The sequence below is a fragment of the Cornus florida genome, unplaced genomic scaffold (genome assembly GCF_030987335.1).
Source record: "Cornus florida cultivar Cherokee Brave unplaced genomic scaffold, ASM3098733v1 CherokeeBrave_3.0.0_Hap2_Chr11, whole genome shotgun sequence".
NCBI lineage: Eukaryota > Viridiplantae > Streptophyta > Magnoliopsida > Cornales > Cornaceae > Cornus > Cornus florida.
This window is the reverse complement of record NW_026775581.1, coordinates 82,432,918-82,577,096: the sequence shown is the minus strand read 5'-3', so window position 1 is coordinate 82,577,096 and position 144,179 is coordinate 82,432,918. Positions and strand designations below refer to the sequence as shown.

General features: G+C 35.1%; 6 protein-coding genes, 1 long non-coding RNA gene and 1 pseudogene across 9 annotated transcripts; 7 read left to right on the top strand and 1 right to left on the bottom strand.

The window, feature by feature from the left end:
• The first annotated feature begins 4,076 nt into the window (after nt 1-4,076).
• Nucleotides 4,077-8,385, top strand: LOC132281417 (carotenoid dioxygenase carX-like). The gene is made up of 13 exons (XM_059783121.1): nt 4,077-4,181; nt 4,553-4,690; nt 4,806-4,908; nt 5,450-5,709; nt 6,144-6,323; nt 6,418-6,496; nt 6,633-6,714; nt 6,803-6,865; nt 6,970-7,108; nt 7,248-7,572; nt 7,659-7,723; nt 7,825-7,986; nt 8,076-8,385. The coding sequence occupies exons 1-13, from the start codon at nt 4,077-4,079 to the stop codon at nt 8,202-8,204; spliced, it is 1,830 nt and encodes a 609-aa protein (XP_059639104.1). The 3' UTR covers nt 8,205-8,385.
• Nucleotides 8,386-65,898: 57,513 nt separating this feature from the next.
• On the top strand, nt 65,899-73,819 carry LOC132281416 (carotenoid 9,10(9',10')-cleavage dioxygenase 1-like; the record flags this gene model as incomplete). Its single annotated transcript, XM_059783120.1, has 12 exons — nt 65,899-66,048; nt 70,339-70,441; nt 71,148-71,407; nt 71,695-71,874; nt 71,969-72,047; nt 72,162-72,243; nt 72,336-72,398; nt 72,498-72,636; nt 72,770-73,076; nt 73,158-73,207; nt 73,304-73,465; nt 73,545-73,819. Coding segments are annotated over 12 exons (1,692 nt in total), but the record flags the coding sequence as incomplete, so codon positions are not given.
• On the top strand, nt 67,510-68,183 carry LOC132286346 (uncharacterized). The gene is made up of 3 exons (XR_009472756.1): nt 67,510-67,609; nt 67,693-67,857; nt 67,936-68,183. It is a non-coding gene; the product is annotated as an uncharacterized LOC132286346 (long non-coding RNA).
• Nucleotides 73,820-80,076: 6,257 nt separating the features above from the next.
• LOC132281415 (carotenoid 9,10(9',10')-cleavage dioxygenase 1-like) lies at nt 80,077-85,468 on the top strand (annotated as a pseudogene).
• A 5,188-nt stretch (nt 85,469-90,656) lies between these two features.
• LOC132281414 (carotenoid 9,10(9',10')-cleavage dioxygenase 1-like) lies at nt 90,657-95,546 on the top strand. The gene is made up of 12 exons (XM_059783119.1): nt 90,657-90,761; nt 91,171-91,308; nt 91,444-91,546; nt 92,681-92,940; nt 93,269-93,448; nt 93,533-93,611; nt 93,727-93,808; nt 93,893-93,955; nt 94,044-94,182; nt 94,316-94,637; nt 94,736-94,968; nt 95,221-95,546. The coding sequence occupies exons 1-12, from the start codon at nt 90,657-90,659 to the stop codon at nt 95,335-95,337; spliced, it is 1,821 nt and encodes a 606-aa protein (XP_059639102.1). The 3' UTR covers nt 95,338-95,546.
• A 2,110-nt stretch (nt 95,547-97,656) lies between these two features.
• On the top strand, nt 97,657-107,786 carry LOC132282491 (uncharacterized). Of its 3 annotated transcripts, none has more exons than XM_059784196.1 (7): nt 97,657-97,917; nt 98,009-98,049; nt 100,758-100,813; nt 101,875-102,159; nt 102,932-104,589; nt 106,798-106,876; nt 107,230-107,786. In XM_059784196.1, exons 1-5 carry the CDS (start codon nt 97,729-97,731, stop codon nt 102,976-102,978), a joined length of 618 nt encoding a protein of 205 aa, XP_059640179.1. In that variant the 5' UTR covers nt 97,657-97,728; the 3' UTR covers nt 102,979-104,589; nt 106,798-106,876; nt 107,230-107,786. The 3 variants fall into 3 exon arrangements, with proteins under 3 accessions (XP_059640179.1, XP_059640180.1, XP_059640178.1); XM_059784197.1 differs by having other exon boundaries at nt 101,860-102,159; nt 104,356-104,589; XM_059784195.1 differs by having other exon boundaries at nt 101,860-102,159.
• Nucleotides 107,787-107,974: 188 nt separating this feature from the next.
• LOC132282489 (E3 ubiquitin-protein ligase CIP8-like) lies at nt 107,975-108,992 on the bottom strand. The gene has a single exon (XM_059784194.1). The coding sequence runs from the start codon at nt 108,962-108,964 to the stop codon at nt 108,212-108,214; it is 753 nt and encodes a 250-aa protein (XP_059640177.1). The 5' UTR covers nt 108,965-108,992; the 3' UTR covers nt 107,975-108,211.
• Nucleotides 108,993-123,219: 14,227 nt separating this feature from the next.
• Nucleotides 123,220-128,209, top strand: LOC132281413 (carotenoid 9,10(9',10')-cleavage dioxygenase 1-like). Its single transcript, XM_059783118.1, has 13 exons — nt 123,220-123,748; nt 124,253-124,390; nt 124,492-124,594; nt 125,639-125,898; nt 126,243-126,422; nt 126,508-126,586; nt 126,703-126,784; nt 127,020-127,158; nt 127,286-127,462; nt 127,575-127,591; nt 127,687-127,756; nt 127,843-128,004; nt 128,093-128,209. The coding sequence occupies exons 1-13, from the start codon at nt 123,644-123,646 to the stop codon at nt 128,207-128,209; spliced, it is 1,629 nt and encodes a 542-aa protein (XP_059639101.1). The 5' UTR covers nt 123,220-123,643.
• The last annotated feature ends 15,970 nt before the right edge of the window (nt 128,210-144,179 follow it).

The window sequence follows — 144,179 nt, the reverse complement described above, 5'->3', positions numbered from 1 at the left end:
TTAGGTAATTTACTATATAAGGGATTAATAACTAGTCAAGGCGGAACACATAGGTCTTACTTTCTAATGTGAATTTATTGATAAGGAACATATATATAATGCATTCTTATAGTTGTTTGTTTTAATACTTGCATGAAACAAACATCAATGGATTCTTGACTGTAAAAATACGTCAGAGTTTGGAAGTGTAAATGTGTTAGAAGGTTGTAGATTATTGGGTTTAATTGAATAACTGATGCATGATAATTATATATTTAGAGTATGAATGACACACTAAGTAATCATTGGTTTAATTATGTTTAGCCCTCCCTACTTTGCAATCCTGGCTCCGCTGATGGACCGATGTATACATGTGAGTCGTACGCAGCGGAATGTACTTAGAAAGTTTTAATTATATTAAAATAGATCTGTGTCTTTATCAACTTTACTTATTTTAGCTGTTTAAATAATTAATCACATGCAGATAAAATAAAGCAAAGTATAAAGTTAGAGATGACACTAGGATTTTAGCGAGGAAACCCCAGTTGATAAAATATGTCAACTATTATGGGAAAAATCTCGTGGACTGTGCAGTCCAAAGTTGCCGACAATTATCTGACTTTGAGACTCCCCGTTCAACAGCAACTTGATTTCAAGCTTAGGCTTGATATTCGTAGGAAAGTAGCAGGTATATCAGACAACACTCCTCAAATACTCCAACCCTTTCAAAGTGTGATCGTTTTCACTTCTGTTCTTCAATTGTCTAAATTCGATGTAGAAGTAAATCTGCTTTTGTCTGATCGATGTAGATGCAACTGTATGATCATAATCAGGTTTTAAACATCACAACTCTAAACTTACTAGGTGAATATGTGTGTGTTTTAGGAAGACAACAGAAAAATCGACTTTGATTTTATGAGAAAAAGAATCTTCCTAAGGCTTTTTAAGAATAATGAATTTGTATAATAAAAGTTGTACCTAAACCAATGTATATTGCATGGTTTATATAGAGTATAGAATAACCTAGTCCCTCTGAAAATATGAAAAATTCGTGCATAAGACTTGGTTCAATTCTAGACCAACTGGGAAACAATTCAAGAAAAGGAAACTAAAAGTTGTATTATGAATAGGACTTTTTGAATCGGTTCAGAGGAGTTGAACCGGTTCAAGATTGGCAGAGAGATTTTCGAAGCCAACCTTGAGCCGTTGAATCGATTCAGAGAATTCTAAACAGGTTAGGACATCAGACTTACCATATACAGTGTTTTAAGGCTGAACAGAACCAAAATCAAGTTTTTGACTACTTGAACTGGTTCAGAGGGGCTGAACCAGTTCAAGTAGTTAAGAACTTAATTTAGGTTCTATTCAGCGTTAAAACACTGTATATGGTAATCAAGTTCTTGACTACTTGAACCGGTTCAGAGGGGCTAAACCTGTTCAAGTAGTCAAGAACTTCATTTTGGTTCTGTTCAGCCTTAAAACACTGTATATGGTAAGTCTGATATCCTTACTTGTTTAGAATTCTTCCTAAAGTGTTGTTCTTAACTTTTTCTTCTAATGACCTTCACATATAGTAACTTTAAAACACTTTCCAGTTCTGTAGTCGTAGTCAAACTTGATAACTTGCAGAACAAGTAATTTGAATTACAACTCGACTTAGACTTGTTTTGTCTATGAAAATTGCCAAAAATAAAAGGGTCGCGTGCGCTTTACACCCCTGTGATATCGAGATAGTGCGTATAACCCCCCATTGTTTGTTTACCTCCCCTATACTTTAAAAATAGTGCGAATTAGTGCATTTTGGGCGTTGACCGCTACTAACCAGTACCGGAGCTACAAAAAGACTAAAATAACCCTCTATTTATGATTTAAAAAAACTAATAATATAACATTAAATGTGAAAAGACTAAAATAGCCCTCTCCATCTTTATTCTCATTCTCGACATTGATCTTGCCCCCTCCCTCTTTGCAACTGCAAACTACAAAACCATACAAGAATCAGAAGTTCAAAACCCATATGGCAAGAATCAAAAGTTCAAAACCAACTAGGAAAAAAGTTCAAAACCTATTACCTATCAAAACCCATATCGGCATAGCATTTCAGATTGTTCAAAAAATTAAAACCCATATCTTTCAGTTTCCATTTCAGATTGTTCAAAAAATCAAAACCCATATCTTTCAATTTCCATTTCAGATTGTTCAAAAAATCAAAACCCATATCTTTCAATTTCCATTTCAGATTGTTCCAAAAATCAATACCCATATCTTTCAGTTTCCATTTCAAATTGTTCAAAAAATCAAAACCAATATCTTTCAGTTTCCATCGCCCGCTGTTCCAGTTCGGGTTCGCTGTTCGGGATCAGAAAAGTGGGTCTTTGAATTCGATTATTTTCACTCAATTTTACAAACCCAATTTCGAGAAATCTACATATTTTTTAATTTTGAATTGAAATTGTAGAATTACAGAAAGTAAAAATGAAAAGGAGAGAGAGAGATCCAAAGAGATCAGAAAGTTTGAACTTGAGAATTGATAGTGGGATTCAAAAAATTCAAGCTGTTTACAACAATAAATTGGATATCCAGAAACAAAATTGCTGCTTTTACATCTAAATTATTTCAACTTGAAACACGATTAATATCTCCCAATCAAAGACGCATTAGATAATAAAATAAAATAAAAAATGGCTACTTTTGTAGCGTAATTCAATTACCCGTATGAAAAATGGGCGAAAACTCTCAAAAAAATAAATAATTATGGGGAAGATAATGAATTTTCATACCAATAGATACAATCCTATACAACAGAGAGCCATAATCGAGCTCTGAACGCCATTTTTGGCCGCTTCAGATTGGATATCCTGGTGAAAACCCGGCGGGGATGACAAATGACTCAGTGGACCATAAGATTCTGGCGACAAAGCGACTTCCGGCGGCGGAGCACCACCCTCGACACAAGCTTGGGGGCAAATCCTCTGCACACACCCTGCTCTTTGTCCTTCGAAAGCCGTCATTCTCTCTCAACTCTCGAGCTTCCCCCCCCCCCCCCCCCCCCCCCGCCCCCGGCTCTCTCTGCAACTGCTTGTATGTATGGGTTTTGTTTTAATTTTTTTTCTTTCTAAATAAACTAATCAAGGTGGTGGCTTAATTTGTTACCCTCTCTCTTTCTCTCTAACTGCAAACTACAAAATTTACAAGAATCAGAAGTTCAAAACTCATATATACAAATATATATATATATATGGTGAGGGGGTAGTAAAGGAGTATTAAAAGGGCAATTCTGAAATAAAGGGTTTAAAATGGTCATGTGCATGTTCTCACCGGAATAGTCATCGGCGTGGCTTAATTGCACATTTTAATATCTGATACGAATTTATATAAATAAATCTAAATAAAAGGATGTAAATCACACAAATTTAAAACCATAAGGTATTTTTCAGACTTTCCCCAAAATAAAATAATATCTCACAATACATTCACGCTTGTTGCAATTGATCAACTTGCAACGGGATTTTAGGGCTAAAATCACTCACCACATGCAACAAATACATTAAATGCACACATGTACAATTTATGTTGCATGTTTCCATCATATCCTGACACTGCTTAATCCCTCGCTATACACCATCACTGTTGCGCACACAATCTAAACTTTTTTCACTGACAAATACAAACACACACCAGCAAGACTTTGTTGACTTTCATGTCTTTTTTTTTTGTTTTTTTCTTTCTTCATAATGTGGGTGGACCCCAACAGGATTCAGCATCTCAATAGGTGGGGTAACATTTGATGCCATTCTGTTCGAAGTTCTTATCGGTACTCGTGTTGGGTTTAAAAAAAATCCAGTACGATGTAGCTTGTTTTGATCCTACTCTTGAATTGATCGTCCAGATGCTCTTTCAGAGTATCGAATAAGACATGACTAAGGCGTATACTTACTCTATAAAAGAGAGAGAGAGAGCCATTTCAACTTGTACATTTCAAGTGAATTGCTCAGTCCGGAGACCTTCCATCTCCCACAGAGTTGATTACATTTTTTTTTTTTACCACGAATAGTTGATCACTTCAAGACATCACTCTGAGAGAGAGATTGTGAGAGATGGCCATTTCGGTTGGTGAATTTCGAGTGAATTGCTCTGTCCAGAGACCTTCAATCTCACGTAGAGTTGATCACTTAAAGACCTCTCTCTCCTCTGCTTTCAAGGTTATTAAATCTCTCTCCCTCTTTCTCTCTCTATATATATAGACACACACACACACACACACACATATATATGTTTCTTTCTCTCTGGTATGATGCAAGCTCGTTAAAATGCTTTCTGTTCTCCGAATTATATTGTCTGAATCTGCTTAAGCAAATTTATTTCCAATTCAAGTTCAATCTTATCTGCTTAATTTTAGCTTCATTCTGGCACCTCCTTTATTATTATTATTATTATTATTATTATTTTTAAATAATGATAATGAATGAAGCTAACTTTATCCACCTAGCTACCAAAAATAGAGCCATATTAAAATGAAAATTTAAAATTTCTATAAAAGCGTAACTGATATAGTTTTGGTTTCAATGAGCAGCCACTGTTGAGAGAGTTGCAGGAAGTTCCTCTGCAAATCAGAGCTTCTGAAATCATCAAGAACACTTCTGTGAGACTATTGGATGCCTTTGTTGACTCGGTGTTTGAATTCCATGATCAGCCATTGCTCCCATCTCAGGTACCATTGTGATGCATTAATCTTCCATACTAACGCACATGCACGGACGTGAACTAAATACGTTGATGTGATAATTTTGATTGGTTGGTTGTTAATTACATCTACATACTAGCAGAGTAACTTTGCTCCGGTTGAAGAGTTGGGAGAAGCTGTTCTTGTTACCGAAATTGAAGGGAGGATTCCGGATGAATTTCCGGAGGGTGTTTACGTAAGAAATGGTACATATCATATTCTTACTTGTCTCTGTCATAGTTCTAATATGCATACTTGTCTCTGTCATAGTTCCTATTTTCCTTGATAGGATAGTATATTTTATTCTTCAAACTAGTTGGAATTATTATTTTTTTGTCATTGCTTTTTTGAATAATGTTATGAAAACAAAATAAAATTGATATATACAAAATTTAAACTTGCCTGCAATTGTAACCTACCCCTAATGGCATTATATAGCTCACTAAATACGGAGTATTTAAATACAATTGGCTGGAATTTAATTATTTTGTAATTCTTTTGGTTTCTTGTTTCATTTGGTCATGACAGAGTGCTCTTCGATTCACTTAGAAAATATAAAGGAATTTGTTGTTATAGTGACGAAACACAGAACAGTTAATTTAGCTCTCTATCTCATCATTTGTTGATAACCAATTGTTTGCAGTAAAAGTGCCAAACAGTTAACAGGGCCACCCTTTTGATTATGAATCACAAGAAATAACAATAAGTCAAAATATTGTTAGCTTGTGAATTGTATTGTATTTGCAGGTGCAAACCCGCTTTTTGGAGGATTAAAATCAACAACATCTATGTTTGGAAGATCAAGTCACATTTGGGTGGAAGGAGAAGGAATGCTTCATGCTTCGTATTTTAATAAAGATAGTGGTGGAAGCTGGAATGTCTTCTATAACAACAAACATGTTCATACCGAGACATTCAAGTTAGAAAGACACAGAAATAAACCATCATTTCTTCCAACTGTCGAAGGGGATCCACTGGCTATTTTGTCAGCTCATCTGCTAAATTTGGTGAGCAGATTCCCCCAACAATGCAGTCGTCTTATCCTATTTAAACTATCGCGTATATCTATTTTCGATTGAGCCTGTAGTCTCCCAACTAGGATATGATCTGATTAATACTAGACAACAGTATTGTGCGTAGTCTGCACACATTATTTGGCCAAATATCTATAATTGGGAAAGAATAAATTTACTATGTAGTTTTCTTTTCTTTTTTTTTTTTCTTTTTTTTTTTTTTCAATAATTATATTCAATCAAAACATGGAAAGCCATAGTATTTCTGATAATCCCCATACATTTGCTGACTTGTTTGCAAAAGTTTAAGCAAAAAAAATTGGTTAAGGCTACGATAAATTCTACCAAAAATAAGCAGAAGATTTAGTACATAGGTGATGGACATTTAAGGAACACCATTGTCTGTTATTTCGTCTTGAATATTTCAGTTAAGATTGGGCAAAGTAAACAAATACATTAGCAACACCAGTGTTTTCATGCATTCGGGGAAGTTATACTCAAGTGCTGAGAATCATATACCTCAAGAGATAGACATCCTTTCACTAGAAACTTTAGGGAATTGGGATGTCAATGGAGCTTGGAATCGACCATTCACTACCCACCCGAAGGTACTTAATTCATTAGCTATACAATACTATTTTATCTTTGATTTGATATCAAACAACTTAATAATTTTTCTAGCAACAATTTTACATGTGGCAGAAAGCTCCAGGTACCGGGGATCTGGTCATAATTGGTGTTGATGTAATGAAACCTTACTTTGTTCTGGGAGTGATTTCAGGTATACTCTTATAGCGAAATATAAACATTTTTTTTTATATATATAAAAAAAAAAGATAGGAAAAAATGGGGCCTAAGAGAACCAGTTTGTGATCACAGATTTTCCATTTGAATGTCTTGATTTCCTCTCTTTTTAGCTGACGGAAAAAAATTAGTACATAAAGTGGATCTCAAATTCAAGAGGTGCACCCTTTGCCATGAGATAGGTGTTACACAGAGGTAAATTAATAATCCAATCTCTTTGCCTCAGTTTGGAGCTAGGTTTCCATTAATTATAGTTCAGCTTATTTGGTTTTATGGTTTGCAGGTATAATGTGATCATAGATTTTCCAATAACTCTAGACGTTGTCCGACTCATTAGAGGAGGGCCGTGAGTACAAATTCTTGAAATCCTTTCTCGAAGAAGTTTAAAATAAGGTTTCAAATTATTTCCTAAAGATATTTTTCTGATATATTATTAATGTTAATCTGCAGATTGGTGAGGTATGATAAGGAAGAGTATGCAAGGATTGGGGTAATGCCTCGTTTTGGTGATGCAGAATCAGTTCGGTGGTTTGAGGTGGCACCGAGTTGTGCATTTCACATTCTCAACTGTTATGAGGATGGTGATGAGGTAACTAACCAGCAAGAACAGTACACAGTACAAATTGTCAATATACTTTTTTTGAGCAGTGCATGCCTTTGAAAAGAAGAATTCAAACCAATAACTGATTCACAATTTTGAAAATTATGTTTTTTATGAGGAAGAACAGGTTGTGGTGTGTGCGTGTAGAGCTCGTGGATCAGTCATACCAGGCCCCGATTATGGTTTGAACAAATTTGAGTGGTTTTCAAGAGGTTTTAAGCCAGTGATTTCAGCTGGTGATCAATATGATGATAGTTTGACACAAGACGGATTATTATTTGCTCGTTGTTATGAATGGAGATTAAACATGCTAAATGGAGAGGTCAAGGAAAAGTATCTCACTGGAACCGAATTTGCCTTGGATTTTCCTTTCATTAATGGAAATTTTACGGGTGTTAAAAATAAATATGGTTACACTCAGGTTGTTGATTCTAGCGCGAGCACTGCCTCAGGTAATCTACAAACAATAACCTTGGAGAAAAAGTATTTAAATTGTTAATTTTTTGACCTAAAATGGTCCGTCGATTTGATAATTTAGGCATGGCCAAGTATAGCGGACTAGCCAAGCTTTACTTAGGAGAACCAGAACCCGAATTTAATCTGGTAATAGATTTCAAGCACATTTATTTATTTATTTCTATTACGATTCATGCATGTTTGATTAATTGTGCTAATTTTCTAAACACTTTTGACAAGTGAAGCAGGGAAAGAAACAATGCGAAAATTTTGTAAAGGCTGAATATCATAAATTTGAGAAGAACACCTTCTGTTCTGGAGCTGCATTTGTTCCTAAACGTGGAGATTCTAAGGAAGACGATGGTTGGATCATTTGTTTTATTTATAATGAAGATAATTGTATATCTCAGGTAATTCATTTATGTCTTCAATAATTGTTGTTATTGAAATATTGTCATGTTGATGTAAATTTATATTGACTTAAACACATTTCTTGCAGGTTTACTTAATTGATGCAAAGAATTTCACTAGTGAGCCAGTGGCCAAAATTATGCTGCCATGTAGAGTGCCATATGGTTTTCATTCAGCTTTCATTTCAATGCCCTCTCAACAATTACAGGATCAATAGTGCCCGGAGACTGGAGACGTGGAGAAAAGCTATGTTATTGGCAATAAACACCAAAAATTATTAGATGGTTCTACACCATTTGATATTTGGTGGACTACTCTAATAAAAATTAATGTAGAATTTTGTAATATATTATTAATGCACTCTTGTGGGGATATTTTTATAATCTTTATAATCTGATGTTGCGATGTTTTTGTCTTTCCAATTGGATAAGATAGTGATTAAGACACATACTTACTTTTCTAAGTTTGTGATTATTATAAAAGAAAATTACTTGGACCCTTTATTATTTTAGTTTAATATGGAGAAGCTATTTCCCATTTCAAATTCATAACATCTAAATCAAACAACCAAACCACTTCCGCTCTCTATAGATTTGGTTTAATTATTCTTTTGAAAAATAACTTTGGAGTCTTCTTTCACATTAATGATTCCTTGGTAAGATTGAGGGTGCATTTGGATACATATAAGAGAAAGAAATGAAATGATAGTATTAGTAAGGAGAGAAAAAAAAGAAAAGAAAAAAAAGGATAATAATAATTTCTATTCATGTTTGGATAGATAAGGGAGAATAGAAAAGAAATGATAGTCATTCTTCTTTGGATAAGATAAAGGAGAGAAAAGAAAAGAAAAAGAAAGAATAATAATCAAATTACTGTCATACTCTTTTATAATTATAAGTGGTTAACTTAGACTTGAATAGAATAACAAATCTGTTTATTTATTTGTGGAAGCTAATTTTGGTATTATCAAAATATCACTAAATCACACTTGTTTTCTCTCTATCTTCTCAATTTTTGAGGAAATAGCAAATGAGGGATAGAGAGGGTCACCCAAACACAGTTGAACCCTATCCTTTCTTTTCTTTTCTTTTCTCTCACAATTCCTCCAAATCATCGCATCCATCCAAACACACCCTGAGGTGAAATATACAATTATAAATATACCCTCAAGTTCAAATACATTTGTACAAAAATGGCCCTAACTTCTACTATCTCTATTCCAGAAAAGATGTCATATTTTGAGAACCGTGACTCATGACTCATGTGAATTATGGTTCCCAAAACACGAGTCGCGATTCCCAAAACAGGACATCTTATCTGAAAGAAATATTTTGGTTGAGGCACGCAACATGTTTATACGTTTATACTGTCTATTTTCTCCACCACCATCACACCAGTACTTCTGGCACTGCCAAGTCACTGGCCACACCACAACCACCTATTTCCTCTCTCACTCTTCAGTCTTCTATTTCAATCTTTCCACCCCACCACCATTGTCTCCCTCACTCCCCCACTACCACCACCATCGGCGGCCAAACCCATTCCCCAATCACATACACCCAGTTAATCCAATTTACATGCAATAATCCAATCCCACAAACAACTAACTTATCAAATCCCCATAATAAGTTTAATGATATTATCATCAAACAACACCACAAATTTATCTAAACAACATTACAACCCAAATGCTACACGTACCCTGCTAATGGAGCTCTGTATCTATCCACATACAATCCTATACCTTCATTAGAAACCCTAATAAAATCATTCTCACTGTCAGTGTCGTCACAGCAGATCCAAATGGAAGAGTCTGATTGGAAGTTGGTTTATGTCCACTGGAGATTAGAGTATAAGAAAGATTTCTTGCTTAAACCCTAGATAAATTTCCAATTCAACAAGATTGAAATGCTAGAAATGGAAGTTTCATTCTTTGCCAATTTGGGAGATACAAATATAAAGAGCAGACACAGTAGAATTTTGTAAGATGAGAGGAGAGAGAAATACAAAGGTGAAAGTTCTGGTGCATTTGGTTAGAGAGAGAAAGAGGGGTTAACCCAGTCCAGAAAGGGAGTGATGAGAAAGAAGAATATGAAACCTAGGAGGGTGGTTTATGGCTTATTTATTTATTTTAATTGATTTTAACAGGACTGTTGAGAGAATTGCAGGAAGTTCCTCTGCAAATCAGTGTTTCTGAAATCATCAAGAACACTCCTGTGAGACTATTGGATGCCTTTGTTGACTCAGTGTTCGAATTCAATGACCAGCCATTGCTTCCATCCGGGGCCGGCTCGAGCCTTAGGCGAGTTAGACGGTTGTCTAAGGCCCCAATCAATAAGAAGGCTTCATAATTTATTTATTTATTTATATATTATAATTTTGCTAAACACAATTATAGTATTTCGTGTAATTATTAAACTTCAATGTATAGAAAAATTTGACAATTGATCTAAAATTTTTTTATTCTTTATCTTTTTTTGAGGACCCCCAAAATTTTTTTCTTTATATATTATAACTTACCTAAATATTTTATTTTCTTATATCATTAAATTATATATCCTTACATTATCTTTTTTTCTTTTTTCTCATTACATCAGCATACATATACACACACATTAAAATTAAATATTAAATATATATTGAAACTTTCTATATTTTTCAAAGACTCCTATTAATTTTTATTTTCTCTTTTTTTTCTTAATCCTCTCATATTTTTTCTCCTCTCATTATAAATTTTGTTTTTTCATCTTCTCCACTGTTACAATTTACAATCTCACAATCTCACTCCGTAAGAAGATTTTGAATACACTTATATTCTATTAAAGAATTTATTGGAGCATTAGACCAAATTATTCGAAATCAGTTTTTATTATTCTACAACTTAAATTAGTTTATAGTTTTATTAATTTTTGTTATCATAAAAATATAAATTTTATTTATCTTGTTAAATATGACTATTAAATAGTACATAGCCAATTAATTAAGGATGGAATTGTAGTTTGGAAAATTTTTAGTGACAGGTTTAAAAATTACTAAACAAATAATTAGCTAGCATAAATATATGGATAGATTTAATAAAAAGGCTACTTATTTTTTTCACCTAACGCCTCAAATTGTATTAAGCCGCCCCTGCTGTCCCATCTCAGTTACCATTCTCATGCTTTAGTCTTTCATAAATAATGCAGACTCTGGGACACAAATTAAATATCCAAAGATTTGGTAATTTTCATTGGTTGAAGAGTTGGGAGCTAAGTCACATAATTCGAGTGCAGCTTTAACAGTGTGAGTGTGCACTTGCCTCATTCCCACTTTGTGTGATCCAGATTTTGCCACTTTTGCACCCATTCCCACTCTGTGTGATTCAGATTTTGCCGCTTACGCTCTAGAAATTTGCTTTCTCTCCAGTTCGTGTGACTTAAACTTGAGAAAAGCTGTTCTTGTTACCAATATTGAAGGGTGGATTCCGGATTATTTTCCGCAAGGTGTTTACACAAGAAATGGTACGTAAGGATACATATTGTAACATGCATACTTGTTTTTTATGTCATAGTTCCTATGTTCCTTAACTAGTGGGATTGTATATTTTAATCTTCAAACAATTTGGATTATTATTTTTTGATGAAGACAAAACAGAGGACAAATTTTTGTTTGTGAGACTAGAAGAAAGCATCAATAATGATAGGAAAATGACAACATAATTATATGGATTGAGTATGAGGTAACTAAACATCTGATGATAAAAAATTAACATAAGGCTATTACAAAATCTAAACCGACCTGGACCTGCAATTGTAACCTACCCCTAATAGTATTATGGAACGGGCTAAATATTTAAATACAATTGGCTGGAATGTACTTACTACTTATTGTAAGTTTACATAGGTTGTTTTTGCTTTTTGTTCCATCTGATCATGACAAAGTGTTTTTGTAAGACTCAAACTCGCGGGTCCGAACCGTTTAACCGGGTCATTACCCGAACCCGGGTCAACTAAGGGAAATCCCATCCTTTCCTATACCCACTAGGGATATACAGATCATTTGAGGGTCTCAAGGTCTTTCTAAAACATAGCTTAGAAGGAGAAGTCAAAGTACAAGTCAATAGATAAGGTCAGCCAGCTGATGGAGAAGTCAGCCGGCTGATGGCCTTTCGTCAGCCGGCTGAAAATGCATGGTCGGGCGGTAGACTGAGATGGTCAGTCGGCCGAAACGTTACTCAGAGTTTCATACTCTCGGGACTTTGCTAAAATGGCACATCGGTCGGTTGAAAGTGAGGTTAGGCCAGCTGATTGATATGTTCAGCCAGCTGATCTGCAGGTCGGCTGGCTGAAACGATTTCCAAAATTTTATGCACTCAGGACTTTCTAAACTGACTTGGACCTGCAATTGTAACCTACCCCTAATAGCATTATAGAACGGGCTAAATATTTAAATACAATTGGCTGGAATGTACTTATTGTAAGTTACCATAAGTTCAACCTACCTAGGTTCTTTTTGCTTTTTGTTCCATCTGATCATGACAGAGTGTTTTTCAATTCACTTGAAAAATATATCATGACACAGACTGTTAGTGTAACTAGGAAATTACCTGATTAATGCTCGACAAAAATAATGTTTGGAGTATTCAAACATATTATTTGGCCAAATATCTAAATTTGGACAGAGTTACTTGACATTTGCAGACTTTTTTTTGTTTTTTTTTTTTTTTGCCTAAAACATCTATTTCAAACAATTTAGATCAGGCTACACTAAATTCTACCTTAAAAAACGCAAAGCAAGTACATAGATAATGGACATTTACGGTACAAAATAATCTGTTATTTGTTCTTGAATATTTCAGTTAAGATTTGGCAAAGAAAACAAATACTTCAGCAACACCAATGTCTTCGTGCATTCGAGGAAATTATACTCAATTGCTGAGAATCATATACCTCGACAGATGGACATCCTTACAGTAGAAACTTTAGGCAATTGGGATGTCAAATGGAGCTTGGAATCGACCGTTCACTAGCCATCCGAAGGTACTAATTTATTAAGTTATAAAATAATATTTTCTCTTTGATTTGATATATATCTAATAACTTATTATTTTGGTCAAGTAACAACTTCACATTCTAATGTCTTGATTTGTTCTCTTTTTTAGCTGGCGCAAGGATATTAGTACATAAAGTGGATCTCAATTCAAAAGGTTCACCCTTTGCCATGAGATCCAGAACTTAGATTTTATCTGGTAATAGGTTTCTTGCAAATTTAATTTTATTTATTTTCTATTTTGTTTCATGCATGATTGATTGTGCTAAACAATTTGACATGTGAAGCAGGGAAAGAGACAATGCGAAAATTTCATAAAGGTTGAATAACATATATCTGGAGCTGCATTTGTCCTTAAAGGTAAAGGTTTTGAGAAAGATGATGGTTTGGATCATCTTTTTTGTTTATAATGAAGATAACAGTACATCTCAGGTATCAATAATTATTGTTATTGGTAACTTTTTATGTTGATGTAAATTTACATTGATTTAGACACAATATTTCTTGCAGGTTTATATAATTGATTCAAAGAAATTTACTTGTGAGCCAGTGGCCAAAATTATCAACGCCCCATCAACAATAACAGGATCAGAAACTTTGTGGAACCAGGATATTGTATAAAATATAGTCAATATTTAAATAATATTGGGTTCAACTGGTTATACTAAGTGATTGGCATGAAATTATATTAATTAACTTTGTGTCCTTTATGTAATTGTACGTATATTTTATATGGAGAGATTTGTGTGTTTGTTGGTGTAGTTGCAATATGTTGTTGTCTGGCAGATTGTACTTTCAAATTAATATTTTATTATTATTTTTTATGTTGTGCATATGCATATGAAGAATTGTATTTGCCCCCACTATTTTTTTTTTTTTTAACATCAACGTGGATTTAAAGCCTTTTCCTAGGGAATATATTCTTGTTGTGCTTACTATATTTAATTGTCACATGTTCAACATGTGGTTCTTTTGCATGTGCATATACTAAAATTTAAATAAATGTACATGTCACAAATGATCATGAGAAATATAACATAATATAACATCTTAACACTCATGGTATCATTTGACGCTGTTTTGTTAGTATTTCTTGTCAATAGATACTGTACATTAAAGACTTTACAGTACGGATGTTAAACAATTTCATTACAAATATTAGATGGGTGTTTTAATCCTATTTATGAGTTCTAAAAATATTCATGGTCCTGGTACAACCATAATGTATTAGATCTTGTCGTCATCAAGATATATTTAGTGTGGTCATCAAGGTCCACTAGCATGGTAGCATCTAAGCAAGCAAAAGATGCTTATTGATACTATCAGATAAGACATGACAAATACACATACTAACACCTACAAGTATGTGCAGTTGAGTTTCTAACATGAGAGACAGAACCATTTCGAAGACATCACCCTGACTGGAAGTAAAAAGGATGATTAATTGAGTTAGACGTGGCACCGAGTTGTGCATTTCACATTCTCAACTATTATGAGGATGGTGATGAGGTAACCAGCAAGAACAGTACACAGTACAAATTGTCAATATACTGTTTTGAGCTGCGCATGCCTTTGAAAAGAAGAATTCAAACCAATAAATGATTCAAAATTTTGAAAATTGTGCTTTTTATGAGGAAGAACAGGTTGAAGTGTGTGCGTGTAGAGCTCGTGGATCAGTCATACCAGGACCTGATTATGGTTTGAACAAATTTGAGTGGTTTTCAAGAGGTTTTAAGCCAGTAAATTCAGTTGGTGATCAATATGATGACAGTTTGATACAAGACGGATTATTATTTGCTCGTTGTTATGAATGGAGATTAAACATGCTAAATGGAGAGGTCAAGGAAAAGTATCTCACTGAACCGAATTTGCCTTGGATTTTCCTTTCATTAATGGAAATTTTGTGAGATATTATTTATTTTGGCAATTATCGTAGATATAATAAATTTAAGTTGAGTTGTAATTTAAATTACTTGTTCTACAAGACATCAAGTTCAACAGGGATTACAAAACTAGGAAGGAGTTGAAACTTACCATACTTGAAAAGTTTGTGAAGAAAAGGGTAAGAACACTAATTTAGGAAGCAATATGAACAAGGTTAGACATTCTACACTTACCATGTTAGTCTAAAACTCCAGTAGAATGAAACAAGGCTGAAAGAATTCGAGTATTCAGGTCTGCCAACCTTGAACCGGTTCAGCTTCCTTGAACGGGTTTAAGATGCTCAAGTTTGAGTCACTGCCAAACTTGAACCGGTTCAGCTTCCTTGAACTGGTTCAAGATGTCTTGTTTGCAATACAACTTCAATTTCCTGTTTCTGAATTATTTCCCAGTTGGTTTAGAATTGTACCAAATCCTATGCACGAAATTTATCTTATTTTCAGAGCGATTAAGTTATTCTATTATGTATATAAACCATGTCATATACATTGGTTTATTCACGGATTTTCCATTATAATTCAGATATTATTCAAATCCTTAGGAAGTTTATTTCTCTTAGAAAATTAAAGTTGATTTTTCTATTGTCTTCCTAGAACATACACATATTCACCTACTTAGGTTAGAGTTGTGTAGTTCGAATCCTGATCGTGATCATGCAGTTGTATTAACATCGATCAGACAAAGCATATTTTCTTCTATATCATTCAGACGATTGAAGAACAGAAGTAAACGCAGTCACACTTTAGAAGGGTTGGAGTATTTGCGGAGTGCTGTCTGATCTACCTGCTACTCTTCTACAAATATCAAGTGTAAGCCTGAGGTCAAGTTGCTATTGGACGGAGAGTCGCAAAGCCAGATGATCGTCAGCGGTTGGTGTAGTGTAAAATGATAGGGTGTGAGCCAGAGTCAAAGTTCGATATACTTTGTTCCAAGCATAGTGAATTGGTTTACTTTGGATTGCACAAGTCCACGAGGTTTTTCCCATTACAGTTGACGTATTTTATCAATTGGGGTTTTCTCGCTAAAATCCTAGTGTCATCTCTAACTTTATACTTTGCTTTATTTTATCTGCATATGATTAACTGTTTAATTGCTAAAATAAGTTAAGTTGGTAACGACACAGATCTATTTTACAAAACCTAAAACTTTCCTAAATACATTCCGCTGCGTACGACTCACAATTTGGTATCAGAGGCAATCTCTATACATTGAGGTGATCCTTGTTGCAAGTTTTGTTTTGTTTTCAAAAATTGTTTTAATCATGTCTTATGCGTTGAAAGAAGGCGGTTCTAATCAACGTTGTCCTTTATTTGAAAGAGATAATTACAATTTTTGGAAATAAAAAATGAAAGCTTATTTGCAAAATTCTAGTGGTAAAACTTGGGCAATAGTTGAAACTGGCTATACACCACCTACAGTAGATACAACTGTGGATGGTAAAATAGTCAAAGAGTTAAAAGATAATTTTCCTTTTACTGCTATTGAAACTGAGTGTAATGATGCTAATGGCGAAGCTTTATATTCAATTATTAATTCTGTTGTTCCATTTGAATATGCTAGAATTTCTGATTGTAAAACTGTTAAAGAAGCTTGGGATATTTTGCAGGTTACTTATGAAGAAACTTCAAAAGTGAAGTTGTCCAAAATTCACTTGCTCTCTCATAAATTTGGCAACATTGTGATGAAAGAAAATGAATCCTTTTCTGATTTTTAGTCTAGTCTTCTTGAAATAATTTTTGAACTGCGTCACTTAGGGAAAAAAGTTAGTGATAAAAAAATCTGAGAGAAAACTTAAGGTCTTTACCTAAAAGATTCTAGATTAGGGTTGAAACCATATCTGAACATTGGGATTTGACTACCTGTCAAGTTGATGAGATGGTAGGTTCATTAAAAACTTTTGAGATGCAAAATTTTAATTTAAGTCAGAAGAAGAAAAATCTTGCTTTGAAATCTACACAGGTTGAGACTTCCGTGAATGATGACTCTGATGATGATATTGCATTCCTGTCAAGGCAATTTAATCAGATTTTGCAAAGGCAACAGAGGAGAAGGAATAGCAACATGGCTAATCCTCAAAATTTTGACAAAACGTCAAAGTTTAGGTTTAATGAGAAAAAAATAGAAGAACAAAAGAAACTGAATTTACTTACTGGAATTGTGGTGGCAAAGGTCATGTATCCAATGTTTATCCTAGTCCTAGGAAAGAACAAAAGGATAAGAATAAAGGAAAAGCAAAGAAAGTTTCAATGATTAAAAAGTTTACTTTAAGTGATAGTGATTCTCCTCAGGATGATACTAATGATTTTTCTTATATCGCTTTTCGTGATAGGGGTCCTCATGTCGTTAGTTTATCTGACTCTGTCAGTTTAGATAACGAAGACAGTGAAGTTCGTGATGAACAGGTTGAAGAGGCTTAAAAGGACGATAAAAAACTAAAGAAGATGGTCAAAGAAACCATTGAGAACAAACAGGCAATCAGTAAGCTAGCAAATGAGCTTATCCAAGCAAAAGGAGAGAATGAAGATCTAAAGAAATAGATTGCTGAAGACAAAATGAAGGCTGTTGAAAGCAAGTCTCTCATCACTGAGCTTGAGAAACAGACCATCATTCTTGAGGATAAGGTAAGTGTTGCTAACTCATTAAAGGAATGTCTTGCTTTGAAAAATGATTATCTTGAAATTGAATTGAAATTTGAAAAAGATAAACTGAAAGGTTTCAATATGAGTCAAAACAGTTTGAATAAGATAATCAACATAGGTAAGGATGTAAATGATAAAATATGGTTAAGATTTGTTAAAGGTTCTTCTAATAACCAAGGTAAAACAACTTTTGTTAAACCTAATTTTATGCATAAAACATGTTTGCCTGATGCATCACATTTTACTATGTCTTATGTGCCTAAATTGTTGCATTGCACTTTTTGTGGAAAAAATGGACATAAGTATAACTCATGCCTTCACAGGAAAAAGAAAGTTTTTTCTAAAATTGATTCTCAAAATTCTCATACTAAGAACAAGGTGCATTCTAAAGGGAAAAAGAAATTGACACCTAAGGTTTCTAGAACTGAAATTTTGCCTAAGAAAGAGGTAAAGAGAGAAAAAGAATTTCTGGAAGTAAGAGTAAGAACTGTGTGGATCAAAAAGTCTGATTTGATCAATTATGTGCCTGTTGAGTCCGTGGAACAAGTTTCCAAGAGGACTTCACCCTCAAACTGAGTCCTAAAAAATTCAGTGATCATGGCTTGTGCTTTTAAAAAGAAAATTTTGTTGCCATTGGATCACTTGTTAGGGTTTGGTTAGGGTTTGAGTTTATGATTATAATCATTATGATATACATGTGAAAATTCTTTTAAAGAATTTATGATTTATCTTTGAATGCAAATTGAGATAGATAATAATTTGAATAAAAATAGATTCTTGGTCTGTAATCTATACATTGAAATATGATTTGCATTGTTTAGGGGATTTTTAGATTTGAATTTCTTAAGTTCATAAACTTTTGTGCACTAGTCCATCTTTGATAAATTTGGTTGAAAATCTTTTGATCTGTTGACTAGGGTTTATTGATCACAAAAGTTATAAAGGTTATTGTTTAAAAAATAGGAGCTAAAAACAAAATAAAAAAAAAAATATCTGCTTGAAAAGAAAAGAAAAAAATGCTGAATAAATTGCTAAGGAAAAGGCTACCTATTGAGATTTGATCGAAATCTCCCATTAAACTGTGAATTGAAGCTAAAAGTGGAGATAAGTTGAGTTGGGGAGTTGTTGACTACTCTTTAGAGTGAAAGCCACCTTGCTTACAAAAAAATTGCTCAAAACAATTTTATCTTGACGTTTTTTTATCAATAAGGTTTAGACAATGATTTGTTCAAATTCAACTGAAGATGGATTAGATTGGATTTCACACACACATGAACTTGCTAGATTAATTTCTAAATCTTTTAATAAAATTTGCAAGTCTGATTTTATGTTGTGATTATTTTTTGAGATTGAAAATTATTTGAAAAATCTGTAGAGTCAAATATTTGTTCTCTGACATAATTTTAAAATTCTCTGAAAGGGTTTTGAATCATGTGTTAACTGGATGGTTTTAATGATCGGGGATTTTGTTTTTTGTCTTATTATTAAAAAAAAAATTTCAAAATTTTGAAAAATTCAAAAAGATTTTGATTTTTAGTTTGTTTGGTTGCTAGTTTTTATCACCGATGTGTTAAAATTTTCTAGAAATTTATTGGAAAAGTTTTTTTTCAAAAATACACTATAGTTTTAAGACTGGAGGTCTTGATCGAACTGGTTCATTGAGGCATGAACCGGTTCAAGAATGTCATTTGGCCGCGTATCAAGTGACTGTCCATCTTAAACTGGTTCAAGATTGTGGAACCAGTTTAAGTTTTGTGCACTAAAGCACACTGCCCTTCTTGAATCGGTTCAAGAGAACCGGTTCAAGAACGCGGGATTTGAGTTTTAAAACATGCTTCAGGCCTCATTTTTTTTTGCATAGTCTCTTCATCTCTCTTGCTCTCTCTCTCACTCCATATCTATACACAACTCAAACATAAATATTCATATGCATTATATCATATATTTGTATCATTCATTCATAATATATATGATCATTGCATGATATTCATGAGATTGAAGACAAGAATTGAGTGTGAACATTAAAAATTTGGAAAATGGGTTTGAATGGTAGTTATGGAGTTTGGGCTTAAAATCTTAGAGGATTGGTTAAGTTTTTGAGTTAGTTGAAGAAATTGATGCGTAATTGTGCTTGGGGGTTACAAATTTGTTGGTGTTGATTTTTATGGAGGATTAAAGATTGAATTAAGCTTTTCTCTTTAACACCTTTGGGGTTGCACACCAGGTGTTCGATAAAATTATTGAAAGAGTTTCAAAACTTCAAAGCAAACATTTTTGTAAAGAATATGGCTCCTAAACTGTCTAGAGACCCTAAAGGAAAATGTATTGAGACTCCTAGACCACCAAAGAGGTCCAGAACTGGCATCACCATTCAAGAATCTCAAAGTGGTTCTCAAACTCCAAGCATGGCTCCAATACGATATACTTCAGTTTCTAGCACTGGAAGGATTGAATTTAAAGCGTCAAATTTTTACAATGAAGAAGCTTGGAAGGTGTATAACTCTGTTTACAAGGTTGGGCTAATTAAAACAGAGAGAAATATTAATCTTCAGAAGCTTCAAGACATTGCGGGACAAGTTCTAGTGAACTACATCAAAGCTCATCATTGGCTTTACTTCACTAGACTTGACAAAGGCGTTTATTGTCCAAATATGATTAGCTATTTCTATGCTAATATCCGTGAAGTTCATGACTCCCACTTCATTGTATCTTTGTTTGGAGTGGATTATACAGTTGATGAGCAGGATATTGCATCTATTCTTGGCCTTTCAGAAATTCGTTAATTGTTAGGACATACTTTGCCTTTTACAGTTACAGGCCCTGATTTTTCCCGGATTGTACCAAAGATCTGTGTGCCTAACTCCTCTGTAAACCAAGATACTATCCCAGCCCAATTTTTGATAGATGAAGCTGCCTTCTTCAACTTGTTTGCTATGGCAAATCTGGGCTACTTCAGTAAGAATGATGAATTATCTCTGGAGTGAGCACTAGTATTGTATTTTCTTGCCAACAATAAGAATATTTTGCTGGACCACTCTATTGTGCAGCTTATCATTGCTCATTACAAGAAAAATTCTCGTAAGTACTCTTCTCCCTTTTCGATGATCATCATGGAAATTATGAAAAAGAAAAATGTGCCGATTCCTCCAAGAGCGAATCATAAGCCTATCATGACTGAGTTAGACCCTCGTGCTTTGAACAAGTCAAAAACTGCTCGGGAGAATGCTAGAAAGGCGAGGAGATCTGTTGATGAGGGGCCATCACAAATTTCAGACATCTGATGATAAAAAATTAACATAGGGCTATTACAAAATCTAAACCGACCTGGACCTGCAATTGTAACCTACCCCTAACAGCATTATAGAACGGGCTAAATATTTAAATACAATTGGCTGGAATGTACTTATTGTAAGTTTACGATAAGTTCAACCTACATAGGTTCTTTTTTTTTTTTGCTTTTTGTTCCATCTGATCATGACAGAGTGTTTTTCAATTCACTTAGAAAATATATCATGACACAGACTGTTTTTGTGGCTCTCTATCTTATCAGGTAACTAGGAAATTACCTGATTAATGCTCGACAAAAATAATGTTTGGAGTATTCAAACATATTATTTGGCCAAATATCTATAATTTGGACAGAGTGACTTGACATTTGCAGACTTTATATTTAATTTTTTTGCCAAAAACTTCTATTTCAAACAATTTAGGTTCAGGCTATACTAAATTCTACCTTAAAAAAGCAAAGCAAGTACATAGATAATGGACATTAAGGTACACAATAATCTGTTATTTGTTCTTGAATATTTCAGTTAAGATTTGGCAAAGAAAACAAATACTTCAGCAACACCAATGTCTTCGTGCATTTGAGGAAATTATACTCAATTGCTGAGAATCATATACCTCGAGATGGACATCCTTACAGTAGGAACTTTAGGCAATTGGTATGTCAAATGGAGCTTGGAATCGACCATTCAATAGCCATCCGAAGGTACTAATTTATTAAGTTATACAATAATATTTTATCTTTGATTTGATATATATCTAATAACTTATTATTTTGGTCAAGTAGCAACTTTACATTCTAATGTCTTGATTTGTTCTCTTTTTTAGCTGACGTAAAGATATTAGTACATAAAGTGGATCTCAATTCAAAAGGTTCACCCTTTGCCATGAGATCCAGAACTTGGATTGTACCTGGTAATAGGTTTCTTGCAAATTTTTATTTATTTTCTATTTTGTTTCATGCATCATTGATTGCGCTAAACACTTGACATGTGAAGCAGGGAAAGAGACAATGCGAAAATTTCATAAAGGTTGAATAACATAAATCTGAAACTGCATTTGTCCCTAAAGGTGAAGGTTCTGAGAAAGACGATGGTTGGATCATCTCTTTTGTTTATAGCAAAGATAACGGTACATTTCAGGTATCAATAATTACTGTTATTGATAACTTTTCATGTTGATATAAATTTACATTGATTTAGACGCTATATATCTTGCAGGTTTATATAATTGATTCAAAGAAATTTACTAGTGAGCCAGTGGCCAAAATTATGAATGCCCCATCAACAAAAACAGGATCAGAAACTTTGTCGAACCACGATATTGTATAAAATATAGTCAATATTTAAATAATATTGGGTTCAACTGGTTATACTAAGTGATTGGCATGAAATTATATTACTAATTAACTTTGTGTCCTTTATGTAATTGTACGTATATTTTATAAGGAGAGATTTGTGTGTTTGTTGGTGTAGTTGCAATATGTTGTTGTCTGGCAGATTGTACTTTCAAACTAATATTTTATTATTATTTTTTATGTGTGGTCATCAAGGTCCACTAGCATGGTAGCATCTAAGCAAGCAAAAGATGCTTATTGATACTATCAGACAAGACATGACAAATACACATACTAACACCTACAAGTATGTGCAGTTAAGTTTCTAACATGAGAGAGAGAACCATTTCTAAGACATCACCCTGACTGGAAGTAAAAAGGATGATTAATTGAGTTAGAGGTGGCACCGAGTTGTGCATTAATTCACATTCTCAACTGTTATGAGGACGGTGATGAGGTAACCATCAAGAACAGTACACAGTACAAATTGTCAATATACTGTTTTGAGCTGTGCATGCCTTTGAAAAGAAGAATTCAAACCAATAAATGATTCAAAATTTTCAAAATTGTGCTTTTTATGAGGAAGAACAGGTTGTAGTGTGTGCGTGTAGAGCTCGTGGATCAGTCATACAGGACCTGATTATGGTTTGAACAAATTTGAGTGGTTTTCAAGAGGTTTTAAGCCAGTGACTTCAGTTGGTGATCAATATGATGACAGTTTGACACAAGACGGATTATTATTTGCTCGTTGTTATGAATGGAGATTAAACATGCTAAATGGAGAGGTCAAGGAAAAGTATCTCACTGAACCGAATTTGCCTTGGATTTTTGTAATGACCCAGCTCCTTATGGATCCGGATCATTAAACGAGTCCTAACCCGGCCCAAAAACATTCAAGGGTAAAACGGTAATTTCACGTTAAATTTAAATGTCGAGGTCCAAAAAGGGCAAGATGGTAATTTACCATAATTCAATAAATTGAGACTCAAGGATACAACGGTCATTAACTTGTATCACATAGCAAAGAAAATAAGGTTCGGGGCAATATAGTCCTTTCGGGGGTTAAAATATAATTATCCTATTTTATTGGGTCATAATGTAATTACTTGCAACATCAAGTGGGTGTCAAGTGTAATTTAAGAACTTAAATTGACAATTACATAAAAAGACAGAACCGATCGATGTATACACCTTATACGTCGACTGGTTTGGGTTATGAACAGTGGGAAACCCACTACCATGATACCGGTCGACGTATGGGGAGCCATACGTCGACTGGTTTAGGATCAAGATACCGGTCGACGTATGGGTTGCCATACGTCGACTGGTTTGGGATGTCAACAACTCAAACATACACTGTGAAGATACCGGTCGACTGGCTTGAGAAACTGTACGTCGACCGGTTCTAGAGGATCTTCACTCCCACTTTCCACTATCCTGTGTAACCCTTATACACCAACTTTTGGTCGTTCAATCACCCACGTCACTACACTTACATGCAAAATTAATGCATCTCAACAATAAATTCAAGTACAACAATAAATTCAAGTACAACAACTACGTTATTAACGTAATTTACCACACGTCACTAAAATACACTAGAGGATTTAGTGTAATTAAAAGTTAATTACATTTTAACATCAAATAAAACTACAACAACCATCAACAACATGAATCACCACACGTTACTTAAATACACAAAAGGCTTATGTTTGAATAAAACTTAATTACATTATCCAATGGCCAACATTTGCAAACTTATTTACATTCTCCAAAAACTATAATTATACATGAAATAGCCGAATACAAAATAGCAAAAAAAAAAAAATCATCTTCTAATAACTTTTAATTTTGAGATGGATTGGCATCCGCTGGTTCTTTTCCAAGACCTGAAAAAAAATATATAAAGTAGGGTGAGCTATATGCTCAGTAGGTGACACTTAAGACATGCGTCTTGGGTCCCCGTGAATCCAATCAAAGCATAGGCCAATGGGAATTAGGGAGCATGCAACATAAGGGATTAATACAACATTCCAACCAAATTCGAATACAAAGAATATAATGCCATGGAATGCGAATGCATGCCAATGTCACTCCCCATTTTCATTCTCAAAATCATCACTTTCAACTGTTAATACAGCCCGCCCTTTGGTGACCCCGCCGTGACACGAGAGGAGGATTGGCTAGTGTCACAGACCCTTGGTAACCCAGCGGCGTCATTATGGGGCCCAGCAAGCTCAACTACGCTCGGGCGACTCCCTAGTCCCCTCTAGGCTATATTAACCTCCGGCCCGTTGGTAACCCCACACTGACCGGGTTTGCATAAAACCATTTTATCCAAAACACTTTTCCGAAATTCCCAATTTCATTTCGAAACAAATTTCTCCCATTTCATCCAAACCAATGGTACATGTATGCACATATATTCCATACTTTCAATATTATGGCATTTAAAGAATTACAACACCCAATCAAACATATATCATGTTCAACAATTCTAGAAAGGTCATCAACATAATAAACACAACAAAGCATCATCTAGACATACTTTTCACATAGAACATGTCATATTCAAAATTGTGAAATTCTCTAGACATCACTTACACAACATTAAAAAAATTAATTCTCAATTTAAGCATGTTCATTACATAAAGAAGATAAAATTCACAAAAGAGCAAGAACATCATGAATTAAGGGTCGCTACCTCAAGTTTGCACCAAAACCCTAAAGATGGGTCTCAATTTCGAATTCCCTAGGGAGGCTCAAAGCTAGAATTGATGGTATTCACGCGTAGAGCTTGTCGTGCTCTCCATTTTGCCTCAAACGGCTCTTAAAAACTCCAAGAATTGAAGAAGTTACCAAGATCCAAAGTTTGCTTCTCAAGTGGAAGGAAGAAAGAAATGGAAATGAGAGAGAGAAGAAAGCTACGGGAGAGAGGAATGAGAATGAAGAAATGTGGTCTCTAGACCACTTTGTGGTTAATGGTAGGTCCCATCAATTTCCAATTTTATTTTCTATTTTCTTTTTGCTCCAATTTTACACCACATACACACACAAGTGAACCACATGCAAATACTACTTAATCCACATAATTTAAAATGTACACAATACAAATGGACCTAACCACAATCCTGTACACATAACGTGAGGAGACGAAAATGCCCTTGCGGCGACAAAATTCTGGAAAAAAGAAAAATGCAGAAAATTGGAAACGTTACAATCTCCCCAACTTAAAAGGATTTCGTCCCCGAAATCAAGCCATACCTGGGGAAGAGAACAACTCTGGGTACTTGGAGCGAACCTGCTGTTCAAGCTCCCAAGTAGCCTCCTCGACTCCATGGTGTCGCCAAAGAACTTTCACTAGCGATATCGTTTTACCCCTTAACACCTTCTGCCGTGTGTCAAGGATCTGAACGGGTCCCTCTTCAAAGGAGACATCCTCATCAATGTCCACATTAACCCAATCCAAAATGTGAGATGGATCTGGTTCGTACTTCCGTAACATCGATATATGAAAGACATTATGGACTCTGTCCATCTGTGGTGGCAAAGCAAGTCTGTAGGCAACTTCCCCTACACTGTCCAAAATCTCAAACGGTCCAATGAATCGTGGCGACAACTTGCCACTTTTCCCGAACCTCATCAAACTTTTCCGTGGAGAAACCCGTAAGAAAACATGGTCTCCCACCTCAAAAGATAGTGGTCGTCTTCACCTATCTGCATAGCTCTTCTGTCGACTCTGAGCTGTGAGTAACCTCTGTCTAATCAATTTAATTTTCTCGGTAGTCTCGAGTACAAGGTCGGGTCTTAAGGCGACTGTCTCGCCCACCTCTGTCCAACAAACTGGAGACCTACAAGGTCTGTCGTACAACGCCTCAAATGGAGCCATCTCGATGCTCTCCTGATAACTGTTATTATAGGCAACTCAATAAGTGGTAGATGATCTTCCTAACTGCCACCCAAGTCAAGCACACATGCCCGGAGCATATTCTCCAAGATCTAGATAGTACGCTCCGACTGGCCGTCCGTTTGCGGATGGAATGCCGTACTCAGGTGCAACGCTGAGCCAAACGCTGCTTGAAGTCCTTCCTAGAACTTCGAAGTGAATTTAGCATCCCTGTCCGAAACAATGGTTACTAGAACTCCATGTAACCTTACAATCTCCTTCACATAAAGAACGCCAAGCGCCTCTGCATCATCTGTTGCCTTAATAGGCAAAAAGTGAGCTGTCTTGGTCAATCTGTCAATGATGACCCATACGGCTTCATTGCCTCTTCGTGACCTTGGAAGACCTGTCGCAAAATCCATCATAATCTGTTCCCATTTCCACTGCGCTACAGGCAATGGTTGCAACAACCCTGCCGGTTTCTGGTGCTCGGCCTTTTCCTGCTGACAGGTAAGGCATTTAGCCACAAACTGTGCAACATCTTTCTTCATCCTGTTCCACCAATACTGACACCTTAAATTGTGATACATTTTGGTACCACTTGGATGGACTGCAAAACCGGAAGTGTGAAACTCCCGAAGAACGTCCTCAATATAAACCGTGGGGACCACCAACAAACCCCTGAATCGTAGACCCCCATCTGCATACAGGGTCCAATCATTCACTGTCTCACCACTGGAGATCAAGGTGTGAATGGCGTCCAAATCCGAATCCTGTCTCTGTGACTCAATCATTCATCTGACAAAAGTAGGTTGAGCCACAAGACTAAACAAGAAAGCTTGTTTACTGTCACCATCATCGTCAAAACATTGCAATCCCAATTCTGCTAAACTTTCAAGCATCTTCCACTTCCGGATAGCCAAACCGGCCAAAATGCCACGAGATTTCTAGCTTAAGGCATCAGCTACAACATTTGCTTTACCCGGATGATACTGCAAATCAAAGTTGTAATCTTCCAAGTACTCAACCCACCGTCTCTGTCTATTGTTCAAGTCCTTTTGGGAGAAAAGGTACTTGAGGCTCTTGTGATCCGAGAACACTTCGAATCGCTTACCATACAAATAATGCCTCCAATACTTCAAAGCAAACAAGACTGCCGCCAACTCCAGATCATAAGTAGGGTAGTTGTACTCATGAGTCTTCAATTGTCGAGACCTAGAAGCCACTACTCTACCATCCTGCATTAACTGTAACGACCCGGTCATTTACCTTCCTTTCCTTTTTCCTGAAATTTTACGAATGAATTTTTTTCATTTAGTTTTATTTTCTGAGCTCTGTTTCGTGTCGCTTAGTGTCATCTAGAGTGCTCAGAATTGGTTTCAGAGACTCTTTCATGTGAATTGACAACTTCCTTTGAGGACCGAGTCATTTTCGCATTTTTCGTTTTTCGACACTATGCGTTATTTCGTCTTTTCCCTATTCTGTCATTTTCCCTATTTCGCCTTATCTCCGTTTGTCAGTTTTTGGTACAACCTCACTTTTCATGCTCGGAGTTGGTTTTTGACTTCACGTGCCTACATCTTGAGCGGTTTTCTTGAAATACGTATCTTTACTTTTGCAAGAACGTACTCTGGTTGCTCCCGATGCCCACAGGGGCATGGATGCACAATTCTTTAGAATCTTTTTCATTTCTTGGGGTGTTTTTCGTAAATATCTTTTGAAGATATTTTATTTCAGGGGCATCTAAGAAAATATCTTTTGGAAGATATTTTCATTCTGGGGCAGTTTCGCAGTTAACCCTTTTTGTAGGGGCCATTGTGCAAGTAACGAAAGTTATTGTAAAATGTCTCGTCTGGGGCCTGGATCCTCGTACGGAATTCATTTTCACATTTCGTCGAGTCGTGGACTCTTAGAATTTCCTTCTGGTCATTTTTTTTTTTCCAGTTTTAGGGTTTCTGGCCCCGGTTTGCGCCAAACTTGTTTTGGGCATTACTTTCTGGTCGGGACTCAGTTTTCACGTCTTTTCTTCCGTTGTTCATATTTTATCATTTTGAATCTTTTTCATTCACAAAGTTTTGCCATTTGAGCACGTCTGCTCAAATTTTACTTTTTCGGACCCGACGGGGCCCGTTCGGGGCACTTTTTGAGATTTCTATAAAAGGGGGGTGAGATATTTCATTTTTCATCTTCTCCCCTCTTCATGCACGACCTGGAGCTCCCATGGCAGCCCAAGGGGTGCTGCCATCTTCTCTCTCCTCTTTTGGTTCACTTTTCCTTGATGGAAAGTCTTCGGCCTTAACGTTTGTTGTTCCCCTCGCCGTGCTCTACCTTTCCCCCTTATTAGAATCCATTTCTGACGATTTTTCGAGTTTGGGTTTGGAGTCAAGTTGGGATTTTCATGGGGCTTCTTGTGGATTCTTATTCACGGTGTTGTCCCCAACAAAACCTCTCTGTATCGTCGAATTCGGAGCACTTTTATTTTGGTGGGCCTTTGGGATTTTCATCTCAAATTGAGGTAGGAGATGTTCTAGGTTTAAATTCTTGTTATATAGCATGCTTGTGATGCTTATACTACTTGTTTGCATGATTAAATATAAAATCTAGAGATTTTATTATTTATTTTTCTTGTACGGGATCTAATTTTCCCGGTTACTCATGACTGGTTTAAACATGTAGCATGATTTTATATTACCCCTTTATATGCTCATCGTCGTGTATTAAAATTGGAACATTTGAATAAGTATTAAAGATTTTATTTAATATTTATCTTAGGTGAAAGATTAATTCACATGGCCTTAACTAGCTTGAAATTAATATGTGTCAGCATATTATATTAGGCCTTAGCATACTCTTCAACATAGTTGAATTTGAAAGTAATTGGAGGTGTTTAGAAAATTAGTAATTATTAATTAATTTGATTAATTATTTGTCCCGAGTGCACTATTCACTCCATTTGAATTCCGACTTGATATTCTTGATCTACATGCCATATAGCTTCACATATATTTGATTTAGAATATTCGGTGAGGTTTTGAAACCTTTCATTTAATTAATTTCCTTGTTTAAGATTTAATTCTCATGGTGATATACAACTTGGAATTGAATTGTGGCATACTAGAAAATTAAGTTTTGGTGTGGTTGTTCACATATATTAAATTGGGATTAATTGCATGAGAATTGCAACCTTTATTTTATATTTAACTTTAGTGAAAGTTTAATTTACATAGGTGTAACTTGCATGAAATAAGCTTGTAATGTGATATTACATTAGTCATTGGCATGTTCTCTAAGATATGTTAAATTGAGAGCATTTGGTTAAGTTTGAAAATCTAGAGATTTTAATTAAAAGAATTAATTAAAATCTATTTTGTGGTCCCATTAGCTTAATTAAGGTTTTAACTTGATGTTTGTATTGGCCATGACTTGTTTACTAGTATATATTAATTTGGGACCATTTGAAATTGTTTTAGAACCTTGGGATTTAAATTAGCATGATTTAATTAAAGTTCTACTTTGTTGTTCTAACAACCTAATTGAATTTTAGAATGGATATAGGTGATGACCTTGCCATGTCCTTTAACATCTGTTAAATTGAGGTTAATTGGAATTGAATCGGAATCTATAGAATTTAATTGTGTTTATCTATTTAAATTCTATCAATTTGCTCCATGATCTAGTTGTGTTTTAGAAGTGGTTTCTATATTCAAATCATGGACTTAGACTTGTTGTATATTCATTTGGTTATGTTTTGAACATTGGATAACATAGTTACTATGTTTGTATTCATGAGAATATATTTTCCTTATTGAATATATTGTTGCCTTGTGTAATGATTTGCACATTTCATGTTTAACATCTTTCATGCATAGCGTGTAACGAATCGCACACCGAAGATTCGACATTCATCATATCATATTAGTTGTGGATTTAGAGCATGTATTGTATAGGTTTCCAAATTTGGTTGTGCTTAGTAGATAGTTGATTATCTTGCATATTCCTGTTGATATATGCGTTGTTGCACAACTTGTTGATTTTGGAAACTTGGGGATGTCGTTGTTTGACTATGGCTAGGACGTGGTTCTAGTACGGGGGATAGTTCCTCTATATATGGTCTAATGCGCACATAGGGAGGTTACCCATGGGCTAGTAACCCTAAAGTAACTATGTTGTCGGTCTGATCCGGCGTGACGTCCGAGTATCCACTTTGTTTGATTTCGCATTTCATTTTCAAGTTGATAACTAGATGATGTTGTAACTTGTTGTTTCTTATTTGTCGTCCCATTTTAAGTTACATGATGTTAACTTTGCGAAATTGTGCTTTATGCGTTGTATTGGAAGTTCCAACGTTGATTAAATTGCATCGATATGGAAAATTGTGTTTTGACGCTCTAACAAAGCTTAGGATTGATCCTATTGATTCATTATAACTTAGACGTTAGGTGGCATGATCCACTTCTGTTGTTTTCGTGCTTTAGATTTCAAGTTGATAGCTTTAAGAAATTGTATTTTGTTGCCTTGTATAATATGCTTTTATGTGGTTAGATTGCATTGAAGTTGTAAATTGCATTTTGATTGTTCAGCATGGCCTAGGATGATTCCTTAGACTTATTTAGAACATAGACGTTAGGTGACACGATCACTTTAGTTGTTTCTGTATTCGAGATTGCAAGTTAATACCTTTAAGAACCTATATCTTGTTGCTTTGTATAACGTGCTTCCATATTGTTTAAATGGCATAGATGATGTGATTTATGCTAGAAACACTCTAAGGTAGCTTGGGATGCTCCCTGAGTCTCATTTCGATATAGACGTCAGGTGGCATGAACCCCTTTAACATGTTTCACCATAAGGTGATAAATTTGTAAAATGCTAGGTCGATGCATGCTCATCTCCTACGAGTAGCTTTATGTTACTCACCCCTACGATACTAGGGCATATTTCAGGTACGAAGACTTGGTTCGTGACGCCTAGCATTCCTTGGATGTCGTGTAGCTTTCAAGTTTCCATTTCATGCAAATGTTAGTATGAAATGTCATTTTGTAGACTTATAGGTCAAAATATATATATTTGATTCAATGTATGTAATGTGTACATAAGTGCACTCCTTTCAATGTATTTGATATGTATGAGATGAGGCCGGAGGCCAATGACATATGTATTGTATTCTATATAACTTTTTGACTTCATGAAATATTACGAAAACCTTGAAAAATCGCAAGTCATTTGTGATACCCCCGAATTTCCGACTGCGGGTTGGCCAGGCCCACGCCCGAATACCCGAGGATATCAAAACAAATTGATAATAAACGAACACAGAGTACAAAAAAATAAAGAAGAATAAATAAAATACTGACAAGAAACTAAAATGATAATCTAATAATAAACCTCATAATATATTTCCATTAATTAATAAACTCTTCTGATACAACTGATCCTCCAAACTACAACTCGGGAATTCATACTGTGTGGACCCCTAGAAAATCCAAACTAAACAAATGACAGTAATCTAAAACAGGAAACTGAATCATAAAGGAACTCCTATGTAGCATTGGAAGAATGAAGTAGAATGATCCCCGCTCAGCACGAACAACCTCTACTCGTGACGAACACCTGAAAAATAATAGTGGGTCAGGCCCACAAACAAGTTCTACTCTACTACAGTCCAAGCAGAGATCCGATACACGTATACATCCTAGTCAATCCAATAGTAACTAGTAGTCCGTATATATATATATACACACTAAAGGAACCTCACTAGACTATAGGGTTGTCTCAACCTGAATAGTAGGCAACATGCAAAACGCACATCTAGTGGGTATGAGTACCTAGACCTACCAGGGTACACAACTACACTATATCTAGCTACACATCCCTGGCGATATACGCGCCCTAACCACTGATCCTGACTCAAGCTCATATCATGGCACCATACTTATATATATAAAATCTAGTAACCATCCTATCCAGTATAAATTAATCATCCATAAGTCATTCAACTTGTTCAGCTGACTAGACTTAAATATAAGTATGACTTAACATTTTAGTTAATGCATTCCCATATATAATAAATTAATCCTCCATAAGTCATTCAACTTGTTCAGCTGACCTGACTTAAATATAAGTAGGACTTAACATTTTAGTTAATCCATTCCCTTATATAAAATAGGTAGGACTGTTAATCCATCCGTAGAATGCCACCGTCCCATACCGGTGCATTAAAACACACAATCCAACAATTGATGTAACAATTAAGGAAATACATCAAACATTCAATAAATAACTATGATAAATATGATATCAAGTTATCACATAATAGGAATGACTTATTATTTCTTTAAACTTCCTATATCATATGTCCTACACAAACTGAATCTTATGCATGATGATATTTTATTATACCGTTAAATAAGGATTCTCTATATCCAATTCATCCTACACATTTAATCTCAATTGCTAAAATATTTTAAAAGATTAAATCCATTCGTTTGTTTAAAACATTCAAATAGCAAGCATCATTATGATTGAGTCTATTTAAATTTATTAAAACCCAAACCTAGTCCCTATTTAATGTTCAGGAATCCTAGGCATGTTTCTACGTTCCATCATTCCACAGATATGAAAAATACATAATTTAAACATGTAAAAATTTACATAAAAAATCAAATTAAAATCATGTATTTTATCAATTCATAACACAAGAACAGATATGAACCAGTTTCATAAAACCTATGTTCTAACCCAATTAAACATGCATAATTATTTAATTTTATGTCTTTAATAAATCCTGGAATTTTCTAAGCATGTATAGAAACACGAATCAAAGGGAAAGAGATAGAAGAAGAACTTGCCTTAAACTTTCGAATCGAAAGTTAAACTTCTTCTTCCTCGATCTTCTCTCTATAAGATTTTCTCCTCCTTCCTTCCTATTTCTCCTTCTCTCTCTAACTCTTTCTCTATAGAATATATTACGTGATATATTTTCACTCCTTTTTCAACCTATAGTTGTGTATTTATAGGCTAAATAATAACCCTATTCCTTTTCCTAATCCAAGTCAACTTAATAAAGAAAAAAAAAATGAAAATATTAAAAAGGTAACTTAAAATATGTTACGTATATAATCTATGTATATCCTTATTAATTAAATAAAATATATACATCAAATTATTTATTAATACTAAAGTTACCATAATATTAAAAGGTAACTTAAAACATGTTACGTATATAATCTATCTATATCCTCATTAAATAAATAAAATATATACATCAAATTATTTATTTATACTAAAGTTACCATAATATTAAAAAGTAACTTAAAACATGTTACGTATATAATCTATCTGTATCTTCATTAAATAAATAAAATATATACATCAGATTATTTATTTATACTAAAGTTACCATAATATTAAAAAGGTAACTTAAAACATGTTACGTATAAAGTATATGTATATCCTTATTATATAAATATATAAAATATATACATCAGATTATTTATTAATACTAAAGTTACTATAATATTAATAAATTACTTTCCTTTTTATATATATGTATATACATATATATCTATATATATACATATATAACTATCCATGGGTAATTATCCATACCCATCCAACCTCCTATTCAAGTAGTCCATGGGACCCAATTAGTTAGCCCATTACCACTAACCATAACCATAAAATAAAATAAAATAAAACATTTAATCATTTAATTTATAATTAATTACAATTAATCAAATACATCATTTAAGCGCACAATCTAATTAAACAAATAATACAAATAACGCCTAGACAAAATACAAATAACACATAGATAAGTAGCCAATTAATCAAGTAACACTTAATTCAATTAAACACATAAACAATTAGTCAAATAATCAATTAAACAATTAAAAAAATACAATAAAAATAAATAAATAAATGCCGAGACTATCCTTTTAAAATTAGGGGTATTACATTCTTCCCCCCTAACAAAAGGAATTCCGTCCTCGAAATTCGCCCTTACTTCCTTTCATTATTCTTCCATTATGTTTGGAAACTGTGAGCGAAAAACATCCTCCTATTCCTAAATAGACGCAACCTTACTATAAGGGCTCCACTTAACTCCAATATACCAAGTGGTAGACAGGGTTCCTATATTTTAAGAAACACAATAATCATACGATACGTAGGTTGTATCAAATAACAACGTAATCCTCCCATGTCGACAAGAGAATGAGCTACATACCTCTAAGTGCCATAGAATATACGCACAAACTCCTATGTACCCAGCGCTAATAATTCGGTAACGCTAATTCAGAGGCGACTGCCTCAATTGCGAAACACAATCTTTTAAAAGTCAATGTAATAAGTAAAATTTACCTTTCTCCAAAAATCGCCTTCTTCCTACATAGAAAACAGAACGAGCAAACTACTCTCTGATAGAAAAACTCTAGTATACGAGTTCAACTATTTACAACATCCTACTGTTGCCTCCCAACCGCACGCAGTTCAATACAAAGGGAAATATCTCTTTCTGACATATTTTTAAATGAAGTCAAGGTCTGATTATACAACCCATACTTCCATTTCCAACCAACAAATGAGAGGTATGCATTGTGAAAGATACAAAACCTCCAAAGTTGTCACACTAACCTTTTTGTGCCAACAATATCACAGATAAAATTCCGACAAGTGAAGTAAAGACTTCCAACTGTCCATGAAAATCTAGGATATACACCTCAAACATATCCTTTATGGTCTAATTTAATCTCTCGATTAAATCCTCCGTTTATAGATATGAAGTAGAGTTGTTGCTCCAAAATCTTCATAAAGCTCCTTTCGAAATAGCACTTTGCATCCACTAATATGGACATTCACATGCTATAACACTACCATCACCGAACTATAGAACTACTATGAAGTTCTAAAATAAGTATCACTCAAATTTATGTCCTCAAGCGATCTTTCTCAATCCACCACTCAGATTCCATATGGAAAATTGAAATTCCAAATCAATGTCGATCCTTCCCATCGACCGTTACTCCTATTTAATTCAACTTCCATATTTGTTATAGGAAGTGGCTAAAGATTCCTACAATATCCGATGATCAACTTTCCACCTTTGTAGCAGGTTTTACACTTAGGGCAATTGTATATGCATCCTTATCTGTATCTGTTCACCAAAATCGACATTTGATGTCGTGATATACCTTCTAACCATTTGGGTGTACCAAGAAAATTATAAATTTCCATCTTAGTCGCCCGACCGTCATATCATTATTTACAGAAACTACGAAATCCTCCTCGAGTACCTTAAACTCCATCTGAGTAAGGTAACACCGTCTCCAAGGTCAGCTCCAATATTCAAAGTTGACCTTCTCAACTACCGTAGTAATAACAAGTGTTATTATTACACCTGCTATAAATGCATCTAATAACTCAACAATTAACTGAAAGATTTAAATATTCTATCATTTGTTAAGAGCATCCACTTCCATAATTGCTTCCACCAGACGGAACTTGATATAAAGTGTGAATTACCACTTTTATCTATCTAAACCGTCTCGTGATCCGTTATATTCGTATGAACTGATATCTTACCAGCTCGATCAAAATAGGTAAAATGAAACTGATTTAATTTTATCAGTCAACCAATATCCCATCTAGAATCCTGACCCTTGCATCAAATCAGCAATCCCTCAACTAAATCCGTGAAAATGCTCTGTCATTTCCACTTCAGTATAGAAAATAGCTGCAAGAATCCAGTGATCTCTAATGGTCCATCTCTACTATTTAATAAATATTAGACTTAGAGAAAAAAAACACTATATTCCTCTTCCTGCCTGTCCTCCAAACATCTGCTTCATACTGTGAAGCATCATGTTTCTACTAGGGTGAATAAAAAACTAAGAGTTGTGAAACTCAGTCTTTGCATCCTCCATCCAATTTGTCAGCAGAAAGTACTGTTAATCCGGTACCACCAATTTTCGTCTGTACCCATTGTTTAAATTGGAGCATCTTCAAAAGCGAATTCTACAACTAAATCTATCCACTACTGATCTGTGATAAACTTATCGATATTGAAAGTCAATCGGTAATTCCATTTATCAATAGTCAATTATGACTTTAAGTCAACAAAAATCAACAAACTACGACATTTCCATACATACCATGCACCTCATCTTTATAAAGGTGTTTGGTCTCACCATCTTGTCTTTGACACACCCTGCTACTTTAAAACAAGTTAATGACAATCCGACTTCTTTGTCTAACTTCAAAAGAATATGAAATCTTCCCATCCTCTATATAAGTCATCAATTTCCTAGCAACAGCTAATTATTGCAAATTGTGACCTAAAAAAAAAAAATTCCATATTATTTATGCAAGTGAATAAGACTTAGTTTCCTCCTCTATATGCAACACCGGCAACTCCTCCTAATGACACGCCCTCACGAATAAAATTCTTGATTAAGAATAAACTGATGAATATTTATTCAGTCTACTATCCTCAATCGGTGTCATTCTAATAAGTACCTAAACCCGTACTAAATCCTCCTTTCGACTTAGTAATAACTTCCGAAATTTTTCAAGAAAATGTTCAGCAAATCCGGCACCTCAGATAAATCATCGTGGCATTACAGTGATCTTTATTTACTACCATCTCACGTATCCCAAAATATTAACAACCACCATTATCATGGCATTGTAATATGACACAAATCCATACCTAGAGTAAAATAAATCAAACTAATCATACTAGATTATTTGACTCACAGTGATGGTTTAACTATCCCATCCCAAACAATATACTAGAATGACGCATGTCCAGGTCTAATAGATTGGCTAGAATTATGTGTATCTACCATATCCTACGACCGCATGCTCACAAATCTAGCGTATATAGCGCTATTACTCCATATTATTAAAATAATAGTTGGCTGATCACACACTTGTGTCCCCAACTAAACCACATACAATTAACCAGAAAAAAACAACGAAAATTAAAACACGTATGACAAACATAAAAGCACAAAATATATTCCTACTTAAAACTCCGTTCTTTCTAGAAAAGAAAGTCTCATCTGAAATCAACTTGCAAAAATTGTTTCACAAAATTTCCTTTTATAGTTTCATAGGTATTCATCCAACCTTGAAACATATCATTTAAACATAGCTTAAAAGCACAAATGTTTTCCTAAGCAAATACCAAGGGCTTAACCCTCATCCTCCTTATATGCGGAATGTAAACTGTCTTACTTGACTTTATAAATTGAATTAGAACGTCACAACATAATACCAATGCCTTTTTGTATGTGATTTAAAAATTATGTATTTCGTTCTGATAAGAACACATCCAATCCCCAAACTCCTGAACAATGCTTCTTATATACCTCTTTTAGAGATAATAAGAAAGATTTAATTATTTGTAGATTGATCAACCCCAATTCTACTAATAACATTTGCTATACTACTAGCAATTCAGATCACCTCGTGCAATCATCCCTCTTCAAGATTTAGTACCCTCTCTATTGGATACACATAAATCTCCTCCATTAGGATCCTCTTCGGCTCCTACTCCTTGCTTGTCTCCTTTTTGAGATCAACTGAAGTCATGTTGGCTCCGATATGCGGTGACCTATCACGTACACGTAAATCCTTCCTTGGCTTATACTTTTAAAGTAACGCCAAACGAATCTAAACAATCGATCATTAACTCTGCTTTCTGGCAACGAAATCGATAACGTACTCCTTTACTCATTTGGGTCTTTATTGCTTTCGCCTTGAACCCATCCTTTTCATAGTGCCAACCATTCTTTGACTATAGAATATAATTGACATCAGCTCCTCCTAACAAACCGTAAATAGAGTACAACGAATCCTAATACGGGCTCTAAGTTTTAAGAGAAGCAACGCGGAAGTCATAAAACGATAGACACTCCTAAGGATACTTAAACCTGGAGTGCTCGGATACCAACTATGATACCCCCGAATTTCCGACTGCAGGTTGGCCAGGCCCACGCCCGAATACCCGAGGATATCAAAACAAATTGATAATAAACGAATACAGAGGACAAAAGAATAAAGAAGAATAAATAAAATGCTGACAAGAAACTAAAATGATAATCTAATAATAAACCTCATAATATATTTCCATTAATTAATAAACTCTTCTGATACAACTGATCCTCCAAAATACAACTCGGGAATCCATACTGTGTGGACCCCTAGAAAATCCAAACTAAACAAATGACAGTAATCTAAAACAGGAAACTGAATCATAAAGGAACTACTATGTAGCATCGGAAGAATGAAGTAGACTGATCCCCGCTCAGCACGAACAACCTCTACTCGTGACGAACACCTGAAAAATAATGGTGGGTCAGGCCCACAAACAAGTTCTACTCTACTACAGTCCAAGCAGAGATCCGATACACGTATACATCCTAGTCAATCCAACAGTAACTAGTAGTCCGTATATATATATATACACACTAAAGGAACCTCACTAGACTATAGGGTTGTCTCAACCTGAATAGTAGGCAACATACAAAATGCACATATAGTGGGTATGAGTACCTAGACCTACCAGGGTACACAACTACACTATATCTAGCTACACATCCCTGGCGATATACGCGCCCTAACCATTGATCCTGAGACTCAAGCTCATATCATGGCACCATACTTATATATATAAAATCTAGTAACCATCCTATCCAGTATAAATTAATCCTCCATAAGTCATTCAACTTGTTCAGCTGACCTAACTTGAATATAAGTATGACTTAACATTTTAGTTAATCCATTCCCATATTTAATAAATTAATCCTCCATAAGTCATTCAACTTGTTCAGCTGACCTGACTTAAATATAAGTAGGACTTAACATTTTAGTTAATCCATTCCCTTATATAAAATAGGTAGGACTGTTAATCCATCCCTAGAATGCCACCGTCCCATACCGGTGCATTAAACCACACAATCCAACAATTGATGTAACAATTAAAGAAATACATCAACATTCAATAAATAACTATGATAAATATGATATCAAGTTATCATATAATAGGAATGACTTATTATTTCTTTAAACTTCCTATATCATATGTCCTATACAAACTGAATCTTATGCATGATGATATTTTATTATACCCTTAAATAAGGATTCTCTATATCCAATTCATCCTACACATTTAATCTCAATTGCTAAAATATTTTAAAAGATTAAATCCATTCGTTTGTTTAAAACATTCAAATAGCAAGCATCATTATGATTGAGTCTATTTAAATTTATTAAAACCCAAACCTAGTCCCTATTTAATGTTCAGGAATCCTAGGCATGTTTCTACGTTCCATCATTCCACAGATATGAAAAATACATAATTTAAACATGTAAAAATTCACATAAAAAATCAAATCGAAATCATGCATTTTATCAATTCATAACACAAGAACAGATATGAACTAATTTCATAAAACTTATGTTCTAACCCAATTAAACATGCATAATTATTTAATTTTATGTGTTTAATAAATCCTGAAATTTCCAAGGCATGTATAGAAACATGAATCAAAGGGAAAGAGATAGAAGAAGAACTTGCCTTAAACTTTTGAATCGAAAGCTAAACTTCTTCTTCCTTGATCTTCTCTCTACAGGGTTTTCTCCTCCTTCCTTCCTCTTTCTTCTTCTCTCTCTAACTCTTTCTCTATAGAATATATTACGTGATATATTTTCACTCCTTTTTCAACCTATAGTTGTGTATTTATAGGCTAAATAATAACCCTATTCCTTTTCCTAATCCAAGTCAACTTAATAAAGAAAAATAAAAAATGAAAATATTAAAAAGGTAACTTAAAATATGTTACATATATAATCTATGTATATCCTTATTAATTAAATAAAATATATACATCAGATTATTTATTAATACTAAAGTTACCATAATATTAAAAGGTAACTTAAAACATGTTACATATATAATCTATCTATATCCTCATTAAATAAATAAAATATATACATCAGATTATTTATTTATACTAAAGTTACCATAATATTAAAAAGTAACTTAAAACATGTTACGTATATAATCTATCTGTATCTTTATTAAATAAATAAAATATATACATCAGATTATTTATTTATACTAAAGTTACCATAATATTAAAAAGTAACTTAAAACATGTTACGTATAAAATATATGTATATCCTTATTATATAAATATATAAAATATATACATCAGATTATTTATTAATACTAAAGTTACTATAATATTAATAAATTACTTTCCTTTTTATATATATGTATATACATATATATCTATATATATACATATACAACTATCCATGGGTAATTATCCATACCCATCTAACCTCCTATTCAAGTAGTCCATGGAACCTAATTAGTTAGCCCATTACCACTAACCATAACCATAAAATAAAATAAAATAAAACATTTAATCATTTAATTTATAATTAATTACAATTAATCAAATACATCATTTAAGCGCACAATCTAGTTAAATAAATAATACAAATAACACCTAGACAAAATACAAATAACACATAGATAAGTAGTCAATTAATCAAGTAACACTTAATTCAATTAAACACATAAACAATTAGTCAAATAATCAATTAAACAATTAAAAAAATACAATAAAAATAAATAAATAAATACCGAGATAATCCTCTTAAAATTAGGGGTATTACATCATTGCTTCACCATGGTTGCATCGGGTGTGGGAATTCCATTTTCATTCTTTCATAGGGTCTTATTAATCTTGTATGAAATGTGGCCAAGGGTTAAATGGTCATTTGATCCCGTTTTGTATTTTTGGATTCCGAGTTTTCATTCCAAGTTCCATTTTTGCCTTTTTGCTCGTTGGGGGGTCGGATTTTGTATCGATGGTATATTTAAGTCGTGGACCATTGTAGCACGTACATACAGGTAAGTTACGTTTGCGTGCATGGTCGTTTCCAGGCAAAACCTTATCGTTTGTGTTTTGAGCCTCTTGTGAATTCATTTCGTATTTTTTTTGCATATTCTGATCTAGGGGCATTGTGGACCTTTCACGGTGGTTTTTTATTTTCTTCTTTCAATATATTTGAATAGAAAACATAATTTTAGAGGGGGTTTCTTTTCTGTGTTTTTCCATAAAATGTCGTCTTCATATCGGAAATCGCTTACGAAGTTCAGCTCTCAGTTTTCCAACTTAGCAGCTTTTTGGATCTCCATGACTAGATTTCATGGAGGGGCATTTCGGGTATTCTACATTACATTTTTTTTTTTTTAATTCTTTCACATGTCACGTAAAAAATTCAATTTTGAGGGGGGTTTCTTCTTTGTGTTTTTCCAGAAAAATTCATCTTCTAGCCCGTTTTTGCTCTCAGTTGCAGATAGTCACTGTAGCAACTTTTAACCCTCTTGTTCAGTTCTGATCTAGGGGCATTTTGGGGATTTCACAGTGAGTTTTTTTTAATTTCGTCCATGAAATTGGGTAGAAAACTTGATTTTAGAGGGGGTTTATTCTTCGTGTTTTTTCAGAAAAACTCGTCTTGACCTCCGTTTCAAGCCTCAGTTCTGGGCAGATCAAAAAAAAATGTAGCAGCAGCCAAGGGCTGCCACCAGCCATGTCTTTGGGTGCCGGCATACGCACCGGTGGGCTCACGCATGGGCGCCGTGTGCGCCATGGCCTTCGTCGGGCCGCCGCGACGTCAACTCTTCTTTTGGGCTTTTCTCCTTCGTCTGGACTCCGATTCAAGTGAATTTTTTTTTTTGAACTTGACTAATTTTTCGCTATCTTTCCAACGGTGTGCTCGATTGCACCCGGTTCTTCCTGGATAATTATCAATTTACCCTTTTTGCCTTAAGTGCTCATTTTTCTTCGTCATGTCGTTTCTCCTTCGTCCGGACTCTAAATCATGCCATTCTTGAGTCCGTCTTGATTAATTTTTCATTGTCCTTCCAGTGGTGTGCTCGGTGGCACCCAAATCTACAGTTTTCAGAAATAACTATTTTGCCCCTGGGGGCTTATTTGTCATATTTTTGATCTTTTGCTTCCGCATCAGTTCTTGTTGAGTTCCACGACCTCATGGAAGGTCACTTTGACTTCTTAGAGTCTTGTTTTCTGTTTTCGCTTCCGTATTCGGATCCGTTATCGGATCATCCTTACGGTTCATCACAGGACACGCTGGCCTAAAAACCAGGGTCATCACATTAACACACAACCCAGACCATCACGTGAAACATCACAATAAATCACATAACCCAAGCCACGCTCAAGTATCACCAACACTGGAGCTGTAGTCAATCTTGTCTTCAATTCCTAAAAAGATGACTCACAGGCTTCATTCCACGTAAACTTGATCCCTTTCCGGGTCAAACGAGTCATAGGCGCTGCCAATCGTGAGAAATCTTTCACAAATCTCCGATAGTAACCCGCTAGACCAAGAAAACTACAGATCTTAAACATATTCTGGGTTGCTCCTAAGTTAAAACAGCTTCAATCTTCGATGGATCAACCAACACTCCACCTTCCGAAACAACATGCCCCAAAAACTTTACCTCTTGTAGCCAAAACTCACACTTCTCATATTTGGCATACAATTGGTGCTCCCGCAAAATCTGTAACACAATACTCAAATGGTCCTCGTGCTCTTCCCGAGTCCGCGAGTACACAAGAATGTCATCCACGAAAACTACCACAAACTGGTCCAAGTAATCGTGGAAGACGCGGTTCATCAAGTCTATGAATGCCGCTGGTGCATTAGTTAAGCAAAATGGCATAACAAGGAACTCATAATGCCCATACCGAGTACGGAACACTGTCTTTAGGATATCCTCATCCCTAACCCTCAACTGATAGTAGCCAGATCTTAAATCAATCTTCGAGAAACAACTAGCTCCTTTCAACTGATCAAACAAATCGTCTATCCTTGGCAAAGGATACTTGTTCTTGATGGTGGCATGATTCAACTTCCGGTAATCAATGCACAACCTCAAGGAACCATCTTTTTTCTTAGCAAATAAGACCGGTGCGCCCCACGGTGACATACTCGGTTGGATGAAACCCTTTATCCTTAAGTCATCAAGCTACCTCTTCAATTCTTCCAATTCGACTGGTGCCATACGATACGGTGCCATAGAAATCGGCGCGGTACCGAGCATCAAATCAATAGTGAACTCCACTTCCCGGTGTGGAGGCAACTCCATTAAATCCTCCGGAAATACATCCAGAAAATCACAAACAACTGCCGAATAACTTTCTCCCACAACACCCTTCTCTTTGGCTAGAAGACTAGCCAAGAAGTAATCACCACGACTCCGTCTACGAATTCTATACAATGATGAAGGCTGGGAATCACTCCGATCTCCCATGAAAAAGAAACAATCTCCCTCAGGAGTGCAAACCCTTGACTCTTGCTCTGAAATAATCAATTGTAGCATGAAAGAAGGCTAACTAATCCATCCCGAGAATGACATCAAAGCTAGTCATCTCTAGGAGGATAAGGTCAAACACAAAAGTCTGCCCGACTATCACAATGGGACAATCCCGCACAACTCGACTCAAAGACACGGAAACCCCGATCAGCGTATCAACACACAACGCTCAATCCAAGAAACTAACCTCTAACCCCGATACAAGTGCAAATGACGATGAAATGAAAAAGTGAGATACACCAAAGTCAAACAAAATATGGGCCCAAGAACCAAACTAGAAATATACCTCGAAGAACTGACAGTCTAGGAGATGGATTAGTCGGTGCAAGTGCAAAGACACGTCCCTGCTGTGCCTGTGCTTGAGAACCACCAATCTGTACACTAGACTGTTGTGCCGACACAGTAGGAGTATCCCTCCTAGTTGGTCGAGAACCTTGAGAAGACATGGAAGGTTGTGGTGGTAGCGGTGGTTTAAAACCTAACTGAATTGTAGCCGACTGTGACAGTCTCTGCCGTGACCCTCTGCCACTACCGGTGCCTGCTCCCTAACTCGGACAATCTCGAATCAAGTGACCCTGCTGGCCACACCCATAACAAGCCTTTGGAGCTGGAGAAACTGCAGACGATCTCATAGGGCAACTGGACTTATAATGTCTGGGCTGCTGACACTGAAAGCAAATAACTCCACTTTTGTCAGACCCAACTGGCATAGGAGTGGTAGGAGCAGATCATGCAGACTGTTGCCCTTGAAACTAAAATGGACCACCTTTATTCCTCTTCCAAGAAGATCCCTCTGAGATGGCCCCACACCTCTCCTTTGCTTCAATTGCTCTATTTTTGCATCCTTCTCTCTATTGTCAGCCTCCAATATCAAATCCCTTTCCACTGCTTCAGAGTAAACCTTAATGAACTGTACCATGATCAACGGCCTCATCTGATCATTAAGACCGGAAACAAACTTTCGAGTCCTGTTAGCTTCATCTCTCACCATTTTCTAGAGCAAAACGGGAGAGTGAGGTGAACTTGTTCTCATATTCCGCCACTGACATGTTCCCTTGAATAAGGTTATGAAACTGGTCTTGAAACTCCTATATTTTGGAAAGCGAAAAGTACTTCTCATAAAACAATTCCTTGAACTTATCCCATCTCATCTCCTCCACCTTGTACCGGCTCGTAACCGACTTCCACCATTGTTTAGCATCCTTAGCAAACTTATAAGTTGCCAGGATGATCTTCAGGTGATTATCCGTCACATCCATTGAGGTCAACTGAGTTTCAACTTGATCCATGTAGTCGTCTGCTACCATTGGATTCGCACCGCCCTCAAACATAACCGGCTTCAACTGAGAAAATCCCTTAATGATCTTGAGACGCTTCTGTGCTGGCGTCCATCAACTTGAACTGCAGGTTGTGGTGCCGATTGCGACTGAGCAGCAATCGTTGCCCTTACGGCACTATGCAACAAACGATTCAACTCCAGTGCTACAGAACTTTCACCCACATCTACGGGTGCTTCAACATTATCCCTCCTCGGGGGGACAACTCTTGGAGGAATCAAGTCCCTAAGAAGTGTGTCCTCATCATTTAGCTCTTCCGGATTAGAGCTAGAGCTCTCGCCAACGTCACCCCTTGTTGGCCTACGGCCAACTTCCCTTAACTCTTCACGTCGTGATATCGTGCTATAAAACAAGAGAACGGTTCAAAAACATGACGCTAAAGTCCACCGTGGACGACTGAACATAAAATGATTGATCGGTTGGTCAATTAACATCAACCTTCGCAATAGCACGAATCATTGTAAAATAGGGCTATTGGTCGGGTAAGTCGAACCACAGGGACTGCGCTAGTCTAATACAACCTAAATGTCTAGAATCATTCTTAGAATGATGAAGGGTGGATAGAGGTTTTGTTGGATGTCACTTAAGCTAGGAAATTAAAAGTGCATAAAACAATAAATTGCAAGAATTCAAGGGAGTGAAGTACAAGTAAAGAAGGCTAGGGAAATGAATCCACCTCCATCCCTATACACATGCTAGGTTAAGATTAATTTAAGGGGAAAACAACATATATGATAGTCATGATACATAACAATACTAGGTTGCTATAATATCCTTAAGAAGTTCATTTAATTAGAAAGGCAAGAATAAACCATCAAAGGTTCACATGATCAACTACCTAAACTAAAATGTAGCTTAGAACATGCTTACTAAGCCAAGGATTATCAAGCCCTAATTTTAATGGTGAATGCACATAAAGCTAAGAATCAAGTATAGCCCATCAAAGGGAAACCCTAAGCCATGAACTATCTAGGTTCTCCAACTCCATGCCATTAAAACCATTCCATGATCTAACTTCAATTGTCACCATGGAAGTGCAAGCAATATGATTAAGAAAAGCAACCATCCAAGACAAGATGAATAACTCACAATAATCATTTAAAACATTCAACATTCATTACAACAAAAATGAGGTTCTTGACCATGGAAAGACTATCAAAAATACATTGTAATCCCCAAAAATAAACTATACTAACACATGCTTACAAGGGAGGGGTTTCATCACCTCCCTAGATGAGGTTTAGTTACCCATTGGTGAGCTAGAAGAAGGAAGAAGCATCATCCTCATCTCCATTTTCGAGCTCCTACTGTAGCACTCAAGAACACCCTTCTCCTTGCTCTCTTCTCTCTCCTTTCTCTTGCTCAAGATAAAGCTTCATTATATATGTGGCCTTTGGGTAGCCTTTTATGCTCCAACAATACCCTCTCTCCTCCAAGGAACACCTCCAACCACTTCATAAAGAAGGAAGATGGCATTGAGGAAACCAATGTGTAAGTGGGCTGAAATGAGCCATTTCCGAAGGGCATTCTGCCTGATTTTCGAGCACACGCTTGGTGACCTCGAGCACTCTAACTTAGTGCAATGTGCAACATGCTCCTCTTGCTTAGTGCTGACCTATTTTGGGAAAACTGCTATAACTTTGTGCCCCGAACTCCGAATGACAAACTGTTTGAAGATTTGGAGAGCTGATTCAGTTCTTTAAAAACTTCATGTTTTGATGAAGACCCAATTCTCAAGTCTGGTTGGTCGAAAATGGGGAGAAAGGCAGTACATCAGTGCTGCTAGGCAGTTCTGCGCACCTCTGTTGTGAAGATCATAACTCTCTGCTCCGAACTCCGAATGATGAACCACTTGAAGATTTGGAAAGGTGATTCAGAGCTCTAAATCTTTCATGTTATGAGGGAAGTCCAGTTCTCGAGTTTGGAAGGTCAAAATGGCAAGCAAAGCCCAGGCTCTACTGCTGCCAGAATTCAGCGTTGGCACCTTTTGTTGCTCAAGATTCCACAAGGCCTTATTCTTGTTCCATTTTGGCCAATGAACCTGAAAATGCATAAAATCATAGAAATGGAGTTAATCTACATAAAATAATTAATAACTGGACTTTGTTAATGTAATTTAGGGCGCTTGAATATACATTATTCGGCGCTTATCACACCCCCAAACTTACATTTTGCTAGTCCCTTAGCAAAACTACAATGAAAAACATAAAGAAAAGACAACCATGGGCATGCTACTACAAAAATATCCTCCATGGTAAAATGAGATAGAAACATAGCTCAAATACAACTTGAAACAGACAAAAACTGGAGATGGGGTCATTGGGAAAACTACCTTGCATATATGAAGCATTGATACAAAAAATGGGAAAAACCATTTCAACATGCATGCATCAACATCATAGTCCATATAAATAATTCAATTGTCATCTCTTAAATGGAAATAACTCAAACTCCAGTGAAAGTGAATTGGATTCTCACATGCGGCTTTTACTTTTTTGTCCAATTCCAAGGCACAAGTTTTCAAATCAATGAATTCCCTTTTACATGAAGTCCCTAAGGCATGATTTTATTTTCAAGACAACTTTTGTTGCTTGTTAACAATTTATTTCAACACATAAGCGAAACATAGAATGGTTGTGCAATGATGAAGTCCATTAAGCTTTCTAACCAACTTATGTAGCAAGCGTTAGGCCAACAACTCCCAAACCAGATGGCTTTAGGGTGCTAAGTGTAGAGACACTCCATAGGGCTTAATAGCTCAAGTTGGAAAGGCTACGAACTCCAACGAACCATGTTTATTACTAGTTTAATTTTTTTTGAATGACCGTGCAATGTTTAAGTCCCTTAAGCTTTCTAACCAACCCTTGTAGCAAGCGTTAGGCCAACAACTCCCAAACCAGATGGCTTTAGGGTGCTAAGTGTAGAGACACTCCTAGGGCTTAATAGCTCGAGTTGGAAAGGCTACGAACGTCAACTGGTCATTTTTTTTTTTTCTTTCTTTCTCAATTTTTTTTTTTTTTTTTTTTTTTTTTTTTTTTTTTTTTTTTGAATAGATACATGCCAAAGGTATCCATCTATCAGGTTCATCAAATCAGATTAACTAGGCCAAGGTCAAGGTCAATCAAGTTGCATGCCTCACAGTTAAGTTTCCAATGTGCATCTGTGCATTGTGAAGCTTATAAGAGTGTAAATCCAGCAAGAATCTAATTGAGGCATTTATACAGACTACATTGTATTTACATGATCATTTCAACTCAAATTTTTCTTTATTTTCAAAAATTTCAATTGCTTCTATACACAAGGTATTAAACATATGTTTCATCTCCGACAAGTGTCAAGTTATACTATCATTGCTTAGCAAAAATTATGGAACCAAAAATATGCCAAGAATGCTTGATGCACCCCCAAACTTAAACGACACAGTGTCCTCAATGTGGGACATGGATGCAAGTTAGAGACAAAAATGACAACGAGTATAAAAGGAACAACAATACCCAGGGGGAAGGAACGGCATTTTGAGACAAAAACCCCCAAACTTGAACTGGACTGCGCAACCTGGAAAGCAACATGAAGAACCAAAAGAAACAACCACAAACAGCATTAATAGCACAAGCATAAAGACAGAAAATGAATGTATCGAAAGTTAACAGAACATAAAGAACTTGCATTGCAAAAAGAGTTTACATGATGACAAAAAGAACTGTACAGGGATCATGTCGACCAGAGCAACCTATACATAGCAAATTCTTACAGTTTAAAAGGAAAACAAAATATACAAGAGAAATAGTTACAGATGAAACAAAAGAGAAGGTCCACACGCGCAACAAGCTACTGGCCAGAAGGTAAACGGGCGAGGATGGAATGGAGGAGAGATTGAGTCTTACGCCGTTCAGCGGAAGCCAAACGACGGTCCTCAGCAGCGACACGGCGGTCTTCAGCAGCAAGACGACGATCTTCTTCAGCACGTGAAGAAGACTCACACAGAGCCTGAGTGCACGCGGACAAAGAATGCTCAAAACGATCTAGTCGCGCATGAATACCGGCAATGGAAGCCCGGATGAAAGCCTGGTCCTGGTGAGAGTCGACCGAAGGCTCTACCCTCGCAGTGGCTGCAGCGGTGGAAACTGCCTCAGAAGGAGGAGGAGGTGGAGCGGGGATGAACAGGGGGGCAGGAGGCGGAGGGGTACTAGAATGGCTCAGAACATTGATCCACCGGCGCTGGGTAAAAATTTTAATTTTGTCGCCTTTTGGTTCGTGGGGAGGAACAACGAAACCCTTGTGCTGAAGGAGTCGAGTGATGAAAAACGGCAAAGGCAATTTCCGATTTTCAACTCGCGGAGCCCGTGCATTATGAGCATCATGCCAAAACTTCATAAAGGTGGACCAAATGAGCTCTGGGATGGAGAACCATTGGCCTTGGTCCATGGCATATAAGGCTTACAGAAAGAGGCCCCGACGCTCAGTGCTATGCACCAAAGGGCAAACATTGTGCTTGAAGACAGTGTCAATGAACCATAGGCGTTCCGGAAGATTGGTTTTGCGGATAAAAGACCGGGGCCGAGTAGGATCGTCAATAGGGCAAATGGCAGCGGCAATCTGCGCCACAGTTAATGTATCCGGCTCCTCATATAAAGGGAGATTCTCACGATTAACAATGTCATCGGGGCACTCAATGGGGCAACCAGAAACCTGAATGATGTCGGTCATAGTGAAAGCATAGGCGGTGCCATCAATGGATGTAGTGAGAGAAATGGGTGGCTCTTCAGGGCACTGGAGATTCTGGTAGAAGAGGCGCACTACACGGGGGTAGGCAACCCTGGCAAGGGGTGCGCAAATGTGTTGCAGACGCCGGTTAGTCAATTCAGCTACAGCCCACGAAGTTGTGGGTAGAATGTCAAAGGCATCCGTGAGCGGAAATGAGAGTTCGTAGTTGAGTTGTTTGCGATCCCAAGGATCACGTGGTCGCTCACGAGTGACAGCACGGGCACCTGAAGAGGGTCGAGGAGGGCGAGAAGGACCGGCACGAGACATTTAGAGAGGTGGACTTGGTTGAGGAATTTCAGCGAACACCTGGCGTGCACCACAAAAAGGAGAAGATGAAAGTGAGTGGGATGGAGGAGCAAACCCAAAAAATTTGGCAAGATAACAAGCTCTAGCATAGAGCAACATCAACAACAAGCAACCCAAGCATCAACAAAATCACCGACATGCAATCCCATCCTCCTTATGATGAAATAAAGACAAGGAAAGGAGGAAAAAAAAAGAAGCTCACATACCTTGGGACAGAATAGGAAATGGGAACTGCAGAGAGGTAGGGGTGGTGGCAATGTGGGTGGGCTGGTGGTGGATGAGAGATGGATTGGGTGTTTGGGGTAGAGAGAGGAAGTGGTTGCATGCATTTGGTGCATGGAGGGGTTGGTGGGTGGGGGGCCGAGAGAAAGGTGGTGTGAGGTGGTGAGGGTGTGGGAGTTTGGTGGGTTGAGAGGGAGGTGGAGTGGGGAGGTTGGTTGGTTGGTTTGGGGAAGGGGAGGGACCGAGAGAGAGGGAGGTGGTTGTGAGGTGGAAGAAGGGTTGGTGGTGGTTTTGTGGGTTGAGAGGGAGGGAGCTGCGAGGGAGAGAAGGGGTTTTAAAAGAGAGAAAAGAGAGCTTGGTTCGAGCACTCGAAGGCCCACTTCGAGTGCTCGAAATTGGGGCAGAGAGTTGGGTGATGGGCTAGGGTGTTGGCATGAGGAGTTCGAGCACTCGAAGCTTGGTCTTCGAGTGCTCGAAAGTGGAGCAGTGGGTTGCCGAGAGAAGATGGGTGTGAGTTGGTTGAGGTGCATGGCATGGTGAGGGTTGATGGAGGTGGAGGGGTGGTGAGGTTGGTTGTGAGGGTTGGTAGGAGGGTGGTGGGATGCATGCATGGGTTTGGCATGCAAGCATACAGGAGGTGAGCTGGGTGGTGAGCTGGGTGGTGAGGTGAGAGGTTTGGTGAGAGGTTTGGCATGCATGCATGGGCGTGCATGCATGCAAGGGTGGTGAGCTGGGTGGTGAGCTGGGTGGTGAGGGAGGGGGGTTTGGGAATGGTTTGGCATGCATGCATGGGCGTGCATGCATGCAAGGGTGGTGAGCTGGGTGGTAAGGTGAGAGGTCTGGTGAGAGGTTTGGTGAGAGGTTTGGCATGCATGCATGGGCGTGCATGCATGCAAGGGTGGTGAGCTGGGTGGTGAGGGAGGGGGGTTTGGGAATGGTTTGGCATGCATGCATGGGCGTGCATGCATGCAAGGGTGGTGATGTGTTGCATGGCCGAGAGGGTGATGGTGTGCTGCGAGGATGGGAGTTGGAGCACTCGAAATGGCCTTTTCGAGTGCTCGACATTGTGGCAGAGAGTGAGGGTTGGTTGGTGCATGGAATTCGAGCACTCATACCAGAATTGAGAGTGCTCGAAATGAGGGCAGTAGGTTCGGCAGTATGGGTTGAAGAATTTGGAGCACTCAAATTGGAAGCTAGAGTGCTCTAAATGAAGGCAGTAGGCTCATGGAAACTTGGTTAAAGCCTTGGAGCACTCGGCAGTGAGCATGGAGGTGGAGAGATGAATTGTTGCATGCCTTGTAACATTATGTGCTTCATTCTTAGGCATTGTGAATGTGAATATGATCAACTAAGAGCTGAAGAATTGATACAACCTTGAAAGATGCTTCCAAATCAATGCATGGATAGAATAGTTGCACCTGGCATGCATGGATAGAAAGTGAAACTTGGCATGCTATTCTAATGCACTGCAGGGATGGACTTGAGGGATGGAAAAATTGCCAAGCTCGAAGCTTCAATGCAATGCATGGACATGTAGAAAAAATTTCAAATTGGGCAAAAATCTTCTTTTTTTTTTTTTTTTTTTTTTTTTTTTTTTTTTTTTTGATGAGTGTATGGATGATTTCAAGAAGAGTTCCCAACTTTTGCAACCTCACATAATGCATGGATGATTTTGAGAAAATTTTCAAGCTTTGGAACATCTCGTCAATGCATGGATGAGATTAAGAACATTTCAGAAATGCATTAAAAATGAGAGATTGCACATGAGTTGCATGCCAAAGATCCTATGAAATTGCTCGAAAGCGATGGAAATTTCCGAGAATGAAAATTAGAGCTGAGAAGGTCTAAGAGGCCAGTCTAAAATTGCGAAACACAACTGAAGACCATTTCAGAAAAAATCAAATTTTTGGCTTATCTAAACCGTTTCCCAGAAAATTTTTTTTTTTTTTTTTTGTAAGGCACGAGCAATTTCAAAGAGAAGGAAGCTTGGAACATCGAAAGAATTTATTCCCTTGCTTTGCTAAATTTAATGTCGATAGCTAGACCAAGCTAGAGCAGGCACTACTCCTCATAAATGGGGTCCGTCAAGGGGACTTCCTCAACTTTTCGTGTTAGAATTGTGCTGTCAATGCAAGGCTTAAGCCTTTGGCCATTTACCTTGAAGAGTGATCCACTTGCAGGATCATGAAGTTCGATTGCTCCATGAGGAAAGACGGTAGTGACAATGTATGGACCATCCCATCCTGACCGGAGTTTACCGGGAAAGAGCTTCAAGCGGGAATTGAAAAGCCAGACCTTTTGTCCCGGGGCAAAAGACTTTTTGACGATGTGTTTGTCATGAAAAGCTTTAGTCTTTGCCTTGTAAATTTTTGCATTTTCATACGCGTCATTACGCAATTCCTCAAGTTCATTTAATTGCAACGCACGATTAGAGCCGGCTTGTTTGAGATCAAAATTGAACATTTTTACGACCCAATAAGCACGGTGCTCTAATTCTACCGGGAGATGACATGCTTTGCCAAAGACAAGTCGATATGGTCACATGCCAATGGGTGTCTTATAAGCTGTCCGGTAAGCCCAAAGTGCATCGTTTAGCCGTAATGACCAATCTTTGTGGTCCGGTCTAACCGTTTTTTCTAAAATGTGCTTAATCTCCCGGTTAGAAATCTCTACTTGACCACTCGTTTGAGGGTGGTAAGGTGTAGCAACCTTATGAATGACTGAATACTTAGCAAGGACGGATTTGAGATAACGATTTCGGAAATGAGATCCGCCATCACTAATGATTGCTCGGGGTGTACCAAAACGACTAAAGATGTGAGATTGAATGAAATGGATCACGACTTTATGATCATCGGTTTTGGTAGCCGCGGCTTCAACCCATTTAGACACATAATCCACCGCTACAAGGATGTACTCATAGCCATAAGAAGATGGAAATGGTCCCATGAAGTCAATCCCCCACACATCAAAAATTTCAACAATTAAAATGTTGGTGAGGGGCATCATGTCTCTTCGGGACATGGATCCAAGTTTTTGACATCGTTCACACGATTTGCAAAAATTGTATGCATCCCGGAACAAGGTAGGCCAAAAGAATCCGCTTTGAAGGATTTTGTTAGCGGTCTTTTTGGCACTGAAATGGCCTCCACAAGCAAGAGTATGGCAAAAATTTAAAATGCTTGTGGCCTCAGTTTCAGGAATACATCGCCGGATGATTTGGTCCGGGCAATACTTGAATAATTCCGGATCTTCCCAAAAGAAATACTTGACTTGGGAGAAAAACCGGTCCCTCTCTTGTTTGGACCAATGAGCTGGAATTTTGCCAATCGCAAGATAATTGACAATATCCGCAAACCACGGAAGAGTAGAATGTGAAACTTGAAGAAGTTGCTCATCCGGAAAGGAATCACGGATGGCTGCAAATTCTGAAGATTTCTCAATAAGTAAGCGAGAGAGATGATCGGCGACAACATTGTCAGTCCCTTTTTTGTCCCGGATGTCAATGTCAAACTCTTGAAGTAAGAGGATCCATCGAATTAAGCGGGGTTTTGTCTCTTTTTTCGCTAACAAATGCCTAAGAGCGGCATGATCTGAAAAGACGATGACCTTGGAGCCAAGAAGATAGGAGCGAAATTTATCCAAGGCGTACACCACAGCTAGCAATTCTTTTTCAGTGGTGGTGTAGTTCAATTGGGCATCGCAGAGAGTTTTGCTAGCATAATAAATGACATGCGGAAGTTTATCCACACGTTGGCCCAAAACCGCCCCTAATGCATAGTCGGATGCATCATACATGATCTCAAAGGGAAGAGACCAATTAGGGGGTTTCATGATCGGGGCAGAGGAGAGGAGAATGCGAAGTTTGATGAAAGCTTCCATGCAAGCGTCATCAAAATTGAACGGAACATCCTTGGCTAAGAGATTACACAAGGGTTGTGAGATTTTGCTAAAATCTTTGATGAAGCGACGATAGAATCCGGCATGGCCAAGAAAAGAACGGATTTGACGGACGGAATTCGGAGGAGGAAGATTAGAGATTAACTCAACTTTTGCCTTGTCTACCTCGATTCCCCGCTTAGAAATGACATGTCCTAAAACAATGCCTTCTTGGACCATAAAGTGGCTTTTCTCCCAACTTAGAATGAGATTCGTCTCTTTGCATCTTTGGAGCACAAGAGATAAATTTTTGAGACACGAGTCAAAGGAGGAGCCAAATACGGAAAAGTCATCCATGAAAACTTCCAAGAACCTTTCAACCATATCGGAGAATATGGACATCATGCACCTTTGGAACGTTGCCGGTGCATTGCATAGACCAAAAGGCATGCGTCGATAGGCAAAAGTACCAAAGGGACATGTGAATGTTGTTTTCTCTTGATCTTGGGGGGCGATGGCCACTTGGTTATAGCTGGAATAACCATCAAGAAAACAATAGAAGCTTTGGCCGGCTAACCTTTCTAGGATTTGATCAATAAATGGGAGTGGGAAATGATCCTTCCTAGTTGATGAGTTGAGTTTACGATAGTCAATGCACACACGCCACCCGGTGGTGGTTCGTTGTGGCACGAGCTCGCCCGCTGAATTTTCAACAACGGTGAGCCCGGATTTCTTGGGGACAACTTGTGTGGGGCTCACCCACTTGCTATCAGAGATAGGATAGATGATTCCCGCATCTAGCAATTTGATCACCTCTTTCATGACCACTTCCTTCATGTTTGGATTTAACCGGCGCTGGACCTCTCTAGTAGGCTTTGCGTCATCCTCCATATGAATGCGGTGCATACAAATGGAGGGGTCAATTCCTTTCAAATCTGCCACTGTCCAACCAATAGCTTCTTTATGCTCTTGGAGCACCGCTAAAAGGTTGGTCTCTTGGTCTTTTTGAAGGTCCGAGGCAATAATGACCGGAAGGGTTTGCTTTGGACCAAGGAACACATACTTGAGATGGGCCAGGAGCGGCTTAAGCTCAAGTTGTGGCGGAGATAACAATGATGGGACCGGAGGAGTGGTGGAAAGTTGGGGAAGTGGTTCTTTTGGAATTTTCCAAGGAGGTACATCCATGATAGCATTAATATCAAGCAAGGAATTGACTTCTTGAATGGCTTGATCAACATCAAAGTTTGAGAAGTCAAAATGAGACATGCAAGTTTCAAGGTGATCTTTGCTTAGGATGAAGGGGAGAGATTCTTCGACCACTTCATCAATGACATCCACAAGAAAACAATCATCCTCATTGGAGGGATGTTGAGTTGCATGAAAGATGTGGAGTTTGACTTGCATGTTTCCAAAAGCAATGTCCATCACCCCGGTTCGGCAATTAATTGATGCATTAGCCGTAGCTAAAAATGGTCTACCAAGGATCACGGGAATGTGCTTTTTTGGGTCATGGACTGGTTCCGTATCAAGAACCATAAAATCTACCGGGAAGTAGAATTTGTCCACTTTGATGATGACGTCCTCAAGAATACCTCGTGGATGCTTGACCGATCTATCGGCAAGTTGTAAAACCACGGAAGTCGGCTTAAGATCGCCCAAACCAAGTTGTAGGTAGACCGAGTATGGAATTAAATTCACACTAGCTCCTAAGTCAAGGAGGGCCCTCTCGATTTTGCTGTCACCAATGACGCACGAGATTGTGGGGGCACCCGGATCCTTATACTTCGGGGGAGTGCTGTGCTGAATAATAGCACTAACATTTTCAGTCAACCTCACTTTTTTTGGCAAATGATTTTTAGAAGTGCGCTTTTGAGTGCACAAATCTTTGAGAAATTTTGCATATGGAGGGATTTGCTTGATAGCATCCAACAGGGGCAAGTTAATCTTCACTTGCTTGAAGACTTCCCACATGTCTTGAATTTTACAATTCTTGTTCCCAAAGTGTGTCGACTCTTGAAGACGTTGAGGAAACGGAGCTTTTGGCTCATAAGTAGTTTCCACATTTGGGGAGACATGTGTGGGATATCCGTGAATGGTATTGGGACAAGAATTTGGATTAGAAGAGCTTGAATTTGGATTTTTCAACGGCGAAACTTCTTCACTTTTGTCTCCATCGACCTTGTTGTCCACCACTCTACCACTCCGAAGGGTGGTGATAGCTTGAACTTGTTCATGAGTCGGCCCACTCGGAGGAGGGGTTTCGTCAATCACATGCATTCCTCTAGGATTTTCAAAAGGTTGAGAGGGAAGCTTGCCCTTGTCCTTTTGAAGCAATTGATTCACCGAGTTAGCTATTTGGCCCACTTGATTTTCGAGATTAGCTATGGATTGAGTATGAGAGTGAACCATTTGGAGAGTAGGCTGCAAGGATGTCAAGAGTTGCTTGTTGGCATCCATTATTTGCTTATTTAATGATTCCATCATTTGCTTGTTTGCAGCTACTATCTCGTCAGTTGGACACACAGGAGGTTGATTAGAGACATTTGGATTGTAAGGAGGACGGTAGCTTGAAGAGGCTTGGAAAGGTCTACCTTGATATTGAGAAGAGGGCTGATTTTGCCGCCCTTGGTTTTAGAATTGGGAATTCTGTGGGGCTTGTTGCCGCCATGAGAAATTCGGATGATCACGCCAACCCGGATTGTAGGTGTTGGAATATGGATTGTTCCCGGGCCGCGAGAACATGGCATTAGCTTGCTCTTGGTTGGGACTAGGAAATTGCTCCGATGTGGGGCAATCTTCCGAGAGATGGAATGGACTAGTACATGAAGCACAAACTGAACTTGCCGAATTTTGAGACAATGAAGGAGGAAGATGTGGTGCCATCAATTGATAGAATTTATGAGCGATGGCATCCACTTGAGATGATTCCTCCCTTATTGACTTTGGTTGACAAGGGTTTGTGTTGTTTGGAGTGGTTGCGGTCGGAGCCCTACGAGAATTGTGTTGAAGTGAATTTTCACTCAAATTCTCAAGTAAGGTCCAAGCCTCATCCGCATTCTTGGACATGAACATCCCACCACAAGAAGAATCAACCATGAATCTATGGGTTTCGGTCAAGCCGACATAGAAAGCTTGCACTAATTGCCATTTTGGGATCAAATGATGAGGACACTTCCGAAGAAGATCTTGTAACCTTTCCCAAGTCTCGTGGAGTTGTTCTCCATCAACTTGAGAAAAGCTTAGAATGGAACGCCTCATTTGGTTGGTTTTACTCACCGGATAATACTTCTTAAGAAATTCTTGTTGCAATTGAGCCCAAGAAGTAATAGAGTTGGGAGCGAGGGAGTTCAACCAATATTTTGCCCTATCCTTTAGGGAGAATGTGAAGAGATGGAGATGAAGTGCATTGTCCGGAAAACCTCTCAACCGGATGGTTGAACAGATTTCAAGGAACTCATCAAGATGCTTGTATGGATCTTCATTATCAAAGCCATGAAATGATGGAAGCATTTGAATGGTACTAGACTTGATCTCATATTGAGCTGCATCGATGTTTGGCATCACTATGCAAGATGGAGAAGCATAGGTGGTAGGGATGAAATGATCTCTAAGAGTCATTGGCTCGATATTAGGAATTTCAGCCCTTTCATTCCCCGGATTTCCTACGTTATCCCCCATTATATTGAATTCAGTTTCAAGGTCCCTTGTAAGAGTGGGTTCCCTAAGGTTCCGTCTAAGAGTTCTTTCAAGAGAATTGATATCAATGGGCGAATCGATTGTGGGTAAGGAAAGTGACCTACGACCGAACATCAACAACAAAGCATATACTCAACAAAGCAATTCATCAACCACAACTCCACATACGATGTTCCCTTTTTCCTCAATTATCAAGACGGAAAATGTAAATGGCCACGACAAGGACCGATGCTTTAACACAAAATTTAAACAGGATAAGAGCCTCAACAAGGGCTTCACAACTAAACTAAAACTAAATTTAACACATGCACAATATTCACAACTCGAAACTAGAAGTCACGAGACTTACCTGGGGTCCTCTAGACTTACAATTTGCTAGCATTCCCACGGCGAGCTTCGAATCCCTAGAATCTTACAACACTTAAAACACAAAGGTGGTCAAAACACACAAGGAATATTCACAAGACACAATATTCACAATCAAACTAAATTTAACCCTAGAAACTTCGGTTGCTAAACCGTTTGCAATCCCCGGCAACGGCGCCAAAAATTGATCGGTTGGTCAATTAACATCAACCTTCGCAATAGCACGAATCATTGTAAAATAGGGCTATTGGTCGGGTAAGTCGAACCACAGGGACTGCGCTAGTCTAATACAACCTAAATGTCTAGAATCATTCTTAGAATGATGAAGGGTGGATAGAGGTTTTGTTGGATGTCACTTAAGCTAGGAAATTAAAAGTGCATAAAACAATAAATTGCAAGAATTCAAGGGAGTGAAGTACAAGTAAAGAAGGCTAGGGAAATGAATCCACCTCCATCCCTATACACATGCTAGGTTAAGATTAATTTAAGGGGAAAACAACATATATGATAGTCATGATACATAACAATACTAGGTTGCTATAATATCCTTAAGAAGTTCATTTAATTATAAAGGCAAGAATAAACCATCAAAGGTTCACATGATCAACTACCTAAACTAAAATGTAGCTTAGAACATGCTTACTAAGCCAAGGATTATCAAGCCCTAATTTAAATGGTGAATGCACATAAAGCTAAGAATCAAGTATAGCCCATCAAAGGGAAACCCTAAGCCATGAACTATCTAGGTTCTCCAACTCCATGCCATTAAAACCATTCCATGATCTAACTTCAATTGTCACCATGGAAGTGCAAGCAATATGATTAAGAAAAGCAACCATCCAAGACAAGATGAATAACTCACAATAATCATTTAAAACATTCAACATTCATTACAACAAAAATGAGGCTCTTGACCATGGAAAGACTATCAAAAATACATTGTAATCCCCAAAAATAAACTATACTAACACATGCTTACAAGGGAGGGGTTTCATCACCTCCCTAGATGAGGTTTAGTTACCCATTGGTGAGCTAGAAGAAGGAAGAAGCATCATCCTCATCTCCATTTTCGAGCTCCTACTGTAGCACTCAAGAACACCCTTCTCCTTGCTCTCTTCTCTCTCCTTTCTCTTGCTCAAGATAAAGCTTCATTATATATGTGGCCTTTGGGTAGCCTTTTATGCTCCAACAATACCCTCTCTCCTCCAAGGAACACCTCCAACCACTTCATAAAGAAGGAAGATGGCATTGAGGAAACCAATGTGCAAGTGGGCTGAAATGAGCCATTTCCGAAGGGCATTCTGCCTGATTTTCGAGCACACGCTTGGTGACCTCGAGCACTCTAACTTACTGCAATGTGCAACATGCTCCTCTTGCTCAGTGCTGACCTATTTTGGGAAAACTGCTATAACTTTGTGCCCCGAACTCTGAATGACAAACTGTTTGAAGATTTGGAGATCTGATTCAGTGCTTTAAAAACTTCATGTTTTGATGAAAACCCAATTCTCAAGTCTGGTTGGTCGAAACTGGGGAGAAAGGCAGTACATCAGTGCTGCTAGGCAGTTCTGCGCACCTCTGTTGTGAAGATCATAACTCTCTGCTCCGAACTCCGAATGATGAACCACTTGAAGATTTGGGAAGCTGATTCAGAGCTCTAAATCTTTCATGTTATGAGGGAAGTCCATTTCTCGAGTTTGGAAGGTCAAAATGGCAAGCAAAGCCCAGGCTCTACTGCTGCCAGAATTCAGCGTTGGCACCTTTTGTTGCTCAAGATTCCACAAGGCCTTATTCTTGTTCCATTTTGGCCAATGAACCTGAAAATGCATAAAATCATAGAAATGGAGTTAATCTACATAAAATAATTAATAACTGGACTTTGTTAATGTAATTTAGGGCGCTTGAATATACATTATTCGGCGCTTATCAATGATGACGTACCAACACTTAGCATGCATAACTATACAAGAAACACTTTAACGTAACATTTAAACACATAAGCAATTAAGCATGCTTGTTCAAGAAATAAAACACGTAGCAAGTAGTCACGTAAATAATGCAAATAACTTCCTATGCAATTCTATGTAGGCCTCTACCCGTCGTCCTATAGGTTTTCGAACCAAGGCTCTAATACCATTCTGTAACGACCCAGCTCCTTATGGATCCAGATCATTAAACAGGTCCTAACCCAGCCCAAAAACATCCAAAGGTAAAACGGTAATTTCACGTTAAATTTAAATGTCGAGGTCCAAAAAGGGCAAGATGGTAATTTACCATAATTCAATAAATTGAGACTCAAGGGTACAACGGTCATTAACTTGTATCACATAGCAACGAAAATAAGGTTCGGGGCAATATAGTCCTTTCGGGGGTTAAAATATAATTATCCTATTTTATTGGGTTATAATGTAATTACTTGCAACATCAAGTGGGTGTCAAGTATAATTTAAGAACTTAAATTGGCAATTACATAAAAAGACAGAACCGGTCGACGTATACACCTTATACGTCGACTGGTTTGGGTTATGAAGGAAAACCCACTGCCATGATACCGGTCGACGTATGGGGAGCCATACGTCGACTGGTTTGGGATCAGGATACCGGTCGACATATGGGTTGCCATACGTCGACTGGTTTGGGACGTCAACAACTCAAACATACACTGTGAATATACTGGTCGACTGGTTTGGGAAACTGTACCCCGGCCGGTTCTAGAGGATCTTCACTCCCACTTTCCACTATCCTGTGTAACCCTATACACCAACTTTTGGTCGTTCAATCACCCACGTCATTATACTTACTTGCAAAATTAATACATCTCAACAATAAATTCAAGTACAACAACCACCTTATTAACGTAATTTACCACACGTCACTAAAATACACTAGAGGATTTAGTGTAATTAAAAGTTAATTACATTTTAACATCAAATAAAACTACAACAACCATTAACAACATGAATCACCACACGTTACTTAAATACACAAAAGGCTTATGTTTGAATAAAACTTAATTACATTATCCAATGGCCAACATTTGCAAACTTATTTACATTCTCCAAAAACTATAATTATACATGAAATAGCCAAATACAAAATAGCAAAAAAAAAAATCATCTTCTAATAACTTTCAATTTTGAGATGGATTGGCATCTGCCGGTTCTTTTCCAAAACCTGAAAAAAAATATATAAAGTAGGGTGAGCTATATGCTCAGTAGGTGACACTTAAGACATGCGTCTTGGGTCCCCGTGAATCCAATCAAAGCATAGGCCAATGGGAATTAGGGAGCATGCAACATAAGGGATTAATATAACATTCCAACCAAATTCGAATACAAAGAATGTAATGCCATGGAATGCGAATGCATGTCAATGTCACTCCCCATTTTCATTCTCAAAATCATCACTTTCAACTGTTAATACAGCCCGCCATTTGGTGACCCCGCCGCGACACGAGAGGAGGATTGGCTAGTGTCCCAGACCCTTGGTAACCCAGCGGCGTCATTATGGGGCCCCAGCAAGCTCAACTACGCTAGGGCGACTCCCTAGTCCCCTCTAGGCTATATTAACCTCCGGCCCGTTGGTAACCCCACACCGACCGGGTTTGTATAAAACCATTTTATCCAAAACACTTTCCCGAAATTCCCAATTTCATTTCGAAACAAATTTCTCACATTTCATGCAAACCAATGGTACATGTATGCACATATATTCCATACTTTCAATATTATGGCATTTAAAGAATTACAACACCCAATCAAACATATATCATGTTCAATATTTCTAGAAAGGTCATCAACATAATAAACACAACAAAGTATCATCTAGACATACTTTTCACATAGAACAAGTCATATTCAAGATTGTGAAATTCTCTAGACATCACTTACACAACATTAAAACAATTAATTCTCAATTTAAGCATGTTCATTACACAAAGAAGATAAAATTCACAAAAAAGCAAGAACATCAAGAATTACGGGTCCCTACCTCAAGTTTGCACCAAAACCCTAAAGATGGGTCTCAATTTCGAATTCCCTAGGGAGGCTCAAAGCTGGAATTGATGGTGCTCACGCGTAGAGCTTGTCGTGCTCTCCGTTTTGCCTCAAACGGCTCTTAAAAACTCGAAGAATTGAAGAAGTTACCAAGATCCAAAGTTTGCTTCTCAAATGGAAGGAAGAAAGAAATGGAAATGAGAAAGAGAAGAAAGCTACGGGAGAGAGGAATGAGAATGAAGAAATGTGGTCTCTAGACCACTTTGTGGTTAATGGTGGGTCCCACCAATTTCCAATTTTATTTTCCATTTTCTTTTTACTCCAATTTTACACCACATACACACACAAGTGAACCACATGCAAATACTACTTAATCCACATAATTTAAAATGTACACAATGCAAATGGACCTAACCACAATCCTGTACACATAACGTGAGGAGACGAAAATGCCCTTGCGGCGACAAAATTCTAGAAAAAAGAAAAATGCAGAAAATCGGAAATGTTCCAATTTTCCTTTCATTAATGCAAATTTTTCGGGTGTTAAAAATAAATATGGTTCCACTCAGGATGTTGACTCTAGCGCGAGCACTGCCTCGGATAATCTACAAACAATAACCTTGAGAAAAAGTATTTAAATTGTTAATTTTTTGACCTAAAATGGTCCGTTGATTTGATAATTTAGGCATGGCCAAGTATAGCAGACTAGCCAAGCTTTACTTAGAGAACCAAAACCCGGATTTAATCTGGTAATAGTTTTTTTTTTTTTTTCTACAATTCATGCATGTTTGATTAATGGTGCTAATTTTCTAAACACTTTGACAAGTGAAGCTAGGAAAGAAACAATGCGAAAATTTTGTATCATAAATTTGAGAAGAACACAAACTGCTCTGGAGCTGCATTTGCTCCTAAACGTGGAGGTTCTGAGGAAAACGATGGTTGGATCATTTGTTTTGTTTTGTTTATAATAAAGATAACGGTACATCTCAGGTAATCATAAATTTGAGAAGAACACAAACTGCTTTGGAGCTGCATTTGCTCCTAAACGTGGAGGTTCTGAGGAAAACAATGGTTGGATCATCTGTTTTGTTTTGTTTATAATAAAGATAACGGTACATCTCAGGTAATTCATTTACGTCTTCGGTAATTGTTGTTATTGAAGTCTTTTCATTTTGATGTAAATTTATATTGATTAAAACACATTTCTTGCAGGTTTACATAATTAATGCAAAGAACTTTACTATTGTGCCAGTGGCCAAAATTACGCTGCCATGTAGAGTGCCATATGGTTTTCATTCAGCTTTCATATCAATGCCCTCTCAACAATTACAGGATCAATACTGCTCCGAGACAGGAGAGGACTTATTTGGAAGCTGAAATTGGACAGTTTTTATTTCAGTTTTTTTCTCACATTAGAACTAATGATGAGAATCGTTAGTCTCTGCCTATAATCTTTCATCAAAAAAATAAATAAAACTTTAGTAGACGTGGAGAAAAGCTACGTCATTGGCAATAAACACTAAAAATTATTAGATGGTTCTACACTATTTGATACTTGGTGGATTACTCTAATAAAAATTAATGTTCAGTTTTGTAATATATTATTAATACACTCATGTGGGGGCTATTTTTATAAACTGATGTTGTGATGTTTTTGTCCTTCTAAAATAGTGATTAAGACACGTACTTACTCTTCTAAATTTGTACTTATGATAAAAGAAAATTACTCCAACTTTTTATGGAGTTAAATGAGTAGCCATTTTAATTCTATGGAGAGGTTATTTCGATTTTAAATTCTAACCTCTAAATCAAACAACTTTACCATCAGGCCAACTTCTTCCACTTTCTATACATTTGGTTTAATTATTCTTTTGAAAAATCACTTTGGACTATTCTTTCGCACTAATTATCCTTTATGGTAAGCTTTTCTTTCAAATTTATAATTACAAATATACCCTCAAGTTCTAATACATTTGTACCTAACTTCTAATATTTTGGTTGGGGTATAGGTATGTTTTCTCCACCACTATCACACCAGTACCTCTGAGTCTTTTATTTCCATCTTTCCACCCCACCACCGTCGCCCGATCCCTACTCACCACCATCGTCTCCCCCACTACCACCACCATCGGCGGAGACACCCATTCCCCAATCAAATACACCCAACAAGTGTTGATCCAATTTACATGCATTAATCCAATCCCACAAACAACAAACTTATCAAAACCCCATTATGAGTTTACTGAGATTACATCAAACAACACCACAAATTTATCATAACAACATTACAACCAGGGATGGAGTCAATGAAGGCCTAGGGGGGGCACGTGCCCCCCGATTGGCCAGCAACCTATAATATATGTGGTAATTTTTAAAAAAAATTTCATATATATGACAAAATTTATATAGTGTCCCCTCAAATTTGTAATTCCCAATATTATATTCTTATTTTTTCTTTATTTTCTCTTTTACTCTTTACATTCTTTAAATTTTCTTCCTCAATTGAAACTTTTTAACTATTTCCTATTACAGTTTTTTCATTTTTATTTTCCTTTTTATATTTTAATAATTTTCCCGCTCCACCACATGATATGATATTGTCCGCTTTGGGCCTAAGCCCGCACGATTTTGCTCTTGGGTTTCACCCCAAAAGGCCTCATATCAATTGGAGATGATGCACTTACATATAAGCACTTCACCTTTCCTCTACCCAGGCGATGTGGGACTGTGCACCCGTAGCTTGCCAGTGTGGTAGCCTGACAGTGTCTCTCGCACCCGCCCACGGCACACCCGCCCACAAGGTCATCACAATCCACCCCCCTTGGAGGCCCGACGTCCTCGTCGGCACACTTCCGGCTGGATCAGGCTCTGATACCATTTGTAACGACCCACTCCACCACATGGTATGATATTGTTCGCTTTGGGCCTGAGCCCGCACGGTTTTGCTCTTGGGCTTCACCATGTGGTGGAGTGGGTTGTTACAATTGATATCAGAGCCTGACCCAGCCGGAAGTGTGCCGACGGGGACGTCGGGCCTCCAAGGGGGGTGGATTGTGATGACCTTATGAGCGGGTGTGCCGTGAGCGGGTGCGATAGACACTGTCAGGCTACCACACTGGCGAGTTACGGGTGCACAGTCTCACATCGCCTGGGTAGAGGAAAGGTGAAGTGCTTATATGTAAGTATGTCACCTCCAATTGGTATGAGGCCTTTTGGGGTGATGCTCAAGAGCAAAACCGTGCGGGCTCAGGTCCAAAGCGGACAATATCATACCATGTGGTGGAGCGGGTCGTTACAGTCTTTTTAAATTTTATAGTTGTTATATATATATATATATATATATATATATATATATGTACTCCGTATTATTATTATTATTTTTTTGACAGTGTGCCCCCCTCACTTGAAATCCTGGCTCCGTCATTTATTACAACCCAAATGCTTCACCCTGCTAATGGAGCTCTGTATCTATCCACACGCAAGCCTATACCTTCATTCTAATAAAACCATTCTCACTGTCAGTGTGGTCGCAGCAGATCGAAATGGAAGAGTCTGATTGGGTTTGGGGATCTGATTGGAAGTTGGTTTGTGTCCACCGCAGATTAGAGTATAAGAAAGATTGCTTGCTTAAACCCTAGATAAAATTTCAATTCAATAAGATTTAAATGCTAGACATGGAAGTTTCATTCTTTGCCAATTTGGGAGATGCAAATTTAAAGAGCAGAGAGAGTAGAATTTTGTAAGATGGGAGGAGAGAGAAGAATATGAAACCTAGGAGGGTGGTTTATGTCCTTTTTTATTTTTTATTTTAATTGATTTTAACAGGAGGGTTGAGAGAATTGCAGCAAGTTCCTCTGCAAATCAGTGTTTCTGAAATCATCAAGAACACTCCTGTGAGACTATTGGATGCCTTTGCTGACTCAGTGTTCGAATTCAATGACCAGCCATTGCTCCCATCTCAGGTACCATTCTCATGCATTAGGCTTTCATAATAACACAGATGCTCGGACGCAAATTAAATATCCAAAGATTTGGTAATTTTCATTGGTTAGGTCATTAATTATATCTACTACTTACAGAGTTAACTTTGCTCTGGTTGAAGACTTGGGAGCTAAGTCACACAATTCTCTCAATGGTGCCACTTTCACCATGCGAGTGCGCGTGCTCTTGCCCCATTCTCACTCTGTGTGATTCAGATTTTGTTACTTTCGCACCCATTCCACTCTCTATGGTTCAGATTTTTCAGCTTTCACACTCCCGCATCCGAATTTGCTCTCACTCTAGTTCTCCCTCTGTGACTTAAACTTGGGAGAGGCTGTTCTTGTTACCAATACTGAAGGGTGGGATTCCAGATGATTGTCCGGAGGGTGTTTGCATAAGAAATGGTACATAATATCCTTCAAATATCATATTGTAACATGCATAATTGTTTTTTATGTCATAGTTCCTATATTCCTTAACCAGTGGGGTTGTATATTTTAATCTTCAAACTATTTGGATTATTATTTTTCGATGAAGACAAAACAGAGGACAAAATTGTTTGTGAGACAATTAAGAAGCTAGAAAGCATCAATAATGATAGGAAACTGATGACATAAATATATGAATTGAGTGTGAGGTAACTAAACATCTGATGATAAAAAAATTAGCATAGGGCTATTTCAAAATCTAAACCGACCTGCAATTGTAACCTACCCCTAATAGCATTATAGAACGGGCTAAATATTTAAATACAATTGGCTGGAATATACTTATTGTATGTTTACGATAAGTTCAACCTGCATAGGTTATTTTTGCTTTTTGTTCCATCTGATCATGACGGAGTGTTTTTCAATTCACTTAAAAAATATATCATGACACACAGACTGTTAGTGTGACTCTCTATCTCATTAGGTAACTAGGAAATTACCTGATTAATGCTCGACAAAAATAACGTTTGGAGTATTCAAACATATTATTTGGCCAAATATCTATAATTTGGACAGAGTAACTTGACATTTGCAGACTTTATTTATTTATTTTTTTTTTGCCAAAAACTTTATTTCAAACAATTTAGGTTCAGGCTATGCTAAAATCTACCTTAAAAAAGCAAAGTACATAGATAATGGACATTTAAGGTACACAATAATCTGTTATTTGTTCTTGAGTATTTCAGTTAAGATTTGGCAAAGAAAACAAATACTTCAGCAACACCAATGTCTTCGTGCATTGGAGGAAATTATACTCAATTGCTGAGAATCATATACCTCAAGAGATAGACATCCTTACAGTAGAAACTTTAGGCAATTGGGATGTCAAATGGAGCTTGGAATCAACCTTTCACTAGCCATTCGAAGGTACTAATTTATTAAGCTATACAATAATATTTTATCTTTGATTTGATATATATCTAATAACTTATTATTTTGGTCAAGTAACAACTTTACATTCTAATGTCTTGTTCTCTTTTTTAGCTGACGTAAAGAAATTAGAACATAAAGTGGATCTCAAATTCAAAAGGTGCACCCTTTGCCATGAGATCTGGTAATAGGTTTCTTGCAAATTTTTATTTATTTCTATTTTGTTTCATGCATGATTGACTGTGCTAAACACTTTGACATGTGAAGTAGGGAAAGAGACAATGCGAAAATTTCATAAAGGTTGAATATCATAAATTTGAGAAGAGCACCTTCTGCTCTGGAGCTGCATTTGTCCCTAAAGATGGAGGTTTTGAGAATGACGATGGTTGGATCATCTCTTTTGTTTATAATGAAGATAACGGTACATCTCAGGTATTAATAATTACTGTTATTGATAACTTTTCATGTTGATGTAAATTTACATTGATTTAAACACAATATTTCTTGCAGGTTTATATAATTGATTCAAAGAAATTTACTAGTGAGCCAGTGGCCAAAATTATCAATGCCCCATCAACAATAACAGGATCAGAAACTTTGTGGAACCAGGATATTGTATAAAATATAGTCAATATTTAAATAGTAGTGGGTTCAACTGGTTATACTAAGTGATTGGCATGAAATTATATTAATTCCTTGCTGTCTTAGTGTCCTTTATGTAATTGTATGTATATTTTATATGGAGAGATTTGTGTGTTTGTTGGTGTAGTTCTATGAAGCACGGACACTCCTTCCAGGGGTCCCGACACCCGTGTCCGAGGCTCGGACACGTGTCCGACACTTCTATAAAGTGTCCAAATATTATTTTTTATTGGACACGCATGTCCGAGGCTTGGACACACGGTCCGACACTTTTATGAGACAAAATTTATTTTCTCACTCCTCTCAGTCTCTCATATTCTTCAATTATCTCTCTTCATGAACAAGATATATATATATATATATATATATATATATATATATAAGTTACATGAACAAAACTTTGTGAAAGACTGAAAGTATACATGTTTATTCATATACATATTTAGTTCATTATAGTTATGTCTCTTCTGCACATCTTCGTTTGGAATTTGGATCAACTTTATTTTTCATTTATTTTCTGTTTTGTCTTGTCTATATTTTTCTTATAACAGAGATGAAATTATTGATATTGATTCTGTTATTTGTTGCTGTTTTATTTATCTGTACAAGATTCTAGTAATTATATTTTGAATATATAATTATATATATATATATATATAGATATATATAATTTATAGGCGTATTCCCGCCGTGTCCGTGTCCTATTTTTTTGAAATTTGCCGTGTCACCGTATCCGTGTCGTGTCGTACCCGTGTCCCGTATCCGTGTCCGTGCTTCGTAGGTGTAGTTGTAATATGATTGTACTTTCATACAAATATTTTATTATTATTTTTTATGTTGTGCATATGCATATGAAGAATTGTATTTGCCCCCCTTTTTTGTGTTTTTTGAACATCAACGAGGATACTGAAGCCTTTTCCTAGGGAATATCTTCTAGTTGTGCTCACTATATTTAATTGTCACGTGTTCAACATGTGGTTGTTTTGCATGTGCACGTACAAATAAATATACATGTCAGACATGATCATGAGAAATATAGCATCTTAACACTCATGGTATCATTTGATGCTGTTTTGTTAGTATTTCTTGTCAATAGACACTGATATGAATTACTGTGCTTTACAGACTTTACAGTACGGAGAGCTTATATAATTTTGGATGTTAAACAATTTCATTACAAATATTAGATGGGTGTTTTAATCCTATTTATGAGTTCTAAAAATATTCATGGTCCTCGTACAACCATAATGTATTAGATCTTGTCGTCATCTAGTGTTGTCATCAAGGTCCACTAGCATCTAAGCAAGCAAAAGATGCTTATTGATAGTGTCGGATAAGACATGACAAATACACATACTAACACCTACAAGTATGTGCAGTTAAGTTTCTAACATGAGAAAGAGAACCATTTCTAAGACATCAGCCTGAGAGAGAGAGACAGAGAGAGAGAGAGAGAGACAGATCTAGAGAGATGGCCATTTCGACTTGTGAATTTCAAGTGAGTTGCTGCGTCCAGAGGCCTTCAATGTCACGCAGAATTGATCACCTAAAGACCTCTCTCTCCTCTGCTTTCAAGGTTATTAAATCTCAGTAATTTATAGGAGTATATTATATATGTGTCGTGCATGTTTCTCAAATTCTAGTTTAATTAGTTTTTTATTTTAGAGTTGTGTTTATTAGTTAATTTATTGTTGTGCAAGGAATTGTGATTTTAGAATTTGGGTTTTGGATAGATATCTAGGTTGTGGGTTGAGACTTACGAGAAAGAGAGATGTGTAACACCTAATTTCATAGTGGGTGGTGGTAGAATGGGTATGTAGTTATGGGTTTGGTAGGTTGAAAACAGGTAGAAACTGAGGGCGAGAGGGAGTCTGGAATACATGAACTAGAACTCCAGGACAAGAGTTTGCGTGCGTGATTTGGTGTTGGAAATTCTTAGTTTTAGCTGAACCACGTAAATATTGTGTTTTGTTTGTAATTGTTTACTCTTCGCAACAAAATCATGCAAATAATACATAACTGATATAATTTTGGTTTCAGAAAGTTCCTTTGCAAATCAGTGTGTCTGAAATAATCAAGAACACTTCTGTGAGACTGCTGGATGCCTTTGTTGACTCCATGTTCGAATTCCACGATCAACCATTGCTCCAATCTCAGGTACCATTGTGATGCATTAGTCTTTCTTAATAACATAAATGCTAGGACACGAATTAAATACAAAGATTTGGTAATATGATTGGTTAGTTGTTAATTATATCTACATATTAGCAGAGTAACTTAGCTCCAGTTGAAGAAGTGGGAGAAGCTGTTCATGTTACCAACATTGAGGGGAGGATTCCAGATGATTTTCCGGAGGGTGTTTACATAAGAAATGGTGCATAATCCTTCAAAAATCATATTTTAGCATGCATAATTCTATGTCATAGTTCATATTATCCTTAACTAGTGAGATGTATTATATTTTAATCTTCACACTATTTAGATTATTATTTTGGCATTGCTAGTTTGAAGAATTTTATTAGAACAAAATGATGAAGGGAGGACAAATTTGTTTGTGAGACAGCAAGAAAGCATTGATAATATTAGAAAACATAAATATATAAATTGACTAGGAGGTAAAAAAAATAAAAATTGATGATGATTAAAAAAATTGACAAGAACTAACATTGACTTTGATATATACAGAATCTAAACCAACCTGCAATTGTAACCTACCCCTAATGGCATTATATAGCAACATAATATTTAAATACAATTTGCCGGAATATAACTATTGTAAGTTGATGATAAGTTCAACCTACATAAGAATTCTTTCAGCTTTTTGTTTCATTTGATCATGATAGAGTACTTTTCGATTCATACTTAAAAAATGTCACGGCACACAAACTGTTAGTGTCACTCTCTATCTTATAATTTGTTGATGCTTAATTGTTGGCAGTCAAAGTGACAAACAAGGTGACATTTTTATTAAAATCACAAATATATATATACACACACACACACACACACAATAAATTATTGATAAATTTGAAAATGTATGTTAAAATGTTGTAAACTTGTGAATTGTATTGTATTTGCAGGCCCAAACCCTGTTTTTGGAGGATTAAAATCAACAATTTCTATGTTCGGAAGATCAAGTCACATTTGGGTGGAAGGAGAAGGAATGCTTCATGCTTTGTATTTTAATAAAGATAGCGGTGGAACCTGGACTGTCTTCTATAACAACAAACATGTTCATACCGAGACATTCAAGTTAGAAAGGCAAAGAAATAAACCATTGTTTCTTCCGACTGTCGAAGGGGATAGACTGGCTATTTTGTCAGCTTATCTGCTAAATTCGGTGAGCAGATTTTCCCAGTGATGTACCTAATTAAACTAGGGCATGTATCTATTAATTTTAGATCGAGCCTGTATTCTCCTAACTAGTTAGATAGGCAAAAATAATGTGTGAAGTCTGCAGACACATTATTTGGCCAAATATCTGTAATTTAGACAAAATAACTTGACATTTGCAGACATGTTTTGCCAAATTTTGGCTATGCTAAATTCTACCAAAGTAAGCAAAGTACATGGATAATGGAAATTTAAAGCGTAGTATAATCTAATATTCGTTCTTAAATGTTTCAGTTAAGATTTGGCGAAGTAAACAAATATGATAGTAATACCAATGTTTTCATGCATTCGGGGAAGTTATACTCAATTACTGAGAATCATATGCCTCAAGAGATAGACATCCTTACACTAGAAACTTTAGGCAATTGGGAATTCAATGGAGCTTGGAATCGACCATTCACTAGCCACCCGAAGGTACTTAATTCATTAAGCTATACAATAATATTGTACTTCGATTCGATATCAAAAAAACTTAATGATTTTGCTCGAGTAACAATTTTACATGCAGAAAGTTCCAGGTACCGGGGAGCTGCTCATAATGGGGTTTGATGCAAAGAAACCTTACTTTGAGCTTGGAGTGATTTCAGGTACACTCTTGTGGTGTTTTAGGGAAAGGGAAACATTTAAAGCAAGATCAAAGAAATTAGTACGTAAATTGTTTACGAATTCTAATGCCTTTTGATTTCCTCTCTCTTTTCCAGCTGATGGAAAGAAATTAGTACATAAAGTGGATCTCAAATTCAACAGGTGTACCCTTTGCCATGATATAGGTGTTACACAGAGGTGAATTAATAATAATCCAATGTCTTTGCCTCTGTACTTTTATTTCCATCAATTTTAATTCAACTTATTTAATATGGTTCTATGGTTGGCAGGTATAATGTGATCATAGATTTTCCACTAACTGTAGACATAAACAGACTCATTAGAGGAGGCGCGTGAGTACATAATTTTGAGTCTTTTCCCAAATAACTTTAAAATAATAAGCTTAAGATTTCATCTTAATTATTGTCTAAAATATTAACATTAATTTGCAGATTGATGAGGTATGATAAGGAAGGGTATGCAAGGATTGGGGTAATGCCTCGTTACGGTGATGCAGAATCGGTTCAGTGGTTTGAGGTGGAACCAAGTTCTGTTTTTCACATTCTCAACTGTTATGAGGATGGTGATGAGGTAACCATCTGCAAGAACAAAACAGTACAAATTGTTAACATCTTCTTTTGAGCAGTCCATGCCTTTGAAAAGAATAATTCAAACCGGTAACTGATTCACCAGTTTGAAAATTTTGTTTTTCGAGGAAGAACAGGTTGTAGTGTGGGCATGTCGAGCTCGTGGATCAATCATACCAGGGCCTGATTTTGGTTTGAACAAATTTGAGTGGTTTTCAAGAGGTTTTAAGCCAGTGAGTTCAGTTGGAGAAAATGATGACGGATTATTATTTTCTCGTTGTTATGAATGGAGATTAAACATATTAAGTGGAGAGGTCAAGGAAAAGAATCTCACCGGAACTGAAATCGCTATGGATTTTCCTATGATTAATGAAAATTTTGTGGGTGCTAAAAATAAATATGGTTACACTCAGCTTGTTGACTCCTGTGCGAGCTCTGCCTCAGGTAATCTAGAAAAAAGATTAGTCATATAATTTAAATTATGAATTGTTTGACTTAAAATAGTGTGTTGATTTGATATATTAGGCATGGCCAAGTATGGTGGACTAGCCAAGCTTTACTTAGGAAAACATCTGGTAATTTATTTCTTGCACACTTTTATTATTTATTTATCTTTTCCACTGTGTTTCATGCATGTTTGATTGTGGTAAACACTTTGACATGTGAGGCAGGGAACGAGACAATGTGAAAACTTCGTAAAGGTCCAACATCATAAATTTGGGAAGAATATCTTCTGCTCTGGATCTGCATTTGTCCCTAAACGTGGAGGTTCTGAGGAAGATGATGGTTGGATCATTTGTTTTGTTTATAACGAAGATAACGGTGCATCTCAGGTAATTCATTTTTGATTTATTGATAAATTTTCATGTTGATTAATTTAAATGTATATTGATTTAAACACATTTCTTGCAGGTTTATATAATTGATACAAAGAACTTTACTAGTGAGCCAGTGGCCAAAATTATGCTGCCATGTAGAGTGCCATATGGTTTTCATGGAGCTTTCATATCGATGCCCTATCAACAATAACAAACAGGATCGGAAGCTTTGTGAAACCAAGATACTGTATAAGAAATAGTCAATATTTACATAATATTACTTACTTCTTGCCTACTGTCATTTATGTTATTGTATGTAAATTTATATGGAGAGATGTGGTTTCTGTAATGAAAAGTCTTTTGTTTTAATTATGTAGTAGTATGGAAATATTTTTGTTCAAAAAATAGTTAGATATTTGTGTTGATTCTGAATAAATATATTTTGCTGTTTTGTGGAAAAATAATGATAATAGTAATAAAATAAAATAAAAATTGCCATAGCACGACTCAGAATTAATTTTCATTTCTTTAATTTCTTTGGAGAAATAATGAATGAAATAGAGTTAACTAGCTATATGGAGTCTAATGCAGTGGTTTAAGTTATGGCAATGACATGAGAACTGAAGTGGATGGAGGGTCTAACGCTGTAGCCTTGTGAGTCAAAATTAAAGGTTGTGAGGGTGCAAGTTTTCATAATGAAAACTTTTGTTGCTAGGGGCATGACCGGAAAAAAAAAAATGCAATGACCCTGTTGTAAAATGGAGATTTGAATTAGGGTTCTATTTTTATTATTGTCAGTTAAATAAATAAAAAAGAAACAAAGAAAAAATTTGCCTGAAACCTTGTAAAGGGTTAGATTGACTTAAATATGCTCGCAAGATGCACGATTTTATTCTTGGATTTTATTTTAAAATGTCTCGAATCATTTGGAGATAACATAGCACATATATGTATCACTTTCTATTTTCACACTTAAGCAATATGGGATTATGCACTCGTGTATTGCCTCGCACCCTCCCACATAATCACCACAATCTACACACTTTCGACTTGATGAGGCTTTGATACCATTTACTCTTCTATTCCAAAATTCTTGCTGTGTTTTGGAAATCCAACTTTTTATAGTAGTGAATTTTTTATTATTTTCTATTATATTAATAAGAGGAAATTTTCAAATTTATCTTTACTAAAAGACAACATGTACTTTGTAATTAGTGCACTTGTTTAATTAAGTTAATGTCAAAATGATATTTTAGAAATTTTATAAAAAGTAGAACATCTATTTTTAGAATAGGGCATTTGTTTTGGACATCCCAAAAGACAAAGATGAACAATAATTTTGGTACGTTGGGAGTATATCAACAAGTATGTAGCACTACCGAAACTTATGCCTATCAGACTTCCTTTATCTGATTTTTAAAAGATTGAATTGTTTGACCAATTTCAATTTTGCTATCACATTTTTTTTTTTTTTTTTTCCATTGACAAAAAACTCACACACAACGTCAGATACCCACTTTGTTTTTTTAAAAACTCCATAGAGGAAATATCACGGGGTCACTTTAAAAGGTAAAGGAAACACTACTAAATCACTTTGAAAGATAAAGGAGATACCACTTTACACTTTTGGAGACTCAAACTTTAGCCGAACTCGTACTGTGTAAATAATATTCAATTTTGCAATCACACTTTAGCCAGAGTGCAGTAGCATGAGGATATTAAAACGTTTTGCAAGCACAACATTTTGTTGTTGTGCTTACTATATTCAATTGTCACATGGTCAATATGTGGTTCTTTTGCACATACTATATTTATTTAACTGTCACATGTTGAATGTGCGATTCTTTTGGGGTGCACGTACTAGAATTCATATAAATATGCATGCTAAACAATTTTTTTTTTGGGTTAAAAATATGCATGCTAAACATGATAGCGAGATATATAGCATCTTTAACGGGCAGGGTATCATTTGATGCCATTTTGTTAGTATTTTTCTTGTCCATAGATACTGATATGAATTCCATTACAAATTTATAGTAGAGCTTAATTATGTTCCGTGGAAGGAGTTGCTAAGACTTATATGTATGAATGTCTACTAATTGTGCAGACGAGTTTTAAAAATTATGAGCACTTAAATGGAGAACGTGCAAAAATGAATAGTATTCTGGTTGTGATAAATAGTATTAGAATCAATCATCAGTCAAAAGTGGGGAACATGCACAAACTCATGCAAATGAAGTTAGCTAGAATACTGGATCCCAAGAGGTGAGAGATGTTATGCACAAATTTATACTGGTCAGGTTAGCGAAGACACTAAATCTTAAGAGAAGGTGATTGTAACGTCTTTCATTAGCACTGAGAAAAAAATATTGAAAATAACACTCAAACAAATTCAGTTTTGGTTAATCATTCAGCACATGGTGATGATGTGATTCGGAGATAATTGCCTAGAATATAGACTTGAGACAAAGTAGAGTTGGGTAGGAAAATCTTTATACAACAACGAAGTCTGAAAATGACGGAACACATTGCTAACTCTGAGGGCCCAGATTTGTGGACTTTCGATAGTCCACAAGTTAATTTTATTTGAGGAAGAAACTTGCAATTTAATTTTGTTGGTCATGTGGTTCATGTCATTAATATATATATCTATCTATATATATATATACACACACACACACACTAGTAAAACGCTACATGCATTGCATGTAAATAAAATTTAATTTAAAATTAATATTTAACAAAGTAAATAAATAATTATTTTTTCAAATTAGAATTAAAATTGATATCTTAAAATAATCACACGGATGTATTAATTTATGATCAATGAACATAAAATTGATACGAGGTAAAAGAGATAAAAGTAATAATTTTGAATTGAACTTTTCAATAGGAATTCAATTATTGATAGATATATTTTAAAACTCCTAAAACAATATCAAAATTAAAATTAATTAATTAATTAATTTTTTATATTAATAAATAAATATTAAAATACTAAAACTCTTTGTCCTTTTATTAATAGTATAGATTAATAAATAATACTGAAATACTGAATCTTTTATTAATAGTATAAATATGGATATAGATAGATAATGGCAACTTATGTTTTAACTTATTTTATTATTAATTTATTTTTAATTGATAATGATGATTTGAAATTCTTTTTGTGAGGAGTTGTATTTTGATTGTTAACTTATGTTTGTATTTTAATTGGTAACTTATGATTAATTTATTTTATTATTTATTTATTTTTAATTGATAATAATAATTTATAATTCTTGACACTCCCTTGTACTTTTAATAATAATATAGATAAATATATGTGTAACGACCCAAATCGGGGGGTCTGGATCACTAACCGGGTCCTTAACCAAACCCGATGACACACTTGGGGTAAAATGGTCATTTCACAATATTAGAGAATAATCACCCCTTAAACTAGTCAAATGAAGTTTAAAACAATCATTCTAGTCATTCCACGACATTCGAAGAGGTTCTATGGTCATCGGTTATGAATTTCCAAAAATACCCATACTCGGTTCAAGGGAAATTCCGACATTGTCCCACTAAAACAACCATCACTCTCAACATGTCTGAAATTTGAAGATGAGGTTGGTCTCATTGGAAAGTTAACTCAAAATCCTTGAAAATGGACTCAAGAATGACCCTATTTAGGTTTGGAACGAAAAAGTTATGACCAGCAGAAATTAAATGATCAAAGTTGATAAAACTATGAAGGGTAAAAAGCCACTGGAGGGCTGGAACCGGTTCCCAAATCTTGGTACCGGTTCCACATGGGCAGAATGCCCAAACGTGAACCAAAGTACCCCTTAAACCGGTTCCCGAATGAGGTACCGGTTCCCCAAGTCCAAAACCTAAAATTTTTACCCAGAAAGGGCTAAAACTGAAACACCTATATGTGGGCACTCCTTAGGTCCATAGATGACCTTATTTAAAGTCTAAACTTGCCCCCAAATCATATATATAACAATGAAATTAACACATCTAGATACCAATTCGTTCAAATGAAACCATACATGGGTCCACTCTATTGTCTAATTTTAAATAAGTCCGTAATACATCAAAATATGGCCTTAAGGCCTTACATGAGTTTCAAAAGTTTTAATTAGGCCATGAGATACAAAATGGCACCTAGTATGATTTACAACAAAAAATTAATATATACATCAAGCACAAAAAAATCCAAGTCTCTTTCAACCCGACTAGGCTTGTGGTGGATTATTGTTTGCCACTTCTTTTCCCGAACTTGAAAAATGTTAAAATTAATGGGGTGAGCATAACCCTGTGAATCCACGTAAGGAATACACGTAAAAGGAAACGGGATCATACCATAGGGAGTACATGGCAACAACTACAACAACAACAATGTAACAATTGTTATCCAAACACATACACACCACATATTCTAATAAAGTGCAATGTCATGCAAATGTCGCTCCCCATATGCGAAACATTTCCGTTTCAACTTTCAAGCCGTTAGTGTAATCCGACCAAAGGCACCTCCAAGGCATCACGAAAGGAGAATTGACTAATCATCCACGACCACAAGGTACCTCCAAGGCGTCGCATCTGGCCTAGTTAACTCAACCATACTTCCCTCTAGACTACACTAACACCACAGACCACTAGGCGCCTCCTAGACGTCTGGGTTTTCGCAAACACTTTTAGAAAACTTTTTCCCAAAAACAAGTTTTGTTTGTTTTAAAACATTTTCCCTTCTCTTTTCCCAAATGGATACATGAATGTTTCATGCTTCAATTCGACAATTCAACCATAAAACTTTCACACATATCATTCAAAGTAAATTTCTAAAATCCATAATTCATGCTTTTACTTTACATTATTCAAACATATTAGGCATACAAAACACAGATTCCATTACACATAGGCATGCTTATACACATTATTTCAACTATCACATAGATACACCTTTCACATGTAATATTTAAATAATTTGCAAGGACTTAAACTAATTAAGCATGCAATTCAACAATTAATATAGAATTAACTCACAAAAAGCATATGAAATCATGTATTAGAACACCCCTACGTCAATGGAGATGAAAACTCCCAAAACCCCAAATCAAAGCCCTAATTTCAAAAATTTCAAGGTGCACCAAATGGGGCTTGGCTCCGATCAAATTGAAGATCTTAACGCGTTCTCCGACTTGCCGCAAATGGCATCAAAAAGCTCTCAAAGATGAGAGATAAATCAAAGCTTGAATTTTTTTTATGAGAAAATAAAAAATGAAGAACAAAGAAATGAGAGGGAGAGACTTACGGGAAAGAAAGGAAATGTGAGGCCAAAATGGCCTCTTGGCCATTAGAAATGTGTGTGGGGGTGGGTCCCACCACTATGTAAAATATCCACCATTTTAGAATTATATATATATATATATTTATTTATTTATTTATTTATTCCAATTAAATCACAACCACATAAAATGACATACAACCATATAAATATGCACAAAATAATTATGCATGGTATGCAATGGACCCGTGACACAATTCTCGTACACAATAATCCCAATAGCGGGTCCCACCTGAAACTGTCCGGTCCAAAAACAGAAAAATATTGAAATGACAACCGGTGCATTTTCAAGAGTCCTGAATTCAAGGAAATGTCCCATCCAACTCTTGGACACATCCGGCACACCCCATGGTGTCCGGCAAACAAAATGAAAAAAGACGAAAATACCTTCAAAAAATCGAAAAATTCCAAAAAATGGTATTAAAAAAAAAAAAGAATTATTACAATATATATATATATATATATATATATATATATATATATATATAATTGTTGTCTCATAGATCTAGATCCCCTGCTATAATCATTTCTATGTTATATTGTGTTGTATATGAATGAAACAACTTATTTCGCGCTAGCAACACAACTACACGAGATGCAACATGATTAATAAAATAAAAAAATAAAAAAACAAAAATAAAAAAATTACGTGTCTTGATTTAATAAGTTGCATATTTGAAATAGTTGTGGTGTATCAAAAATGTTAGTTGCAACCTTGATTTAATTATATAGCATTTTCTAAATAATTATGTTAAAATCCTGAAATAAATTGTTATTCAATACAGCAAGAAGGCAAGAATTAATTGTCATGTGTTATAGTGGAAGTCATTCCTTTCAAAATTTTACATATAAATATGAGTAGTGATACAAAGTTAAAAAATTGAATATCAAGAGGGGGAGGATGTTACATATAAATACGAGTTACATGTAAATACGAGTGTGATACAAAGTCTAAAAAGATGGACACTATGAGTAGAGATGGTGTCACGATTGAGTCATTCTTTTACTAATCAATTTGTTTAATATAAATATTCATTGTCCACTTGAGGCTTCTTATAACCAGAATGGATCAGATGTTGTCGTCATCAATATGTATTCGTTGTCGTCATCAAGTCCATTAGCATCTAAGCAAGCAAAAGATGCTCATTGATAGTATCGGATAAGACAAGACAATGACACATACTTACACCTATAAGTATGTGCAGTGTTAAGTTTCTAACATAAGAGACCGAGAGAACCATTTCTAAGACATAATCACCCTGAGAGAGAGAGACAGAGATATAGAGAGATGGCCATTTCGAGTTGTGAATTTCAAGTGAATTGCTGTGTCCAGAGGCCTTCAATCTCACGCAAAGTTGATCAACTAAAGACCTCTTTCTCCTCTGCTTCCAAGGTTATTATATCTCTCTAAATGTACATGATTATATGCTCTCAAATTCTAATTTAATTGACTTATATTTTAGAGTTGTATTTATTAAGTAATTTCTTGCTCGACACAGAATCTGTCCTGGGGCAAGCCGACCAAGGCTGTTGCTTAGGGCCTCCAATTTGAAAGGGCTTCGAATTTAGTACCATAATGTAATACAATAGTATATTTCTGAAATATAACTACTTCCCATAATTGAAGGTAACTAATCTTTTAATCAATTAAGAGACAGCCATAATTTTCATTATTAAAAAACAATATACAAACATATATCATGTAAATTTATGACAATAAATAACTTTTAAAAAAAAAATTATGACAATAAACACGGACTTATAATAGCAATTTATATATGTAATACAATAATTTGTATGGTAAAAATAATTTGTTTCTATTCCTTCCTTTCAAAAGAAAAAATGATTTTTTATTTTTTATATTTAAACAAGAAACTGATTTATTTTATTATTATATGTAGTATTAGTTTTGGGTTAACGTGCATGCATGATAGTTAACCTCAGTTCAAACAACCAAATTTTTAACTCATGGATGCAATCAACTATCAAATTTTTAAGTCAACCCAGTTCAAACAACAAAAAATTATGACAATGATTGGAGAACTTTAATTTATAATTTTGCATCTCAAAATGTAAGACGGTCACATTTACTTTGATATGAAGTTGAATTTTGACTTTTGTGACTATGTTGTGTTGAATATTTGTAAAAATTTTAATATAAATTGTATTATGCTCTTTATAAAGCACCAAGACTGATTTTTGCTTTATGTGGTTTCAAACTTGATATACTTTATGCGTTTATCTTCTGATTTTAATGTAAATTTCGCACTCATATAAAAAAAATTCTCGTGTGAAACCTTATGTATAAAGAGTCTTGTAATTGAAAATTCGCCTAGCACCTCTCAAAATTTTAGGAATCTCAGGGTTGGCCCTGGTTGGACAAGGAATTGTAATTCTAGAATTTGGATTTTGACTGGATGTCTAGGTTGTCGGTTGAAACTTATGCGTAGCCCCTAATTTTATAAGAAATTATTATATGGTCCAAGTCAATCACAACTCGACATGCAAATAAAAATCTAAATAAAGTTGACATATTTGCTTAAGCGTTCTGTGGAGGGTTGTAAGATGGGTAAAGGTAATTACGGATTTGATCGATAGAGTGAACGCTCCTAGAGACTGAAAGCAAGAGGAGTCTGGATTACATGCAGGGCGGAGTCAGAATTTTAAGTTTGGGGACCAAACTAGTAGTCTAAAATATACTTTTAAAACTAAAATAGAACAATAGTATTATTATTTTTTTTCGGTTCATGTTTAGTGTATTTTTGTAAGAACTTGTCTGTAAATTTTTTTTTCCCTTGTATGACGTATGATACGAGAAGAAAAATAGAGAGTAACAATTTACGACCTATAAATGAAGTTGGCAATGTCAATTGTGGAACGGAACATTCTTTTTCTTTTCTCTTGAATTCATAACAAATTTTATATATATATATTGTTGTAGCAAGAATTACCATAATAATCAACACTTTTTTATCAATCTAAAAATTTCTATAAAAGCATAACTGATATATATACTTTTGGTTTCAATGAGCAGTCACTGTTGAAAGAGTTTCAGAAAGTTCCTCTGCAAATCAGTGCTTCTGAAATCATCAAGAACACTTCTGTGAGACTTTTGGATGCCTTTGTTGACTCCGTGTTCGAATTCCATGATCAGCCATTGCTCCCATCTCAGGTACCATTGTCATGCATTCATCTTCCATAATACTAATTACTCACATGCACAGACATGAACTAAAAAAACACACATACATGCTAATTTTGATTGGTTAGTTGTTAATTACTCCGTATATCTACATACTAGCAGAGTAACTTTGGTCATGTTGAAGAGTTGGGAGAAGCTGTTCTTGTTACCAGCATTGAAGGGAGGATTCCAGATGATTTTTCGGAGGGTGTTTACATAAGAAATGGTACATTATTAATTATAACCTTTATATATCATATTTCAACATGCAAAATTGTCTATGTCATAGTCCCTACCTATTTTCCTTAACCAGTAGGATATATTTAATTTTAATCCTCGATCTATTTAGATTATTAATTGTGTTTGAAGAATTTTATCAGAACAAAATGATGAAATTATTTTCGCTGGAATAAAATTATTGTAAGTTTACAATAAGTTCGAACTTGATAAGAATTCTTTAGGCTTTTTGTTTCTTTTGATCACGACAGAGTACTTTTTGATTCACTTAGAAAATCTAATGACACAAAAACTGTTATCTCATCATTTGTTGATGACCTTTTTTTTTATATCATAGATCATAAAAAAATAACAGTAAATTATTGATTAATTTGCAAACTGAATTGTGTTGTATTTGCAGGCCCAAACCCTCTTTTTGGAGGATTAAAATCAACAAAATCTATGTTCGGAAGATCAAGTCACATTTGGGTGGAGGGAGAAGGAATGCTTCATGCTTTGTATTTTAATAAAGATAGTGGTGGAAGCTGGAATGTCTTCTATAACAACAAACATGTTCATACCGAGACATTCAAGTTAGAAAAACAAAGAAACAAACCATCTTTTCTTCCAACAGTCGAAGGGGATTCACCGGCTATTTTGTCATCCTATCTGCTAAATTTGGTGAGCAGATTCTCCCAACTAGAAACTTAACCGATTAATGCTAGACAAAAATGATGTGCTTAGTCTACAAACACATATTTGAAGACTTGTTTGCCAATTAGTTTTGCTAAATTATACCAAAAATAAGTGAAGTACATGAATAATGGAAATTTAAGGCATACCATAATATTCTATTATTAATTTGTTGTTGAATATTTCAGTTAAGATTTGGCAAAGTAAACAAAGACATTAGCAACACCAATGTTTTCATGCATTCGGGGAAGTTATACTCAATTGCTGAGAATCATGTGCCTCAAGAGATAGACATCCGTTCACTAGAAACTTTAGGCAATTGGGATGTCAATGGAGATTGGAATCGACCATTCACTAGCCACCCGAAGGTACTTTGTTCATTAAGCTATACATTAATATTATATTGTTGATTTTGCTCAAGTAACAATTTTACATGCTGCAGAAAGCTCCAGGTACCGGGGATCTGGTCGTAATGGGGGTTGATGCGAAGAAACCTTACTTTGAGCTGGGAGTGATTTCAGGTATACTCTTATGGCGGAAAAACAAAAATAAAAATAAAAATAAAACAAAAATAAACCGTGTTAGGATTGTGTCTCAAATTTTTTAGTCTAATTAGGTTTGTATTTTAGAGATGTTGAATTTTGTTAACCTAGGTTGCGAATTGAGACTAATGAGATTGAGAGACATATAGTTTCATGAGGGATATTTTTTCCGGTGAGAGGTAGTTTATCGGTCCGTAAAGCAGGAAGAATACCGGTGGCAAGGAGACAGACTTGTGGTATGATATATGGTGAAAAGACATATACACAGTGTTGGTACTCTACTGTTGTAATGTCTAGGGAATGATAGTGAAATCTCTTCTGTGGATGTAGGCCGGTTTGTGCCCAACCACGTTAAATCTTAGTTTCGGAAACTTCCACCGTCCCAACAACTCACTCTGTATACTTTTACACCCTAATGTCTCGATTTCCTGTCTCTTTTTTAGCTGACGGAAAGAAATTAGTACATAAAGTGGATCTCAAATTCAACAGGTGCACCTTTTGCCATGAGATAGGTGTTACACAGAGGTAAATTAATAATCCAATGTCTTTACCTCAGTTTGAAGGTTTCCATCAATCTTAATTCAACAAATTTTAATATGGTTTTATGGTTTGCAGTTATAATGTGATCATAGATTTTCCACTAACGATAGACATAAACAGAGTCATTAGAGGAGGCCCGTGAGTACATGTTCTTGAAATTTTTTCTCCAAGAATTTTAAAATAAGGTTTCAAATTATTGCTAAAATAATATTAACATTAATATATATATATATATGCAGATTGGTAAGGTATGACAAGGAAGGATATGCAAGGATTGGGGTAATGCCTCGTTACGGTGATGCAGAATCAGTTCAGTGGTTTGAGGTGGAACCAAGTTGTGCATTTCACATTATCAACTGTTATGATGATGGTGATGAGGTAACCAGCAAGAATAGTACATAGTACAAAATGTTAATATCCTTTTTCAAGTAGTCCATGCCTTTGATTCACATTTTGAAATTCATGTTTTTATGACGAAGAACAGGTTGTGCTGTTGGCATGTAGAGCTCGCGGATCAATCATACCAGGACCTGATCATGGTTCGAACAAATTTGAGTGGTTTTCAAGAGGTTTTAAGCCCGTTAATTCAGTTGGAGAAAATGATGACAGTTCGACACAAGACGGATTATTATTTTCTCGTTGTTATGAATGGAGATTAAACATGCGAAATGGAGAGGTCACGGAAAAGTATCTCACCGGAACCGAATTTGCCTTGGATTGTCCTATGATTAACGAAAATTTTAGTGGTGTTAAAAATAAATATGGTTACACTCATATTGTTGACTCTAACGCAAGCTCTGCCTCAGGTAATCTAGAAACAATGACCTTAATTTGGGAATATATATATATATATATATATATATTTCTCTTATAATTTAAATTGTTTGACTTAAAATAGTCTATCGATTTGATATATTAGGCATGGCCAAGTATAGCGGACTAGCCAAGCTTTACTTAGGAGAACCAAAATCCAGATTTTATTTGGTAAAAGATTTCTTTCACATATTTTACTATATTTAATGCATTTTTTTTATTATTATTATTTTGTGATAACACTTTGACATATTAAGCAGGGAAAGACACAATGCGACAACTCTGTAAAGGTCGAATATCATAAATTTCAGGAGAATACTTTTTGTTCTGGAGCTACATTTGTCCCGAAATGTGGAGGTTGTGAGGAAGACGATGGTTGAATCATCTCTTTTGTTCATAATGAAGATAACGGTACATCTCAGGTAATTCATTTCTGTCATGAATATATATACTTATTGTTATTGATAACTTATAATTTTAATGTAAGTTTATATTTGATTTAAACACAATATATATATATATATATATATATATATATATATATATATATATATATATCTTTGTTGCAGGTTTATATAGTTGATACAAAGAACTTTACAAGTGAGCCAGTTGCCAAAATTATGATGCCATGCAGAGTACCATATGGTTTTCATGGAGCTTTCTTGTCAATGCCCGATCAACAAGAACAGGATTGAATCATCTTTGTGAAGATGTCGAAGTGGTGAAACAAATATTTTAATAAACAATTGATCATTTTAAAAGTATATGATGTCCTAGAGAGTGTAATCTGGTAGCTCATATATATATGTATGCTTTTTAAGCAAATGGGCTGTGAGATGCCAATGTGGTGAAGTTGATTGGGAATCTGGGATGTATGGCCTCATTGGCTACTTAAGTGCTTTCAATTTGATTGTATTGTATGGTCTTGCTTCTGAATAAATATATTTTGCCGTTATAAAATTAAATAAATAAAAACTGCCATAGTATATCTCTGAAAACTTGTGGTGTTGTGAGGGTTCAAGTTTCTATAGTAAATAATAAAAACTTGTGTTGCTATGGGCATGACCGAAAGAAAAAAAATAAATAAATAAAATAAAATAAAATAAAAATAAATTTGCAATGAAGCAGTTGTTAAATGGAGATTTGAATTAGGGTTAGATTTTTATTATTGTCAGACAAAAATAATAATAAATAAATAAATAAAACTTGTCTGAAGGTCTTAAGCAGGTATCCATATATATTTGAATTTATGCTTACATGTCAAAGGAAAGAACTTATATCCTCTGCAAAAATATTTGGGCCTAGTTGAATGGACATTGGGCCTTATTCTTTTATGTGGTCCATTTGGAAGTTGATTCAGATAAAGCTCAAGCCCAATGTAATTAGACACCCTGGAGTGTTTTGGCATCCCCCGCCCCTCCGCGGTTAAGCAAATCTCTTTAACCTATTTTATCCTTTTCCTTTTGAATACAATTGAACAGCATTGTTACACAAAACAATACAAATCTGTTTTCTTTTTCCTTTTCATTATTTTTTTTTTAAACTAAATCCGCTAATCAAATAAAATTCATTCAGTTCCTACATATTTCAATATTTCCTTACTAGTTGCATTTTTCTTCAATTTACGTTAGATATGACCTTGATCTTTTATTATAGACCAAACTCAAGATTATATATATATATATATATATAATGAAAATGTAATATGATTTCTTCCATTTTAAAGAACACAACTTATGTTCTATCTGAATTATGTTCACACTGATTTCAACTTGCACTAACCCTCCTTCAACGTTTGTGTCGTTTATTTATTTTTTTCAAAAGTATTCCCAAGTCTATGATGTTTAACTCATTATTTCCAAGTTATTCCCTTGTTGCATCGCACATTCGAGTTATTTATTTATTTATTTAGAAAATTATAAAGGCAAAGATAATAAAAGACAAAGTCAATCACCTAGCAAAAAGAACTAAAATGAACTAATTAACCCAAAAAAAAAAAAAAAAAAAAAAAAAAAAAAAAAAAAAAAAAAAAAAAAACCACCACTTTCATCTTTTCTGTTAAATTAACGTGGCTACAGAGTGACAAAGATAAAGTGAAATTATACAATATCATAAATAGGTTTTCTTTCCATAATAATTATCGAATTGAATATAATTAATTGAAAAATGTCATTTTACAAGAGAAAAATAAAATCTCGTAGGAAATAATTATTTGTAGAGTACTTAATGTCATAATCCACTATATGTCTGATCTATACCCAGCTAGTACTTTGATCTATTCTCATTTGTATAACATAAAATTTGTAAGGAATAGTCCTTCAGGATAAAATAAAATAAAATAACACAAAAAGAAAGATGGATACTATATTGAGAGATGTGTCTAGCTGCATTTACTAATCAGACAAGGAGTTACACACTTAGTCAATTTGTTATGTAATGCATCGGTTTACTATAGAGGGCTTTTAAAGTATTTTGTTTTTTTTTTATCTTTTCTAAATAAGTTAATTATATTGGTTAGTTTGATAAATGTATGGACAAAAAGTGATCAGAACTGAAATGCAAGAGTGCAAATTACTCACTTTTAAAATTACATGGACTAAAATTTCATTTTTATACCACATGAAAAGATTGTGCTCACCTATTTTTTTTTTTTTTTTTGGGCACTTTTTTCTATATATAATTAGGACTTGCAAGTTAAAGAATTTTGTTCAGATAATAAAGTTAGATGATTACAACCATAGCCCCTAGCAATTATTTATTGCTTGGCATATTTCATTTATTGTTGTATTACATCAAAGATTTCAAGAGAATCTCATTTGATTAATTTTAACAATTTAGTTTTAAGTAGTTAAATTTTTGTCTGTGCACTCTTATGTCCAGGAATGCTTCCATCTGACCAAACTACCCATCTTTCTTTTGTATAAGACAAAATGATGTAAGCACAAAGCATGCTTGCCTAGGGATGTCAATTTTTACCGTCCCGCCAGGGCCCCGCTCCGTCCCGCCCTGTTAATAACGGATATAGGAACACTTTTTATACCGTTGGAGCAGGCATGGATACAAATTTTGTACCCGTCGAGGGTCACGGGGCGGGTAAAGGTTTAGTATACATATCCTAGGGGCCCCGCCCCGCTAAGCATATAACTATATTTAATATATATATATATATATATATATATATAATATTAATAACTTATTTTAGCAACTTACCCAGTTACCCATATCTTACAATCCTAATTTGGGATGTAAACTGGTATTAAATTTGTTTTTGTTTTAGTTATAGTGGAAGTTAGAGCTTAGAACTTCTTGTGATTTAGTTGTATTAAACTTTTATTTTTGTTAATTATGTTATGTACATGTTATTTTTTTATTTTTGTTGGGATACATAATTTCATTTATGTTGTGTCATTCCCAGTCTTTCCACATATAGCAGGAACTTAAGTTCCAAAAAGTGAGAGAAAAAAATTTATTAGCGGGGCGGGCACGGGGGCACAGTATTTCCCAACGGGGCGGGGCTGGACATGAAAATTCAACCCGTCGCGAGTCTCGGAGCGGGCATGAACTTGACAAAAATTAAAAGGGGCGGGGCGGGATTTAGAGAAACCCGCCCCGTTGCCATCCCTATGCTTGCCCAATGACATACTTTTAAAATTGACATATTACTTTAATACATATATATATATATATATATATATAATTATATATGTAAAAGAGATAAATGATGTAATTGTATGTGATCATGTATTATTATTTTAGCCATTTTATGCTTCTTTGTTTTTTTCTTTCAATTCTCTTTGTGCTTCTATATATTATGCCCTATTTGTCAAATTTTCAAGTGAAAGCTTTTCGGACAAAAGTCAAAACTGTTGCAAGAGGCAACTCATATATAGCTCTATATGGTTGTTTGAATGTGCATGTAAAATAATGAGAATATAAATCAGAAATTTAATTAGAGTCAACTGAAATGGTGTGCTTAACCTGCAATACGATACAATAGGAATAACCGTAAAATATAAGTATGAAAAAGACAGCAATTTTGCCTCTGCCGCACGAATTTTCCATTAATCGATCCAAACAATTGGGTGCTTTTCATTTTCAATTTTGACTTCTTTTATATATATATATATATATATATATATATATATATAGGATCGATTAATGGAAAATTCGTGCGGCAGAGGCAAAATTGCTGTCTTTTTCATATATATATATATATATATATTAGTTCAAATTGGCCATTGTGGGTCATGAAATAAAATTTGACCAAAATATATTTTTATTATTTCTTAGAATTAATGTCCATTTTCATCTAGTAAGCAAAATGATGCTCTTTGATTGCAATGAGTAAGACATGACTGAGACACAAAATTAACTACTGAATATTTCATGGCTTAAATTTTAAATGCAGAAATTTTTATGTAATAACAAATATTGAGATTTTTTTTAAATGATATATTTTAAAAAAAAATTAAATATTTTAGCTTATGAATTTATTATCACTTAAAATTTTATTCAATTTGTGTTATCAAATACACTTTTTTTTTTTCACTTCAAACTCACTTAACCGAACAAGCCCTTAATTTGTTTGGAATTAAGTGATGAATTGAATTACCAACCACAACCTTAGATATATGATTTGCTAACAAATTTTTAAGTAGTAATTAATAAACACTCAATGAGAAGTATTACTTAAATTGTTTTCTTTTTAAGTGAGGCTTATCACTTTTAATGATATTCAAATAAAATTATCAAACACATTTAATTGAATAAATACTTAATCCATTCAGAATTAAAAGTTCCTTTGAGTTATTATACATATTCTACTTGGATAAACTTGTAGTTAAGTTTTATGTGCATGGAAAATAATTAATGAGAATAAATCAGAAAAATTGATTAGAGTCAACTGAAAAGGTACAATTAACGTACAATATGATGCAAGAGGAATAACTTAAAATATATACTAGACAGAGAAGAGTTGTGATACATACGCATGCCAAATGTGATTCGAACTTTTTTTGGTATTCAAGTCTTTATCCAACAAAATTATGAAAATGACAAAAAATTTATATTTACTTGTGAAAGAATTTTCTATTCATCCAAACAGGTCGGATGCTTCTCAATGTTGACTTCTTATTTTTGTTCTTATGTTAGTTTTTTTTTTTTTTTTTCTTCTTCTTCTTCTCAATTTTTCTTGAAGTTTCTTGCAATTTGGTTGAAAAGAAATATTAACATTTCCAATATATTCTATATATGTATATAGATTCTGAAAGAAGCTATTTTTTCACAAGACCTTTCCTACGATAACATAATCGTAATAGAGTTTAACCATCAAGTTTGGATGAATTTGGTGTGGTTTCGCTACGAACACCAAAATATCAAACTATGAATACCTAGTGAAAAACACATATCTCAATTCACAAACATTATAAAAGAATAACACTCTGCATTTAATCATTTATTATTGAATAAATATCACTTCTTTTTTTAAAATGAAAAATTGAGTGATAATGCGATATTTAACGTACTTACTCACAAAAAAGTGCAAATTTCTTATAATGGAAAGCAAATCCATATACTATAATATTGGGGACACGCTAGATAAATGTGAGCGATGGAATATTTCATTTCATTTGCCTCGATAAGTACAATCAGAATGTGTTGTGAGTTGTTACCATCAGGACGTACTGTTGTTGACCAAAATAGCCATTGGTAAGCAAAAGATGCTTCGATAGTATCGGATAAAGAGACAGACGCCTATTATAAATAAAGTCTGCACTAAAAATTTCAAATATGATCACAGAGAGAGCTTTTCTATCTCACGCAGACTCGATCACTCCAAGACCTCTGTGCGTGTGTGTGTGTGTGAGAGAGAGAGAGAGAGAAATGGCCATTTCAACTTGTGAATTTCAAGTGAATTGCTGTGTCCAGAGGCCTTCAATCTCACGCAGAGTCGATTATTTCAAGACCTCTTTGTCCTCTACTTTCAAGGTTATTAAGTCTCTCTCTCTACATAACACACACACACACACACACATATAGCTTTCTCTGTGGTATGATGCAAGCCCATTAAAATGCAGAGATGTTTTTTTATTCACTTTTCAACAAGTTAAATCTTCAGTGACCCAAGTATATATGCAAATTTTTATCAACTCTAAGTATTAGAATTGTCAAATTTACACTCATATTTGGAGTTTGGACATGTAAACCCCCATTCTCCAAATTAAACGAATTTATTTCCAATTCAAGTTCAATCCTATCTGCTTAATCTTAGCTTCATTATGGCACATCTCTCTCTCATGATGACGATAAATTAAGATGTTAAGCTGAAAACAATCTTAAAATTGCTATAAATGCATAAATTTATTAATATTAAAATACTTTTGGTTTCAATGAGCAGCCATTGTTGAGAGAATTGCAGCAAATTCCTCTGCGAATCAGTGTTTCTGAAATCATCAAGAACACTTCTGTGAGACTATTGGATGCCTTTGTTGACTCCTTGTTCGAATTCAATGACCACCCATTGCTCCCATCCCAGGTGCCATTGTTATGCATTACTCTTTCATTATAATAAAAATGTTTGGGATGCCATTTTTTCTGTTTCGAAATTTAAATACAATGATGTGGTCATTTTTTGATTGGTTAGTTGTTAATTATATATTTATACTAGCAGAGTAACTTTGCTCCGGTCGAAGAGTTGGGAGAAGCTTTTCATGTTACCAACATTGATGGGAGGATTCCAGATGATTTTTCGGAAGGTGTTTACATAAGAAATGGTACATAATAATGTCCTTCGAATAACATATTTTCCTTAACTAGTAGGATATAGTTTATTTCTATGTTACATGGACTCGGGTATAGGTGTCAAACACGACGTGTTAAATCTCCAAACAAAAGGATACATGGACATGGATAAATATTCATTTTATTAATTATTTTATTTTATTTTCTAAAATAAAGTAATATTTTTATCTAATATAATGTTCAATATAGGTATTTAACTCTTTTTAAAGTAATAATATAATGTAATTGAATGATTGGATATGTTTTTTAAATACATGTCTAACCAAAAGTGTTGGACACATATCCTATGCCCATATTATGTGTCCGGCACGGGTACTTCATTACTTTTAAAGAGTCCATGCACCAGAAGTTTTTTTTAATCTTCACACTATTTGGATTATTATATTTTGCCGTTGCTTGGTCGAAGAATATTAGTAGAACAAAATGATGAAGACAAAAGGGAGGGCTACATTGTTTGTGAGACAGCAAGAAAGCATTGATAATGATAGAAAATGGATAATATTAATACATGAATTGCCTAGGACGAATCTAAACATTTGCTGAGAAAACTTAACGTAGGCAAACGTCCATATTGATAATACAAAATCTAAACTCTGACCTGCAATGTAACATATCCCTCCTAATGGCATAATATAGAGGGCGAAATGTTTAAATATAAATGGATGGAATGTAATTAATTTATGTTAAGATAAGTTTGACCTACAAAATAAACCTTTTGGCTTTTTGTGAGTACAGAGTACTTTTCGATTCACTTTGAAAATATCATGACACACAAATTGTTAGTGTCGCTTTCTATAGTTCTATCTCATCATTTGTTGATGCCCAATTGTTGACAGTAAAAGTGTCAAACAAAGCGACCTTTTTTTAGTATAAATCATAACAACAACAAAAAAACAACAGTAAATTATTGATATATTTGCAAACGTATGTTACTATGTTGTGAATTGTAATGTATTTGCAGGCATAAACATTATTATTGATAAATTTGTAAACTATGTTAATATGTTGTGAATTGTAATATATTTGCAGGCCTAACAATAAATTTTTGTTAAATTTGTAAACTATGTTAAAATGTTGTTAACATGTGAATTGTATTGTATTTGCAGGCCCAAACCCTCTTTTCGGAGGATTAAAATCAACAAAATCTATGTTCGGAAGATCAAGTCACATTTGGGTGGAAGGAGAAGGAATGCTTCATGCTTTGTATTTTAATAAAGATAGTGGTGGAAGCTGGACTGTTTTCTATAACAACAAACATGTTCATACCGAGACATTCAAGTTAGAAAGACAAAGAAACAAACCATCTTTTCTTCCAGCAATTGAAGGTGATACGCCGGCTATTTTGGCAGCTTATCTACTAAATTTGGTGAGCAGATTCTCCCAACAATGTAGTATCCTTATCCTAATTTAACTATGTCATATATCTATTTTAGATTGAGCCAGTAGACTCTGGACTAAAATAATGTTTGGAGTATTCAAACATATTATTTGGCCAAATATCTATAATTTGGACAGAGTAACTTGGCATTTGCAGACTTTTTTGCCAAATTTCAGCAAAAAAAAAATTCCTACTTACAAAAAATAAAAACTAGTTCTGGGAATGCTAAATTCTACAAAAAGTGAGACATGCAAGTACATAGATAATGGAAATTTAGGGCATACCATAATCTATTATTTGTTCTTGAATGTTTCAGTTAAGATTTGGAAAAGTAAACAAATACATTAGCAACACCAATGTTTTCATGCATTCGGGGAAGTTCTACTCAATCGCTGAGAATCATATGCCTCAAGAGATAGACATCCTTACACTAGAAACTTTAGGCAATTGGGATGTTGATGGATCTTGGAATCGACCATTCACTAGCCACCCAAAGGTGCTTAATTCATCAAGCTCTATAATCTTTAATTTTATATCAAATAACTTAATAATTTTGCTCAAGTAACAACTTTACATGCAGAAAGCTCCAGGTACTGGGGAGCTAGTCTTAATGGGATTTGATGCGAAGAAACCATACTTCGAACTGGGAGTGATTTCAGGTATATTCTAATCTTGTTTTAGTGAAATACTAACATTTAAAGCAAGATCACAGAGACCGACTATGCAACACGTGTTTACATTCCAATGTTTTTTGTTTTCCTCTCTCCATTTCAGCTGACGGAAAGAAATTAGTACATGAAGTGGATCTCAAATTCAACAGGTGCACCGTTTGCCACGATATAGGTGTTACTCAGAGGTAAATTAATAATCCAACGTATTTGCCTCCGGAGGTTTCCATCAATTTGATTTAACTTATTTAATATGGTTTTATGGTTTGCAGATACAATGTGATAATAGATTTTCCACTAACTATAGACATAAACCGACTCATTAGAGGAGGCCCGTGAGTACATACTTTTGAAATCATTTCTCAAAGAACTTTAAAATGAGGTTTCGAATTATTGCCTGAAATATTAAACTTTAATATGCAGATTGATAAGGTATGACAACGAAGGATATGCGAGGATTGGAGTAATGCCTCGTTATGGTGATGCAGAATCAGTTTTGTGGTTCGAGGTGGAACCAAGTTGTGCATTTCACATTCTCAACTGTTATGAGGATGGTGATGAGGTAACCACCAAAAATAGAACACAGTACAAATTGTTAACATCTTTTTTTCACACAGTCCATGCCACTGAAAATAATAATTTATACCAATAATTGATTCACATTTTTAAAAGTATGTTTTAATGATGAAGAACAGGTTGTAGTGTGGGCATGTAGAGCTCGTGGATCAATCGTACCAGGACCTGATCATGGTTTGAACAAATTTGAGTGGTTTTCAAGAGGTTTTAAGTCAGTGAGTTCAGTTGGAGAAAATGATGACAGTTCTACACAAGATGGATTTTTATTTTCCCGTTGTTATGAATGGAGATTAAACATGCTAAATGGAGAGGTCAAGGAAAAGAATCTCACTGGAACCGAATTCTCCATGGATTTTCCTATGATTAATGAAAATTTTACGGGTGTTAAAAACAAATATGGCTACACTCAGATTATTGACTCTAGCGCGAGCTCTGCCTCAGGTAATCTAGAAACAATGACCCTTGGGAAAAAAAGTATGACTCATAATTTAAATTGTTAATTGTTTGACTTAAAATAGTATGTTGATTTGATTTAATAGGCATGGCCAAATATGGTGGACTAGCCAAACTTTACTTTGGAGAACCAGAATCCAGATTTTATGTGGTAAAAGATTTCTTCCACTGTGAAAACTCCATAAAGGTCGAATATCATAAATTTGAGAAGAATACCTTCTGCTCTGGAGCTACATTTGTCCCTAAATGCGGAGCAACTGAGGAAGACGATGGTTGGATCATCTCTTTTGTTTATAATGAAGATACCGGTACATCTCAGGTAATTAATTCATTCCTAATCATCATCCTTGCCTTTTTCCCACATGGATGGGATCTCGGCTACATAAATTTTCTTTTTCTATTCTATTATATACTACCATTTCACTTTGAATATTTAAATTTCTTAAAATCATATTTAATTACTTCACTCCATGTTAGTTTTGGTTGGGTAATTCCTTTCTGTCATCAACAATTGTTTGATAACCTTTCATGTTGAATTAAAGCTACACTGATTTAAACACATTTCTTGCAGGTTTATATAATCGATACGAAGAACTTTGCCGGTGAGCCCGTGGCCAAAATTATGGTGCCATGTAGAGTGCCATATGGTTTTCATGGAGCTTTCATGTCAATGCCCTATCAACACTAACAGGATCAGGATCTTTTCGAAACCAGAATGTTTATATTAATTCCTTGCTGTCCTAGTGTTCTTTTTGTAATTGGATGTACATTTATATGGAGAAATGTTTTTTCTGTAAAGAATTTTGGTTTTTTTTATTTATTTAAACTAGTGTGTTTTGATAAGGTGCCACGAGTGTAAAAACGAAAAAAATATTTTTCCTACACTTGTTATTTTAATTCCAGTTCTTATTATAGTTGTGATGCCTATATATTTAGCATTGTGTTATAACAAATTTCAATTTTGATAGCTTAATGGTTTATTGTGGTTGATGCAATACAAGGTGAGGAGTTCATTTGGCAGGAATTATAATACTGTTTCATAAAATCACAATCTGTTTTAAACAATTGAAGCAACATTGTGTTGCAAAATACTGATTTGTTTTTTCTTATTTATTTTATTTGTTTTATTTTATGGGTAAGAATTTCTTTGAAAACAATGAACATAATTGGGTTAATTTGATGTTATCAAGGTCAGCATAGCTTGAAGTCTTGGAATCCAGATCCATTCCTGTGCTGGTGTAGATTGTTAGTGCAATTCGTTACATCGCTGTGGTGCAAATATATGAAATATAAGTTGTGTAAATAATGTAGTGCAGTTGTTATATAAGTGATATAAATTTATTCTATAAACGATGTAAAATTATTACATAAGCTATCTTCGATGTCTCAGCCCGGTCTTGTTACAAAATACGTTCTTCTTTTTATTACTTGCTAGGTGCAGAATTATATTCAGATAACAAAGAAAGATGATAACAATCTACCCTAACGATGTCAATCTACCTACTGTATTGTAGTAGGTACAAAAAGTTGTTATTCTATTTTCTTTTCCCCATTCTTGGCCTAATTTCCTTTCTTGACTTTCACGTATTGGGCTACATGGGCCCATCTCGGTTTGGACTTCACTCATTACATCGCTGGTATGGATTGGGAAAGCTTTTCGTTGGGCTCCTTCTCCTCCTTGGACTGAGCAGTGACATTGGGCTCGCAACTAGAATTGGGTGGGCCTGGATGGATCTGCCCCTTCATGTATCATATTGAAGATTTCAAGAGAAGGAAGAATTTTTGGGAATCACAAAAATGTGTTAGGTTTTGTGTTGGAACTTCAAATTTTAGTGCTTTTACTTTTAATCTTTGTGTTGTGTTACACACTTCTAAGGATAGATTTGTGTGTACTATATCGTATACAAATATTCTACTTTTAATGTGGTGCTCATCTTTGCACACAAAATTTGTACATATGCATATATATAATTGTATCTGACCATTTTTTATTTTTTATTTTGAACATTTTTGTTTTATTTTGTGAACATGAACAATCTCAACAGATATAACCTTCTTTTATGTCATGTGTTTCTGTGGATGTTGACAAGATAGTGTTGTATAATGGCAGAAAATTAATGGTAGCATTTGTATATTTAGCTCCGTTTGGTTTTACAATGTTTTTAGAACAAAAAAAAAATTGGTATTTTTCGGTGAATCATTTTCCAAGACTCATTGTTTTTTTATTATTATTTTTTCGTAATAAATCAGTATTGATTATTGATAACTATTTCAATTTTTTTTTTTGAAGTAAAATGTTTTCTGAAAAAATATTTTTGGTATTTTTCGGTGAATCATTTTCTAAGACTCATTGTTTTATTATTATTATTTTTTTCGTAAATAAATCAGTATTGATTATTGGTAACTATTTCAAATTTTTGTTTGATTTTGTTGAGCTTGGGCTAAGAGAAGTAGGGTCTTGAAGCACTGAAAATTTTGATTTGTCTTGTTAATGTTTGATAAAATGTGACACTGAAAATTTTGATGGTCTTGTGACTCTTTTCTGTTCTTAAATCAACAAGATGAAAATGATTAGTGTTAGTACGAGAGAGTGATAAATTCTTCTTGTAAGACACTACTAATATACTCACATTAAATTTGTTCTTAAAAAATGAGTAATAATACATCAATTTATAATATATCAATATAAATTAATAATAGTTTTAAAAAATTGAATAGTACAACAATTAGAATGAACTTTGAACAATAATACACTTGAAATCTACAATAAGGAGTCATAAAATTTAAAACTATTCGTATAATGAAAATAAATTCACAATATATATAATTTTTTATAAATTTATAATGATTATTTGTCTCAACTCACATATAAATTATTAAAAGATGCCCATCTAATATGTATATATATATATATATACATTTTTTCATAAAAATACTTAATTTTAAATTCAAAACACATAAATAATATATATTGCGCGAGATAGAAAGGGTCGTTTCTATTGGCAGTAAAGTGTTCTTTTATATTAGGAGACTTGAAAGTTCCAAAAATGGATTGTCAATTGTTACTGCCAACCACAGAATGGGAAGCAGAGCTTTGTCTCTTCTCAGAACAACGAACCATGGCGTCTCCAACTCGAGAAGAAGAAGCAGCTTTTCTAAATCGTCTACACAGAAATGGGTACGAAACTACTCGGTTCGGTCTGGTCTTGAGCCTCTTGATGTGCCTCGTTTGGCTGAAACCGCTCGCATCTCTCTCCCCCCAGGTGAGGTAAACTACCATGACCCACAATTTCACACACACACACACACACACACACATATATATATTTGTTTTTATATATCTGTTTCTGTGTCCATAGGTTGAAGAGATTGCTCCCAAAATTCGACAAGTGCTAGACTGGTATTCACCTATCTCTTGTGGGTTTTTGGGTGTCTGTATATGTATGTATATGAATTTATATATATGTGTGTGAATTATATGTGATTTGAGTGTTAGAAAGCATGCTTGATTGCATCATCATACATGAAATTTTGGTGGATTTTTCATTAAAATGTAATGGATATTGTTCACGAGCAACTTGAAGCAATTTGGATATGATGAATTTGAGTATAATAGACTCATATATTGTAGTTTTTTTGGGTGCTTTGAGTGGTGAATTGAAGCTTCGTGATTCAATCCAGATTTAGGTAGTGGTATTGATACTTTTGAAGTTGTCAAACTTTAATTTTACTCTATAAATTGGAATTTCTTACTTATAATTGATGTCAAATGCAAAGCTTGAGTGACTTTTGTGGGGTGTGTGTTCATGTCTAATGTTATTCAGCTCAATTTAGAATGTATCTTCTTCACCCAATGAGAAAAGCAGAAGAGGGAATCATTCAGCATAAGGAAAACTTGTGCAACTGGAACATAGGCTTGCCATCTCGTTAGATTTCATAATTCGTTATTATTTTTTGATCTGCAATGCTGATTGATAACCTATTTGTGTCATACGGAGTGATGTAGATTGTAGGGATAATTTCATTTACCTCCCTTCAGGTTAGGCCTAATTACAAGTAGTACCCCTAACGTTTCAATAATTACATCAACCTCCCTCAAAGTTAGCTCTCAGGTAACACTTTGCCCCTTCCGGTGACGGTCAACGCCGGTTTTCTATGATGTCAGCCATTTTTTAGCATGAAATACCACATTTGCCCTTATTATAATTACAAAGACATTTTCATCCTTGCTTTTGAATTAAAATTACTCATATACCCTCAAAGCAATCTCTGTATCCACATCTCACTCTAAAACCTATTTTACAACCATGGCTCTTTGTACATAATATATATTGGTCTATATATATATCCCCATATAAAAACTGGTTCATTCTATATATATATATATATATATATAGGCCTATATACATAGCTGCAACTCGTCGCGCTGCCGGAATTTATGGAAACCCCTCATCGCCGGCAAAGTAGCTCTCCTCCTCAGCTCTGCCGGCCGCGGCTGCACCCTAATCCAAAAACCCCCATAGATCAAGACCTATTTCTTCATCGATATGAACTCCACAATCAGCCCAATCGACAACAATATCGTCTTCTGCGGAAACATCATCCCTGTGACGACGACCGAGACGAACTGGACGAGTACTAGAAGAGCAACTACTTCACCGTCGTTAAATCGCCATCGGTCCACAAGTCTCGTTGCTTTCAGTTGATCGGCGACTTGAACCGTTTCACCGGTCGAGCTCGCTATAGTTTCTGAATTCGGATTCACATCCGAGCAGGAGTTTCGCCAGTGAATATTACGGTGATCACGTCCATGTCGGCGAAATTGAGGCGGCGAATGTTCATGTTCTGCTCTGCTCTGCCCTACCTACACATGTATATATCTATATATAGATTGGGGAGAATTGTCCTAGATACCCAAAGAATTGTTTCGCGTTGGATCCCAACATCGCCTGTAGAAGCTTGAGCTTTCGTCTCCGTTTCGGCTTTCACTTTCCATTTCCGTTGCGGCTTTCACTTGAGTTTGGAGTGGGAGCTAGATGCAAGTTAGATTGTGAGTCAGATTTCAAGACAATTGACTCCTCTGGTGGTGGCTTATGTTTGGTCCACAACATCTCCTTTTCTATGGCCTAGTTACTTCGACCCAGAGTAGCGTTCCTACCTTTGTATCTAACAAAAGACTGACCAAGATATATGCCCTATACACAATTTTGACCCAGTTGAAACACTCTCTCTCTCTCAAAATTTCTTGGATCCACCAAGTTTTATTCTTCCTCAGTCTCCTTATTTTGGGTTGTCCGTTGGCTTCACTTGTGGATGGTAGTGTCTTGTTGGTCGTCGGAGGGGAAGAGTCCGCCAGTGGTGATGATTATGATGGTGGTGGTTATGGCCGCGGCGCCACCATCTGTGGTAGTTGTCTGTGTATGTATATAACTGTGTATGTATACATGGTGGGAAGTGTGTATATGTAATTGTGTATATTAATATAACTTTATTTTTGGGCAATATAGTCATTTCACATATAGATTTTATATTATGTTATATTAATATAATATTAGAGGGTATTTTAGTTATTTAACAATAATTTCTACCGGAAACCAACACCGAACACATTGGAGGGAGGTGAGTGATATTTTCAAAACGTTAGGGGTAGTGCCTGTAATTAGGCCTAACCTCAAGGGAGGTAAGTGAAATTATCCCTAGATTGTATAAGGAAAACTTGTGCAACAGTAGGAACATAGGCTTGCCATCTCGTTAGATTTCAGCATTCGTTATTATTTTTTTGAACTGCAATACTGATTGATAACCTATTTGTGTCGTACCGAGTGATGTTTACTGAACTCTAAGTTGAAGCAGGGGGCACTATTGTCCCTTGAAAGTTTATCTTATTTACTCATTATTTGTGGTACGCTCCCTTGACTATAGTCTGGTTTGGCAACTATTTTGGTATGGTGAACTACCATTATTTTATGTAACGATTTGGACCATAGCCTTTTGCCGATGCTAAAGATGGATTATGTTTCTCATGTATTTTCTGCGGGCTATCTTGTGATCTTTATGACGGTGATTTTAAATTATCACATTTTTGGCTTGTATTTCGCTTGATGATAGGTTTGGACAGCTTCAAGAGGTTGATCTTCAGAGTATTGAGCCAGTCGTCAGGGCAGGTTTGTGAGACAATTTAATGAGAAGTTTCTATAGTTGACCAGTTAATTCTTTGGTTATGTCAATAATTTCTGCTGGCCATATGTAACTTAATACGTAATCAAACTAAACTCATGAAAGAAATAAAAAATGAGATGACTGGATGGACCCATTTGGCAAGACCTTTCCTCCCTCTTTGGTTATGCTATGGTATCCCAAGTCCATTTGAGTTGAAATTACTTTGTATGGATGCATGCAAACATTTGAAAACAATCTGCTGATTAAGTTTGGCGATGCTTGAAGTTGAGACGCTTGGTTCCCAAGCCATTGCCTCGGCAAGCTCAGCTACCCACTTTTTACAATAATTTTTTTTAGATAAATACTCACACACACCCACAAATGCCCACTTTGGGACTCGATCACCTCCCCTTGAGAAAGGAGAGGTTATAGCAACTGAACTACTGGCCCAGTGGGTACCCGCTGTTTACACATGTTTATGCTGTGTCTAACAAATTCAACAACGAGACATTTCCCTTTAATTTGTTTGATTATTGATATAGAAAATCAAAAGATGTAGTCCCTAGTTTCACTTGATTATTAATGTAGAAAATCAAAAGATTTAATTCTTAATTCTAGTTTCTTTCAAACACGAACCATAGAGGAAAGATTTTGTTGTTGCTCAAAAGGTTGAAATGAGTGGTTGTGGATAGTAATGTAATGTAAATTTTGAAATAAAAACAGTTATGATGTATATGGTATTATAATTACTGATTCTGATTTTTGTTGTTTTGATTCAAATGGGACATTAATTATGTGCATTATATGATGCATTTTATGTGTTCCACTGATTCACTTCTCATGTATACTTTGTTGATCATCTTTCTAATTTTAATCGCACATGTAGTGATATTTTTCAAACTTTATTCTTCATATCATTATTATTATGTTAACTCTTGTAACTTTTTTTTCCCCCTTTTCCAAAGGCTTAAATAACTATAGACACCAGTGTAGATTAATGATACTCTATTACCTTGCAAAGTAGAAGATATATGACTTAAGTTTTTATAAGGATGTTTCTTGTTAGGACTCAAGCAAATCCTGAGGATGGAAAGCAAGTGGATTCTCATCATTTGGAAGATGCGTGGAATATGCTTTACAGTGATTGCCTCTCTGCTCTTGAAATTTGTGTGGAAGGGGACCTTAAACATTTTCATAAGGCCAGATATATGCTTGCTCAAGGGCTGTACAGAAGGGGTCAGACTGAAGATCTGGAGAAAGCAAAGGATTAACTTTCCTTTTGCTTTAAGTCAACTCGCTCTTCCTTCACAATTAACATGTGGGAGATTGAAAATATGGTCAAAAAAGGAAGGTACAAAGCTTTTTTTTTCCCCTCAAATTATTTATGTAGGTATTTTTGGCAATTAAAAGTTAATGAATATAATTAATTTTGATTTGATGGAATAGTCAAGGAGCTATTATGACTGTGTTTGACCACCACAGGCATAGGGAAGTAATTTATTCTGTTTATATGACGTAATTAGAAAGGAAAAATTTGTACTCACTATCACGGGAAAGAAGATTACATCATTCTTGAAATCTAGAAACAATTTTTTTCTTGCAACAAATAAACTCATTTCAAATGCTTTAGAATAATCTAAACTGATGCAATTAGTGATGTCTTAGAAAGTGTCTTGAATCTTGTTTTTTTAATAGAAAGTAGTAATTAAGCTTTGGAATTACTAAGTAATTAGTTAGGTAATTTAGAGGGTGTTACTAATGTTGAATGGGGATTCTAAATTTTGTCTAGGGAAGATTAAGGGTCATTATTGGCTGTATCACAAAAGGGACAATCCTTTTAATTACTGTAACAAGTCTTGATCGACATAATTTTGTTTTAGAAGGCTCCAACGGTGATTGGAGTGATTCTAGTATACCTTACTGCTGTAGGAGAACTATTTTCTTATTTCTCTTTGGTGCATAAACTCATTCTCAATGGTATACAAAAGCAAAGATGAAAAAAGGTGCTTAATTACACAAGTGAACAAAGGTGCTTAGTAATATTTTTTTGCGATTATCTTGAATTAGCTCCTGAAATATAATGTAATAGGCAACCAGCTTATTTTTCCTAATCTGGATTACAGGCGCAAAACACCAGGTCTTTCTGGAACCGAAAAGTTCTCGAAGTTAACTTGGCCGAGAGTTCTCGTAAATTCATCATTTGTATTTGGAAAGTACATTCTGCTCTACTTGAAACTGTTTTTTTTTTTTTTTTTCGATAAGTAAAAATTTTATAAAAAAACGCTCTATTTGAAACTGTTGGAGGAGACCGGAGACATCTGTACCCTTGACGGAGCTTATATCTCTATAAGGGTGGATAAGAGGATACAAACTTGTCAATCCTTTTGAAATTTGAGTACTCTAATTTTTATTGCATGTACTGTTAATAATATTGCCAGACAAAATACATCTAAGGCCTTTTTCTTTCGAAAGGTGGATTCAGTGTTCTCATTGCTCTTTGGAGCAGAAGAAAAGCAATATGTAGTTTTATAATCACCCAAATAAAGAAAGATGGCTTTCTTTACAGTTCATTTATTACTTTAGCAATCATGATTCATTTCTATCAGAGAATTGGTGTTTCAGTGGAACTTTTGTCAAAGAAGCATATTTATATTTTTGGAATTACTTTAACTTCTCTACATTGAGAGTTAAAAAGATAATTTTTTTTATATTTTTTAAAAGGAAAATTTTGAATAAATTTAATAATTCATATAAAAAATGGAGAGAAAATATGATGCTATCTCCTCCCCCTCTCCCTCCAAATTTACTTATAGAAAGTATGAAGTGGAACAAAATTATTGCTGGTGACTTAATTTTAGTGTCTAATTATAAAAAATTGTTTTTTGAAACTTTGAACCTTAGGCAAAATGTAAAAGTTTGACCACACTTTGAAGTTCTAAAAGAAATGTGGAAAACGTGGGACGAAATGGTGTTTGAAAAGGATTATTGGTAGAAACTTTGAAAGAATCACATGGTCAGAAGGGAATATAAAAAAATGATGGTTTCCCTTGCAACTTTAACCGAGGAGCTTATGTTGTAGGATTTTCTATAGTTAGGCACGGGGTATGTTAAAATATTATAATGATTGCAGTTTTTGTTATTTATTTATTTATTATTATTATTATTTGTTGTTGTTGTTGTTGTTGTTATTGGAAGAGGGCAGGAATTGGGGGGCACGGTAGCAGATATGCAGATGACGGATCCTGCCGTAGGTGCCCAAAGACTGTCATAAAAAATAAAAATAAAATGTAGATAGACTAGAAAGGATCTACAAGATCCAAAGTCACGGGACTTTTTTTAGGGCCATGGCGCTTTTTTGTTTTGCCCTTTCCCAACACATCTGCCAGTGACTATGGATGGAACTTTGGTCTTTGAAACTTTTACCAAGAAAATGAGGCTGTCATTACCATTCTACTGTTACATGGAAATCAGCTATAGCTAAACATCCTGTTTCTTGATAGCGTTCACCATCAAAACAATTAATACTTTATCTCTATTGTATATCCAGTTCTCCTTGTGCCGTGAAGATCTAGTTCCAGTAACTCTTGGGAGGTACATTAAAGCCCTAATTTCATCCGTCCATCGAACCGAGACTGTTGGCTATGGTGCTGCAAGCAACCCTCCTGAGCATATTCTAGAAAAAAATGTTCTCTTTATTCATGGAACAGATGAACTTATGGTCAGAGATATGCAGTTTGCCTGAGATCAAGTGCCCAGAATTATCAGAGAGCAGCTTATATGGGTATGTCATGCTGAGAAAATTTCTTTTTGAACCTGAAATTTATGCAAATTATTCAATATATCACAAATATATCAGTACCATGAATCATTCCTGAGGTACTTCTAAAATTTTCTTCATTAATATTACTCTTAATGTTAACATGTGTCTTCTTCTCCCCTTAAATTGCGTCGCCCCATCCCACGTCAGCATGGCAATTGAATCAAAGCTACTTGGCTCAGCTTGAGCTCAACTTGTCAAGAGCTTGTTCACTAGCTCGACCGAGTTGAGCTTGAGAGTAAACCCTCAGCTCGTCACTGCAACACGCCAATCTCAATTAACAGGTGCACTTGACTCGATAGGCTTGAGTGCTCATCAAGCATGGATAGCTTGATAGTTGCATCGTTTATGGGTTAGAATTGTGCCATATTTCATGTCATTTGAACTAGTACCATAATTATTTTGTTACAATACAGAATGTGACATGGTTATCTGGCTATTGTGGGGCTTTTGGCTTTTCAATTTTCTTTGTCATCTTTGGTTTTGTACTTTGTATTGTGAAGTGTAAAGATGCTGAACCTATTGTATCATGCCAACAAAACTGGAAATTAATGTAAGACATGTAATTGCCAATAAATAGAGCCTAGCCGAGTTGAACGTCTTGCATAAGAAGCTGACTTTGATTTTGGACACCAAAAGTTTAGCTGAGTTTGAGCTAATATCAAAACTTGTCCTTGCCAACTAGCTGTACCTTACACTTTAGTACTTGGCTTAGCTTGGCTCTTTTATGCCCATAACCCTATCATATTTTTTTTAATCCGTTGTGCTATCTTGAACTGGTCATTTTTTTTTTTTTTTTGTTGCTTGTGTTGGTTTAGTTCTGGCTGCCCTATACTACTAAATTAAATTCCCAACTTATGGATTATTCCTAGCATTTGGTCATTCTAGTGTTCTGAATTGATCACTGAGCTGATTCACATGAATGTAATGCACTCCTGAGGCTGTTTACGTGTTTGAAGTCTAATTGTTTAAGTGCCCACTGTCCACTCACGTGTAATCGCATGGTTCTACAAACTTTTTTGATTTTCTACTCCTTTGTTGCAGATATCTTTACCAATATATCCAGTTGTTAGAGAGAAATGTCAGACTGGAAACACTTGAAGCAATAAATGAGAAGATACGGAAGCGTTTCAAGAATCCAAAATTGTCAAATAGTAATAGTGCTAAAATTTATAAGCATGTTTCTGTTGCTTTGTGTAGATCTCTTGTATTTAACTTGGCCTTAATTACTCCACTACATTCCGGAATCTCAAATGAGGCCCAAGTCCATAATCTGTTAGATAGTGAATCAGAAAACAGCCAGGTGCTCTTTGTTGATCTGCAAACAAGTGAATTGTGGAATTCATCAGAGTAGGATCCAACCCATCTAAAAAATCTTGAAACAAAATGGAACCCTTTGTTGTCTAAGATCAAGAATACTATAATCAAGAAATATTCAGAGCAAGATTTGGAGACCGCCGCCTCACTGCTCAGATGTTCTCACAACTTCTATCGGGACACCTCTTCTTCAATGCTCCCATCAGGTGTCAACCTCTATATGTTACCATCTCAGTTAGTAAAAGAAGCACCTTTTCAGCTGGGTACCGATGGGATGCTTGATCTGAGTATTCCACGGAAGCTTCTCCTGTGGGCCTACACATTATTGCATGGGCGTTGCACAAATATCTCAGTCGCTGTAAAGTATTGTGAAGAAAATGCAAAGATATTTGATCTAACTTATCCTTTGTAGAGGTATTAGGTTGGGATGCATTGTGCAAATAAATGTAAAAAGAAGTGTTATAAGTGGTGTCACATTCTTTAAGGAACAGAGTTTCTTTCCAAAAGTTTTAGTAAAGCTATCTGTCTCTTATTTTTTACCACTAAAACTCCAAAACGTATTATTTTTTCTTTGCCATTGAAGCCAAGGGTTATTGACACTGAAGTATATCTCTAGTATTCAGTTTCATTAGGTAGGTTGCTAGGCAGGCATATTAGGTTGATGGCTTTGGCTGTTCCTCTGCAATTGAACAAATATTTGCTTGAAATGTGGAAGTAGCTGACTCAACTTTTGCAAGGGTGCTTTTCTGATATGTGAACATTATCAAAACATAATTGCTATAGTGATAAAAAGGAATAATGCTTATTTCTGAGATGTGGAGCTAATGAATGATGGTTTCTGGTTCTGTGTTGCAGTCGAAGATGAAAAAAGGAACTGGAAGTTCTACCACGCCCACAAATACAAGTGCTCCCACTGCTACTACTACTCATACAGGTCTTTCTTACCACAATTCTGACTTCGTTTCTTTTCTATTCGACCCTCCTCCCCACAAGATCCCCCTCTTAGTTTGATTTAGAAATTTTTTTTTGTGTCATACCAGATTGTTACTTTTCTTTTCCTCCCCTGCTAACTTTTTGATATCTGAAATGGGAGTTTCGCCAGATCCCTTTGTCTAACCTGGTTTTATTGAAAAATCCCGAGTCCTTGGTCATGGAAGCAACTAATTTTTTATACATTTACAATCGGTCCTTAGTTGTGGAAGCAACCATTTTATTTTATATTTTCTTTTGCCCTTCTGCATGTTATTTGTCACTCCCAGCTACTGATTATTGTTATAATTGTTGTAGTTGGCGGGAAAGATGGAGCAAGTAAATGCAGTGAAGCAGAGGTTGCTCCATCCACTAATATGGCATCTGCTGGTTTGCCTAAAAGTGAGAGTGCACACATTATGGCATCTACTACCTTGCATGAAAGTGAGGGTGCACGGACTCTGGCATCTGCTTCTATACCTGAAGGCAGGAGCAGGCATGGCCGAAGCATTACTTCTTCCGGTGATAGCCAAAGGATTTTATCAGCCACTCAGCATCTGCTGCTTCATTGTAGTAACACTACTGCAGAAAGGAGCAATGTGGACGTGCAAGATGAGACAGATCCTAATAAAGCTTGACTTCTTCATTGTCATGTAAAATTTTCTTTTAATTTGATAAATCTCGATTTGCAGCAAAATTGCCCCATATGGGTATTGTTGGGTATTGTTGTGTATTGTAAAAGGAAAAAATGTACTTGTATCTGTTAGGTGGAATAGCTTCTTTGAAACCAGAGAGCCCGCAGTTTGTATAGTTGGAATCATTTCAGTTTTCATATTTACATGTTACAAGAGCATTTATAGCATTGTGTTGGGACTTGACTAGAGTTTTTTCAAGATTTTGATTGTTAAATCCAGTTTTGAACCAATTTTTGTTGGTTGGTGGTAAAAGCTGCAGAATAAAATCCAAGGCAGGTTATGTCGTTTGAATTTTACAAGTCGTGGTTTCTCTGTAAGCGAGACATTCATTATCACAGTTCATTCACAAGAGATGAAAGGAAGGAACAGATGTTATGAATTTCTCAAACAAGAACAATGAATTGGTTTAACCCAAAAAAAAAAAAACCAAAAATCCAATGAATTGGTTAATACAGATAACGCTTTTAGTACTAATGTACATAATAGCCTGAAACAACTCTAATATACAAAGCCTGAAGTAGTGCTCAAGTGGGCATCCACTGAAACTCTGCCTGAAGTAGTGCTCAAGTGGGCATCCACTGAAACTCTGCCTGAAGTAGTGCTGCTCAAGTGGGCATCCGAAACCGGCACAGTGGACACAAGTTACTAACTCCGAGCCAACGAACGAGGCAATCTCCGTGAAAATCATGCAAGCAAGGCATCCGGGTTGCCTCCGAACCAACCAAAAGCTGTTCCATACATATCACACACTGCATCATCTTACTATCTGAATTTTCCACTTTCAACTTCTCTAAGGCCTCAACTGATGCCTCGCTAGCCGGCACTCGCCTCCACTCCATTGGCACCATTGCATCATCATCATCTTCTTCTTCTTCTTCTTCTTCTTCTTGACGGCCCACAACAACATCATCATCGTCATCATCATCATCATTGTCTTCTGGACTGCCCACAACATCCATAGACACTACCATGGGCAATACCATTAGGTTTTGATTTTGTTTCACCAATAATTCGGCGGATGGAATGATACGAGAAATCATAAAAGGCTGAACACGTAAGGGGACACCTAGGTCACGGAGCATATCAGATATTGTGGACCATGTATTATTGTTTTGACACGTCAATCCATCACACGGAACCCAAAATTGCATACAACGCTCCTCGGACTCTAAGCGATCAATATCATCATCGTCCTCCGAATCATCATCGTCGTCCATGAAATCGGACGGAGGATATGTGAACCGTACGTGTAATTCCACGTAGAATTGTGTGTAAGGTTTTGGGTCGGCCATGGGAATGATTGAAGAGGCGCCCAACCAAGCAATGCACGACTCATCAAATGGTGTGTCGCATTCCATTCTTGAAACGGCGGCGGTGCACTGCAGAGAAAGGATTTGCAGATCAACGAGTCGCGCTTTGCGCCGAAGATGGTGAGGGAAAGAGCGTATGTAGAGAGAGAGCACACGCTAAGCACATCTTTATAGGGCTGCAAGTTGGGCTGGCCCAACTCAGCCCAGTCCAAACATAATCTCAATCAGAAATTGGGTTGGGTTGGGCCAGCCCGAATGTTTTGAAAGGATGAAACGGGTTTCACGGGTCAATTTTTTTATTTTAAGAGTTAATATCTAAAACAAAGAGGATATTATTATACATCATTTAAAGTTTAATATGTAACTATGAGGAACAACTAGGAGTTAATTTTTTTGCCTCACTATAAAATTTTGGTTTGAGTCTTAGGAAGTACAAATTTAATGGAGGTAATAGTATAAGGAAAATAAAAAAAAATTGGGGATTCTGTTATTGTTTAGGGTATAATAATATAAAAAAATAAATCTTTTAAACTGTGATAATATAAGAATTTTTTTTTTTTTTTCTTTTTTTTTTTTTTTTTTTGCGGATTCTGATATTGTTTGGGATCTAATAATTATAAGGAAATAAAAATTTTAAGAAAATAACAATATATAAAGAATAATTTTTTTTTTTTTTTTTGATTATTGGTTTAGGGGACTACGCCTTGATAATATCTTTTAAGTTCCCGATCAAAAGTGAAGGTTATAATGATAACTCTATATAGATTAGAGGTGACACTATTTGACACGACACGCTAACACGACACGAACACAACACGAGATAAGCGGGTTAGGGTTTGGGTTAATCATGTTCGTGCCATAATCGTGTCGATACGGATTAACCCGCTAACTAAACGTGTCGTGTTCGTATTTGACCTTATAAACACGATTATGACACGATTAACCCAATTAACTAAACGTGTCGTGTTCGTATCAAAAATGACCCATTTAACAAAATATGTCATATTCATGTCGAAAATGACTTAAATGTGTCTTTTCGTATTGTGTCAAACTTTGACCCATTTATTAAACAGGTTATGCGTGTCGTGTCGTATCGTGTTACATATATAATAATCGTGTCGTGTTCGTGTCAAGGGTCTTAGACACGATTAATAATCGTGTCGTGTTCGTATCAACCCTTATCATGTCCGTGTAGTAATCGTGTCGATACGAACACAACACGCCAACACGAATTGCCACCCCTAATATAGATTGAGAATAATTTACCATTTAATAATCTCCTTTTATAAGCGGATGTTGAGAGAGAAAAATCTAAAATGCATCTTAGTCCTTTGCCATGCTAATTTATATTAAAAGTTTTAACTAGCACAGAAGTCTTATGTTACTTCGATTATTAAAGAACTAAGAAAAAAATTAAAGGAAAAATAAAAGAAGAGAGAGGAGAGAGACAAAAAATAAAAAATAAAAAAAATTCAAGGGCATGAGTTTTTCTCTCTCCCTCCTTCACGGTGAAAAAAAAAAAAAGAAAAAAAAAAAAAAAAAGAAAAGGTAGGGAAGGGAGACAAAAATAAAATTAAAAACAAATTTCGGGTTGGCTTCGGATTGAGCCCGAGCCCAACTCGAACATATTTGGGTTTTGACAAAATTCAACCTAATTTGAGTCCAATTTGTGAATTTAAAAATCCAAATTTCAAAATTTTTGATGAGTTTGGGTTGGACTGGGTTAGCCCGCCCAAGTTGCACCTCTAAATATATATGGGTGAATGACCAATTGTATGTAAATATCATCCAAAATATTATTTTTATAGTATTATTTATTTCAATAAATATAAAAATAATAATTCTCTTACTAACATACTTCAAGAAATTCCATATTTACTACTAATAAAATCCTAAACTCTATTGTTTACTCCTAATTCTATACGCAAAATTATTCTTATCTCTAATTTTTTATAATATTATTTATTTCAATAACTATATAAAAATAATTCTCTTACTAATAAAATAAAAAATAAATAAAAAGACCTATTTCTTTATTAAAGGTCGAGCTCACAAAGCTTGGAAAAAGTGAAGTTCGTAAAATTTATTTCCTTATTAAAGGGCGAGCTGAGTAAAACTCGTAAAATTCATTCCCTTATTAAAGGGCGAATTAAGTGAAGCTCATTAAATCCATTCCTTTATTAAATGACGAGCTAAGTAAAGCTCGTTAAATCCATTCTTTCTTAAAGGACGAACTAAGTCAAGTTCGTAAAATATATTTACTTATCAAAGGGCAAGCTAAATAAAACTAATAAAACTTGTTACCCCATTAAAAGGCAAGTTTGTTTATTTGAAACACATAAATGTAAACTTTCTTATTAAAAGTGGAGAAAGAGGCAATCATTCATGCATGAAAAGAACATACAATTGTCATGAAGCTTCTAAAAAGTGTCAGCATTTTCATACTTGACAAGCAAGGACAAGAATGGGGACAACTGATAAGGATAAGATGTTAGGTTGATTAATTTAAATTTGAATGGTGGTCTTCAAAATTCAAACTCTCACGGACGGTTGAAGAAGATAAAAATGAAATGATACGACGTCTTCAAATCCCTCTTTGATAACTAATTCAAATCAGCACATCGGCTATAAATGACAAGTTGGTAAATTGACAAGGTACGAGAAAAATAAATATTAAATTCTTGCTTTTATTATTGACCTTTAACGACTGACTTGATCGTCGGAGAGTTCTTGACATGCACCACACCAAAATCCGTCAAGATTTCCCTTTGTGTTGTAAGGATACAGTGTCGTTTCAGGTCGTTCTGAATTTTGCATCAATACTAATAAAATCCTAAACTCTATCATACTCTTAAGAAATCTATTTACAAAATTATTCTTATATTTAAGTTTTATAATTATACTGTATTTCAATAAATATCTAAAAACAGTTCTTTACTTCTAAATATTACTGTATATCAATTATTAATAAAATTCTAAACTCTATCAACCACGTTAAGAAATTATATATGCATATTTATTCTTATATTTATGTTAAAAAATTTATATCAATTACGTACTAATGAAATTCTAAACTCTATTAGCTACATAATTATTATTTTTATTATATATTTGTTCACGTGCACGTGTGTTTTATTCTAGAATATTGGAGTCATTCTATATCCTTATAAATAGTAGAAGGTTTTAGAATAGTAAATAGTCTTGATGTAACTAAAAATATTTTATTAATTAAAATTTTAAATTAAATTCATCTTATCACAAATTAAAATACTGATTCAGTACAATTTGATCTAAATATTTTATTAATTAAAATTTTGATCCTAACATTGGTGAAGAAATACATGTTAGTGTGTCTTGAGGGACATGAAAGTAACACATATCACTTGGTGACCATTTCAATAATCAATTTGTTAAAATAATAATGCTTGGATTTCCAAAATAAAAAACAAATTAAAATAATAACAACTTCTTTATTTTTCAGACTTTAAATTTGATACTTCTAAATGTTCGTAGTAGAATATTGCTGAAATTAACTACATTGTAATATGATCATCATATCAACAAAATTTAAAAATATTATAATAATCTAATTTTTTTAATAAACATAAAATAAAATATTATTACTTTTTGGGCCCTGATTACAAAATTAGCTTTATTTATGTGCCATCAACAAATAACACTCTTTTTATTACATATTTAGATTTGTAAATAAAAATGTTCAATAACAAAAAATATTTATATCAATATATATACTTATGTAAAAAGTTTCCAATATATATATATATATATATATATATATATATAGATATTTCAATTTATAATTAATTAGTATATAAAAATACTTTATGAATCTTAGTTCTTAACTGAATTAAAGAACATAGTTTTCTCTAAATCAAATATTAATTTTATGGTTGCAAGTTTAAACTATTAGTTTTTTTTTTTTCTCAGTTAATGAAACATTATTTATTAATATAATTACTAATACAATCCTGCGATACAACATTATAAGCCAACGTTTAACAAGAATTGTATTAGTTGTTCTGAAAACAGACCTAAGAGCAATTTTAAAATTCTTAACTTTTAAGAAGTGTTAATTTTTCATAGTTATGATATTGGTTTGAATATAACTCTTTATTTGTCTTGTAAATATATATTAAAACTAGAACAAAATTATTTTATGACACTAATAAAATTATATTAAAACTAGATTTGGGAGATTAAATATCAGTATTTAATTATAGCATTATTTGAAAGTACATATCCTTCGTATTATTGCTAACTTCTAGACCTGTCAATAAAGCGGATCCTAATCCGGATCCGATCCGAATCCGATCCGATTAGTCGGATATGGATTAAACAAAAAATCCGATAATCCGGTTACGATTCGAATCCGATAATCCGTTAACTTAACAAATCGGATATGGATTATGCTGATCCGATTGAAATTATATATATATAATTATTTATCAATAATTTTACACATATATATATCAATACTCCTATTAGAATTGTACTAGAGGCAACTCAAAAATTCAAAATAATAACAATATCATATATAAATATTGTAGTGTTCTCATCCATATGCTAATAAATCTCTTAGTACACGTATTAATAAAATCATACTCTTTATAATTATATATATTAGTAAATATTAATTTAATCTGATTTCGAATCCGATCCGATCCGAGTCCGAGCTAAATAGGATATGGATTGGGACATTCAGTCCGAGAATTCGTTAGTAATCCGAATCCGATAATTCGTTTGCTTAACAAATAGGATATGGATTTGATCGATCCGATCCGAATCCGATCCATTGACAGGTCTACTAACTTCTATAGTAAAAGTTTCATAAGACATCATTCTTGAAATATGGATTAAAATAAAATAACAACTCCTTTAGTAAAGGTCATCCAAGTGGGTTGAACAAAACAGATTTCCATAGCCAAATTCAATGGTAAAAAGTTGGTTTCAACATAGATTCCATAGTCAAATTCTAAGGCTGTTAAACGATGTGAACAAATATTTCACAACTCTCTAGAAGATGATTTGACCAAAGTTTAATCTCATGTACAAACATTACTAGTGTAATAAGGGATATTTGTTTCATATCGAATTCGGATGGAAATGTGATTGGGTATGAATGAGTAGGTATATAATATTACTTACCAACTTGAGTTTTTGGTTAAATAAGCAAACGCCTACCTGTTACAATTGGTATAAGAGGCAGAATCAATTCTTGATCCGATGTCACGCTTAGCCTCCGGTTCGGAGGGCATTGCGAGTTTGGGTGTGAGAGAATGTAATAAGGGTTATTTGTCTCATATCGGATCTAGATGAAAAAATGGATGGGTATACAGCACTACCCAACAGTTTAAACGCTCACCTGTTACAACTAGTATGTCATTCCTATCAAATTTATGCCTTAAATTTCGAGTTTTATTGATCTTGAAATTGGTGAATACACATGGTATTAGGCTGTATTTATTTTGAGTCTCGTTTTTCGAGCACCCATGTAAGTTGGACTAGCATTGGCTTAAACAGATGAGGGGGAATGGATTGGTGGATTCTGCTTGTTAAGAGCTTGTTCATTGAGAGTTTGAGCACATTTTTCGCATAAGAAAACAATTGAGCTTGGATTGTTAGGTTCGTGAGTTGTGTCCATGGCATGGATGTCACTTTCTTTGAATATATTTCATATTTCTTTTCTCTGAAAATGATAAAAATAATTTTAAACTATCACTATGTTGGACGGAAAGACATTGGGTGAGTTGGGCATGTCATGTCATTAGTATGTCTAGCCGGAGGAATATTCGTCATTTAATGAAATTGATCCCACCTGCACATGTAAGCAAAAAACTGTGATACCCCCTAATTTTGGAACACGGATTGATCAAGTCCGCGCACAAAATCAAGGGATATCAAAACAATTTAAGTATTTAACAAGCACAGAATACAAAGATGAATAATAAAGAATAAATAAACCGCTGAAGAAAACTAATAAATAAATATTACTTAATGATTCTCCAACAATTACAATTCGGAAATCCCATAACTCAAGGACCCCTTAAAACATTATCCAATAATCCAATACTATTTAAAAGTACACAAGATGAATAGACGAATGACAGTCTCCCAGCTGCGGATCCCCAACCTCGAGACTGGAACCTCTAATAACCTGAAAAATAAATCGTGGGTTAAACCCTACGAGCAAGTTCACTCTACCAGGCCTCTGAAAACCAATAAGCAGATCATCTCTGATCAAAACCAAACCTAATAAAGTTTTAACTTTAATAAAGCACGATATACATGTCTATATATAATTATATATACTATACTAATCACATCCATTAATAGGTTTATTAAATTTCCATACCTATTAAATAATTATTAAAATAATATTCATACCTAGACCAATCTACCATTTCATTTTATAAAAACTCCTTTGACCTTAATCCCATCCTAGTCAGTTGTTTAATCATTTAAACAACAAATTATAATAAAAGAAATACTCTATTTAATCCCAACCCGATAATGATTTTAATTGTTTAAATCACATATCCAAAATCCAAGTTTTGACAAATCATCCACGTCTTCCCCAATATTATTTTATTAATGTAAAATAATACACTAACCAGTAAGTACTAAACTATTCTTATTTAAGAATATCTAACCCTAATCTAATCCATACATACAACAACCATAGATGATATTTTAATCATCTAACACATAACAACGTAATTATGCTTTGGCAAATCAACCATGCCATTGTAAATATTTTTATTTATATATTGGCAATTCAACCATGCCTCCATAAGTATATTTATTTATACATTGGCAATTCAACCATGCCTCCGTGTATGTATATTTATACATTGGCAATTCAACCATGCCTCCACAGGTATATTTATTCATACATTTAATTAGCAATTCATCCATACTTTCCATATATGTATTCTATTCATACAAATATTTAGGTAATATATTTAATCATTTGACAATTCATCCATGCCCACACTTTAACCATGAATTAACTTTAAAATTAACAATACGCTAAATCATACATAGCCATCACATGCATATTATACGCATATCATTAATTTAACAACCAGCCTATTAAGATATGCCAAATAAGAATGATAATATTAATCATCTTAAATGATTTTTATATATATATACCTACACATATGTTATTTAATGTATATATGTGTTTAACACCTTCTTTAATAATCCTTGATTATTTAAAATCAATATACATACATACATACATATATATATATATTCATCCTTCCATACAACTCATAGACAAATTAAACTATATATACACATATATAAATAATTATATATATATATATATATATATATATATATATACACTTCCTTCCATAACAAATTATTAATTTATTATATTTACACAAATTAGTGCAACTAAATATGTCAGAAATAGTTTCCTTTAAATACTCCATATTGGTTTAAATAGTTTTCCGACACTTTCTCATTAAAACATAAATATCTCCTAGTAGGATGGGAATCTGATAATGAAATTGGTACCATTGGAAAGAAGACGAAAAATCCTTGAATTTGAGCTCAAGAATGACCCAATTTCGATTTAAAATGACTAAGTTATGACCGTTTTAATTTCTAGTGTCGAATTAGGCCAACATAGTTTCCCACGCGCGCCCACGTGCTTACTATGCACTTGCACGCGCTGGATTCAAGCCTCCTTGTGTGCTGGTATTGGCTAAGCTCTTTCAGCTACCGTGAGCTCACCACACTGAATCCATCACTTCCTTTATGCCGCATCCAATGGTCATAAATGAGTGCGCAAATGAACACGCTCACACTAGATTATTTTCTATTAACTATAATAGATCTAAGGTCCAGATCAGCGAGTGCACCATCTTCTCATGGTCTGCAATACACCAAATAATCCCATAGTTGACCAGACCACTTCTATGGTCCAGATACACATGCGCACCAAAGTTTTATGCGCCGCGATGCACCATATCAATTCACATAAGTTTAATTAATCAAATGGCCCTAATTGGCGTATACACCCTATTATCCTACACCGCGCCGCACTGGATCAATTCTTTATTGTGACAGTTACCTAGTATATATATATATATATATATATATATATATATATATATATCCTAACAAATAATAGGAAAATAAATCCTAATAAATTCCTAAAAATATCAGAAAAATTCCAGAAAATTACAGAACAATTCTAGAAAATAAAGAAACCATAATTAACTCTCTTGGGTCACAAATCCACCTATAGATTGATTTTAAAATATACATAACACCTATATATATCAATTAAAATCCAATAATCTAAAAATCAAATATAATAGTTTATACTTTTTAATTATTTCGATCTAACCATAATTTTTAAACAAATAAATTTAATTAAAGCCTTGATACTCAAGGTGAAATCCTTATGAGTTCTAAGAGGAAAGTTAGAGAAAACTCGCCTGAAGGTTTCGAAACGAAACCGACGCTTTAAGCTTTAATTATCTCTTCAAATTCCGACGTCCTCCTTTTCAGATCCGACCTCCTCCTTGTCAGCCCTTCTTCTTCCTCTCTCTCTGACTGTTTTATTTTTCTAACGTGTAAAACCTTTAACCCTAAAGCCTTATGTGTATTTTTATACACCTTAAATTCCAAATCCTATTCCAACTAGTATTATGAATTAAAATAATAACTTTTAAATAATTTATATCTATAAACATATATTATATATAAATATATATTCCTTCCATAATTAACTCATTAGTTAATTAAATCATATATACTTATAAATATCAATAAATATATATCTATATATATATCTTTCCATAACAATTATTAATTAATTATATTTATATATAATTATATATATATATATATATATATATATATATATATATAAATATAATTGATACAAAAGTGATCATTTAAATAATTAAATAATTACGGGCCTTCATTAATTAACCCAATAAGGTTTCATACAAGCCCAAGACCACGTCTTTTGGTCCAACTTTCCTTAAACCCAATCCAATTAATTTAAATAAATAAGATAATTAATTAAATACTGAAATTAAAATAACTAATTACATAAAGCACATAAACAAACAAGAATTTACAACTAAGTCACACAATACCAATAAAATCAACACACCAATAATTCAATCAATAATCAACCACGCAAACAATCAATCATCATACATAATCACGAAATATAACTTAATTAAAATAAGATAATTAATCTAGCACTCAATAAAATAAAATAAATCATTGAAGAATAAAATAAAATAATTAGTCCTAATTAATTAGTCCTTTAAAAATATCGGGGTATTACAAAAACTGAAAAAAGCATATACATTTCCGACATAATTACTTAGTTATCCAATGTTAATTTGCTGGGAACATATAATAATTTGTCCTAAAAATTATTTTTAACAAATTTAGTGGTGCATGTTCATTGAATGAGTGTATCAATGAAATAATAGCCAGAGTCACCTAATACTCGTGTGAGACACACAAAATTTGGTCCACTTGGTCCTAATCAAAATGGTTACATTGATGATGCAATTGGTCCGTTTATCCAAACCCTTGGACCTCATATGGGCCAGCATCATGGGCTAGAAACAGATTAGGCCCAGTCCAAGATCCAATCATGTGTAATATATATATATATATAGAGAGAGAGAGATGTATAAATCCGTGTGTTGCTGGTGGGTGCACATTTATGGTTGGACCTGAAATTGCCCCTTTTCTAAAATTTATACAAGACAAATGATCTCCAACAATAGAAATTAAGATATCAACAGAAATTATAATAAAATAAGTAAAAAAGAACTGGGATGGATATGAGAGACACGCAGTCACAGTCTTAAAGTGTCTCCTTACGAATAAGTGCATGCGGACCATTACTGTTATAAAATACAACCCATATTCGTCAGTAATCTTCTATAGGCACATTTACATAAGGACAATGTTTTGGTGAAGTTGCCCCAAATTCAATATGAAAATACTCTTCAATTATTATAATATCTCAAGAATCAAGGAAGATGAATGAGATAGAGATAGGTTCTTTAAAAGTAGGCTCACAGACTCACATAACTCAAGAGTGTCTTACACAAAGTATAGTACTCAAGTAGTCATTATTTAGGCACTTACAACATGTAACGTTTATATGTCATTATTAATTTATTATAGAAATTAAAATGATGTAATGATAGGAATAAATATAATAATATTTATGATTTATAATAATGATACTTGAATAATAATATCTTTATTTTTATTTAAAAAATTTCAACAAAAAAATACTTTCAGAATCCAAGTCAAACACCAGAAAATAAAGCGGAAAAAAAATTACTCGCATGTAAAATATTTTACAAAATAAATATATATATATATATATATATATATATATATATATATATATATAATTTGAATTGTTTGGACCATTTCAATTTTGGAATCACACAATTCACTCATACTTGAGTGGAGTGAAATAGTATGGGGGTATTAAAGACTTTCCTAAGGAGCATCTTCTTTCTTTGTTATGTTGCTATATTTAATTGTCACTTTAATATGTGGTTCTTTTGCATGCACATACTAAAATTAAAATAAACATACTTGTCATACATGATCAAAAGAAATATAGCATCTTTATAGGCAGAGTATTTTTTGATGCCATTTTGTTAGTATTTCATTACAAGTTTTAGGTGGGGTTTTTTTTTAATCCTATTTATGTGTATTTATGTGTTGTGTTAGGATTATAGATAATAGAATATAATTTAGGTAAATAAAACTTTAAAAATAAAATCAAATTTTGTTAAGAAGCAACATCATCATCGTTCTTACCTTTATTTATATGATGAGTTCGACACGTGAATTTTCTTTTTTTATTCTTTTTTATTATACATTATGTCTTCTTCTAAATTTAATTTTTAATTACTTCATTCACGTGACCTTTGATCAATTATTTCATTTCGCGGAAGCTGTGATTAATCAGAGTCTATTTATTTTCTGGACTCCAGCACATTGTGATGATGATGTGATAAGGAGACACTGGCCTAAAATATTATAGGCCAGTTTGACAAATTTTTAGTGAAAGCACCCTGGCTTTAGTCAAAGCAGTTCCAAGAGGTAATTCAACATTGTTTGGCTTTAGTCCTTGTTTGTATGTACATGGAAAATGATGAGAATAAATCGCAAAAATTGATTAGAATCAACTGAGAGGTATGCTTAACTGCAACACGATATAAGAGGAATAACTTAAAATATAGACTCTAGGGTTGTGATTATTTTTTGCCAAACAAAGTGTGAAAAGACAGAAATTTGCCACAATTGAGTGATGCTGAAAGCTGACACTTCAACCTTCTTGTATTTATCTATGCAAGAATTTTCCATTCATCCAAACAGGTCTGATGCTTTTCAATTTTGACTTCTTTTTGTTTGTTCAAAATTGGGTATTATTATAATCTCCTTTTTTTCTTTTCTTTATTATTATTCTAAGTTTCCATGAAGGTAATTTGTTGCAATTTTGTTAAAGAAATATGAACATTGCCAATGTAATTTTTTTTGGTATACACATTTCTTACAGAATTATTTGTATTACAAAAAAGTCTATCCTTAGATCTGATATATATATTTTTGTTTAAATAGATTAAAAATAAGAAGAAGAAGTCATTTAGCCATACAAGTAGGAGGGACAAATTGTGACAACCTGCGAACAAGACTCAAATACGATACAAGTTAAGCGGGTTTAAGTTAACCTTAATTAGTTTGAGTCGTAAATGGTTTGACATTATTAATCTATTTAATTAATAGTATCGTGTTCGAATTGAGGAGTGTAACCCGTTTAACTATATGTATTATAAACGTGTTGATACCTTTCTTCTTTTTTCTTTTTTCTTCTTCTTCTTCTATTTTCTTTCTATTTTTTTAGTTGAACATTTCTATTTGAGTTATATAATAAGTTAAGAACTATCTAAATTATAATTTACCCTAGTGGAATAGAGACTATTTAAATATTTCTGTTTGATTTCTATAAAAATTTAATTAAACGCATGACTTATATAGATCATTAGTTAAATGTGTAGTGAGTTTAATAAATAGATTGTGTTAAGAGTTAAGGATCCAAGCAAGATTATTAAACTTGGAGTTACACGAAAACGGCTGTAATAGGCGAATTGTCACCTTATGTAACATTGTTAAAAAAATAGAGCAACTTGTTAGCATTGTTGATATGATTCAATAATAAAATTATTTGTACATTTGTGATTTTATATTTTTTTAATACTTTTATATTCAATCACATAATTGCAGTCAGTGAGGTAAGTCTGTCCAGTAAAATGGACCACACACATTAATCTTTGCAGCTTACCCGACCCAAGAAAGGTTTCTCTCCACACCGCAAAAAAATTCCCTCTCTTACTTTCTCGACAGCCAATCCAACCTTCACACTCCGATGTTCTAGTCCATAGCAGTAGGTGCATCGTTCAAGCGATTATGTTTCACTTCCTGTTGATGAATTCAGTTGATACTAGTGATTGCAATCTATGGATTGGGGTTCCAACCACCTCTAGCCGACTCATTTATTTCTTTCTCATTCCTGCCTCCGGGAAGATAACCGGCGACCTAATCTCCGACGAGGTCACCACCGGTCGGATCATGGATATACCGCCTTTGAGAAAGTCCAAGAAATTTTCCGACTGGGAATCCCAACAGAGGATGAAGATTAGGGTTTTGAAAAGGAGGTTGGGTAGCAAGAACTAGTATGGAGATTGGAGAGAGAATTTCTTACTTGAGACCTTATTCTAAAACTCATTTGATTCATTTTTATATTATATAATTTTTGTGTAGTTGTATGAGAGATGTGTTAATTTTTTATTGTGCTAAGTCAGCTAGTAAGTCAGCAAGTATTGTTGTTCAAAATATTCCTTGTCAAATATTGTTGACCTAAAAATTAAAGATATATATAGATTGTTAGTAAGAAATAAAGTTGTCCAATACAATGCTAAAAGGGTTGTCAATTTTTAAGGCGGGGTTCTTAGATCTGGCATATATATATATATATATATATATATATATATTTAAAAAATCATAAAAAATTTCACCAAATAGGATTTAGTTTGCAAAACAAGAATTACAGACCTTGATTAAAAAAAGTAGACAAAAATCGAACCTCTTTCTCAATGGGTTTGGTGAAGAGTTTCTCGGCCATTGATGTCAAGAAGGAAGAGAGTAGAGGTCGCCTCTGCCATGGATTAGTTAATTTAGAAAAAAATTACAGAGAATTACAGAGCTTGATTAGTTGATTTAGAAAAAAAATTAAATCAAAATCCATACATACAAGTTAGCAATTGCACAGAGAGAGAGGGGGGCAAGCTTGAGAGTTGAGAGCCAACAATTGAAGCTTGCGAACAGCGAAGCTGAACTGAAACAGCAAGAGGGGGCAATTTCAGAGCTGAGAACGAGCATAGAGATAGAGGCGATTGGGGAGGCTAAAATGATTTGCCCTAAAAATATATATGGCTATTTGGGAGGCTGAAATGATTTGCCCTATATATATATATATATATATATATATATATATAAATTTCCTAAAAAGAAAAAAGAATTATATAAAAAAATTTTATATAATAATATAATCAAATATATAAATTTATACATATATATATATATATATATATATATTTTTTTTGGTCCTTTTTTTACCAGATATTTTAGATTTTTGATTCTTTATAATTAAGTTTAATTTTAGTTTCCTTCTAATCTACAACTTAATTTGGAATGTGCCTAATATTAACATTACTGATGCAAATATGAATGGTGGGAATGGTAGTTGAAAAAGAATTGTGATTGTATTAAAAAATAGCATTTTCATTATTGGAGCAGAATTATTTTCATCATTGAAATAGAATTGTTAAAATATAATATTTTGACACTGTAAAACTGTCAAAATATAGATTGGATATCCGAATTTGACGTTTTAACATTAGAGATGCTTTTAGCATCTAAGTAAGCCAAAAATGCTATTTGATAGCAACGGAAAAATACAAGACTAAGACTTGCATAATTTACTCCATAAGTTTGATATTAGATGAGATTTTGTACCTTGGTCATGTGGTGTGTATAGATTGTTCAGTGCAATACATTATTGTAGTGCAATATGTACATAAAAAAATATTATTGTTATAGAAGCGATGTCACGTGGTTGAATTTCTACTCCCGAAGCAAAGTCCATTAGCATCTCCAAATGACAATACCACTACTGTAATAACTTTGTAAAAAATATATATATATATGATTAGTACTACAACACAAATTGTTACGGCTGAGGATCCACCTGTGAAGTAAAGTCAACTAGCATCTCCAAATGACAATACCACTACTGTAATAAACTTATAAAAAGTACATTTTTTTATAGGATTAGGACAACTACAACACGAATTGTTACGGCAGAGGATCCACTCGTGAAGTAATTCCATTAGCATCTGGGTAAGTAAAAGATGCTTTTTGATAGTATAGGATAAAAACATGACATACACACACACACACACACACACACACCCAATCCATAAGTTTGATGTTAAATTAATTCTAACATGTGATAAAGAGAGAGAGACATTTCAACTTGTGAATTTCAAGTGAATTGCTCTGTCCACAAGCCTTCCATCTCACGCAGAGTTGATCACTTCAAGACCTCACTCTGAGAGAGAGACAGAGATGGCCATTCCGACTTGTGCATTTCATGCGAATTGCTGTGTCCAGAGGCCTTCCATCTCACACAGAGTTGATCACTTCAAGACCTCTCTCTTCTCTGTTTTCAAGGTTATTATATCTCTCACTCTCTTTATATATATATATATATATATATATCTTTCTCTGTGGTATGATGCAAGCCCACTAAAATGCGTAGCTTTTAATTCACGTTTCAACAAGTTAAATCTTCACTAACGCAAGTACGCAGATTTTTATAAGCTAATGTCCAAACTTAATTATTAGAGTTGCCTACTTTACAGCCATATTTGGACATGTAAAACCATATTCTCTAAATTAAATTATCAGAGTCTGCTAAAACAAATTCATTTCATGTTCAATTTCAATCTTATCTGCTTAATTTTAGCTTCATTGTGGCACATTCTCTCTCTCTCACTCTCACTCTCGTTTGTTTCTTTGTTTGTTTGTTCTGTTTTGTTTTGTTGATAATGACAATAAATTAAGCTAGCTTTATCAAACTAGCAACATACCGGAACTAGAGCCATGTTAAACTGAAAACAATGTAATTTTTTTTTACAAGTGCATACCTGATATACTTTTGGTTACAATGAGCAGCCATTAATGAAAGAGTTGCAGCAAGATCCTCTGCAAATCAGTGTTTCTGAAATCATTAAGAACACATCTGTGACGTTGTTAGATGCCTTTGCTGATTTGGTGTTCGAATTCAATGATCAACCATTGCTCCCATCTCAGGTACCATTGTAATGCACTAATCTTTCATGCTAATGCAAATTAAATACAAAGAGAAGGTAATTTTGATTGATTAGTTGTTAATTATATCTACCTACTTACAGAGTAACTTTGCTCCGGTTGAAGAGTTGGGAAAAGCTGTTCTTGTTACCAACATTGAAGGGAGGATTCCAGATGATTTTCCAGAGGGTGTTTACTTAAGAAATGGTACATGATATCCTTTAAACGTCATAGTTTAACATGCAAAATTGTTATTTTCCATAACTAGTAGGATATGGTAAATTTTAATCTTCAAACTATTTGGATTATTACTTTTTGATTGCTTGTTTGAAAAGTGTTATGAAAACACAATTGTGAAGGCATATAATGAATTGACTAGGAGGTAACTAATCATTTGATGGAAAAATAAAATAAAAAATTTAACATGAGCTAACATCGATATTGAATATATACAAAATCTAGCAATTGTAACCTACCCCTAGTGGCATTATATAGTGGGCTAAATATTTAAATTACAATTGGCTGGAATGTAATTAGTGTAACTTTACGATAAGTGTAACCTATAAAGCAATTCTTTCGGCCTTTTGTTCCATCTTATCATGACAGAGTCCTTTTGGATTTAGTGTTGCTCTCTAACTCGTCATTTAATGATGCCCAATTGTTGGCAGTAAAAGTGCCAAACAAGGAGGCATTTTTTTATTATAAATCACAAAAAATTATCAGTAAATGAATGTTATTATTTGAATTTACAGAACACAATGATGAAAAGGGAGGCAACTTTGTTCGTGAGGCAGAAAGAAAGCATAAAAAAATGATAGAAAAATGAAATACATGAATTTGCTAGGAGGTGAACTAAAAAAAATGATGATAAATAAATTAACATGGGCGAACATCGATTTTGATATATACAATTTCTAAACCGACCTGCTATTTTAAAACAAATTGGCTGGAATATAATTATTCTAAGTTTCGGTTAAGTTTGTCCTACATAAGAAGTGTCGGATTTTTTTTCCATTTGATCATGACAAAGTTCTTTTCAATTCACTTAGAAAATATAAATGAATTTGTTGTTATGGTGACAGAACACGAACCGTTAGTATGGCTCTCTATCTCATGATTTGTTGATGCCCAATTTTTTGCTGTAAACAAGGCCACCCTTTTGATTATGAATTCCAAATAATGACAATAAATTATTTATAAATTTGCAGCGCAAGTTAAAATGTTAACTTGTGAATTGTACTGTATTTGCAGGCGCAAACCCTCTTTTTGAAGGACTAAAATCAACCATTTCTATGTTTGGAAGATCAAGTCACACTTGGGTGGAAGGAGAAGGAATGCTTCATGCTTTGTATTTTAATAACGATAGCAGTGGAAGCTGGACTGTCTTCTATAACAACAAACATGTTCATACCGAGACATTCAAGTTAGAAAGACAAAGAAATGAACCATCTTTTCTTCCAGCAATAGAAGGGGATGCACTGGCTATTTTGTCAGCTCATCTGCTAAATATGGTGAGCAGTTTCTCCCAATAATGTCTAGCCTTATTCGAATTAAACAATGGCATATATATATATATATATATATATATTTTATTTGACCCTGTAGTCGTCTTTGATTCTAAACAAGTATAATGTGCAGTCTGCAGAAACAATATTTGGCCAAATATCTGTAATTTGGACAGACTAACGACATTTGCCAAGTTTTGGCAAAAAACAAAAAACCCTGCTATTTATTTTAAATATATATATATATATATGTTTCAGGCTATGCTATATTCTACCAAAGATAAGTTAAGTACATAGAAATGGAAATTTAAGACATTCCATACTCTATTATTTATTCTGGAATATTTCAGCTAAGATTTGTCAAAGTAAACAAAGACTTTAGCAACACCAATGTTTTAATGCATTCGGGGAAGTTATACGCAGTTGCTGAGAATGATTTGCCTCAAGAGATAGACATCCTTACACTGGAAACTTTAGGCAATTGGGATGTCAATGGAGCTTGGAATCGACCATTCACTGCCCACCCGAAGGTACTTAATTCAGTAAGCTATACAATAATATTGTACCTTTGATTTGAAATCAAACAACTTAATGATTTTGCTATTCTACGTGCAGAAAGCTCCAGGTACTGGGGAGATGGTCTTAATGGGGGTTGATGCGAAGAAACCTTACTTTGAATTGGGAGTGATTTCAGGTATATTCTTATGGTGTTTTAGTGAAAGAGAAACATTTTCAAACAAGATCAAAGAGACCCACTCTGTAACACTTGTTTACATTCTAATGTCTTTTGATTTCCTCTCTCTTTTTCAGCTGACGGAAAGAAATTAGTACATAAAGTGGATCTCAAATTCAACAGGTGTACCCTTTGCCATGACATAGGTGTTACACAGAGGTAAATTAATAATCCCGTGTCTTTGCCTCTGGAGATTTCCATCAATTTTAATTCAACTTATTTAGTATGGTTTTATGGTTGGAAGGTATAATGTGATCATAGATTTTACACTAACTATAGACATAAACCGACTCATTAAAGGAGGCCCGTGAGTACATGTTCTTGAAATCCTTTCTAGAAGAACTTTAAAATAAGGTTTCAATATATTGCTTGAAATGTTCACACTAATATGCAGATTGATGAGGTATGATAAGGAAGGGTACGCAAGGATTGGGGTAATGCCTCGTTACGGCAATGCAGAATCAGTTCAGTGGTTTGAGGTGGAACCAAGTTGTGTACTTCACATTCTCAACTGTTATGACGATGGTGATGAGGTAAATGGCAAGAACAGTACACAGTACAAATTATCTTTTTTTGAGCAGTCCATCATACCTTTGAATAGAAGAATTCGAACCAATAATTAATTCACATTTTGAAAATTGTTTTTATGATGAAGAAAAGGTTGTAGTGTTGGGATTTAGAGCTCGTGGATCAATCATACCAGGACCTGATCTTGGTTTGAACAAATTTGAGTGGTTTTCGAGAGGTTTTAAGCCTGTAAGTTCAGTTGGAGTGACAAAAGACGGATTATTCTTTTGTCGTTGTTGTGAATGGAGATTAAATATGCTAAATGGAGAGGTCAAGGAAAGTATCTCACCGGAACCGAATTTTCCATGGATATGCCTATGATTAATGAAAATTTTACGGGTGTTGAAAACAAATATGGTTACACTCAGGTTGCTGACTGTAGTGCAAGCTCTGCCTCAGGTAATTAAGAAACAATAACCTTTGAGAAAAACCCTATTACTCTTATAATTTAAATTATGAATTGCTTGACTTAAAATAGTCTGTTGATTGGATAGTTTAGGCATGGCCAAGTATGGTGGACTAGCCAAGCTTTACTTGGGAGATCCAGAGCACCGATTTTATCAGGTAATAGATTTCTTGCTCATTTTTAATTTTTTTCTACCATGTTCCTGCATGTTTGATTGTGCTAAACACTTTGACATGTGATGCAGGGAAAGAGACAACACGAAAACTTCATAAAGGTTGAATATCATAAATTTGAGAAGAACACTTCCTACTTTGGAGCTACGTTTGTCCCTAAATGTGGAGGTTCCGAGGAAGACGATAGTTGGATCATCTCTTTTGTTCAGAATGAAGATACTGGTATATCTCAGGTAATTCATTCTTATCATCAACAAATATTGTTGTTTTTAACTTTTCATGTTAATCTAGATTTATATTGATCTACAACATTTCTTGCAGGTTTATATAATTGATACAAAGAACTTTAATAGTGAGCCAGTTGCCCAAATTATGCTTCCATGTAGAGTGCCAGATGGTTTCCATGGAGCTTTCATGTCAATGCCCTTTCAACAATAATAGGATCAGAAGCTCTTTGTTTTTTTTTTTTGGTGTTAAATGGGTGAGCTTTTATAAATAAATAGAGAAAAATACTGTACAACAAAGACCACAAAGCAACACGAGCTATTACAAGATCAAAATCAAAAAAGGGAAGAAGCCAAAGCCAACTGTCAAAACAATTAGACAAAATCAACTTGGTAACCTTAGGAACTTGAACTCAAAGCCAGGAATCAGCAGAGCCACTGACAGCACCCATAGACAATAAAAGGACGATAAACAAAGCATCCACATTCAGTTGGTAGCTGGACTGTAAAAGAGCAAATGAATATGCTGCCAAAGAGAAACAACACAACCTTACTGAAGTAGTTGATGTAGATCCTCCATTGTGTCAATTCTTTAAAGTCTTCACTCCAACATAGCTTGATTGGGGCACCTCCTTAAGGTAAATGAAAATGACGTCCTAGGGAAACCTCACAACCTTAGTGAAATAACTGTTGAAGATCCTCCATTGTGCCAATTCTCCTTAAGTCTTCACTCCTTCTTAACTTGATTGAGCAAGTCTTGTCTTAACACAATTTCTGATTGCTCTGATGAGGATGTGAGGAGCGGATGACTTGTTCCTGAATGCCCTTGAGTTCCTTTCCTGCCAAATGAAATAAATTGCAGCTGACAGAAGTAACTTGTGAGTGGTAAAGTCACTATGTTTCCAGAACTTTGAGCACCAATCAATCAGATAAGTCCAGCATTTTGGCAATATATAGAAACCTGCAACATTTTGAATGAAGTTCCAAATGGCTCTGCTATATCTACATTTAAAGAAGAGATGGTCCAATGATTCCCAATTAGCCAAACATAGAAAGCATGTATTTGTTCTATGTTTATTTCTCATGGGTTTTGAGTCCAATGTGAAGAGCCTATTCTTAATGGCCATCCAAACTATATGACCATGCTTTGGGATATGATGCTTAAACCAAATAATGTGGTGCCATGCAGACAAGAAATAAGGGGGAGTGAAGTATCCCATGGTGAGCTTGTGAGAGTAGTTTTGCTGAGCACTTGGTAACCATTGGATCAGGTTTGCTGTTGGTGATGGTGTGACTATGCTGTTGAGCTGAGAAATGAAAGATTGAGAATGGCAAAAAAGGATTTTGTTGAAAAGATGGAGGGATCATCCACTGAAAATTAGAAATTAGGCTATCAACTTTGACTTGGCAGTCCAGTTGAAGAATTTCCACTTCAGTGAGATTCAGTTGAGATGAGATAGGTCCATTAAGGAGCTAGTAATCAATCCAAAGACTTGTATTCAGACCTGAGCCAACTCTGTGCCTAATTAAACCCTTTGCCATGCCTTTTAGCTTTAATAGCCTTCTCTAGAACCCAGAGCTTAAAGTAGAAGGTTTGACAGTCCAAAAACTTCTATTCTTTATGAGGTATCTGTAAATCCAAGCAACCCATAAGGAGTCCTTCTTAGCACACAACTTCCAAATGTGTTTGAGGCTTGAAACCCTATTTGTTAACCATAAATTTTAGGCCTACAAATAGCTGTCCAAGCTACCTTTGCCCCTCCCTTCCTCAATTCAATTCTAAACCAGTAGAAGCTTCTGATTATTTGGTTGATTTGGTCGATCACTTTTTGTGGCAGTATAAAAGCTTGTGTCCAATAGGCTTGGATGGAGTAGAGTATGGATCTAATCAACACTGCCCTACCAGCATAAGATAAAAATCTTGAAGTCCACATTGTAATTCTTTTTGTGATTCTATTCACCAAAGTTTGGCAATCAGTTGCATTAATAGCTGAAGAAGATAGGGGTAAACCAAGATAAGTAATTGGCAGGCTTCCAACCTCAAACTGAAGGAGAGATAAAATGCTTGCCCTAGTTTGTGAATCCACCCCAGCAAAGAACACTTAACTCTTTAAGCAATTAATTGACAGTCCAGAAATTTATAAAAATTTGTTCAAGGCTGAGAAAAGCACCTCAACTAAAGAGAAATTACTATAGGAGAAAAGAAGAATGTCATCTGCAAATGCAAGATGAGTAATGTCCAATTTACTGCACCTCCAATGGTATTTAAATAAGGGATTTCAAGAGATGGACTTTATAATGGCTAGTGAAAGAACTTCCATTGCCAAGACAAACAACAATGGTGAAATTGGATCCCCTTGTCTAATGCCTCTTCTATCTTTGAAAAACCCAAAAAGTTCACCATTCATTGAAATAGAATAAGAGGGGGTTACGATACATTGTTCAATCCAGTGTATAGGCTGATTGGGAAAGCCAAAAAGATGCAGTGAGTCAAGAATAAACTGCCAGTGTAATGAATCAAAGGCTTTTTTCAAATCAATCTTGAGTGTACAGCATGGTGAATGGGATGATTTGTGATATCCATTAAGAAGTTCATGTGCAATCAAAATATTGTCTGAAATTTGTTTGTCTTTAATAAATGCATTCTGTGAGGGGGAGATAAGGAAGGGAAGAACAAAACTTAGCTTTGTGGCTATTAGCTTAGATATGCATTTATAAAGGAGGTTACAATATGAAATTGGTCTGAAATCGTTTACAGTGGAGGGGTTTGGTTTTTTAGGTACAAGGGCTATGTAAGAACTGTTAATGTCAGAGAGCATTCTTCCTGAAATGAAAAAATCCTTGATTGCAGTAGTCACATCAAGTCCAATAATAGGCCAGCATAAGGTCTATTAAATTTTGTCAGTTGTAAGGCAGGATCATGATCCTGATGTTAAATTGAAAAGAATATTTTCCTACACTTGCTATTATAATTTTATTTTATATGAATAAGAATTGAACCGTTTACACAACTCCTCTTATAGGTGAGTAGTTCACTAGGTCTCTCCAATAGCACGCATACATTATGTTTAAATTTGAACTAAATCTCTTCTAATTTCAAATCAAAAGAATCAATTCGATACTTCCAAATAAAACAAATATATGTATAATAGGATAAATTATAAGAAAACTGAAAAGAGATATGTATGTCTCTCTAAGAGCACAAATTATCATATGATCAGTAATACTATCAATATAAGAAATAAAGTTAAATAAAAAAATTATTGTAACATAATATAATCACATATTATAAATAATTAAAATCATAATAAATAAATAAATAATTACAATAACTTATTTTTATTAGAATATCATTAACATCAATTTTTATTAGTTAATGAGAGCTAAACTCCGAAGGAGCAAAGTGGGTATGTGTTAGTTTCTTGTAAATGATCAAAAAAGAAAAAGAAAAGAAAAGAAAAGAAAAAACTAAACTATTTAAATATATAGGAGTAATGACACAAAACAGACTTAATAATATAGTCTGATTCTGAGAATGTGTTACCTCATATTGAGGTATTCCAAAATGATTTCCCTCAGATGCCTGAGTTAAACAGAATTGTCTATGATAAGAATATCCACTCTAATACGGCCCCTGCTCCGAGTCGATATTACTATCCAAGACCCACACCTCAAGATATCTTGTATGAAGAAGATTATTTCCATACACAGAAATCTTTTCATGGAAAGACCATTTATGAATGGAACATAGATGGCAAGTCTGATTATCAGATTTACGAGGTTATTCATCAAATGTTGATGTATAGCCAAGTTTGTAAAATCAACAACAATACTGACCCGACCATCGCTAAGTTTGTCGTTGCTGGTTTTACAGGAATCCTTAAAGGATGGTGGGATAATGTTCTCACTGACATTCAGAAAGCTGAAATCTTTTCTGCAACCAAGATTGTTAAAGATGAAGCCACTCAACAGACAGGACCTGCTCCTGATGCGGTTTACACTCTCATTACCACTATTATCCAACATTTTGTTGGCCCAGAAGGTGCTAATAGTGAACGGAGTCGTGAGCTTCTACAGAATCTACGATGTCCATCTTTAACTCATTTTAGGTGGTATAAAGATGTTTTCCTGGCCAAGGTTCTCCAACTCAATGATGCAAATCATGAGCATTGGAAGGCAAAATTTGTGGATGGCTTACCCACCTTTTTTGCTGAAAGAATCAGGAAAAAGCTTAGAGATATAAATAATGGTATCTCTATCCCTTACAGGAACTATACCTATGGTGGATTAGTCAACATTGTAATCCAGGAAGGTCTAGCTCTCTGTAATGATCTGAAGTTACAATCCCAGTTAAAAGCACAAAGATTAACTGGTAGAAAGGAAGTAGGTGAATTTTGTGATCAATTTGCCTACCAGACTCCCTTATCTTATCCTAAACCTAGGAAAAGAAATAAGGTTGAAAAACCTTATAAAAGGAAGTATTCCAAAAGAAAGAATTATTCAAAGGAAAAGGATAATTCTAGACAGTATATTAAGCCTAAAAGGAAATATATTCCGAAAGCAAAGGGTAAAGGAAAGCCCAAAGCTGAGGCTAAATGTTTCAAATGTGGACGTATCGGCCACTATGCAAACAAATGCAGAACTAAGGAGAAACTCAGTAGCCTTCAAATCGAAGAGGAACTAAGACTTCAATTAAGTAAATTGTTACTTAATACTAGTTCTTCTGAATCAGAATCATCAGGTGATTATGGGGATGTTGTCATGGAATTACAGTCTTCTTCTTCTTCTGAAGCAGAGATTGAAAACCCTCAATGTTCTTGTAATCCCTCTCATGATGATTATTATAAGGCAATTGTTGAGATGAATGGGTTAAGCTTAAATGTTTTAACTTCTACTCAACAATCCTTATTGGATCTTATATTTGATATTCTGATACCAATCTTTTATTATATATATGATATTTATTCTATATATATATATATATATATATATATATATATATATGCAGGATCGATATATGAACAACTTTAAACAAGAATTGAAAACTTACAGAAAACTTTCTTTATTGAAACTTCCAAGCTAATACAGAGAAATATTACAAAAGAGAGAAGAGAAAATTGAAAGGTACATTGAAGGGAAACTTTGCCTCTATTTATGCATAAAATGGACTTGAAATTAACATTTTGAAGTCCGCATAGTGCATGGGAGCGTGTGCTGGAATAATGCAGTCGGTTGGCCCACCACTAAGTGCTGTCGCCTTATCTGATGGAAAGTAGCCATCTGATGAAGGACATACTGTAGAACCAAAGACTTTTGGGTAAAGTTCTTTTGGCTACTTCTGTCGGTAGGATAAGAAGAATCTTTACTTTTTGGGTAGATGTGGATTCATCTTGTCCTTCAAGTGTTCGGTGAGAGAGTCCCAATAGTCTGCTACTGTAGGCTCATCTTCAGAATTAAGATCTTCATTGGGATCCTGTGCATAACCTGCTAGACAGGAAAATTGGTTTCCGTCTTGACTGGTCTGGCTAGAGACTGATGCCATGGATGCATCATCTCGTACTGTAGGGGTGGAGGACTCAAAAGATTTCACAAATTTGGTCCTCATAAAATCCATGCATTTAACCATTAAATCAGCTTCGGTAATTAATGGTTGTTGTTTTCTGATCATATCTTTAACAAGATCAAATGGGTTAAAGATTTCAGGTTCTGGAATAGTTAACTTTGGAATCTTATCCATGTATTCCATTGTTTTCTTTCTGATCTGATGGAGGAGGGCTTGGATAGGTTCTTGAGTCATGCCTGACCACCATCTGTAATAAAAGATCCTTTGAAGGACCGGTAACTTGTCAGTGGTATAACCACATTGGAAATCCCATTTCCAAATCCAAGGGATTCCAAATTCAGTAAAGAACAATAGGGTGGATATCCCTACAGGAATATTATCCTGTCCCCGTAATTGAGGATGAAATTGTTGCCATGACAAATATAATTGACTGATTGATTCGGGCAACATATCCAGATCAGGGCCAAATATAGCCCACCAGGGTATAACCCAGTTTGGGAAATCAGCCTTAACTGATTGAGGACATATCTTGAAGAACCAAGAATGCCTATGCTTCTGATTTTGATAAAAGAACGAATATGTCCAAGCTGAGATATAATCCCAATAATTGTAACTGTGACCATAGGATATTTTCCTTGGCAAATTGGGATTTAATCCCCAGTCACTAGGCCGTATAAGCCTCTTAAAGATAGCTTTACTATAAGTAAGAGGACTATCTTTGGAATTCGGAAATTGCTTCGTGTGGCTTATCTCCACAGAGGAAGTTTCAGTAAGAATGACTTCATAGATATATCTATGGCGACCATCCGGTGCAGCATATTGTTGAGTTTGGAAATATCTGGATTTTACTTCCCAAGGATCTGGCATCCATTGCTCATCTTGAGAATCCAGTATCAATACTGTTTGAATATACCTTTGATTAGGTATCTATGGAGTTTCTTGTTGAAGAACCTCTTTCATGGTTGGTTTCTGTTGGTTTTGCTGGGTACTGCTGCTTCCTTTAGAAGGAGTTTTTAGCAGATCAGCAACATGCTCCAAATATGGAAACTGATCATCAGTGAGTGGTATAACCACTTTGGCCTTAGCCTTGTTTTTGCCATGAGCCTTTGTAGTATTACTCCGGCCCTGCCCATGGGGGGGCTGATTCATGAACCCTGCAAAAATTCACGAGTTAGAAAATCAGGTAAAGAATTAGAACTGCCTTTAATATATTCAATAGAAAAATCAAAAGCAGATAAATCAGCTTGCCAACCAGCAAATATCTGTTTGGAAACTAAATTCTTTACATCTTTTTCCAGTACTTGTTTAGCAGCACTACAATCAATGCGTAACAAGAATTTCTGATTGATTAAATCATCTTGGAATTTATAAATGCATTTAACCAAAGAAAGAATTTCCTTTTTTATGGTTGAATAATTTAATTGTGCATTTTTCCAAGTTCCTGAAGTGAAGCGAACAAGCTCCTCTGTTCCTGTGTTCGGATTTTTCTGTTTAAGAATACCACCGTATCCGATATTGGAGGCATCTGTTTCCACAATTTTGAACCATGAAGAATTAGCCAGAGCTAAGCAAGGAATTTGTTTGGCTCTGAGCTTAATCTTCTGGACTGCCTTGGTGTGTTCCAAAGTCCATGGGGAAGGAGATTTCCTTAATCTGGTGTACAAAATTGCTGTGTCCTGTGCAAGATCTCTGTAGTGATTGCGAATATAATTCAAGCTACCCAGAAATCTTTGAAGTTGAGTTTTATCCTTTATTTCATCGGGAAATTTAGAAGCAAACTCAATACTGTGATTAATAGGCCTGATTTTTCCATCACAAATTTCATGACCAAGAAATCTGACCTTAGTTAAAAACAGTTTTAGTTTAGGAGCAGAAACTACTAAACCACTTCGGTAAATGATATCTTTGAAAATTTTCAAATGTTTATAATGCTGATCGATTGATGTTGAAAATATGAGAATATCATCAATATAAACAATAGAAAATTTAGTAAAAGGATTAAATATGTCATTCAAAATATGTTGAAATTCTGAAGGGGCATTTTTTAATCCAAATGGCATTACTGTCCATTCATACTGTCCAAAAGGTACGCAAAAAGCTGTTTTGTACCTGTCTTCTTCTGCAATCTGTACCTGGTAATATCCAGATTTAAGATCAAATTTAGAAAAGATTACAGCAGATTGTAATCTATCTAAAAGATCTTTGATGTTGGGAATTGGGTATCGGATCCAACTTAAAGCAAGATTGAGTGGCCGATAATCAATAACCAATCGAGGAATTCCTCGTTCTTTTTCAGCATTTTTATTGACATAAAAAGCTCTGCAACTCCAGGGGGAGTAGCTAGTAGTGACAAGCTTCTTAGCCATTAAAGAGCTGATTTCAGTGTTACATAATTCCAAGTAGTCAGCTTTCATGTGGCTGGGACTAGCTTTAGAAGGAATCATGCGATCGGTAAATCCCTTTTCATAGGGTAAAGAAACAATATGCTTCTTTCTGGCCCAAAAAGCATTAGGAATCTCACTACAGATTTCCTTTAGAAAGTTTTGTCGTAGGGACTCAATTTTCTGTTGCTCAGTGGGTTGGACCAATCTGTGATTAATTGCTAAGGAGAATACCTCATTTTACAAATAATTCAGTTGATTTTCCTTAAAGATAATGTTATCTTTAAGAGTATTGATATGCTTATTTACTGGTGGGGTCAAGAACTGGAAAGTAATTGACTGGCCCTGTAAATTAGAGCATATTCCATGAGAATCAATTTTCTCAATTGGCATAATCAAAGCTAGAAAGGGAGTGCCCAAAATAACTTGTTGTGCCATGTTTCTGATGAGTAAGAAAGTAGATGGTAGACAAATACCTTCTTTACAAATAAAAACATGATTAAGTTTATACTTAATCTGCATCTTACCTCCACTTGCACTGGTAAGACCTTGAGTGGTTTTCTCAAAATATTGAGTAGGAACTAATCCTTCCTGTATGCAGTTCATGTCTGCACCACTATCAACTAAGGCGATTGCATTAGTGATTGTGTACTCCTGATTAATTACCAAATTGATAGAGATATACCATTTTTGGTAAGTAACTTGATTCAAGAGTTGGAGATAATTAGGACCTTCTGAATGAGGGACTTCATCTTTGGATGATGAAGTTGGAATCGCAGATTTTGCTTTTAAAAGAGTAATCTCCAAATCCATCTTAGTCTGGCTAGACTTTAATTGACGAATTTCTTCTTTTAAAAGATTAATCTCCATTCTGAGATCAGGGAGATTAGCAGGACGAGAATTTTGTCCTTGGCATTCTAATCTGCTTAGAACTTCTTTCATGCTGTAATGATTCTCTGCTCGCAGAAAATCTGGATTATCCATATCCTCATTAGGTCGTGCCAGAGCAGAACCTATTTCAAAGACTTTCATCTTGATTTGAGGATCCTGGATATGATCTATAAGATCCAATAAGGATTGTTGAGTAGAAGTTAAAACATTTAAGCTTAACCCATTCATCTCAACAATTGCCTTATAATAATCATCATGAGAGGGATTACAAGAACATTGAGGGTTTTCAATCTCTGCTTCAGAAGAAGAAGAAGACTGTAATTCCATGACAACATCCCCATAATCACCTGATGATTCTGATTCAGAAGAACTAGTATTAAGTAACAATTTACTTAATTGAAGTCTCAGTTCCTCTTCGATTTGAAGGCTACTGAGTTTCTCCTTAGTTCTGCATTTGTTTGCATAGTGGCCGATACGTCCACATTTGAAACATTTAGCCTCAGCTTTGGGCTTTCCTTTACCATTTGCTTTCGGAATATATTTCCTTTTAGGCTTAATATACTGTCTAGAATTATCCTTTTCCTTTGAATAATTCTTTCTTTTGGAATACTTCCTTTTATAAGGTTTTTCAACCTTATTTCTTTTCCTAGGTTTAGGATAAGATAAGGGAGTCTGGTAGGCAAATTGATCACAAAATTCACCTACTTCCTTTCTACCAGTTAATCTTTGTGCTTTTAACTGGGATTGTAACTTCAGATCATTACAGAGAGCTAGACCTTCCTGGATTACAATGTTGACTAATCCACCATAGGTATAGTTCCTGTAAGGGATAGAGATACCATTATTCATATCTCTAAGCTTTTTCCTGATTCTTTCAGCAAAAAAGGTGGCTAAGCCATCCACAAATTTTGCCTTCCAATGCTCATGATTTGCATCATTGAGTTGGAGAACCTTGGCCAGGAAAACATCTTTATACCACCTAAAATGAGTTAAAGATGGACATCGTAGATTCTGTAGAAGCTCACGACTCCGTTCACTATTAGCACCTTCTGGGCCAACAAAATGTTGGATAATAGTGGTAATGAGAGTGTAAACCGCATCAGGAGCAGGTCCTGTCTGTTGAGTGGCTTCATCTTTAACAATCTTGGTTGCAGAAAAGATTTCAGCTTTCTGAATGTCAGTGAGAACATTATCCCACCATCCTTTAAGGATTCCTGTAAAACCAGCAACGACAAACTTAGCGATGGTCGGGTCAGTATTGTTGTTGATTTTACAAACTTGGCTATACATCAACATTTGATGAATAACCTCGTAAATCTGATAATCAGACTTGCCATCTATGTTCCATTCATAAATGGTCTTTCCATGAAAAGATTTCTGTGTATGGAAATAATCTTCTTCATACAAGATATCTTGAGGTGTGGGTCTTGGATAGTAATATCGACTCGGAGCAGGGGCCGTATTAGAGTAGATATTCTTATCATAGACAATTCTGATATGATCTGATACCAATCTTTTATATATTATATATATATATGATATTTATTCTATATTTATATATATATATATGCAGGATCGATATATGAACAACTTTAAACAAGAATTGAAAACTTACAGAAAACTTTCTTTATTGAAACTTCCAAGCAAATACAGAGAAATATTACAAAAGAGAGAAGAGAAAATTGAAAGGTACATTGAAGGGAAACTTTGCCCTCTATTTATACATAAAATGGACTTGAAATTAACATTTTGAAGTCTGCATAGTGCATGGGATCGTGTGCTGGAATAATGCAGTCGGTTGGCCCACCACTAAGTGCTGTCGCCTTATCTGATGAAAAGTAGCCATCTGATGAAGGACATACTGTAGAACCAAAGACTTTTGGGTAAAGTTCTTTTGGCTGCTTCTGTCGGTAGGATAAGAAGAATCTTTACTTTTTGGGTGGATGTGGATTCATCTTGTCCTTCAACTGTTCGGTGAGAGAGTCCCAATAGTCTGCTACTGTAGGCTCATCTTCAGAATTAAGATCTTCATTGGGATCCTGTGCATAACCTGCTAGACAGGAAAATTGGTTTCCGTCTTGACTGGTCTGGCTAGAGACTGATGCCATGGATACATCATCTCGTACTGTAGGGGTGGAGGACTCAAAAGATTTCACAAATTTGGTCCTCATAAAATCCATGCATTTAACCATTAAATCAGCTTCGGTAATTAATGGTTGTTGTTTTCTGATCATATCTTTAACAAGATCAAATGGGTTAAAGATTTCAGGTTCTGGAATAGTTAACTTTGGAATCTTATCCATGTATTCCATTGTTTTCTTTCTGATCTGATGGAGGAGGGCTTGGATAGGTTCTTGAGTCATGCCTGACCACCATTTGTAATAAAAGATCCTTTGAAGGACCGGTAACTTGTCAGTGGTATAACCACATTGGAAATCCCATTTCCAAATCCAAGGGATTCCAAATTCAGTAAAGAACAATAGGGTGGATTTCCCTACAGGAATATTATCCTGTCCCCGTAATTGAGGATGAAATTGTTGCCATGACAAATATAATTGACTGATTGATTCGGGCAACATATCCAGATCAGGGCCAAATATAGCCCACCAGGGTATAACCCAGTTTGGGAAATCAGCCTTAACTGATTGAGGACATATCTTGAAGAACCAAGAATGCCTATGCTTCTGATTTTGATAAAAGAACGAATATGTCCAAGCTGAGATATAATCCCAATAATTGTAACTGTGACCATAGGATATTTTCCTTGGCAAATTGGGATTTAATCCCCAGTCACTAGGCCGTATAAGCCTCTTAAAGATAGCTTTACTATAAGTAAGAGGACTATCTTTGGAATTCGGAAATTGCTTCGTGTGGCTTATCTCCACAGAGGAAGTTTCAGTAAGAATGGCTTCATAGATATATCTATGGCGACCATCCGGTGCAGCATATTGTTGAGTTTGGAAATATCTGGATTTTACTTTCCAAGGATCTGGCATCCATTGCTCATCTTGAGAATCCAGTATCAATACTGTTTGAATATACCTTTGATTAGGTATCCATGGAGTTTCTTGTTCAAGAACCTCTTTCATGGTTGGTTTCTGTTGGTTTTGCTGGGTACTGCTGCTTCCTTTAGAAGGAGTTTTTAGCAGATCAGCAACATGCTCCAAATATGGAAACTGATCATCAGTGAGTGGTATAACCACTTTGGCCTTAGCCTTGTTTTTGCCACGAGCCTTTGGAGTATTACTCCGGCCCTGCCCATGGGGGGGCTGATTCATGAACCCTGCAAAAATTCACGAGTTAGAAAATCAGGTAAAGAATTAGAACTGCCTTTAATATATTCAATAGAAAAATCAAAAGCAGATAAATCAGCTTGCCAACCAGCAAATATCTGTTTGGAAACTAAATTCTTTACATCTTTTTCCAGTACTTGTTTAGCAGCACTACAATCAATGCGTAACAAGAATTTCTGATTGATTAAATCATCTTGGAATTTATAAATGCATTTAACCAAAGAAAGAATTTCCTTTTTTATGGTTGAATAATTTAATTGTGCATTTTTCCAAGTTCCTGAAGTGAAGCGAACAAGCTCCTCTGTTCCTTTGTTCGGATTTTTCTGTTTAAGAATACCACCGTATCCGATATTGGAGGCATCTGTTTCCACAATTTTGAACCATGAAGAATTAGCCAGAGCTAAGCAAGGAATTTGTTTGGCTCTGAGCTTAATCTTCTGGACTGCTTTGGTGTGTTCCAAAGTCCATGGGGAAGGAGATTTCCTTAACCTGGTGTACAAAATTGCTGTGTCCTGTGCAAGATCTCTGTAGTGATTGCGAATATAATTCAAGCTACCCAGAAATCTTTGAAGTTGAGTTTTATCCTTTATTTCATCGGGAAATTTAGAAGCAAACTCAATACTGCGATTAATAGGCCTGATTTTTCCATCACAAATTTCATGACCAAGAAATCTGACCTTAGTTAAAAACAGTTTTAGTTTAGGAGCAGAAACTACTAAACCACTTCGGTAAATGATATCTTTGAAAATTTTCAAATGTTTATAATGCTGATCGATTGATGTTGAAAATATGAGAATATCATCAATATAAACAATATAAAATTTAGTAAAAGGATTAAATATGTCATTCAAAATATGTTGAAATTCTGAAGGGGCATTTTTTAATCCAAATGGCATTACTGTCCATTCATACTGTCCAAAAGGTACGCAAAAAGCTGTTTTGTACCTGTCTTCTTCTGCAATCTGTACCTGGTAATATCCAGATTTAAGATCAAATTTAGAAAAGATTACAGCAGATTGTAATCTATCTAAAAGATCTTTGATGTTGGGAATTGGGTATCGGATCCAACTTAAAGCAAGATTGAGTGGCCGATAATCAATAACCAATCGAGGAATTCCTCGTTCTTTTTCAGCATTTTTATTGACATAAAAAGCTCTGCAACTCCAGGGGGAGTAGCTAGTAGTGACAAGCTTCTTAGCCATTAAAGAGCTGATTTCAGTTTTACATAATTCCAAGTAGTCAGCTTTCATGTGGCTGGGACTAGCTTTAGAAGGAATCATGCGATCGGTAAATCCCTTTTCATAGGGTAAAGAAACAATATGCTTCTTTCTGGCCCAAAAAGCATTAGGAATCTCACTACAGATTTCCTTTAGAAAGTTTTGTCGTAGGGACTCAATTTTCTGTTGTTCAGTGGGTTGGACCAATCTGTGATTAATTGCTACGGAGAATACCTCCTTTTGCAAATAATTCAGTTGCTTTTCCTTAAAGATAATGTTATCTTTAAGAGTATTGATATGCTTATTTACTGGTGGGGTCAAGAACTGGAAAGTAATTGACTGGCCCTGTAAATTAGAGCATATTCCATGAGAATCAATTTTCTCAATTGGCATAATCAAAGCTAGAAAGGGAGTGCCCAAAATAACTTGTTGTGCCATGTTTCTGATGAGTAAGAAAGTAGATGGTAGACAAATACCTTCTTTACAAATAAAAACATGATTAAGTTTATACTTAATCTGCATCTTACCTCCACTTGCACTGGTAAGACCTTGAGTGGTTTTCTCAAAATATTGAGTAGGAACTAATCCTTCCTGTATGCAGTTCATGTCTGCACCACTATCAACTAAGGCGATTGCATTAGTGATTGTGTACTCCTGATTAATTACCAAATTGATAGAGATATACCATTTTTGGTAAGTAACTTGATTCAAGAGTTGGAGATAATTAGGACCTTCTGAATGAGGGACTTCATCTTTGGATGATGAAGTTGGAATCGCAGATTTTGCTTTTAAAAGAGTAATCTCCAAATCCATCTTAGTCTGGCTAAACTTTAATTGACGAATTTCTTCTTTTAAAAGATTAATCTCCATTCTGAGATCAGGGAGATTAGCAGGACGAGAATTTTGTCCTTGGCGTTCTAATCTGCTTAGAACTTCTTTCATGCTGTAATGATTCTCTGCTCGCAGAAAATCTGGATTATCCGTATCCTCATTAGGTCGTGCCAGAGCAGAACCTATTTCAAAGACTTTCATCTTGATTTGAGGATCATGGATATGATCTATAAGATCCAATAAGGATTGTTGAGTAGAAGTTAAAACATTTAAGCTTAACCCATTCATCTCAACAATTGCCTTATAATAATCATCATGAGAGGGATTACAAGAACATTGAGGGTTTTCAATCTCTGCTTCAGAAGAAGAAGAAGACTGTAATTCCATGACAACATCCCCATAATCACCTGATGATTCTGATTCAGAAGAACTAGTATTAAGTAACAATTTACTTAATTGAAGTCTCAGTTCCTCTTCGATTTGAAGGCTACTGAGTTTCTCCTTAGTTCTGCATTTGTTTGCATAGTGGCCGATACGTCCACATTTGAAACATTTAGCCTCAGCTTTGGGCTTTCCTTTACCCTTTGCTTTCGGAATATATTTCCTTTTAGGCTTAATATACTGTCTAGAATTATCCTTTTCCTTTGAATAATTCTTTCTTTTGGAATACTTCCTTTTATAAGGTTTTTCAACCTTATTTCTTTTCCTAGGTTTAGGATAAGATAAGGGAGTCTGGTAGGCAAATTGATCACAAAATCCACCTACTTCCTTTCTACCAGTTAATCTTTGTGCTTTTAACTGGGATTGTAACTTCAGATCATTACAGAGAGCTAGACCTTCCTGGATTACAATGTTGACTAATCCACCATAGGTATAGTTCCTGTAAGGGATAGAGATACCATTATTCATATCTCTAAGCTTTTTCCTGATTCTTTCAGCAAAAAAGGTGGGTAAGCCATCCACAAATTTTGCCTTCCAATGCTCATGATTTGCATCATTGAGTTGGAGAACCTTGGCCAGGAAAACATCTTTATACCACCTAAAATGAGTTAAAGATGGACATCGTAGATTCTGTAGAAGCTCACGACTCCGTTCACTATTAGCACCTTCTGGGCCAACAAAATGTTGGATAATAGTGGTAATGAGAGTGTAAACCGCATCAGGAGTAGGTCCTGTCTGTTGAGTGGCTTCATCTTTAACAATCTTGGTTGCAGAAAAGATTTCAGCTTTCTGAATGTCAGTGAGAACATTATCCCACCATCCTTTAAGGATTCCTGTAAAACCAGCAACGACAAACTTAGCGATGGTCGGGTCAGTATTGTTGTTGATTTTACAAACTTGGCTATACATCAACATTTGATGAATAACCTCGTAAATCTGATAATCAGACTTGCCATCTATGTTCCATTCATAAATGGTCTTTCCATAAAAAGATTTCTGTGTATGGAAATAATCTTCTTCATACAAGATATCTTGAGGTGTGGGTCTTGGATAGTAATATCGACTCGGAGCAGGGGCCGTATTAGAGTGGATATTCTTATCATAGACAATTCTGTTTAACTCAGGCATCTGAGGGAAATCATTTTGGAATACCTCAATATGAGGTAACACATTCTCAGAATCAGACCCGATTTCAGATTCATCATGGGATAAAGTCTGAATCTTAAGTCCTTGAATTTTCTGAGTAAGAAGAGTAAGAAATTCTTCATTCTTCTTAGGATGTGTAAGATTGAAGCCTGGAACTTCAATTGCCGGTTTTACCAATGCTTTGGATAAGGAAGTTTCTGGAGGAGAAGTTTTAACAGTCATACACTTAGTATTAATTGTATTTAATACTGTGTCAATTCCTGTTTCAATTCTCCCAAGCTGGGACCCTATTGTTTGTAAGCAAACATTGGTATAATTGTTCTGCCTGTAAACATGGGAAATATCCTTTTTAGTAGCATTACAGGATGGATCAATTATTCGGGGTTGGCTATAAGCCTTGGTTTCCACTTTAGCACCACTG

Coding starts and splice junctions, on each gene's coding strand:
- LOC132281417 (XM_059783121.1), top strand. CDS start 4,077: ATGGCCATTTCGGTTGGTGAATTTCGAGTGAATTGCTCTGTCCAGAGA. Junction 5,710..6,143: donor CAGCTCATCTGCTAAATTTG/GTGAGCAGATTC, acceptor TGAATATTTCAG/TTAAGATTGGGCAAAGTAAA. Junction 7,724..7,824: donor CAGAACCCGAATTTAATCTG/GTAATAGATTTC, acceptor CAAGTGAAGCAG/GGAAAGAAACAATGCGAAAA.
- LOC132281414 (XM_059783119.1), top strand. CDS start 90,657: ATGGCCATTTCAACTTGTGAATTTCAAGTGAATTGCTGTGTCCAGAGG. Junction 91,309..91,443: donor ACCCATTGCTCCCATCCCAG/GTGCCATTGTTA, acceptor TTATACTAGCAG/AGTAACTTTGCTCCGGTCGA. Junction 92,941..93,268: donor CAGCTTATCTACTAAATTTG/GTGAGCAGATTC, acceptor TGAATGTTTCAG/TTAAGATTTGGAAAAGTAAA.
- LOC132282491 (XM_059784195.1), top strand. CDS start 97,729: ATGGGAAGCAGAGCTTTGTCTCTTCTCAGAACAACGAACCATGGCGTC. Junction 100,814..101,859: donor TGAGCCAGTCGTCAGGGCAG/GTTTGTGAGACA, acceptor AGTTTTTATAAG/GATGTTTCTTGTTAGGACTC. Junction 102,160..102,931: donor AATATGGTCAAAAAAGGAAG/GTACAAAGCTTT, acceptor TCTGGATTACAG/GCGCAAAACACCAGGTCTTT.
- LOC132282489 (XM_059784194.1), bottom strand. CDS start 108,964: ATGGAATGCGACACACCATTTGATGAGTCGTGCATTGCTTGGTTGGGC.
- LOC132281413 (XM_059783118.1), top strand. CDS start 123,644: ATGGCCATTCCGACTTGTGCATTTCATGCGAATTGCTGTGTCCAGAGG. Junction 126,785..127,019: donor GACATAGGTGTTACACAGAG/GTAAATTAATAA, acceptor ACTAATATGCAG/ATTGATGAGGTATGATAAGG. Junction 128,005..128,092: donor AAGATACTGGTATATCTCAG/GTAATTCATTCT, acceptor CATTTCTTGCAG/GTTTATATAATTGATACAAA.